The 122115-nt window shown below is 41.3% G+C and overlaps 2 protein-coding genes and 2 long non-coding RNA genes across 7 annotated transcripts; 2 read left to right on the forward strand and 2 right to left on the reverse strand.

Annotated features, from left to right (window-relative positions):
- Positions 1–11462: 11462 nt before the first annotated feature.
- On the reverse strand, positions 11463–45360 carry ANAPC4 (anaphase promoting complex subunit 4). 3 transcript variants are annotated; one of them, XM_042936767.1, is made up of 28 exons: positions 45106–45357; positions 42021–42126; positions 40210–40342; positions 38375–38449; positions 38226–38252; positions 38089–38133; positions 37378–37462; positions 36602–36706; positions 34719–34802; positions 33538–33624; positions 33065–33129; positions 32305–32347; positions 32119–32195; positions 30558–30658; positions 30429–30480; positions 27369–27424; positions 24803–24849; positions 23535–23591; positions 22677–22733; positions 20520–20613; positions 17038–17135; positions 16111–16172; positions 15994–16032; positions 15796–15897; positions 14502–14576; positions 13378–13551; positions 12316–12439; positions 11463–11818 (listed from the first exon to the last, which is right to left on the reverse strand). In XM_042936767.1, the coding sequence occupies exons 1-28, from the start codon at positions 45232–45234 to the stop codon at positions 11594–11596; spliced, it is 2424 nt and encodes an 807-aa protein (XP_042792701.1). In that variant the 5' UTR covers positions 45235–45357; the 3' UTR covers positions 11463–11593. The 3 variants fall into 3 exon arrangements, with proteins under 3 accessions (XP_042792701.1, XP_042792700.1, XP_042792702.1); XM_042936766.1 differs by having other exon boundaries at positions 24800–24849; XM_042936768.1 differs by lacking the exon at positions 12316–12439 and having other exon boundaries at positions 11732–11818; positions 24800–24849; positions 45106–45360.
- Positions 19717–30764, forward strand: LOC122218560. The gene is made up of 3 exons (XR_006201999.1): positions 19717–19871; positions 24288–24359; positions 30573–30764. It is a non-coding gene; the product is annotated as an uncharacterized LOC122218560 (long non-coding RNA).
- A 191-nt stretch (positions 45361–45551) lies between the features above and the next one.
- LOC122218562 lies at positions 45552–49507 on the forward strand. Of its 2 annotated transcripts, XR_006202001.1 has the most exons (4): positions 45552–45659; positions 46436–46509; positions 46698–46783; positions 49152–49507. It is a non-coding gene; the product is annotated as an uncharacterized LOC122218562 (long non-coding RNA). The 2 variants fall into 2 exon arrangements; XR_006202000.1 differs by lacking the exon at positions 45552–45659 and having other exon boundaries at positions 45668–46509; positions 49152–49506.
- Positions 49508–53784: 4277 nt separating this feature from the next.
- On the reverse strand, positions 53785–103830 carry ZCCHC4 (zinc finger CCHC-type containing 4). Its single transcript, XM_042936769.1, has 13 exons — positions 103683–103830; positions 102566–102684; positions 101746–101828; positions 88389–88664; positions 87471–87551; positions 75396–75468; positions 71525–71675; positions 69913–70013; positions 61775–61896; positions 61458–61533; positions 59695–59746; positions 58822–58966; positions 53785–53960 (listed from the first exon to the last, which is right to left on the reverse strand). The coding sequence occupies exons 1-13, from the start codon at positions 103807–103809 to the stop codon at positions 53825–53827; spliced, it is 1542 nt and encodes a 513-aa protein (XP_042792703.1). The 5' UTR covers positions 103810–103830; the 3' UTR covers positions 53785–53824.
- Between the last annotated feature and the right edge of the window lie 18285 nt (positions 103831–122115).

The following is a 122115-nucleotide window of genomic DNA, read 5'->3' on the forward strand; positions in this document are numbered from 1 at the left end:
CTTTTTTTCCAAAAAGAGACCAAAACCGGTCTGCTTAAAACAAACAGGGTCTGAATTAGTGAGATTTGACCCAAGGTAGACGGATCGTTTCGGCCCACACTCATGACTCCCGCTGCCCAGAAGACCCTGGCCATGCCAGGATGCAAGACACACACCAGAGAAGCTTCCAGCTGGAAAAGGAAACGGCACACTGGCCAGGCCCTGAGGGCCTCCTCCTGGGTGCCTGGGCCTGGGCCCCACCAGGTACCTGGTGACATTACAGTCTCCCATTCTGAGTAAAAGCTGAAAATTGCAGCTGAATCAGCCTCCACTCAAAACCACACAAAAGCTGGCTTGGTCATGAGTCCAAAGATGAACACAGAAATGGCTACATCTTTTGAGGGGCCCAGTGCGAAATGAAAATATGGAAACCCCCGTCCGGAATTCAAGGTAGCAACAGCAGAGTGAGAGACGAAACATACAGATGGTCAACGGCCAGACCGCATACAAAAATAGGAGTCTGCCCCACAGGCTGTGGCGGCCTGCCCAGGAAACCAACCCCTTATCTACCATGCCCAGCCCAAGAAGCCAGCCTGCTAGAGGTCATTCTTGCAGGAAGTCACATTGCTATTTCAAGTAACCATCCGGGAAGCTGGTAACAACTAGCCCCAAGTGGCCAGGACTTGATCAATAACTGACAGCTTCCCTAATTTTTGTTCCGGTTTCCAACTTAGGACTACCCAGAGGAAGCCCACCCTGCACCCCAGTTTCTAGTTAACCCGCCTCCAGCTTCCCGGGGCCAGCAGCCTCCAACCGGGGCAAACCTGGGGCTACCCTCTTCTCCCCTATAAAGTTTTCCCACTCCTCTGCCTGCTTTGAGTCTCTGCCGACCCACAATTGCCGGCAGCCGACACCCCTGCAAACTCAGAATAAACCACCTTTGCTTATGCTCATTTGGTGGGTCTCCATTTATCCCCAGAAAGCCTTGAACTAAGCCTGGCTCTTCAGAGCATGAGGCCCAGTTTCACACTCACGTCTTGGAGGCGATTTACACAGGAACTGCACAAACAAGTGAACTGCTGCCCTCTGCAGGGATTTCCAACCATCCTCCACCTGGCGAGCCCAGAAGACCTCAGGAACCCCCTCTCCTGATGGGGACCCTCCCACACAGTCACCCTCTCTGGGGTGTCCTTCCCGGGCTGCTGGGCCTAGCTGAGCACACTGGTGACCCTGCATTAGCCAGAAAGCCTATGCTGTGGCGGGGTTTCCTGGGTGGAGGCACTCCCACAGAGCCCCCTCAGAAACCCACATGGCCGTGGCCGTGGCCGTAGGGAGCAGCTCCCTCCTACCTTAGACGGCTCAGCTCTGCGGACCTAGCCCTGTGGGCTGGGAGCCTTGGGTGCTGGCCTGCTTGGGGCTAGAGTTAGACTTCTCAGGCACCAGGGGGCGCTGTGGCTTCCCAAATAGGACTCGGTGCCCAGACACCATGAATTTCAGGGACTGGGCTTCCCACAGGGCACAGCTCTTCAGTGAGTGGCATGGCTGCGCCAATCTGCAAATCTGTTCCTTCAACTCCCACTTCTCAAATGGAAGCTACATTAGCTCACGTTCTGCTCCCCCACTCCCCACCCAGACTGTCTCACCCCATCAAGCCCCCCTTACATGTCGAGTGAGTAAATGGGATAATTGGCATGTGATGTTCTTTTGTATTTTAATGTTTATTTATTTGAGAGAGAGAGAGAGAGAGAGACAGAGAGAGAACGAGACGAGGAGGGGCAGAGAGAGAGAGGGTGAGAGAATCCCAAGCATGTTCGGCACTGACAGCCGGGAGCCTGATGCGGGGCTCGATCTGTGAGATCATGACCTGAACCGAAATCGAGTCAGACCCTTAACCGGCTGAGCCACCCAGGTGCCCTGACGTGTGATGTTCTGAGCCACTTTGTGTAAAAAACACAAGTCATAACTGTTGTTTCCTCGGCGCTGCATTATCATGGTTTCTAGCCTAAGATTCGTGGTCCAAGTGTGTTTTTCTGGTTTGTGTGTCACTGAGTCTCACGGTCCTCCTCGGTGTCCACCACCGACCGTTCTGTTCTGAATGGCCCTCCCGCTGCAAACTGCACATCTGCCCCGTTTGGCCCGAGGCTTCATTCTGAAGATGAGTTCTCTGCCTCTCCCCAAGCCCACCTGCTTTCCTTTCTCTGTGGGCGCCTTTACCCGCTGCAAGCCTGTAGACCAACAAAATGCGAAACAATCTTGATGGATTGGAAAATGGGACAGAGAACACTCACAGCACAATACAGGCGGGCGGCTGCCCCTCTGTAACCCTTCTGGGGAAGAAAGCACAGCTCTATGACACCTGAATACACACACACACACACACACACACACACACACACACAGAGCAGAGCTCTATGAACCCTGCACACACACACACACACACACACACACACACACACACACACACACAACCATGGCTCTATGACACCTGAACATACACGTGCACACATGTGCTTGTGCACACACACACACACACACACCTCCTCAGGAGGCACAGGAAGAGGACATGTGCGACTGGCTGGTGGGCAGTACCGTCTGGGAGGAAACCAAACTCATCCTAAGGGTCAGGATTTGGGGTTCTTGTCCCAGCTCTATGGCCTGCCACCCCGTCTGCAGGGGAAAGCATCACTCCCCCTCACGGCCTGTTTCCTCACAGAGCTGACAGTAATCACAGATGAAGGAGCATCCAAAGACTGAAACCTTATGATCCATGCCACACAGACATTATGGTGGCCATGTCACTGCAGAAGACGGTGCTCCGGAGACGGCCGTGGGCAAGGCAGCTGGCAAGGGGGCGCAGGGCAGTGTCGTGGAACAACACAGACCCCAGAAGGGCAGCACGTAGAGTGGTTAAACCCAAGGGTCCTGCACCATACTGCCTGGCCTCACATCCGTATCCCACCCTGCTGCTCATGTAATTACCATGGACAAGCTAGAAAGCTTCCCGACGCCTCAGTTTCTTCATCTGTGAAATAGGGAGGATGCCAATAATAGCACTTGCCTTGTAGGACTGTGGTGAGGCATGAAGGAGTTATTCATGAGATGTGCTCGGAATGGTGCCCGGCTCCCAGTAAGCACTCAGGCACTGTTAGCAATTATTATTATCTGGGGTCAGATCATCTGTTCTGCATCCTGGTTCTACCACCTACGAGTGTGACTGACAGCGAAACTCTCTGAACTTCTTTTCTGGAAGACAAGGGTAGCAATTCCCTGCTCGCAGAGCTATTCCGAGAATTGTATGAGACCTCGCGGTCTCTCCCATGCTCTCCTCTACGACAGACTGCTGCCTAGGAAAAGCGTGACAAGCCAAACGTGGACAAGGAGAAGGGAGATGGGCAGCAGCAGGTGCACGAAGAGACCCTTTGATCACCACCAGCGTCAGATCTGGCCCTAGAACATCTGCAGCCCCAAGCCCTCAGGATTTTCATGCACAACTTGGCAGATCTAGAGGTTCCCAGGCCCTGAAGTGTCCCTTCACACAGTGGGAAAGGCGGATGGCTCAGTCTGAGCCCCTCCAGGGTCCTGTCTGGCCCTTGAGCAAGGGCTCACTAAAGCCCACTGTCCTAAGCAGTCACCTTGGGACGCCTCTCTGCTCTCCCACACAGTCGTTTCCGTGAGCAGCAGTGCACTAAAGACAGGATTAGGCCGGAGTTGTTCATTTTAACAGATGTTGGCGAGGAGGCAGAGAAAGGGAACCCCTTTGCGTTGCTGGTGGGAATGCAAACTGGTGCAGGCACTCTGGAAAAACAGTATGAGGTTTCTCAAAAAATTAAAAATAGGGGCACCTGGATGGCTGTAGGTTAAGCATCCCACTTTAGCTCAGGTCATGATCTCATGGTTCATGGGTTTGAGCCCTGTGTCAGGCTCTGTGCTGACAGCTTGGAGCCTGGAGCCTGCTTCAGATTTTGTCTCCCTGTCTCTCTGCCCCTCCCCTGCTTGTGCTTTGTCTCTCTCTCAAAAATAAACATTAAAAAAAACCTGAACTACCCTATGACTCAGCACCTGCACTCCTAGGTATTTATCCAAAGGATACAAAAATGCTGATTCAAAAGAGCACATGCACCCCAATGTTTATAGCAGCTCTATCAACAATAGCCAAAGTAAGTATGGAAAGAGCCCAAATGTCCATCAAGTGATGAATGAAGACGTGGTGTGTGTGTACACACACACACACACACACACACACACACACACACACACACACACAATGCACATGGTGGAATATTACTCGGTGATCAAAAAGAATGAAATCTTGCCATTTGCAACAACATGGATGGAACTAAAGTGTATTATGCTAAGTGAAATAAGTCAGAAAGAGACAAATATCATATGATTTCACTCACATGTGGCATTTAAGAAACAAAACAGATGAACACAGGGGAAGGGAAAGAAAAATAAGATAAAAACTGAGGGAGGCGAACCATAAGAGACTCTTGAATACAGACAACAAACTGAGGGTTGCTGGAGGGGAGGTGGGTGGAGGACAGGCTAAATGTGTGACTGGCATTAAGGAGGGCACTTGTTGGGATGAGCACTGGGTGGTATACGTAAGTGATGAATCACTAAATTCTATTCCTGAAATCATTATTACACTATACATTAACTAACTTGGATTAAGAAAAAAAAAAAAAAGGCATGATTAGGCCAGACAGCAGCCCTAGACACCGCCTCCCAAAGCCAACAGGGAGGGCTGCTGCGTCCAGCTTCAAAATCAAATCAAAGCAGACCCCCATATTCATTACAGCCTTTACTGGGTGGCCCAGACAAAAGAAGTACTAACTTACGGCTGATACAGGAATTACAAACACTATCCATGCCTCCGTGCTGGTTTAGTATTTTATTCTGCACCGTATCCCTAGAAGCATGGGTATCTGTTTCAAGCTCCTCGCAGTTGCCCGGGGCTTTAGGAGCATGGCGTGGCCTCAGCCTGCCCAGGTTTGAACCTCGGCCTCACTACCTACCAGGTGACGGTGAGTCAGTCGCTGACTCCCTCCAGGCCTTTTTTTAATTTTAATTTTTAATGTTTTTACTTATTTATTTTTGAGAGAGAGAGCGAGCATGCACATGAGTGGAGAAAGGAACACACAGAAAGGGAGAGAGTGAGAATCCCAGGCAGGCTCAGTGCGGTCAGCACGGAGCCCAACGTAGGGCTCAATCTCACGAACTGTGAGAACGTGACCTGAGCCAAAATCAAGTTGGACACTCAACCGAGCCACCCAAGGCACCCTTTCCTTTCAAAGCACATACACACAGCTTCCTGTTCTCCTCTGTCACCCTTGCTACTATCATTCATTGCTTGGCCACGTCTCCTCATTCGTAGGTGACCTCAGCGCCCACGCCCTCTCACCTTCTCCACCATCACTGCTGCCATCGTTTGGTGACTTTAACAGCCACGCGCGCGAGCCATCCAGAACCCTGGCTGGACACTCTGCTCTTGACCCCCTAGCTCCAGGGGTTCCCTCCTTTCCCAGTAGCGGCCACCAGCACCACAGGCAGGCATACAGGACAGGTGTCAGCTTCGCCACCTCTGGCATAGTGACTGCAAACAGCCCTCGCCAGCCATTGCCTGTCTTCTGGTTCCAAAATCCCACAGTCCTCCACCTTCCAATCCGCTGACCCTGTCACTGTGTTACTACTTCCCCACCCCCTCCCCTTCCCTGCCTGCTTGTAACGGCTTGGCAAAAACCCCAAAAAACCAATGCTCCAGCGAGAGAAAATGATCCCAGTAAATGGACTCACTTTAAACTGACACCACATGTCTCCAGGGCACCCTCGACACCCCCGCTTTCCCAGCGATTGGGGGGAAGTCACTGCTTGTCACTCTCCGGAGACCGTGACCCCTAGTTCACAGGGGAAACTGCACCAGCCGCCCGTGTCCCCACAGGCTCCTGTTAGGATGCAAGGGACACTGTGCTCCAGCCCAACGCTGGGCCTTCCTTCGGTCACTGGGTCTCACGCTCTTTTTGCCTTCTCAAGGATTTCACTTGCACTCACGCTTCTCTTTTCTCAAGAAATGGTCAGTTTCTCCCCGTTCCGTGCATCACTGCTGTGGATGTATAAATATGCCTTCCTATCATCATCTTTTTTTAAAAAGCTCCTGATGCCATCCATGCCCCCTCCTACTCTTGCAGCGAAATTCTTCACACGTTGCCCCCATCGGCGGCCCCCCACTTCCTCAACTCACACCCGCTCCACACACCCACTCCCACCGGGCTCCCGCCACCACCCTCCACCCTTGGAACCCATTTCTGTTGGCATCACGACTGAAGTCTTTTTTTAACTAAAAGTCATCTTTTAAACCCATCATTTCTGAAAGTCACAAAAACAAAGGCCTAAAAATGATATGGAGGCTGAAAACTCAGAATCCCGACTGGGAAATCTAGGTGTAAGGTCACCAGTCTCTGGATAGAGGGGGTGGCTCGAGGAAGACTGCTCATTGTCACTTTCAGCAGGCACGGGCTGGACCAACAATAATAAGTTTCTATCGTGAGGAATGTAATCTGTCGGTCAGTTTGCAAATTTGGGGGCACAACAAATTTGTGAACGAATTCAACGCACTGTAATGTTCAAACTTCAGGATAATTTCTCTTTCATACCCTCAAACCAGTGTCTACTCTGCTGTATGTCAGCATGTTCGGTAATCCGATCAAGTATTTCTTGAGCACCTACTGCATGCTAGGCACTACAGCAGGCACTGGGTGTAGGGAGGTAAACAAAATGGGCACGGTCTCTGTTACAGGGTTTGTAATCTAATTTAGGCAATAAAATAAGCACCCAATTAGGACATAAGTGCTAACTGTGGCAAGTGGCATGAAGGGGAGGGGTAGAGACTCCTAAAATAACAGTGGGCTTTAGGAAGTGAGAAAGAGAATTAAGCCTGTGAAACGTCAGGGAAAGGCATTCCTGGCAAACAGCACATCCCAAAGCCCTGGGGTACAAAGAATTCGGTTCTTCCAAGAAAAGGAAAGAAAGCCAGTCTGCCAGGGGGATGCCTTGAGAGGACTGCTGGTGAAGACTGCAGGGGCAGAGTCTTGCAGAACATGCTAACAAGGCTGAAAGTTGTCCCAACGGCAACCACCACTGACTCAATTTTTCAGACGTAAGAGCTAATCCTCATCACTCACTTCCTCCACTTCTCGGCAGCATTTGACGTGACTGACGGCTCCCCTGACTGGGTTTCCATTAAACCCGTCACCTGGGTCTCCTCCTGCCTCCGGGGCTACTCTTTCCAAGTCTCCTCTGACGGCTCCTCCTGCAGCAGGGGGGAAATGGGCTCTATACCCCGTACGACCCCACGACAACAGTCTTCGCCCCTTCCGTGTCCACTCTGCTACTCGGAGATCTTGGCGTTACAGCCTAAGAGAACAAACCACATCGTATGTACATACACTTATCCTTCACACCTCTTCCCGCAGCCGTGGGCAGGACACAGTGGTGGAAGGGAAAAAGGTAAGGAACACGTTATCAACGTTAATAGATTTTGCAGCATCATTTAACACATTTACAGTCGCGGATACCAATTTATAGTACGTAGCTGGGCTCCTAAAGACCCAGCTCTAATACCTGAAAGTGGAAAACATACAAATTAAAACAATAACGGTCACTGTGCAACAGGAATGAGGAATACAGGAGTGAATCAAAACACTTCCTGGGGCGTCTGGGTGGCTCAGTCGGTTAAGTGTCCGACCCTTGATTTCCTCTCAGGTCATGAGCTCACAATTCGTGGGTTCGAGCCCCACGTCAGGCTCTGTGCTGACAGTGCGGAGCCTGCTTGAGATGCTCTCTCTCTCTCAAAATAAATTAAAACCAAAAAAACACAAAGGCTTCCTGAAGTTTCCAATCTGGTTGGGAGGATACGAGAACACTGGAAGTTCGAAGGGCAGGATGCGTGAATTACAAACCTGTCTCCTTGCTTTCACACTTAAAACATCCGCCAAGTCAGGAAACACCGTATCATTTAGTCATGATGCAGGATGCATTTATCATCACTACGCCCAGTGTCTCAGGGTGCTGTGTGCTCAGTCGGACTGCACGCACCAGAGCAAAGGTGACATTTATGAGTCCTAATGGCCTGTTAACCAACCTGGCTGGCCCATACAGACCCACCTCAGCGTCTACCACTCAGCTGACCATGAGCTTAAGGTTAAAATGTGGCCTTACAGGATCCAGTTCTACATGCTCCAGTGCACAGACTCAGGGTACAATTAGGCCCACCATCATTTAAACACACCTACGTAACTGGGCACATGTTGCATGTAAAATTCGCATCAGGGTCATTTGTAAGGGAAAAAATACGGTTTTCAATGCACCTAATGGAGCACTTTTTTTTTTTTTTTTTAATGTTTATTTACTATTGAGAGACAGAGACAGACAGAGTGTGCATGGGAGGGGCAGAGAGAGGGGAGACACAGAATCTGAAGCAGGCTCTAGGCTCTGAGCTGTCAGCACAGAGCTCGACGCAGGGCTCGAACTCACAAACCGTGAGATCGTGACCTGAGCGGAAGTGGGACGCTTTACAGACTGACCCACCCAGGCGCCCCAGGGAACTGCTTTTAATTGAAAAATGATAAGCATTGATCACTAAAAAATAGCCTCCACACAATATAAAGGTTCTCAGCTTTAGTGGGCATAAAATTAGGTGGCATAAATTTGCATATTTAATCAACGGCCCAGGCAATTTTGATGTGGTGATATCTGCTTCATGGAAAATCCTGTTCTAGTGAGCTCAGAAAGTGAAAAACATTGATTACCCACATATTAACAATTCATTTTCATAGAACTAACCCTTGAACAATTGAGAATTTCTGAACTGACAATTCCTAAGAGTTCAAACACTATTTCCTGCTTTAACATAATCCTTACTCTCATGCTGTAAGGTTTTTGTGATCTTGACTTAGTATAATTCTAAGTACCATCTCTCTGCTCAGCGAGAACTAAAAATGATATGTTGGACAAATGTATATTCTAATAAGTGCAATCAGTCTATAATAATTGCCACAACTTCAACAGGTGCCAAAGAAACTGATCTGTCCAGAGAATTCATGCAACCCATGATTTCAATAACAGCATTCTCCAGAAGTATTTAGCACATGTTTGCTTGCTGGATTTCCATAAGAATGGGAAGTATTTAGATTAACTCAGGTATCTGTATCTAAGAGAGATTCCCTAGTTTATGGTGTCACAAACCCAAGGTTTATGGTGTCATATAACCCAAGGTTATACTAGAACATAACAGTTTTCTTCACATTTAAATTCAAATGCTTTGAATAAAGATAAAATATTTTAGCATTTTGATAAGCGTAAAATTTTTGTTTTGGAAAAAAAAAAATCAAGAATGAAAAAAAAAACAAAAACTACAAAGCCAGAGAATTAGAGGAAAACTATTGTCACAGTCCCATTAAGTCAGGCACCAAGAAAAGAAGAAGAAGAAGAAGAAGAAGAAGAAGAAGAAGAAGAAGAAGAAGAAGAAGAAGAAGAAGAAGAAAAACAAGAAAAAAAAAAAAAACAAAGGCTATTTAAATTTCTAAAAAATCAACACATTTTATCCTGGAAAAGAGAAGCGGGAATTACAATAAGTGCTAATCTTCATCAGGTGTCTCATGTACCAACCACAACGCTCTACAAACACCCATTTAACCCTCAAACCTTTAGACAGGTACTTGCTTATGCCCACTGTATGAAGGTCAGGGCCCAGAGCTCCACACACAGCCTGCATCTGGAAAAGTCCACTGCCCAAGGTCCTCCACAGCCCACTTTGCTGGTTACTCACTAAATTCAAAACTCAAATTTAGCATCTGCTGTTAAATAAACTGGAAATAAAATGATAGTCTACAATAGTCAAATTCTTCCTAAACATTAAAAGCAAAGTGTCCAATGGTGTGGAAATCATAGCTTATATCTAAACTTAAACAGATTTCTGCACTCTACTTATTAAACCTTAAAAAGGAATTCAGGTATCAGTTCAAAACTTTCTACACTTTGATATCATACAAATCTAGTTCCTAAATATTTGCCATATGCATTAAAATAATTAATGAATTAATGAAAGAATTAATGAAAAAACAATTCTCCTAAGATTAAGGATGATACATATTAATTTAACTTGACATTATGGGATAGCTTATACACCAACAGTACTGATTCTTGGTTCAGGATGAAGGCAGAGTCTGGGAGTCTTGGTTTCGATTTATCCCTAGGCTGGAACTGCAGGAAGCAAATGTGCACGTATCCAAAAATCTTTATAAATTTCACACTGAAGTCACATGGGGGCAGATTACTGTCTAATAAAGAACTGGTTGCTCATTGTGAAACTGTAACTCATTCTAACAAGCTGTAATGTCATCTGACAGATTATCTTTCTTGCTTATAAAAGTTAATTCAAGACACTCTGCATTATGCCATGAAACTGACCAACCACCAATCAGCATTTACGTAAATTATATATTAATCATGTTCAAGGCCTGCTACGTGCAAGGCTGTATGCTAGCAGTCGGTCTCCTGAAGATCACAGCTCTGAATTCCAAGCTCACGCACACAATAGTGGCTTCTCTTCAGTTTTCTCTTTAAACCAACACAGACCAGACCAACTGAGGTACCTGGAGTGTCTAAAGCATGATGTACCTACAATCCAAGTGTAACAGCTACTATTTAAAGAAACAGACAAATGACACAAAACCCTGCAGTTACCCACTCCTCTGATTATAGTATATTTTCCTACCCAAAGATATTTAAAGCTTTAAAAAGTCATTCTTTTCATTTATTGGTGAACTGATACTACAATTCATATATAAAATAGAAATTCTTTGAAAGCCACATGACAATACCACTCAACTTTAGGAATGAGCATCAGGAAATTAACAGCTCATCTGCACCAACGTGAAGTTAGGTTTAGCTGATCCACATTTCTAGCATTCCCAAGGCGTTACACAGAAAGCCACTGTGTGTCCTTGACCAATTCTAAAAAGAGGAAAAAGACACATCTAAATGCTGCCAATTCAAAGAATTCAGAGCTCAAATATGGCAACAAAATGAGAAGATAATCACGTCGGCGCCAAACAGTGTTTTTGCTATTTAGATCGTAAAGGGAGTATCCATCTTCTGGCTTGTTTAGCATTACAGTAAAGCAGTGTAATTTACTTTGAAAACATAATTTTGAAAGTATTCTGGAGACCTGGAATAAACTAGAAAGAAGAAGATGGAAAAAACAGGAATAAATGTAATCTACGTTTTGATTGTTTAAATTTAATTTCTTCTTGATATAGGAATGATTTCTAGTACCTATCTTTTAACAGAAAAGACTGAAATTCTCTTCCCGTTCAATTTACCTTTACTTTAAACATGAATTCTGCACACAGTATTAAAAAGAAATCTCAGCAAGAAGAAAGTCTATCATAGTGACTACACCACTAAGAGAAGATGAAGCAGAATAAGGAAAAATATAATCTATGGTTTATTTCTTTGTTACACAAAGAAAATTAAGAATGGTCCAAAACATCTTAGTCCATCTCCCATGTCCTTCCTGACATAATGAGAATGTACAAAATAATGGCAAGCTAGATTAGGGGTCCAGCTCAGGGTCAAGTTTTTCCACCTTGATGACGATCTCTGGAGCTAAAGCAGCACTGGCTGGCTGGTTCTCTGCCTCCGACTCTGAAAGCACTTCCTCCTTTACCTTCACAGGCTTATTACTGGCCTCCTCCTCTTCATCTGAAGACTCATCAAGCTCCCATTCATCATCTATGTCCATTTCAAATACTCTTACATGACGGAGATTTGAGCTCAACTGGAGAAGAAAAGGTTCAAGAGTTTTTAAATTAATGGCTTAACTAATACGTGATACATAAGAAATCAGAAATCTGAAGAATGGTCTTATACGAAAGTTATTTTTCATTGATTTACAACAAAACCACTAAACTCAGCCTCATTTGCTGCAAAAGGATCTCTACATATAACAGTGACAATGTCATGATAATTAAAAGCCAGGGGTTCCTGGCTAGCTCGGGTAGAAGAGCATGCGATTCTTGGTCTCGGGGACATACGTGTAAGCCCCACTTTGGGTGTAGCGATTACTTAAATAAATAAATAAATAAATAACATCTACAATTGTTATTACTCAGTAAGACTTCTCAGAACAAGAAAGGTACACAGCTAAGACCACAACACGCTCATAATCAATAAAAGCAATACATCACAAAATGTTTACACTTTCTGAAAGGACCTCATAGATCCAAAGTCACTTCTTCCTGTTACTGAGTCCGTAAACAATCTGTAAATACTTACCACACAGGATACTTTGCGAAAACCATTCCCAGCAACGTACTGTGCTTTCATACTTTCCAGTAACCTCCAATGCTTCTCAAAATGCATGGTACGTGTGGGAATAGCACTACGCTGTTCATCTAGCCTGGGAAGGGGAAAGAAACCAACCCAGGAATGAAAAGGGGATCTTCTCCCTGGTTTACAAGGGGTAGTAACAGGATCCACCATGGGTTTCATTTTTACCAATACTCCCATTTCCAATAGAATTCTATCAGCCACGATCGAAAAAGCTATGATACTATCTTCTAGGAAAATTCCGCCATTCCAAGTAGCCAGAATGTCATCGTACTACGGTTTTTGATCCCTTTTCAAGGAAAGCAAATGGACACATTTTTAAATTAGAGGAGGGATCTACTCACTTAAATCTAAGAAAACTAAAACCATCTCTGGAATTGGTTGTGTACCCTCCATGTGGCTACCGAGGTCCTAATTCTGGTAGGAAGACACTAAGAGCAAATCTAAAATAATTAATTCTACTATCACCTGAGATTAATGCTATGCTTGAAAACAGAACTAACAGGGGCGCCTGGGTGGCTCAGTCGGTTGGGCGACCGACTTCGGCTCAGGTCATGATCTCACAGTCCGTGAGTTCGAGCCCCGCATCGGGCTCTGTGCTGACAGCTCGGAGCCTGGAGCCTGTTTCAGATTCTGTGTCTCCCTCTCTCTCTGACCCTCCCCCGTTCATGCTCTGTCTCTCTATGTCTCAAAAATAAATAAACGTCAAATAAAAAAAATTTTAAAAAAAAAAGAAAACAGAACTAACAGAAATCCTATTCTCCACTCCAGGTAATTCCCCACCTTATGTTAGCAAATGCTTCTTGATTTATCAGTAAAGCAAAAGGGTAGGAGAGTTGCCGAAGTCCGTGTTTTCTTAAATAAAATATAGTACTTCTGCTCAGCTGACTTTACCACTGTTCCTAGTAACCACTGTCTACCATACCTAAGGTACTAAAATGTGCGATACACATTAAAAAACATTTAACTGTCATGACAGAGAGATACTCTTACTAAGGAGGTGGTTACCTTGTCGAGTAATCCCCAGTGAACTGATATTCTGCCGAATCCTCACCGTTATACACTGAAGACAACGGCAACTGGACCAAGAGTCTGTCTCTTCCTTCGCGCCCCACTGTGTCTTTAAGAACTACCGTTACGGTTTCATCGTCATAAAACTGTGCATCTAAACAACTGTAGGTGCTACAAGTAAAGCACATTCTTTTATGTCAGAGATGATCCGGACTATTGAGAAAATACTGTATACATAACATGCTACTGGTACAACACAAAAACATTCATGAAACAAAAACCCAGTGACATTCTATTTAATTACATTTAAAATATATCGTTAGTGCTCGCTTCGGCAGCACATATACTAAAATATATCATTAGTTTGCACTCAAGTCAGTTATCTATTGTACCGTATTCACAAATACAACCAGGCCCTAAAAACAGGTCATCATGAAAAAAGAAAAGTCTGTGAGGGTGAGGTCGCTTCACAGTTCCAAAAAACTCTTGGAATCAAGAGTTAGGACTTCAGCCTGTGGAAATTCTATGAATGGCACCTCGCCGGTATACTGAGTAAAGAAACTGGGCTAACTAGACTGAAAAGTAAAAATAAGACTCACACAGGAAAAGTCACAACAACTTCAAAGACGTCATCATTAAAAACTCCTTTTATGTAAGGAAAAGAGAACGAGAAAAAGACCGGCCTATGATTAGTGTTCATTCCACACACTCAGGGGTGACTTTGGTAACGTTACCCCTTTATATCCTAAGGACCTCCCAGAATAGTGAGAATGACACCACCTCACATTACTGTTGGTTGTAACAAGAACTCCAGCCATATACCCCTTGGAACGACCACCCTTTCTTAACAGCCAGGGGAGCACAGAAGTACTAATTACAGGAAACCACAGCTGTATAAATTCCTGTAGGGCAGGAAGGTTCCATTCAATTGTTAAGTCAAAGCAAAGCGTAACACACATAAGCAATCCTGTCCCCTACGCTGCAAGTTACAAAGGCCTCCTAAGGACGGTATCAACACTGTAACTGAGTCTAACCGTATTTCTAAAATTGCATTTATTAAGCATACACACATATCGTACATATATATATACAATCTCATCCAAACAAGATTCAAGACTTACCTTCTTCTCACTTTTTCAGTTGTGGCATAGGTGAAGCTCCCAAATTTAACAGCAATCAGTCCATTAGTTACAGATCTTGAAGAAAGAAGGAGGGGAAAAAAAAGACTATGGAAAAACCTGGAGAGCCAATAATCTAAATGCTTGAAAGAACAGGATTGTCAGCATTAGTATATTTACCTGAACAGCAAGCCCCAGACCAAAATACCATTATGTTCACTCTTCAACACTGACAACTAATTTAAACGCCTAAATAGACAAACCTACGTCAAAACGACAACTTGGTTTAAAATCTTAGTCACTAAAGTAGCTAGATACCTTAAAAAATTAAGGGCACTTGGAACAACCAAATTATTTCTCTTTGGCCTCATCTTGGCCTCAAAAAACTTCCTTCAAATTCAGATTAAAAACCATTTGAGGGGCGCATGGGTGGCTCAATTGATTAAGTGTCCGACTCTTGGTTTCGGCTCAGGTCATGATCTCATGGTTTCGTGAGTTCGAGGGCTCTGTGCTCATAGTATGGAGCCTGCTTGGGAGTCTGTCTCCCACTCTTTGTCCCTCCCCCACTCGTGCTGTCTCTCTCTCTCTCAAAATAAACTTTAAAAAAAGCTATTTGAGATACTAATGGTATTCTGTATATGATTTATTTTTTTTAGAATCTTCATTTCAGATTCTCAAAAGAAGTCTCTACAGGCAAGGCCTCTTGTTTAATGCAAGGCAAACTTAGCCTGAGGTAAAAATCCTTTCTATAAGGAACCAAAAACACAGTTTTGAACTGCTACACATTCATGAGATACAATCCTGAGTGCTCTGCTGTTGTATTTTTCTTAACCCTAAAGAAATCCTACATGTCATAGCTATACCTGTATAAAATTAATAACCCAGAATCAGAAGGGATCACATAGCTTCCTGATTTGGCATTATCATCTTAATGATGTGAAAACTAAGACTAAGGACAGTTCAGTGACAAGCCTAAAGTCAGAAGGTGGCTTAACTAAACCCCAAAATGTAGGGAAGGGACACTGTACGTTTTACTATTAAAAATAATAGGGGCACCTGGGTGGTTCAGTTAAGCGTTCGACCTAGGCTCAGGTCATCATCTCACAGTCCGTGAGTTCGAGTCCCACATTGGACTCTGTGCTGACAGCTCAGAGACTGGAGCCTGCTTCAGATTCTGTATCTCACTCTCTCCCTGCCCCTCCCCCACTCAGTTTCTCTCTCTCAAAAATGAATAAACATTAAAAAATTTTTTAAAAAATACAATCTTATCTAATTCAAACTTTAGATTAATACTTACTGGGAAATATCAGTATGTCTCCTTAAGATGCACATTTTATAAAGTGAATCTTCTAAAATTGTAAAAAGAAGATAATGTAGATTTGAGGTTTTATTATTCCACCTAAGGAAAAAAAATTAATATCAAAACATGATATTTAGCTATCATTGAGAGAACAAAACTGCATTGTTCACATGAGATGGGGAGAAACACACTTACAGAAAAGGAAATTTGAACAATCTGCGTGTACAGTCCTCACTAAAACAAAAGAAGAAAAGGTAAGAAAAAATTAAATTGGCCGCTGAATTTTACCATCCAAAAAGGAAACAGAATTACCTTCTAGCATCCCTATATAATGGAATACAGATTGCTTGATTCATCGATTTTCCAATTACATCCTAAATAAAAACAGATTTAAAAACACAATTAAAGTATGTACATACACACACACACACTCTACACAAAGTACCTGACCATCGCTGTTCAAATCTAGTAAAAAACCATCTAGATCAGAAAGCTTTCTCACAGGAAACTTCAATGACAGTCGTTAACAGTAAGGAAAAGAGAGAGCAGAAATTCTGAGCTGAAAAGGGTGTTGGAGAGAAGTGCACGGAAGGCTAAGAACCCCCACCCCAGCCCCGCGTCTCAGAACACCCATCCTCCCTCCTGCAGGAGTCAGCTGGAGACACAAAAGTCCCATAACTAAGACTGTTTATAAGAAGTTTGTTCTGGGGGCGCCTGGGCGGCTCGGTCAGTTAAACTCCAACTTCCTCTCAGGTCATGATCTCAGTGCTCGTGAGTTCAAGCCCTGCGTCGGGCTCTGTGCTGACAGCTTGGAGCCTGCAGCCTGCTTCGGATTCTGTGACTCCCTCTCTCTCTCTCTCTCTCTGCCCCTTCCCTGCTCATGCTCTGTCTCTCTCTGTCTCTCAAAAAATAAATAAACGTTAAAAAAGAAAGGAAGGAAGGAAGGAAGGAAGGAAGGAAGGAAGGAAGGAAGGAAGGAAGTTTGTTCTGGGAACAAATAATAATGATGCCAACCCTTTCAGTAACCCTGTATTTGTTACTTTTAATTTATGTAAGGAACTAACAATAAAAGGAAACGTTAGGGTAAACCATATGAAACTGCCATTTTTGTTAGCCAGAAGTTGACTATCAGCATTTTCACGTGGCTCACCTTAATAACCATGATCGTTTGCATAAGTGAGCCACATATTGTAGATATTCTCATTCCTACTCAAAGACATGCATTTCTTTCAAACTTACTGCTGGTTTTTGCAAGCATAGGTCAATAATGTTCTCCATCCGCCTTTTCACAAAATGCAATGATTTTCGAGGATAATATGGAAACAGCAAAGGACTTTCTGGTTTCAAACAAAAAGAGAAAGAAAAACAAAAACAAAAACACAAAGCTATAGCAAACCAAATGATTAGGAGAAAACAATCTCGTCAGAGCCAGCCCGCGCAGCTTATGGGGCAGTGGAAATCTCCCTGGCCCTTTCATTATCCTTCACACCCACCTCACTGGAAACGAGTATGGCCTTCTGACTTTCATCATCGCCTGCTGCCACCCCTAAGTACCCCCCTAAAAACCACCGCACTTAACTACAATCCAAGTCCTAGCAGCTTGGTATTCTTTATTCTGTTTTCCCTACCAAAATCAAATAGTATGCTTTCACTGGGTATAAGGAGGGGATCATTTGGGAACCAAAAGACATATAATAAAGTTTGTTCTTCTCTACTCTTTGCCACAATGGGGTGACAACAGTCCAGCACTGTTCTGGAAGAGTATAATACTTAAAAACAGAAACAGGAGACGAGAAACTAGTGCTGTGTAAATACGCTCTTTACTTTTCAAAAGGCTACTTTACCAGGAGACAGTCCTGTATGATTCAGCGTTTATGGATACCAACTACGCTCCGGTCCTTTGTATCTGTTCTTCCTACTGCTCACAGCAGCTGTGCAAAGTAAGCATCTCACTCTCCAACTTACAGACTAAAAAATGAGGCACAGAGAAGATCTGGGCAATTGCCCAGTGTGGAAATGACTAACAATCTAGACCTGTAAATCAAACCCTCTGCCTCCCAGGCCTGCACTCTTCTACTGAGTTCTGCGGGCTTCTCCCTCACCTGCAGCATCTCCTGTCCCAGCTATGCTGGACAAAGTGAGCTTTAATCAGATCAACATTATAAGCTCCCCACAGGTAACAGATGCTGTGGGAGCAGAGAAAGACATTTGGTCTTTGTCCCTGGTTCCTGGCACAGAGCTCCAAAACCCTGAGAATTTCCTGAGTGATAAGGGTGATAGGAACATCTTCTGTTGTAATGAGACGACTGTGGGTAGATCCCTAGGAAAGCTTCAGGATGAGGACTGGTCACCAGAAAGACCAAGCTCTGATGAGAAGTCTGGACTTTTTAGCTCCATCCCCCGACTTCCAGGGCAGGAGAGAAGCTGGAGTGGAATTCAATCACCAACAACCAATGATTTAATCAAGCATGCCTGCATAATGAAACCCCCATACAAAACCCAACCAGTGGGCTTCAGAGGGCTTCCCGGTGCTGGGAGGGTGGCATGCCCAGAGCAGGCAGGGAAGTTCCGAGCCCCTCCCCCATACCCTGCCCTACGCATCTCTTCCACTTGGCTGTTCCGAGTTGTATCTTTACAGTAAACCAGTAAATCTAAGTAAAGTGCTTGAGTCTCATGAGCCATTTTAGCAAATTATCAACCTGAAGGTGGTGGTAGAGGGGGAGCAACAGAAATGTGGTCAACCTGGGGAACTGATGACATCGGGCACCCAGTTGACCTGAGAACTGGTCTCAGGAGAGAAAAAGCTCCCATTTTGTCAGGTTTTGTTTTGTTTTTTTTTTAAGTTTATTTATTTTTGTGAGAGACAGAAAGAGAGACAGGGAAGGGCAGAGAGAGAGGGAGATAGAGAATCCCAAGCAGGTTCCCCACTGTCAGCGCAGAGCCCGACACGGGGCTCGATCCCACCAACAGGTGAGATCAGGCCCTGAGCCAAAATCAAGAACCAGATGCTTAACCAACTGAGCCATCCAGGCGCCCCGGTGTCAGAAGTGTTTTGAGTAAAAACAGCTCAGCTGCGAGCACACTGGCTGCTTATGAGCCATGTGCCGGCACAAACTGCTTTATCTACATTTAGTTAATCTTCACGACGGATTTTGAGGGAGGCACTACTATCATCCTCATTTTACTGACGGGAAAACTGGGGTACAAAGAGGTTGGACAATTCGCCCTCAGCCACATTCCTAAGAAGTCGTAGAGCAGATTCCAACACAACACTGACTCTCATGGACCCTGAGAAAGCACCTCTATCGAGCACTTAGCACGTAATTTTTGCAAAGTGCTAGAAAGAAGTTTCCTTAAAGTTTTAATAGTTCCATAATAATAGCGGGTATTTCTTCACACTAGACTAAGAAACTGGAGAATTAACGAGCTTGTCCCAAATCACATACCAGCAAAACCTCGAGCATTTAGGAGATGGAGTCAGTGATACTGAAGTGCATCTTGGTTAAACATGAGGCCTGTAGCTAAGATTAGGCCTTCCTGTTCAGTCACAGATGTCAAGACAAAAAGGGTAGGGCCCATTTTTAGCCCATCAGAGTTCCCAGAACCAGCATTAGCCCACTCTAGTGACAGGGCCCAGATGCCACCCCGGCCGGCACATTGCCATCAGCGCTCCTCAGGCTGGGGGGGCCACCTGATTAAAGACAGCAAAGAGATGAGTTGGCCGTACCTTTATTCTCCCTCCATTCGATAACTAACTGACATCAATGTATCTCAAGCAATACAAAATATGTCCTGCTCTGAAAAAGAATCTGGACTTCTAGAGTTAAAACAAAAGAACAATAAGCAGAGTTCTGGGCCTCAAAGAATTCTCTCCTTCCCCCATCCATCCTCATTCATTCATTCATTGATTCAGATAAACAGCAACCAGACACAAGTGGCAGAGATTAGTCCTGAGTCGAGTTAAAAACTTAGGTTTTGAAGTCAGAAGAACCCTGACTCCACTGCACGGTAGCTTGTGTGATCTTGGGCCTTCTCTGACCTTCAGTCTCCTCGACAGTAAATGGGGATAACAGGTACCTACCCCCTAGGTTCTGTGAGGATTAAAGGAGGAAATACACATATGTGGCTATCAGCCTAGAGATCTAAGAAACTGATAGACTGTGATCACATTACTCTTAGAGAAAGCAAAAAAAATACTGCTTCAAATACTGTCATGTAAAATAGTGCAGTTCTGACATTTAATGGTTGCTATTTTGTTTTCATCCCTAATAATGCTGGATAGTTTTACTATATCAACATCTTAAGATCCTAGAGAATGAAAGGCACACGTACACCAAGAACCTACAACCTCAGAAGAGCAGTTAAGCATCATTATGCTTTCAGAAATTAACAAATTGGAATCAGAAAAAGACTGCTCTCACTAGCAGGCTCTATAATTTTCTTCCCAATATCCTAGTTTCTACATGGTACAAAACAGATAATATAAAGAATACCTGAGAATAAATAATCTTACTACATCACAGTTAATATCAGGGTGTTTTCTAACATGGGAACGTCATACTGTTTGCTATTCTGCTGTTTCTCTAATCAACTACAATAGACACAAAAGATCTAAAGAACTGAGATACATATTCAACAACTGTTCAGCAACACTCATAGCTAATACACTGGTCTCAAATTAAGTATAAACATGGCCAAATTCTACTAGGTTCACTAAATACCTTTAAGGTGGTTGCTATTTTGAAGAAAATCATACCACTGGTTTCCTTCTGTGTTAGGAGGTGACACAAGATCATCATCTTCATCTTTCAAGTACTAGAAACACAGAATTAAAATTTTAAATGTCGTAAACCAAAGAAGCAGGCTTCAAAAACTTTATACAGTTAACATTATTTTTTTAATGTTTGTTTATTTTTGAAAGAGAGACAGAGTGTGAGCTGGGGAGGGGCAGAGAGAGAGGGAGACACAGAATCTGAAGCAGGCTCCAGGCTCCGAGCTGTCAGCACAGAGCCCGACACGGGGCTCGAACCCATGAGCCGTGAGATCATGACCTGAGCAGAAGTCAGATGCTTAACAGACTGAGCCACCCAGGCACGCCTTAACATCATTCTATTTACTAAGTGGTTCCATCACATTGGTATTATTATTATTCCAAGTGAAGTGACCAAAATCTGCTAAATGCCAAGACACTAAACAAACTACAAACTACTGGAAGATTAGAACACTACAGATTCAGGGACCATAAATTGAATTTAAATTTTGTGTTCCATTTTCATGAAGTACATTTAAATCATCTATACATGTGTGTGCATGTGTACATTACAAATTAATTTTAAAAGTATCACCTGTCAATCTACTCTAGGGCAGTACTTCACAGGGAAGGATGGTGGACAGACCCCTGGAAGTCCCAAAGATGCTTTAAGGGTCAGTGAGGCTGATACTATTTTTATAGTAGCAAAATGTTATTTGCCCTTTCAACTGTGTTGACATTTGCACGGATGGTCGAAAGCACAGGTGGGGAAAACTGCTGGTGCCAGGAGTCATGGTGGTGGCCTTGAACCACACGAGTGGTCACTGTATTCCTTTTTGCCACGTACTGACGGTTCCCATTAGTATTTAATGAAGCTATTAAAATTATTGATTTAGTTAGATCTCAACCCTTGAGTACAGATCTTTTTAATATCCTGTGTTACAGAATTGGGAAGTATACATAAAGCACTTTCACTGATACCAAAGTACAATGGTTACCACAAGGGAAAGCATTTAAGAAATTGTCTTAGCTGTGAATGAAGCCAGGCACTTTGTTGCTGTTAATGGGATTCCTTTCTTCCTTGAAAGAATGACTGGCAGATAGGCTATGATGATTCATACATGGGTATTTGGTGGATACTTTCTTGAAAATAAAGTAAGCCTGTCACTGTAAGCAGAATAACTGGCAGTATTTATTGCCAATGATAACATTTAAATATTCATGCAAAAATTAGAATTTTGGAAAATCTGTGTCTGCCACCGTGTGCTTGACAGCCGTAGCACTTGAAGATCATCTGATGAAACTGGCGCTGATATTCATAAAACCTGACTTTTAGATACTGTGTGGAGAAAGGTGTCAGCATTTGGAAGATCTGCACAACTCAGCGAACCAGTGTTTTCCAAATGACCAACACATGATATTATAAAATCACGCACTAGTGAACGATCCACTCAAAGCACAAGACAGATGAATGGATTTTAATGTATCAGAGTAGGAAAAGTTCACTGATGCAATTTTAGATTCCACGTTAAAGCTAACCTTTAAGATACTATCTCTTAGCAAGACTTGGTTGAATATCAAAAAACATCCATAATTATCTAGAAAAGCTATTACAATACTCCTCCCTTTCTAACACCTATGTGAGGCCAGATTTTCTTTACACACATTAACCAAAAAAACTCATCACAACACACTAAAGAAACAGCTATGAGAACCTGCATTCTATTACATCTACAAAACAATGCCACTCTTCTCTAAACTGTTTTGTAAAATTTATTTTTCATTAAAAGTATTTATATTAATACATAATGGTAAGTGGAATTACTGTTACTTTTAAATAATTTTGTATTCTGTTTAATTCCTAATACCTAATTATATCTACCATTGATAAACATAACCCATATTAGCAAAATCTCTTTGGGGTCTTCTATTAATATAAGATCAAAAAGTTTATAAAAACTGCTACTCTTCGGTTACTTTACCATCAGAACAGGGCTGCTATCCAAGTTGGCATTGTATTATTTTCTAGAAACTCTGGATAACAAAGACTAACACTGCTAAAGTTTTAACATTAGCTTTTAATAATTTTTTTAAAAAGTAATAACTAAGTTCAATCAAAAGCCCGTACCTGACCAACTTTTTCAACGTTAAAGTATTTTCCTTTTCGATTATAAAGGTCTGGAGCCTAGAAAGAATAAGCATAATTTAACTCTTACATCAACTCACAAAAGAAAAAGAAAAAATTCTTTTTATTTTTATTTTTTTTATTTTTTTTTTTTTCAACGTTTTTTATTTACTTTTGGGACAGAGAGAGACAGAGCATGAACGGGGGAGGGGCAGAGAGAGAGGGAGACACAGAATCGGAAACAGGCTCCAGGCTCCGAGCCATCAGCCCAGAGCCTGACGCGGGGCTCGAACTCACGGAGTGCGAGATCGTGACCTGGCTGAAGTCGGACGCTTAACCGACTGCGCCACCCAGGCGCCCCGAAAAAATTCTTTTTAAAAAAAATTATTAATGTTTATTTATTTTTAAATAAATAGAGACAGAGCGCAAACAAGGAAGGGGCAGAGAGAGAGGGAGACACAGAATCCGAAGCAGGCTCCGGGCTCTGAGCTGTCAGCACAGAGCCCTATATGGGGCTCAAAATCACGAACTACAAGACCATGACCTGAGCCAAAGTTGGACACTTAACCAACTGAGCCACTCAAGCACCCCAAAAATATTCTTAAACTTAACCAAAACCCTTATTTTTTAAGAGAGCTATTAGAGGCAGCTATTCTTTTCTTTTACGGATTGTACAACACACAAACAAAAGTTGAATTTACAGGCTCTAAGGTGAGTACTGCCATTAATTAGTGCAATAGTTTATAAACAGCACAACCGCTAAGAATGTCAATGAAATTGGATTAAATGTTAATTACTTCTATCACCCAGGTTTATTGCAATTATTAAAAAAAAAACATTATACAAATACCAATTTCCTACCTCATTGAAATGTTCAGTAAGAAATTCAGCAACAAATGTAATATCTTTTTGAGTCATCTATCAAAACCAAAAAGGAACAAAAAGAAAAACAAATTAAGATAAAGCTTCCCAATATCTTGTATCATGTAATGTAATATCTACTAAAAGCTATGGTATGAAGAGGCAAAGTTCCTTCAAAGAAATATCAATATAAATCCAAAAGATTATGCAACTGTGAGAATATGAAATCTTGAAGCTCTGACAAACAAGTCATTAAACATTTAAATCCATTTTCCAATCAGCTAACCCAACAGCTACAGAATTCTTACGGCCTAAAGTTCTTTATTATTTTAGAAATAAAATACTAATTTATCTAGTAATTTACTTAGTATTTACTGTTTAGTGATTTATTATTGTGCTGAGACTGGTGTGCGGGGTGCCTGCTTTGGGAGAGGAGACTGTGACCCAGATAAGCAACCTCAACCTGAGCTAAGAGCTGATGCCTCGGGGTCGGCCTCTACTTCTTACAGTGACCCTGCCTCCATTTCAGCCCTCAAAAATTAACACGCTGAGGTCCCCCCAACAGTCAACACACTTTATCTCCTCAAATAAAGGTAAGAGTAATATCAGAGAAACAGCTAACGTGGACCTCCCTGGTTTGCAAGGCCAGTCACCCACAGCGTAAAAGATCTACTTCTTGTCAGAGTCTAAGAATGGCGATCCTTCATTCATCTAGTCCACTGAGATTCATTTTAATGTTCTCCATTTTTTCAGGACCCAAACGACCTAAATCTACCTGCACGAGAGCTTGGACAGAGGAGAGAATGAGTGAACTGCAAAAATCAGGTGGGAATTTGGCCCTGGTCTGAAAGATTTTTCTTAAAGTAAATTCCATTGCCACCTGTCTCAATCCTTATAAAGAGAAACTACTGTTTACCAGACATCAACATAGGTAGTAATATCTAAAGTACTAGATTTCCCAGGAAAATAAAAAGGCATTCAAGACCTAAGGAAGTGAAAGAATACAAGCACCCTACATAATACAAATTATAAAATTTTATACAAATATGAGAACTATAAAATTAGACAGCCACAGTTAAAGGCATTTTGAGAGATGAAAAAACAAACTTCTTAAAAAAAAAAAAAAAAAGGCTTACTAAGATATATTTAGCATCGATAGCCTCACATCTTGTAAACTAGTAACCATGTAAGAATACCAAGGTGACCAGCAAAGCTGAGCTCAACCAGAGCAACATTAACACACTGGAAAACGTACTACCACGAACTACCTTATTCAGCTCCGGAAGCACGTGGTCTTCTGTCATTCTCAACATCGCTGAAAACAGAAGTTAAAAAACTGTCTTTAAAGGAAAACTACAGACATAACTATAGATACATTTCAAAGACAAAATGTGTTTCACTGGACTAAATCCTCAATATTCAACAAGGAAAATCACCAAGGAAAACTTACTTTTCTTCTAAAAACTAATGCATGAAGAATTTAAACTTGATTTGTATTTTCAGGTTCAAAATGGCTGGTCTCATGATCCTGAACTATTATTTTTTATTTTCTCCTTCAACTCAACCCATTGCCACTCCAGACAGGCCAATCTGACTGCTGCCTTGTGTGAAGACTGTGCAGGGAATCCTCTTCTAACATATGATATTTCTTCTCATAAAATCTGCAAGCACTTCTTGCCTCCAAAAGCCTTAGAATACCCAACAAACATGTTTCTTTCCCTTGGGTTTTCTGTTACACAAAAACATTTGCACTAAGATTTACGTGCATATACATACATTTACGTATATTTATATACTTTAATTAATCTGTGGTTGATTCATATTGTCCTTTCAGAGGGCTGTGTTTTTTTATTTTGTCCACCTAAGTCAAGGAGTATGCCGCATGTGCTTTTACAGACTGTTTGAACATCCCTCTTAATTGCTTTTGGTCAGGAATAAGCATGCTGGATGTGATTCTGCAAATACAGATTATTTTAGAAACTGTTCTTAGTTACTTCAAACTTCTAAATTATCTAAAAAACAAGACATAATCTAGTTCCATTCACTCATTCATTTACTCACCCAAAAATTACTATGGGTGCTAGGAAGATATCAGTATAAAAGACGTTCCTGCCTTCACGGAAGTTACATTTTACAAAAGAGCAAACCAAGGATGCACAGCATCCTAACCAGTGGCAGAGCCGAGATTATAATATAAGCAGGTCTCTGGGGCTCCTGGGTGGCTCAGTCGGTTGGGCATCCGACTTTGGCTTAGGTCACAATCTCACGGTTTGTGAGTTTGAGACCCACATCGGACTCTGTGCTGACAGCTCAGAGCCCAGAACCTGCTTCAGATTCTGTGTCTCCCTCTCTCTCTGCCCCTAGCCCACTTGTGCTGTCTCTCTCTCAAAAAAGAAACATTAAAAAAATTAAAAAATTAAAAAAAAAAAAAATCAGGTCTCCAGTTCTCCAGTCCAGTGTGCCTTCTACAATGCCCTGCTCTAATGGGGAGGACTAAGCAGTAATTCATTTCTCCTCTAATCAGGCTTCTTATGAGAATTAGGACATGCAGTAGGAACATAAACTGCCTAAAGTACCCCAACAATTATAAGTAAAACCCAACCTCATCTGTAAAAGAAAGTCATTTCTAAGATCCCATTCAGTTTTAACATTGTAACTCATTCTAATTAACATCTCTGATATTAAACAGGCTGGCCTGATAAACACTCTGGCTCCCCATTCTGGCTAGCGTTGGTACAGCTTTGAGGAAAAAAAATAAAGAATTTTAAATGCCAACATCTGTAGATCACATTCTTTTCTTCATAAATGCAATTATATTAGGCTGACAAATACAAGTCTGTTTATAAGATATCTGAATTGAAGAGTCAGACATTTGTTTAAAAGATGTGAGCACATTACAGATAATTGACTTTCTATTTTATTTACCCTTTAGAGTTTTAACAAACTCAGATAAACCCCATTTATAACTAAATTTTGCCCATGTTGGAAGGGAATGTATGCTGGATTATTTCAAAGATATTAAGAGGGGTCACAAAAATAGTACAAATGGACCTACATAAAATACACTGTAGAGTAAGCATTAAAACACTTAATGTCAAGTCAATAAATACCGGTTAACTACCTGCAAATGAAAAGAGATACTGTGGAGATACAAAGAAAGGCTACCAATGGTCTGCATTCTATTTAGCTAGGGCATTAGCGTCTGATAGGAAGGACAGTGGAAATTTTCTAGTCCGGTGCTGTTCAACATGATAAGCACTAACAATGTATGACTACTGAGTACTTCAAATGTGGATAGCATGACTACAGAACTTGAACATATAATTTATATAATTCCAAGTAATTTAAAGAGCCACAGGGGGCTATTGGCTATGATAATGGACAGCACAGATCTAGAAACAAGATCAGGAATAAAACAGGAAACAAGCTACTCAAAGACAGAGGCTAGTCTTTGTTTTTTTCCCCCCTTTCTTTAAAAAAAAATCTAACTCCAAACAGTGCCTAGTACATAGTAGAGATCCACATATGTTATTTTAACCTAAGCAGACATTACAAGATTAGAAAAAAAAAAAAAGGTTAATCATCAGTGAGTGCGAAACCATCAAAGCTATAAGTTACATCTGCCGGGAGCTGGGGCCGGGTGGGTGTGCAGAGGAAATAAGACTGGCCATGTGCTGAAAGCTGGTGAACCAGTGAAGGGTAGAAGACGGTTCATTTATACCATTCTCTCTTACAGTTACTGGACATTTTACTAGAGTAACTTAAATATTCTAAATTGATACTCCCACAATTTTTAAAGAAGCATTAAAGTAATGTTTCATTCAATTAACTTACCCACATAAAGCCAGCGGAAAAAAGCTTTGAAGTTTTTCATACTACTATCTATAACTCTGAAAAGATAAAAAAACAAATCAGAAATAAAATTATTATACAGGGTTCATGTACCACTGTTCAATTGTTGTGGGATACAATAACCCTTACCATTCTATTTTATCCTATCTGGAGGACATCCAAGCCTTTAGAAAAGATATTATAAATCAAACACATACCTAAAAAGAAAGCTTCAGGAGAGCAAATCCTGGTTCTTTTCAAAAATAAGGCAAATAGCTCAGATTCTGACTGGTTATAACAGCCTTGCCACAAACTGTGTAATAGTCTTTCCCAGCATTCAGTCAAGTATGAAATCCTTTTCCAACTTTGCAAATAAAAGAAGTCAGAAAAAAAACACTTTCAGCATTATTCTCAGTTAAAAAAAATACTCACTGGTCAGTATGAAGAAAAAACATCAACGCCAACAGAAAAAACCATTATTACCTATTTGTACTATGTCACTACCTCTGGTATCAATGGACATTATTTTTGGAAGTTGGAAGCATTTTTGATGCTTACAGTAACTGATCTCCAAAAACTGAATTTCCTTGAGCTTTACACAAATGCACCCCTCAAATTCCAATGTTATAGGTGGAAGCCATCTTTGTCTTGATCAAAAGGCTTCTAAATAAGGACATGGGTATCACTTCTAAAAAATCTCTGTAAGTCCACATCTACAAGATAACTACTCTAAGTAATATGCATTATTCATTCCCAAGTCTCGAAGTCCCTTCCAAGCAAGAAGTTCCATAATACTACCGAGACGTGGGTCAGCATCATTAACCTATCTCTATACAGTAAAACAGACTGCCACGTTTATGGGACCAAGCAATGTAATCAAAACGCTCCTGTGGCAAAAATGAAAAAAGAAAGAAAAGTTCCTTTCTGCCTTTCCCAATCAATACTCTGACCCCTACTGCGGGCAATCCCTGCTGTTACAGGCTAACATCAAAGTTCTCATTGCCTCAATTTCCCCACCTATCACCTAAAATAATAATGCTACTTCATCCAAGGGATCAAGAAGTAAAATGAACTACCTTTCGTTCATATTGAAAAGTGATCACAGAAAGCTTGATATTTCATATTTACTCTCCGTAAATATGGTGAGCCAAAAAATAATCAACACACAGGAAAAGCAAAGTCATTTCTCCTCTCGTTTTGTATTCTTAGCACAAGTGTCTACAACCTCTACCTTCTAAAACCCCGCTAACATGGTAATGGATCGGTGGGGAGGGGTGCGTTATAAACTCACGAAAACAAAGAGGACGGCAGAAAAGAAATCAATTTCAGAAGTGTCAGAAAGGGCACATGACTGATGAGGCTCAGCAGAGGCGGCTGCATTTTAGAGAATCCATGCAGAGGACCCCGGAAAGGAGCGATCCACCCCGCAGAGTCCCAGGGACTCTCAGACCCTGGACATGTCAGGTCCACAACAAACGAATGGGGTTCTTCCAAGAACCCGAATAAGCCGGGAAGAGTGGAGGTGGCTCTGTGCGAGCGCTGGCGGCCACAGCCAGCTTCGCGCTCCGCACTCAGGCCGGCTTTCTGTTGCCCCTGCGTACAGACCTTCCACGCGCTTTAAACTGCCTCATGAATCAAGAGGAGGAAATTGAGCATCAGGTATTTGAAGAAAGCTCGCAACCGGAGACCAAGACAAATCCAGGATGTGGAAATCCTTCAGGGGAACAGCACACTTCTAAAAATATCTAATTAAGGTCCACAGGGATGTGAAAAGATGTCATCTACAAAACAAGAGCACGGCTTTGAAAATGATTAAAGAACTAAGAAAACACTTTTGGATGGAAAAACTAGGACTGCCATGATGAAGTATTCAATGCAATGGTTCAGGTAACAGTCACGTCCTCCACCACACCTCGACTATTTATTCCCCAGTTCACAGCCTACACCGTCACCGGCAACTGGAACCCTCTAAATCTCAATGTGAAGCATGCCACTCACCAACAGCCACCTATCTTCCCAGTGACCTCTCTCCAGGACCCCAACCTCCGTCTCACGAAGACCACTGCCTACTGGTTCCACCACCTCTCATCCTGCCTCCCACCCACACCAGCTCCCCGCTTCCTCCTAAACCTGCTTATATTCAAGGTTCATTTTAATCATGCTCTGGTTTTAATTCCCTCGCTCCCCTGTCGCTTCCCCTCAGTCACTGGGCCTACCTAATCTGACCGCTCACCTGCTCCGTGCCCCAACACTGTCAGCTGACCCCAGCAGAGAAACCCTGCAGCCGTGGGGACGGCTCTCACTTCCACACTCATTCATAAGCACTAACCAAGGGCCCTCAGCACCACCAGCAGCCGCCTGTTTAGCCACCTGTTCACCCTCCCACTAGACAACCGGGTCACAGCTTTTCCTTTATTCCTAGACCACCTCCCCACCCTTACCTTCAGCTGCCGACAGAACATTCCTATTTCATTAAGACAATCAGGACAACGGGAAGCGAAGGTCCCCAAGCCCCACGTGCTCATGTACTAGCATCTGGGTCCCTTCCCACAGCCTTCTCTCCTGTAATTGTGGATAAGCTCTTGTTCCGGCCCACTCCCCAAGGCACCACATGGCCATCCCCTCCCACACTCCTGCCCCAGCGATCCTCTCCTCAATCTGCCAGCATCACTTGTTCCCCTTTGAGGAGAACATGGCATCATATATAAATATGCTCTAACTTATCCCATCATAAGAAGACAGACCCGACAGCGGTTCCCAACTACTGGCCATTCCTTTACAGCCAAACCCCTCAAGAGACATTTGCTGTTTTCTTTGCATCTGCTCTCGTTCTGTATCTGCAGAGGGGCTCGGAGGGAGGCTGATGGGAGAGTAAAATGCCACTCTAATTGGTGAGACTCTTGTTATTAGCTTGTTTAATTATCTTTAAATTGTAAAGATACAGTTTTGATAAAAACTTAAAAACTCACTTTAAGAAAATCATGACAATTTGCTGGGTTCTTACTTTTAAAAAAGAGTAAAGTGTTCTCAGGTCAATGACGCCAGGTAACACCTCATACTTACTGAAGAAGTTCATTTGCCTTAAGTATGAAAGAACCCACCGCAGTAATAGCATCTAAAAAGAAATAATTACATGTCATTTGTCAAATGAGGAAAGCGTGTTTAATGTATTCTATGGAACAATTAAGTTACCTTCGATTCCTGCAGCATCCAGTCCAAGAGGTTCGTATTTTTGCTTCCATGAAGCCATTCCCTTCAGTTCACTCAAATGGTACAATAAAGACTCGGAACCACTATCAAAATGGAGCAGAAATAAATTACTGTCACTACCATCATCAAGGTGGCAGACACCGGCTACCTTGCCTAAACATGTCTAAATTTCCAGAAATAAAAACTGAAAGCAACCTTAATTTTCTTTCTAGGAGAAGTAATTATTTCTCAAAATTTTCTCTAAGACGGTAGCAGAATCATTTGGTCATCGTGACTGAGATGAATGTATGACCACAAGGTTAAATTCTGTAAGATCAAATTCCGTTCCACAGTCAGCCCTGGCACTTTTAAGACAGTCATGTGGCCATCTTATTCACCCAAAAGCCATCAGTGTAACATTTAACAAATACTGTTTAAGCTCCGACTTCAGGTCAGGCACTGTGCTACGTGCTAGGGACATTAATAGTGAACAAAACCTCATGGCACTGACAGTCTAAGGGGGAGGACAGTCACGGCCACACGGTCAGGCAGGGTATCATTCCAACTACCATAATGCCTTGGAGGAAATGCATACGATGCAGGTGTAATGAAATAACCTAATTTGGGGAATTAGGAAAGACTTCTCGGAAAAAGTGGTATTTGAGCTGAGACCTAAAGAGTCTGAGTGAGAACTGGGTGGGAGCGTCCCAGAAGGCAAGACAGATGCAGAGAAGCCCAGGGTAGGAAGAAAAAATGTCAAGTCTGAGAAGGTCACCAGTGTGCATGAAGCAGAGAGCCAGGCATGTTAAAGGCCATGCAAAGGTTTAGGTCCTAAGAGCCACAAGAAAGCACTGGAGGTTTTTAAGTAAGAGTGACATGATCAGAACTGCTGTGGGGAATAGATTTGAGGGGCACGAATGTCCTTGTGGACCGGAATCCAGGCCAGAGGGCACTGCAGTGATCCAAGGGACAGGCGACGTAGAAAGGGCTAAGCACTCAGCATAAAGGAATTTATCAAAATTTAAGTGAAACACTGAACATTCATATGCAAACTGCTTCACCAAGGGAGCTGGGGATAGAAACAGAACAAGACTTAAAGGTCAGAGACACAGTCTAATTGTGACACTTAGTAACTTCAGGCCAGCCAAACGACCATTCTGGATTTCAGTTTCTTTTTGTGTAAAAAGGAGGACAATAATTATCAATACCTTGTCAGGGTGTTAAATGCACAAATAGTATGCTTGGTAAACTCTAAAATGATAAACATATTTAACTTCACTGCTCAAAAAAGGGTACATCCCTTTTTCAAAATATACCTCCTGGTTGTCTGGCTGAGAAAAGCCCAGACAAGAGAGCCTAGACTGGTAAAAAGATGTCTGAAAATTATTTGCAGCATTACCATTACTGATTCTTTAAAAATCTTGGGCACTCCAAGATTCCCCTCAAGTGCCAATGCAACAATTTTAGCTAGAAAAGGCTCAAAATGAGAATGCCAGATGATGAAGGAACACCGACACCACGTACATATAGATGCAACACCAAAAATTCGACACCACCTTCATACCTCTGTAAGTGACTTATAACCAATTTTTGTATACTGGAATATGATGACTCTATAGACTGGCCAAGCTTTTTTAAGCCCTAATTAAAAGAAAAAAATATATTTAGCATATAAGATATTGCATGCTTCTCTAAAAAAAATTAAGCACGTGAACATAGCCATTTACATAAAAAGATACTTTATCTGCACCTTTACTGTTAACTGGTTCATTAAGAGGGTCTGAAGTTCAGCACTACAATGAAAAGAAAAGTATTTTTAGTCTTCTCCATTCAAAATATGAATGCATCACTTAAAACTTTTAAATTTCAAAGCAAAAGCATTTTTAAACAAAATAAAAAGAAACAGTCCAACAAAAATTAAGACTTTGTTATACTCACAAAAGGACAGAAAACATGAAACAATAAAGTCCAGAAACAGACTGAACTACATTTAACAGGTACCGAATGCTAAAACAGCATTTCAACAAACCCCTAAGGACAAAGTGTGATATTCAATAAATTACGCTGGGCAATTATCTAAACCTTAAGAGAAAAAGAAGTCAGTCCTCCACAGCATATAACCAAATAAATCACATCTGAAACATGAGAATAGAATATAACATAAACCGTAAAAACACTCTAGAAGAAAATACAGATCTTTGAATACTCTCAAGATGGAAAAGGCCTTTTTAAGAATAACATGAAGGCAGATACTGAAAAGGAAAAGACTGATCTGACCATATAAAATTAAATGTTTTTATACATTTAGAAATATATATATTACAGACACAAAAATGATTACATTTACGTAAAAAAATACATAGAAAAGTCTAGAAAGATATATACTATTTTTTACTCTTGTGCACCAGAATTTTCTACTTTTGTTTACAATGAATATGAATTACTTTTGAAATAAAAAACTACTGTAAAAAAAGAAGAAAAAGCAAGGGCAACTAGTGTGAGTTTACTACCTTGCTTTCCCCCACAACAGCAAGTGCATGAATTCATCTTGCACTGAAGTGGTTGTGCTCTTCTCCTAGACAAAATGGATAAAAAAATGACGCGTATGTTGAAAATGATAAGCATACGTGTGATTCAAAATTAAAATTACAGGAGCAGGACTCCCTTCCTTTTCCTTAACCTTCCTTCAAATCCATATTTAAACTGATTACGTGAATTATCAGTTAACGGAAAATGGCCGGTCAGCTCTTCCAACACCCCTGGCCCCACTCTCCACTCCACAACCTGTCCCCACCTACACTGTACCAGTGCGAGGAAAGCCTGTCCTCTCGGGAAATAGCGTGAGGTCAGACCGAGCCATCTGCGAGAAATCCTGACCTTAGCCTTTTCCAAATCGGACCAGTTCTCCCCTGGCATCTCATAAAGCAAAGGAGGACATCGTGCACTCTTTCACTCCTTTCAGGGAAAACGTCACCAACAGTACCTGAACGAACTTGGTGAGACGAGAATCCATCTGCATCAGTATTTCTTCCCACGCTTCACACATACATGTTAGTGACAAATTTATATACTATTATCAAGAAGAAAAAAATAATAAAACAGTAAAAAAAAAATATGTACGTAAATCAACGTGCTAATATATGCTTTTTATTCTCAACTATCTTAAAGAAATCCAGAATTTACTTTCAATCATTTTTAACTCAGCCTGAGAAAGAGAAGACCACAGCTAATGCTTGATAATCACTTAACCATCAAACATTCTGAAATTAAATTTTTATCTGGTAAAACAGACATCCTCCAGCTTTTTATGTATGTTTCATGTACACTAACTGTCAAAATGCTGGTTTAGTCAGCTATTCAATTTTCAAACAGAATCCTTAAAAAGACACTGATCTCCAGAAATCTTTCACATCAAGTAAGTCAGTGACTGTGTCAGACTGAAAAAGGAAGGACCCAACTGTTTGTAGCTCCTCTACAGAGGGTCCATTTCTAGACATCTGGGCTGGCCTCGTGTCTTGCTATGACCAACAAACAGAACTGACACTGAGTCCAAGGCCTCAAATGGTTTCACACATGTCCACTGGCACTCGACATCCCTGCTGAGGCCACCATGTCACAAACAAGCCTGGGCGAGCCGTCTGGAGATGACAAATGTGGAGCCATCATGAGTAAGGGACACTGAGACCAGCCAGCTGACCACTGACACATGACCAGGCCCTGATGAGATGAGCCATACCTGGCCCAGAACAACAGAACCTTTTGCTGAGCCCAGCCCAAATTGCTGGGCTACACTGACCTACAGTAGCACAAACTAGTATGGGGCGGGTTTATTATGCATAAAAAGCAAACTGGTATGAGAGCTGTTTTCCATAATGCTTTATTTGCAATAAAAATTAAAATTCAAAAATGTTATTTCACTCACAGGAATATTTTCAAAAGATTTAAACTACTTTTTTCTTTCCTTCTGGAGAAAAAGAGATGGGTGGGAATAGATTTTCAATTAAATCCCTTTTTCTTGCTTTAAGGGATATTTATTATTAGATTATCAAATAGACATGTTTACACCACAGATAGTTAGCTTTACAGAATAAAATCTGTGTTTTATTTATAGACTGTTAAAAACTTAGAGTAAATATTCACATAAAACAAGACAGAAATAAATACCTGTAAAAGAGCTGAAATATGAGTAAACTTTCTAGCCATCCGCGTTACTTCAGGTAAGAAAGAGTACAATAGATTGGTTTCAAGCTGTAAAATCAAAATAAAGTGAGTTATAATTACACACTTCTTTTAAAGATTAAAAAAAAAAAGTCCCTCCCAGCTCAAAAAAAAAAAAAAAAATCCTACAGTTTAGAAGAGGAGTCGAGGTCTAAATTATCAGAAAGACGATGACCGAATTCTGCTCCATTGGAGCCTAACAGAACAGAACCTTAGGATTTTCTAATCTGTCATGTTTAGCCGGGCACAGCTCACCCTCTCTAGGTTAGCAATCCCCTCTCCATAGCTAAATAAAGATCACACACTATTTCCTAACACTATTATGAGGAATTTAAAAAATGATTACAAATACATATAAAAAGTTTTTTAAAAACTGTATGTTCCTGATAAACACATATTAAATATCTATTGCAATGGTACAAGAAATATCGATCAATAAAGCTGTTGTTTAAAAGAATATCCATTACAAACTTCAAAGAAATAATGAATCATTTTAGTATAGCACCAAATGCAATCCTAGAAGTCCTATTTCCACAGAACTTTAAGAGGAAGAGCAAATGTCAACAACTAGTCCAGGGAATCAGGAAGTCCAGGGTCCCCCCAAGCTCTGACAGAACGATGAATACCGGAAAGCCTCCTACACAGCGCATTCTGCATCATTTTGTTCTACTTTTGTTTGGGAATTCATGCATCCTGAGGCTAAGCGGCTGGGTTATCTGGTATAAAAATCTAGGGAAGGGACATCTGGCTGGCTGAGTTGGTGGAACGTGCGACTCTTGATCTTGGGATTGTGAGCTCGAGGCTCACGCTGGGTGTAGAGATTACTTAAAAATAAAACCTTTAGGGGCACCTGGGTGGCTCAGTCGGTTGAGCATCCGACTTCGGCCCAGGTCATGATCTCGCGGCCCGTGGGTTCGAGCCCCGCATCGGGCTCTGTGCTGACAGCTCGGAGCCCGGAGCCTGTTTCAGATTCTCTGTCTCCCTCTCTCTCTGACCCTCCCCTGTTCATGCTCTGTCTCAAAAATAAATAAACATTAAAAAAAAAATTTTTTTTTAAATAATAAAAAAAAAAATAAAACCTTTAAAAAAAAGAAAAAGAAAAAGAAAAAGAAAAAGAAAAAGAAAAAGAAAAAGAAAAAGAAAAAGAAAATCTAGGGAAGATTTTCTTAAAGGCAAGGGCACAGTCTAAATACTCCATAGAAGTCGACCCAGTTTCCACAATCTACAATACAAACAGCATACGGCACAGAAAGTTTTTGCCAGCATTAAATGATCATCGTCCACAAGAGGAAATGTGTCGGTTAAGAGCACCGACTCTGGAGCCAGGCTGCCCAGGGTCACTTCCTAAATGTAGGACAACACTCAGCAAGCGCTGCAGTTTCTCTGCGTGCCCGTTTACTTATCTATCAAGTGGGGATAATAACAGAACCTACCTATTAAGTGGCTGTGAGGATTCAAAAGGACTACAATGAATCACTCAGTACTTGGCACACATTAAACACTTAATAAACATTAGCTATGATTATTATTATTAGGACCCGAGTCCTAAGAACACACTTGGGACATAGATAAACTGGTTTAGCAACCAATTAACATGGTCATTAATAAACCATCAAAACACTGTTTCCATGAAAACTATACTGGGCCACGGTAATAACAGTGTTCACTAGAATAAGATTCTAAATATGAGATTGAGAAGCTCCAAGCTGTTGTCGTTTTTTTGCTTTGTTTTAATAACCATTAGAATCCAAAGACGAGGATAATAAAAACCTATCAAAACCTTACAAATCTGTATTTACTCTCTGCTGCGACCAAGTTTCAGTACTCACCTGGAAGTATGAAACCTCTGAGGCACCACCTGCAGAAACCTCTGTGACCACGGATAACGATTTCAAATCACTAGATAAACATAATGCAAGACAAGTACCGACGATCTGTAAAACAGTCAAATACCCTGCTCTGTTTAGTATTATTGCTAGGCTGCATCTGCTTACAACACAGGAAACAAAAATTCCCAGAGCTCTGAAAGCAGAAACACACACGCCTGGCTCCTCCCACGCCTGTGGGACACGAAGGTATGTGTCCGCCTCGTCCGCAAGGAGACACACACGCACACACCCCTCCATCAAGGTCCCAAATCAAGTGTTGGAGAGCCAACGATATTTCCTCTCCGTCTCAGGAATGGCAAGAAGAGGACAGAAAAGCTAACAGAGAAGACCGAGACTTAACAACCACGGCAGACCCGGTACGAAGGCAAGATGGCTCCTGTGACGTTCCTCACACTCCGATCACAAACTGTAGCTCCCACCCGGACTACAGGCTACAAAAACATTCAATCATCATCAAGTGCGTCCTACCCATCTTTTCGTTATGAAAAATTTGACTAATTCCACTAACAGTCCCTGTTCTTCATCGATACCATAGGACTACTATTTTATCTTAGTAAGAAAATTATTCTCCTAACATTTAACAACGAAGAATCCAATAACTGAAACGGAGAAAAAAAAGGCTAGTGTCTCATTCTTTTTCCATAAATCAGTTGGCCGGTGTATTCTAGGTGGTATATTCTGAGAAATGGTATCGAAAATTTTAAAGGAAAACTTACCCCCGTGACTCGAGCAATTTTGAACATTCCATACGCATAAAGCTCAATAAATCCAGAGCTTCCTCCAAGGACAAGAATATTCAGCCTAATTAAAAGTAATGCAACAAGCTGAGGACAACAGAGAAGATCGAGTTCTTAAACTGAGACAGAAATTGTCCTTGCTCTCAAATAATCTGCAAGCTGAGGCTCCCCTACAGGAAAGCTGAAACACCAAATTCTCCAATAGTTCATATTCCATCATAGTAGGCTTACTCCTTTCTTCAAAGGAAGATAAATTTGCTCCAGCCTGAAGAGCATCAGTTTACAGTAAAATAAGGATATTTTCACAACCACTGCATTTATATACTCTCAATCACAACACAATCCTTTCTAACACAAAGTGCCATCGGCTGAATCATGGCTCTGATGCTACATGTATATTAAAGGGGCTTTAAAAATTTGGAATATTTAAACTTAAATTTTAGAAACTCCAGTAACTTCTACCTCCTTTACTTATTAAAATAAATCAAGGTACAGTATAGCATTATTAAACTTGACACGATCCAAGACCACACAAAAACAAGTAAATGATACTAATGCTTGTATACTGTTCTGAGGTTTGTCAGCAATGAAATACCATGACAAGTAAAGGAACTGCCCTTGAAACCCTAAATTCTGGCTCAAGTAGCAACTTAAAGACATGAGACTTGTTAAGATCTTTGCAAGATTTACCTGACGTCTCCCAAAAGCTTAATAATTTCATCAGAATTTTCTTCACTAAAATATAAAAATAAATTAGGTTACCTTTCAACTACATCTTTCAACTAATAAAAGATTATCTTAATTGAAAACAAAAAGGCATAGCTTACCTAAATATTTTTGAGGTGTTGCTATAACTAGAGAAAAACAGAGACTGGTGTAAAAATAACAGAAACGTATTTTTTAAACCACACGAGAAAAGTATCACAGTATTAAAAGTAAAGAGAAATCCACAATGAAATTAAACTCTGGTACTTACTTTTTTGGCAGTGTAGGTAATTTAGGTAAGAGAAGATTTGATTCATCTTCAGCATTATAAAAGGATGTCAGAACACTGAAAAGAAAAGCAGAGGCATTACAAAAATACCAAAGATTATACCTGTCTTTCCATTAAAAAACAGTATTTTTAAAAGACTCAGTTTTATATATTATACATTATGAGGTAAACAGATGCCACACATATTTTAGTATTATAAAATAGTCATTATGGCAATCGCAAACAGGAAACAGAAAAATAGGAAATTCTTCACTTACAAGGGGCTTTATTTCTGCCCAAAAAAAACAAAAAACAAAAAAACCCAGCCACTTGATACTTAGAGGAACAAATATTAATTAACAATTTTCCCTAGGTATTCAGTATTAGATACTAAGAATTTATAATATTTATGAACATATGAGTACCAAGAATAATTTTAGAGAACACCGCAGTTATTGTATCATTTAACTGTGGGTTCAACAGCTTATACACATTTGGGGAACTGACAACCTGGCAGGTATATGAGATACTACTACGTATTTTGAAATACAGTACAACCTTGGATTGAGTGTAACTTGTTCTGCAAGGGTTCAGCCAGAGGAGCAAATAGTTCTAATAAGTTTTAACTTGATAAACGAGAGAAGTCTTGCAATACGAGCTGCACCTGACACCAAATGTCACATGATCATAACTGAGCCAAAGGTTCTTGAAATTTGCTTTGATATACGAGTGCTTTGGATTACAAGCACGTTTCTGGACCTTGCAAACCAAGGGTTTAGTATAAATCTTATTTATCCCCTCTTCTGAATTCTACCTCCATATTAAGGTTAGTAATAAATGAGTGAAAAGGTGAAAAAGTGGTGACTTGGCAAACCTTTTTTCCACTTTCATACAAACTAGGTGCCCTTTGAGACCCTGGAATCTCCATATTATATTTCTAAATTATTAGTAGAAAGTATGTTAGGGATACACTTAGCAGGTACCTGGAATGTCACAGAAATGACACGGCATACTCTGCTCCTCTAAGCATCTATATATTCATGTGACCATTTGCTTACCCTGATGATGATGGGTAGCACATATCTAAATTTGCTATATTCACTGTTTTATCCATAGTGAATTTCAAACACGTTATATCCTTGTTATCCAATTCTTCACAGACCCGCCCTTAGTTAATCTGATATTAACTCAAAACTTAATTAGAAAGGAAAAGCTACTGAAAACAAAATTACCATATTTCCTAAACAAAACAAAAAAAAAAACCTTTATTTTCAGTATTAGCTAAACCTACTTATCCTTTACACCATCTTTACTGCAAGCCTGGAATATTACTTGATTGTAGACTAAGGCAAAAAGTTATTTTCATGAAGCAAGGAAACTATAAGGACCAAGGATACAGAGAGAACTCATTTAGCATCAGAACAGAGTGCTCAATTTAGCGCTTTTTGTACTCAGCATATCTACTAAGATGCAAAAAAACAAAGCTCTGCCAAAAATAGATGGTGAAAAGGAAAACAGAACCTCAATTTGCTAATTAGCAATTTTAACATCTATTACTTGAAAGTATAAATCACTGATATAAACTCCTACAAATAAAAAAGCAAAGAAAAATCTTAGCCACTCAGGCACTATTGGTCCAGTAAAGAAAACACACATTTTTAGAAGAAAAAAAATCTAACAAAGCATTAAAAAATGTCATCTTGATAAACTTAAAACCCAAAGTTAAATGCAACGTGTCCATGGTCAACACTCAGATAGTCTTAAGTCTCCATGTTAAAAAGCGGAAGCTGCACGACCGCCCTGCTGTAACTATCGGGGTTCTCTGTTGAGGACTCCACCTGCTTTCTGCAGTCACTTCCATCCAATGCATACAAGAAACTGGAGCCTCCACGGAAAAAGAGTGCAAGCTTTCAGGTTTTTCTACATCACACAGAACAATTTTCTTGGTGTCAGCAAGAGCAAAGGCCAAGACTGAAACAAGAAGAAACAATCAGGATAAATTATAGCAACATTCCAGAAAACTAAAAGGCTATTTCGCTTCTTGTCCGGTTTTACTATTTCAAATGCATCATAATCATAGAAATTATTTAACCTAAAAATCCTTCCTCTAAATAATATTTTAAAAACTGAAAGATATCTTTGCACATAGTTTTGCTGTTATCTAAGCTTATTTGCAAATGCTCAAACGTGCTGCACTTAACATCTTACACCTCAAAGCCTCTGGACCGGAACCCTGTTACACCAAGCAGAAGATACAGAACAGGTCTCAGCAGCTAAACAACAGCATATCACCAAGATTTGCTTGTCTTGGAAGTAATTCCATCTGCTTGGTTCTCAGAAGGTTTTATATTTCTTTTGTTTCTAACCCTTAATGAGAAACAAGGCCATCAAATACTGAGGAGAGTTCTTCCTTTCACTGTGGCTGAATTATATTGTACAGTTTCTCCACATAAGTCATTGATATCTTCATAACAAACCAAATTTAGGAATTTCTAAGTAGACGGCTTTGAGTTTCACTGTATACCAACACATGCAATTTAGCTGGATGTGAGGCAATCCAGGTCTCCTCTTCAAAACAAATCAAAGCAATCTTGAAATAATCACTACCTAACAAAACTTTATTTCACTGTCCAAAAACACAAGGCATATTTTTTAATGATTAAGAAATCATCTATCTATATGTGTGTGTGTGTATACATACACAGTGTAATCAACATACACTGACTTTCATGATTTATATTTGAGATTCTAGTGTTTTTGCATGAATAGTACAAGATCTCATGATGTTATTTATAAAAACCCTCTAATTCTACACATACATTTTTTTTTTTAAATAAAAGATAAAACAAGAGCTGAATAAATTGAGTACAGCCAGAAACAGCTGAGGCTTTCAGGGTGTTTTTGCATACTCATTTATATGTACAAGAAAAGAAATGAGCGATGTGGAATACATATCATTTTACAAAAACAATTCAGCTTTTCTTCTTAAAGCACCAATGGTAACAGATGAACTTTAAGCTGTACAATTTACAGCATCTTACTGTATGGACTGTATGTGCACAACAGCTCAAGTAACTACTGTCATTGTAAAACAACAGGGAAGGAGAGAGTTCAGTTGTCAAAGCCATAACAAGCTACAAAATAAAGGGCACCAGGAGAAAGATCATACAGAAATGGAAGGAATGGGGTCAGAGCTGAGAGTCCTTCGGGTGAGGCAAGGATTCGTGAAGACAGAATATTTATGAGCCACACATTTAATGTTAACATACAATTTTGGGAGAAAAGGCCACAGTGGCACTGAATGGACGAGTGAATGGAAGATGAAGCTTGGGCCATCAGTGCAGCACAAGACAGCATCAAGAATAAAACCTAAGTATTTTGCATATTCCATCAGATTTCACTTTAGGAGTTATCTTTGCCAAGAAGTCAGATTTCTCTTTAGAGAGATCTCTGCCAAGAAACAACATAGTAAAATTAATCTCAGTTCTATGAAAACACTTTAAAGCGTTCTAAAAAACAAAGTTTCCAAACTGATATTAAGTATACAATAAAAATATAATAAGCACAATAAATTCTTTCTGGAAATAAGCTTCCTTTACAAAATTCTTCTTGTGAATAGTAATGTATTTTTAAATAATCCTGTTATTACGTTTGCCATCTGGTCTCCAAGCCAGGCAGGTCACTTCCTTTCCTGTATTTTCATTTGGTGGAAAACTCCAAACTCGATGAAAACTTGCAAGTCGATGAAGTAATACCTAAGACAAAGCAGATACAATGGCAAAAAATAAAAACTCCATTTCCAAAGATGAAATAAACCTAGATCCCTGCTATCACATCTTTAAAAATAATCTCAAGTAGGGGTGCCTGGGTGGCTCAGTCGGTTAAGCATCCGACTTAGGCTCAGGTCATGATCTCGTGGTTCCTGGAGCTTTCTGCCATCAGCGCAGATCCCACTTTGGATCCTCTGTCTCCCTCTCTCTCTGCCTCTCCCCCACTAACATGGGCATGCACATACACACACATACTCTCTCTCAAAAATAAACAATTTAAAAAAACAATCTCAAGCATAATATTTAGCTATCAGAAGAAATTAGAATTTAGAAAGGTCTAAATGAACTTAAGGTATACTCAAAAAGATGGGTGAAACAAGATCTAATTTGATCCTGTACTCTACACATTTTCCTATCTTCTAGGTCAACAGGAGACTTATCTTTTAGTAAGGAATGAGGTTGTCCAAAAAGATGATGACAAAAAAATAACATAAACAGCACTAGAAAGGTAGCTGTAATATGGTCAAATGACACTAAACTTGGAATCAGACACCTCGGTACCCAACTTCAGCTGTGTCACTTAATGGTCATAGAGCTTGGACAGGTCACTTATTCTAAATTTCCACTTCCACTTGGGTAAATTCCCACCATGGAGGGTCAAGATGGTGCCTACTGAGTCAAAACTAAGGCTGCCCCTGCTCTATTCTCTATCCAACCATTGAAAAGAAGGAAGAAAAGGCCTCAAAACTGCACATGCTCCCGAAGACCCTTCCACACCGTCTCGGTTCCCCACACCACAGCTTCCCCTCTCCCTGCCCTGTCTCATACGCCCTTCACTCTCAGTACAGGGGCCCCCACAGGGAAGCCAAGCCTCCCAAGGAATCCTTCATCCACTAAGCTCAGTGCTTTTTGGAGCCCATCTCTGCCATTCCCCACTTCTGAAACGCTTCCTCTGTGCCCTCTGGAATTCACGGTCAGGTACCCTTAAGGTCTCATCTTCATTCTCTTCTCTGAAACATGCTTCTCACCCAAGGACACCTTTTCCCTGCAGGATTCTCAGATGACAGCCATTTTGTACCCCATGTTCCCCGTACTACCCGGCCAGGAGATGAAGTAGGTTTCCTCCTTGATGCCCAATGCCATTTCTGGATGACTTTTCTTCTCTAAAATCCTCTAACTGTGAATCAGACCCAGTCACATCATGCTACCTACTATCCCTCTTAACTACAGTCATCTACAGACCCCGAGGCCATTCGCCTCATTCCTGGAAGATCTGGACTCCTCCCTGCCTCATTCATGCTCCCCAACGCTATTCATCATCTTTCCTGCAGATTTCAAGAGCTACGGCGCCCTGGCTTTTCCGTTCTCAATTGCCTTTCTTCTAATGATGGCGTCATCAACTCACCTCCATCACTCCCAGGGTCATGCCCTTAACCTTGTCATCATTTCAGCTACAATTGCCGCCATAATGTTCCAAACCTCCCACTTTTCATCGCTGCCTCTATCCTTCCAGCTCATCCCTACTAATAACCAACTGCAATTCTTCCACCAGGTAGGAACCAAGTCATACAACCCACTGATTCCACTTACTCACTGTCGCTCACTCACACATGCTACTTCCATACTTAATCATGTTAGAATCCAAGGTTCATCATTACAATCGCTCCTCTTCCGTGTAACTTTAACTCTCTTGCATCTCTCTTGCTAGGTCACACTTGCAAAACAACCCTGGTTAAAACCAACCATGCCTGCGCCCACACAGTCCAACAGAACAGCAGAGACACAACCATGCTCACTAGGTTCCCTCTCAAACTACAAGACCACCAACCCCCCGTGGCTCTTAATACTGACCAGCAATCTTACTACACTTCCCTAGTCCACTTGCCTTGTCAGCCTTTCACACCCCTTTCTCCCCAAACTTCCAATGTTTTCTTCTCCATCCTACACAGCGCTCTTTCTTCTTCACTGAGAACATGGAAACAAGTGCCCACTATTACACCCACACACCTAGTCGCACTCAGGCCCCATTCTCGCCCGTCCCTCCTACACTAGGAGCTGTGTGGCTGTACTGTCTGCAATCCTCTCTAGACCATGAGGATTTCTGAGGGACAGTGGCAAAGGAGACAGACCAGAAGATTTCATGGAGGGACCTGAGAGAGGAGACATGCGTACCCGGTGAGAAGTCATTAGGAGTCGTTATAGTGGTGCAGCTTTGCAGGCTGCTAAGTGTTCCTTACCACCTAGTTTCCAAGCTTGTCTGCACACAACACAACTCCCACCTGGCCAGGCAACCATCAGGAAACGTGCCAAAAGGCCAAAGGAGGAAAGATGCACAGCTGAAGGTTTCCTTACACAATGGCTGCCAGGTAATTAAAAACTCTCGGGAGAAAGGCAGACACAGCGGATTTAGACTTGATGAAGCTACAAACAAGAAATGCCCACTGAGGACAGTCAGGGACTTTTCACTCTCTTGCTAAATTTAAAGGTATTTTTACCAGGAGGTAGCTATCCGACCCACAGTATAGAGCTTGGACAACAGATTCTAGATTTTGAAACACGTCCTCTGTGGCGGCTACATGCACGCACATTTGCAGCTACAGCATGACAGTAACTCTTCTTTCTTCTGTTACTAAACCCTACGCAAATTTAGGGTAAGGTCTGTGGCTCTACTACTATGTCTGGTTCATGAGTGATGCATCATAGGCTTTTAAAAAGCCCATTTAACAAATAAATGACTCAAGGACACTTGGGAAGGCAGCATTGTGCAAAAACTGTTTTTGCCATGGAATACGGAAAATGGGCCCATCAATGATCCTTCCCTTATAGGGGCCCTTACACTTTCACTTAAGGTTCACAGCTTTTTGGAAAGGGCGTGGTACACAGGCGGCCCGGCAAGTCCACAGAACGGGAAACTGAGGCTGGGGCAGTCTGCAACGCGCTCGCTGTCTGGTCGGGCTCACTCACCTCGCCCGCCGTGTTGGCCAAAGCGATGAGATCCCGCTTGGGGGACCAGACCAGGAAAATGATCTCCTGCGGCAGCTGCTTCTCTCCCACCACCCGGAAGGATGGGAAACAGGTCGGAAAACGCAACATGAGGGCGGCCCCGCAAGGACACCCCAGTCGGAGGCCGGCAGGGGCCTCCCGCAGCCGCCCCGCCCTCGGGCCTCGCCGGAGAGCTCTGACCCCGGCGGTACCTGCGAGACCCGCCCCCTCAGCGGCCCACGCGGCCCGGGAGCCCTCTCCCTCCCTCCACCCACCGCGCGCCCGAACCTGCGCACCGCGCCGCCGCCGCGCGCTCCGGGCACTTCCGGCGCCCGGACTTCCTCGCGAGAGGACCAGGCGGCGCGGGCGGAGGGCGCGCGGGCGCGCCCCCGAGGCCGCACGCCTGCTCGTAGGTGAGGCGTGGTCACAAGCGTGTGCGCGCGCGCCCGCCGGCCCCAGCCCGTTTCCCCGAAATTCGCCCCTCGGCGTCGATGCGCAGGCGTAGGTTTGGGAGTGAGGCTTCAGGGACTGCGGGGGTAAGAAAAGGAGCGCAAATTTTTGGTCCTCATCGGCCGGTGCCTGCATTGACAGCCTGTAAACGGGTTGTTTTCGGTCCCGGTTAGAATCACCTGGAGAGATTTTTTTTTTAACCCCGCCCCGGTAGCACCCCAGACCAATTAAAAGAGAATTGATACGGAATGCGACCCAATATTTATTAAAATCGTAGGTGATCCCAGTTTGCAGCCAAGGTGGGAGGGCCCTGCTCCAAAACCTCTGAGTAGGCATATATCCCGATTATCCCATTAAGCGTCAACAGTTTATTGGTGGGAGTAGCCCCACCGTAAAAAATGGGGGCTGTGGCCTCGGAGCTACCCGAGGATGTACTAGGACAAAGTATCTGGGATCCGCAAACGCACGGGGCATGGGCTCTGCCCTAAAAGGCTTACCGGTCAGCTTGGCCAACTTGTAAGATGTCTCTCTGTGCAGGACAAATTTAAAGGTCAGCATGTTCAAAAAGTTCACGGAAGTTAGGACTCTGGTTCAGAGAATGTGACCGGATCGCCCTGTGATTCTGGAACTTAAAAATCTCTGGTAGAAAACCCATCTACCTTTCACTTCTTTCCCTTGCTGGAAGGAGAGAGAAGCGATAGAACCTTCCAACTTTAACAAGCCCTATCTTCTTGCCCTCTCTCTGGATATCCCCTGGGAAGTACCAGAGGTAGACTAATTCCTTCAGCAACAAAGATTTGAAGCACTGGTTCTGTGGCTCTGTTCTTGACTTCTATCTGATGCTTATCCTGCCCCCTCTCAGAGGTAGGCTTTTTCCCTTGCCTTTGCTGCAGTTTAGCATGACCCCCAAATTCTTCTGGAGGCAACATTTTGAAGGTGAGAATGGACTTACCTTTGGTATCCATGAAGTGCGTTTTCAGGTGTTAACGATCTGGGGTGGCAGTGATAGATAATCTGGCTACTGGGGGCGGGGGGGGGGGGCATTATCTATCCACTTAACATTTTTAAAATTGAATGCCCATTTCTTAAAATTGAAGTTATCCTGATTCTGAACCCTCCTACAGCACATGAAAAGGACTGTCAGCGGAGGAGTCACTCGGTGCTAGCAGACAGAGGAGAGTAGAAGCATTCCCAGAGAATTTCCCAGAAGGTATTACAGCACAGGAAACGGTGTAGGTGTGGGGTTCCAGATGTGGCCAGGAAACAGCAAATGATGTTATGTGGCCATAGCACGTCGCGTGTCCTGGTGGGAGTGGGGGGCGCTGGAAATCAAAGTTGCCACTAACGGTGTTTCCAGCCTTTTTCTCACTGTCCCATAAAGGAGATTTGGGTCTCACCCGCTCCTTTTCTTGGCCTTCCCCGTTGTCTAAGGGAAACACTGCTTTGGCAAATTGGTTTACTTGTGCTTCTGTGGCACAGCATCAACAGGAAAAGGGAAGAATGCCCAGGTGCTTTTTAAGGAGGTAGAAATGCATGGAGTGGGGTGGGGGGGAGTGTGTGCGTGTGAAGAAAATGGAAGAGAAAATAGTCTAAGAAGAATTTCCATGCTCTGTACATCCTCTTCCTAGTGCCCGAGGGGGAAAAAAAATGCAAGAACTAGGTGTTCTTGAATGAACATTTTGGTAGCTAGTCTGTTTGACCACTGCACCCCTTGGGCTAGCTCATGCTGGACATCTTTGCACGTGTTGTAATGGTACAGGGTTGAATTTTGAAGGGCCAGACAGCTGCCAACGGATCGGGAGGGGGGCATATTGTTAACAGCATCACACTGGTTCATTGGTTACTCAAGACCTTAATTCTTGTGCCAGGGGTGATGATGAGTTAGAAGGTAAAGACGGCAGGAAGACTAGGTAGGGGTCGGGGGAGGCACAATTCCAGAGACGTTTCTGAAGTAGGATAATAAGAACTGATTAGTGATTAGACTGAAGGAATGAAAGTGAGGGATTAGTCAAGACTAAGGTTGGGATATTGAGGCATGCAGACTCAGGGATGGAGAAATGGTCATTGCCGGCTTAGGGAGGAGGTAATGAGAGAAGTATGAAGGGGAAGCCGGGGCAGGCAGACCAGGACAAAGGATTGAGTGAGTGAGGACTGTGCTCGGGTGTTGGTCCGGTGTGAAAATCTGTGGTAGCCAACAGGAAGCTGGAACTGCAGGTTTGAGGGGGGGAAAGTCGGGGCCTGAGCAGATATGTGGGAGTCACTGGATACAGGAACGGAAGACGGAGCCATGTGGAATGTGACTAAACTAGGCCATCTGAGTGACTGTTATTTTGAGAGATCTATTTTGAAGTCATAAAATAGGTGAAACATATAAAATAAGAAATTGACCGAATTTGCTGGAAAGATAAATGTGGAAGATAGGTGTTAGACTCTGTCCTCCGTGGCTGCAAAAAACACTGACTCAAAGTGGCACAAGTAATAACTAGAAAGTAGTGCTTCCTGTAAATGACAAGTCCAGAAATAGGGCCAACTTCAAGGCAGGCTAGATCCAGCCACTTGGTGTCCCCAGGGACCAAGCTCAGGGTGGACCTCATCATAAGGCTGGCTCCCCCTGTGGTCACTGGAAAGCCACCCACAGCAACCGGATCTACATGCTTCTGCCTTCAGAGAGAAAACAAAGGGCTCTTTTCAAGACTGAAGTCCCGAGCTGCCGCTGTGATTAGACCAACCCCTATCACAAGCGTATCTGACACCAGTCACAGGTGACGGGTATGGAATATGCCCAATAAAAAGTCTTCCCCAAGAGCTGGAGAGGATGTCAGTCATCTCTCTTCCAAACCCCATGGCAGGCACACAACGGGGAGCGCGGGAAAGACGCCGCCAAAGCCATCAATCAACACTCTTCAATATGACAACCAATCGCAAATACGCAAAGGGTAGTTCTAAGTATGAAAGGCATTTGGGAGATGGTCCATCCTGGCAGAGTGAATCTACACTGTACCAATTATTCGTGGTGTTTCATTTGTCTCTACGGAAGAAATTCGGAGACCAACCCGTGATTCCCATCTGTAGAAAAAAGTATATATGTAGGTATGCATAGGAATTTATCCTAAGACAATAGATTTGGTCATTAAGTATGTTTATCATAGGGTTATTTACAAGAGTGGAAACATATAAACAACTTACATGTCCAACCATGAGAGATTGATGTTAAAAAATACACTATATCCATACTGAAGAATAAGACTATTGTAAGTATAAACTGATGTCCAGATGCTGATAAAAAAGAGGATTACAAAATAGTATGTATTCCCAACTCCCATTTTCCTGGGGGAAACTTTAGAGTGTGTCTGTGTAGCTATTTATACAAAAACCTATCTTTGGAAGGGTGGTTATCTCTGAGAGGTAGGAATGGAGACGTTTCTTTTCAATTTCTTTGATTTACCTGGCTTGTGTATTAATTAATTAATTGCAAAGCTAACAGGCAAGCCCTTTGTCTCTTTTTGTCCTCGTGAAGCATATAAAATGTTCCGTCTGATTTCCCTGGTTTCTCCTACTCCTCACCCCTGCGCTCACAGGTGAAGAAACTGGGCTGGTCTACTGAGGCTCAGTTTTCTTGGAGCCCACCAGATGTGACGCTTCTAGTCTGCCGTGGTACGAAGCCACTACATAGTGTGAGAATCTCGTGACTGTCTGGCTGATGGGATAAAACTCCTCTCTCAGAGCTCCAAGATCTGCTTGCTCACTTTGGGTGCTTTTTCCCCTCAGTCTTGCTGAGTTAACATTTATACTGAATCGCCTGAAATCAAATTGTAGAGATCTTATCTTCATTGTATTGCAATGACCTTCTTAGCTGACCCTCAAGTAATTTAACCCATGTCCTAATGTTCAATTAAAATTGCATCAAATAGGTGAAATTGGATTTTCTTTGCATTTTGTTCAAGCTTTCCTTACCTAGGCAGCTCTAAGCGTATTAGCTTCTGACTCATGTAGCGCAGTTAGGGTTCTGAGGCACCAAGGAGTAAGTATATTACATGGCACTTCCATTCACTCAATCCGCATTTATGAGCAGCTACCGCCTGGTGGGTGAGGAAACGTGTAGCCCGGCCACCCGCCTCCCGGGGTTGTAGGGAAGGTTCGTGAAGTCACATGTACAGCAGTTGGCTGTCTCTGACATCACTGGGTGCAAGGCACGGCTCCAGAAAGGAGCCAGCGAACACACACCACGGTGTCCGCAGGCCATTGCTACCAACAAAGCTTCTAATCTGAACAGAGGAAGTTAAGTCCAAAGACGTTGATCTAATGCAGGGCATAATTTAAGTACATTAAAAGGAGAAATGAAAAGATGCACAAACATGCACATTTTTATTTCACTGGCAAGAAATATTCCACTGGAGACACCAGCAAGGATGTTGTGAAAAGGAGGTAGCACCAGACCAGGATCTTTTGTGGGCTATGATTTTATATTTAAAAATTAGTCAAGGGGCACCTGGGTGGCGCAGTCGGTTAAGCATCCGACTTCAGCCAGGTCACGATCTCGCGGTCCGTGAGTTCGAGCCCCGCGTCAGGCTCTGGGCTGATGGCTCGGAGCCTGGAGCCTGTTTCTGATTCTGTGTCTCCCTCTCTCTCTGCCCCTCCCCCGTTCATGCTCTGTCTCTCTCTGTCCCAAAAATAAAATAAAAAATTAAAAAAAAAAAAAAAAAAATTAGTCAAACTTCTCATAGATGCCTACTATTTTATAGATCACTTTGAAGGAGCCAGACGTCAACTTAAGTGTTTTCCTTAAAATCACCTTCAAAGCTGAATAATTCTTCTTCTGTCTTTTTTTTTTTAATTATTTTTTTGAAAGCTGAATTATTCTACGTGTAAAGCCGTCTAGATAAGGCTGCCAATCTTGCTCACAGAGCACATCCCAACCCGAAACATACATCTAAACCCTCAGTGTCAGGACAGTCTTCGCACTGACTCTAAATACTTCCCAATATTGTTTAGGTGTGTTTTCCTTGTTTGAGTCCTTATAGGACAGAAGACCAAGCCCTCTCCAGATCTTAGGCAGGCCCACCGTTAGGGACTGAATCATACCTTCTAAATCCGTATGTTGAAGCCCTAGCCCCCAGTACTTAGGAATGGCACTATATTTGGAGATAGGGCCCTTAAGAAGGAGAGGCCATTAGTGTGGGCCCGAATCCAACCTGACTCATATCCTTAGAAGAAGAGGAAATTTGGACACAAAGAGATACCAGGGACTCACAAGCCTAGAAGAAAGGCTGTGAGAGGACACGGCAAGAAGGTAAGTTCAGGAGAGAGGCATCAGAAATCCAAACTTGCCAACACCTGGACCTTGGACCTCCAGCCTCCAGAACTGTGAGAAAATAAATGATTGTCATTTAAGCCGCCCAGTCTGTGATATTTTGTTATGGCAGCCTTAGCAAAGTAACACACCTACCATTTGAAAACTTCTAGAAAATTCCATGCCTTCATCAAATTTTTTGAGCACCTACAGAAGATGGTATAAAATGGGTAGTGACATGAAGAAACTGCAATCTTTTGGGGAAATAGAATCTGTACATATAATGGCAGAACAATACATGAAAGGTGCCTCAGGTGTGGCTGCAGAACTCCCAAGTGTTCAGAGAGGAAGGTAGCGGTTGGTAGGGGGACTCCTAGAACACTTCCCTGGAGACAGTGGGACTGGGCCATATGGAGGGATATAGTCCCAACAGAGCAAAGGGAATGAGATGAAAACAGTGGGGCAGATTGGAGAAATAAATGAGTCTAAATATCAAACTAAATGTAAGAAAAAAACCTGAAATCCGATCATTCAGGGCCTACAAAGTGACTCTGGCTGTCATTAAATTTTGTAATAGAAGCAAGAAGTGGAATTAAATTTAGCTGTAATAATTTAAGAAAAACATCCTTTTAAAAAGCTCTGTGTCAGATTTAGGGATTTTCCTCTATTGGTGATTTGGGTAGGTATCTTAATGTTCAGATATGCAGATTTCTAATTAGAACAAATGACCTCATCTCCCATCACACTTTACCTCCCAGAGACATCTTTACATCCTATTAGTTTATTCCCTGAGAAAAGAAAGAAGCGGTTAGTCCTTAAAATTAGTATTAATTGAACAGAAGAACAGAATCACCGGATTTCTTATTTTTAACTTCCTAAGAAGTTCAAGTTTTAAAGTACATAATTCCTGATTGTAAGTAATACCTGATTTCCTCAATTCTAAGATGTGCTTTTTTTCACATTTCAATATTTCTGAAACAGGATATACCTAAAATCTAACATGCACAATTAATAAGCTATGGGGTTTCTCCCCCTGAAAAGTTACAATCCCATCAATAGTGCATTTTACAATTGATGGTACCTTAAAACTAAAGAAATGGGGTGATGATAATAACCCCTGGCCAGCAGGACCTGATTCTTGAGGAATCATGGTCCCTCAGGTGTCTGCGTTTCCAAGGAGATTTCCAGAGATTTTAGCATGGTATCAGGGGCCACCGTGAAAGTCAAGCAATGTTCACACCCATGGCTGAATCAGAGAAGGGAACACTCATAATGATTCGGCAAAAGGTTCACATCTCACCCCGTCACCTCTAAATCCACCCCTCTGACCACCATAGCAACCTCCATGGAAAAAGGGGACAAGGGAAGAGTTTTCTGATGCATGTTAAGTCCAGGGGCTTAGCTCATCTTTTGATGAGCCGGATATACACCCCCATCAGCTGATCAGGGCCCACGCTGTGCCTTCCACATCATGCATCCAACAGCCCTAACTTAAAGACCAGAAGGAATTTCCATGCCAGATGGGGTGCAGCTCTTGTACCTTTACTCACAGGGCTCTAGCTAAGCCCAAGCAAGCATGCCTCCAAACCTGCTCTAAAGCAACTATCTGGGAATAGGAGAAAAGTCATTATGCAAATGCAAGCCATTCAAAACTATGGGATCTTAAGGAGATCATGTCAGATACCTAGAGAGAAATAGGGAGAGGAACTGTTTGTTCTCAGAATTCAAACCCAGTCCCTTCACTGCTGATACTGGACCACCAGATGATTACCATTAGGGCTGCAACCCCACCCATCTGCACTTAACATTTCTCACCAACAGAACGAGAGCCAGACACATGTGCCTCATTTAACATAATCACAGAAAACAGCCTGTGGTATAACTATTATTACATAATATAGTAATTATATGATAATAATAATGAAGAAACGGGCTGCGAGTGAATGACCTGGCCAAGGACATATAGTCAAGAAGTGTTCATCAGAACAAGAATGAGAGGTTTTAATCCCCAAACTATGCTGCCTTCTGCTACTACTTTTACAAAGAAATAAAGTTACTGGGGCACCTGGGTGGCTCAGTCAGTTAAGCATCCGACTTCAGCTCAGGTCATGATCTCACGATTCGTGAGTTCAAGCCCCACACCGGGCTCTGTGCTGACACCTCCAATCCTGGAGCCTGCTTTAGATTCTGTGTCTCCCTCTCTCTCTGTCCCTCCCCCACTCATGCTCTCTCTGTGTCTCTCAAAAATGAATAAACATTAAAAAAATTTTTTTTAAAGAAATAAAATTACTGCCTGGTTTAAAAGACATTGAGATGACAGAGCAAGTCATAATTCTAAATGTCTCATTCATTCTGCAACAGTTAAGTGGTTCTATACCATCAAAGGACACTGTAAAAAGTACTTGAAAAACCCATATTTAATCATAAAGCCATGATGATACTCTTGATATCTTTAGACTATCCTCGTCAAAATTCTTCCCATCATCTTCAGTTTTTGTCCCCAAATAATTGCTCATTGTGCCTTTCTTTGCAAGTGGGGTTTAATCCATCATACAGTATTTTGATGTTTGACTTACAACATTCCTGTGTCTAATTTAACACACTCGTGTTCAATATAAACAAGACCTCAAGTCTCCCCTTTCATTCCTCTTCTGACACTTTCTGCAAAAGAATGCTATATGCCCATTGTTCAAAAGAGGCCAAAATGATACGACTGGGACAGATTTGAAGAGTGAAAGAAGGCACACGGAGAGGTCTGGCAGACCAGCTAAGGACAACTCCCCAGGTCTCCAGAGAGGCTGCTGAGGGGCCCAGACACCAACAAATGCCACCTGCCTATTTTCTGGCTTCAAAAGGCGCATACCTTTGAAAGCGACAGAATTTAAGTCCAGTGTGGCACTTTCAGAAAATGGCATCAAAGGTTGGACTATAAATCTTTCTTATTCTCAAGTCACTGGACATTTAAGAGCAAAGATATTGATGGGCTCTTTCTCTCCTTTTCTTCTTCCTTGTAACAGATGTGTGATTCATGGATTGCTCTTTAACGGTCTCCATTTTCGTCTTCTTACTTTTTCTTTGCTTCTGCTTTCTGACAGCTCTGAAAAAGAAGGTGCTGAATTATTTTGTAGAATAAGCATGATGTATGTAATTATGCTGGGATTTAATTAACCAGCTGACCAAATAAGAAAATAGGAGGAAAAGAATTTACTGTATCCTAAGCATAAATCCTCAGAACCCTAATCATAATAACAAGGACGTAGTCTGAGGCCTCACTAAGCAATATGCTGGAGTAAAGAAATTTCCTTGACAGACGGTTACTACAGATTGAGAACAATCTATTCGAGACAAACACACCACAGAGGTAAATAGTCAAGCCAGGAAAAACCGCTGCTGTGCTAAAGCGTCCGGTGGCCTCTAGCCAGCATGTGGCATCCAAGCACTTGGAATGTGGTGAGGGCGAGTTCAATGTGCTCCCTATGTCAAGTGCACACGGGATGTTGAAGAAAGAATGCAAAATATTTTGTCAATGTTTACGTTGATTATGTATTGAAATAATACTTGGGATATAGATCCTTTAAATTTTAAAAACAGTAAAGCCAATGAGTTAGGAGGGTTTTTTTGTTTGGTTGGTTTGTTTTTTTGTTTTTGTTTGTTTGTTTGTTTTTGCTGTTGTTTTGGTTTTGGTACGTCTGTACTGCTCAACTCAGCACTTCAATCTCCAAATCCTTGCATTACATTTTTCAGGAAAAGGACCGATACATTCGACAGTTAGCAGAGGTGGAGAAATGAAATCGCACGATGGAAAAACTGACAACACTTAACAGAGGCCCATCTTATAAGCCCTACGGCTAATTTTCCCTTCCTCAGTGGGTGTAAAAGTCTGGACAAGTGCCACACAGGATGTCCGTATTTTGTGGTCCCTGTCTTCTCGAAAGACTAGCTTCAAAACAAACGAGATGGAACTCACCCCCTAAAAACACTAAAGCACACCAGAACAAAACAGATCCTTAGCTTCTGGTACTCTCTGAACTAAGTGACGGACAATCTATAGCTAAGAAAGATTACTTGTCCGTTCATTCTCTCTCTCCAAACTTACAGAATCATGCCATTTATCACATTACCAACCAAGGAAAACGCTGGGGCTGCCAGCACCAGCTAACCTGGAAAATCCCCAAGGCTACCCGGCAGTATCGGTCACGAGATGCACTTCTCCTAAACCACAAGTCCGAGGGAAAAGCTTCCTTCTGATCTGCCCAGGACCAAAACCTAGGAAAGAAGCTCCATAAACAATATATAATCCCTCAGTGGAGCAAACTCAAGCCTCGCTTTCTGTCCACACAACATCTCTATTAAGTGATGGAAATGAGTGGGCATAATCTTTGACTCCAAGGATCTGGGAGACCGAGACAAGGCTGAGGTCACCTTTCCTTTTCCTTCCCCCAGCTTTTTTTTAGGGGAAGAAACTGAGGCTATGAAATCGTCCAATGGAGAAGTGGCAGACCAGCCTGATCCTAGAACCTGTGTTCTTAATTACCTTGATACTATGTACTCTGCTATAAATTATTCAGATATGTAAAATGCTACGCATACAGTAAGCACTAAACAAATATGAGCTGTTGTTAGTAGTGCCACATGACTATTATTCAGACTTTTGCTTGACAACTTTCCCCTTTTCCATATTTAGATTTTGCATTATGGATTCGGATAGCCTACCCGTTCAAAAATAAAACAAATGCTACAGTCATACACTGTTTTGTGCATGTTATATAAACCTCCTTTCCCTCCAGTCATTATTTGAAGTAGGCTAATGTTCTGACAAGGGATGATTTAGCAAACTTAATGAAGTCTAATGTCTGGATGGCAAAGTCAGTGAAGCTGTGTGTGCCTGTATACAGAATTTGAACAAATTTTCTTTGGCTTATCCACTTACAAAAAGAACTAAACACGAACCAGACCTCACTAGAATATATAGTTAACAAAAGCAGAAGAATATGTTCACTTGTTAATATGAATAAACAAAAATTTCCGGAGATAAATTTTTCACCTGAGTATAAACTGAACTGATTGAGTATAAATCAATTGTTTTGTTTTGCCTTAAAATTCAATTGACCTAGTAGCTGTTCTCTAAATTATAGGTATTTATGTAATGATAAAAACGATTAACCACAAGAGGGAGCTTGCATCATTCCAGTTCAGGAGCAAAGGCAAATTAAACTCAGAAAAAAACAAATTAATATAAGACAGCTATGAAATATCTTTTATGCCATACATGCTAAAATATAAAATTTTTTTTTAATGTTTATTTATTTTTGAGAGAGAGAGAGAGAGAAAGCATGAGCAGGGAAAGGGTAGAGAGGACACGACACACAGAATGTGAAGCAGGCTCTAGGCTCCGAGCTGTCAGCACAGAGCCCAACACAGAGCTCCAACACACAAACCACGAGATCGTGACCTGAGCCGAAGTTTGACACTTAATCAACTGAGTCACCCAGGTGCCTCTATTAAAATTATTTTTTACAATTGTAAAGAAAAAATTTTACCTTGTCAATTTCATTATGAAAAATTTTTGAAAGAAATACCTGAAGATAACTGTCAACAGTTTAGGAGTCTATTCTGAGAAAAAAGTAATACTATTTAAGACTTATCAGGTAGGGGTGCCTGGGTGGCTCAGTTGGTTAAGTGTCTGACTCTTGGTTTAGGCTCAGGTCATGATCTCACGGTTCGTGAGTTCAAGCCCCAAATGGGGCTCTGTACTGACCACTTAGAGCCTGCTGCTTGGGGTTTCTCTCTCCCTCTCTCTCTGCCCCTCCCTGGCTCTTTCTCTCACAAAATAAACATTAAAAAAAAAGACTTGGGGCACTTGGGTGGCTTAGTTGGTTAAGCGTCCAACTTCAGCTCGTGATCTCATGGCTCATGAGTTCAAGACCTGCTCAGGCTCTGTGCTGACAGCTCAGAACCTGGAGCCTACTTCAGATTCTGCCTCCATCTCTCTCTCTGCCTCTCCCCTGCTCACAAACCATCTCTCTCTCTCTCTCTCTCTCTCTCTCTCTCTTTCTCTCTCTCAAATATAAATAAACATTAAAAAAATATATTTAAAAGAAAGACTTATCAGGTATACCACATCCTAATGGATTTGCTCCTTGAATTAAACTTGATAAAATCTAGTACTAAAAAATACTAAATGGTTTCCCTCAACGAAAACAATATAATACTACCAAGCAGACTAGCCAGGGCTGTTGAAGAGCCAACAAAGAGCCTACAATATATAACTAAAATGCAAATTCAGTTTCCATGTATCATAAGATCACAGACCAAAGTCTGAGCATGTTACTAACTCCGTTTGCAACCAGAATTACCCAGTAAATGGTGCAACAATCCCAGACCAATAGTTTATTATGTTGTACTTTATTCTTTTTAACGTTTATTTATTTGAGAAAGAGTGCGCGTGCGTGTGTGTGCATGTGTGTGTGCAAGCGGAGAGAGACAAAGAGAGGGAGAAAGAGAATCCCAAGCAGGCTCTGTGCTGTCAGCACAGAGCCCAAAATGGGGCTCACCAACCATGAGATCCTGGCCTGAGCCAAAATCAAGAGTCAGACACTTAACTGACTGAGCCACCCAGGCACCCCGAGTTGTACTTCAATTCTCAAAGGTTTCTAAGAAAAACTCTTTTATAAGATTCTTCAATACATTTCTTAATTTAGAAACTTCCATTTCTACCCTGGATTACTTAATGGAAATAATTGTTCAAAGTAAATTTGATAAAAAGTAATGGAAAAGTAAAACAGTAGGCAGAATTCAAATAGCTGGACCTCAGTGGAAAAAAATAATTGCCACTGTCCAAAAAAATAAACAAATGGACAAGAATTCTAATACAATTATAAACAGTTACAATAGCATCAGATATTTCTAATACTAAGAAATATTTTTTTATCACAAGTTATAAGATAGCTCAAAAATTTTATGCTGATCCCAATTCTCATGTAATGTTAAATTTGGCTATCTGGTTTTCATAACAATAAAAGAAGAAGACTCAATAACTATCATTCCTTTTAGGTTTTTTGGTTTTCTTAAGTATTATCATTCAAATCAGCCCAGTTGAAACAGCAGTGGTTTTTCTAAATACACTGTGGTCACTGGGATAACTTTGTTCTCAGTTATAACCAACACCAAATATTGGCAGAAGTGAAAATAATCATAGAAAACAAATGGTAAAAATTAAAATTTTACATATTTAAATATTAATACGTCTAAATTTTTTTTCCAAGTCTGCAGAATTTAAAGAGATAGCTTCCATTTTCCAAGGTGTTCACTGTGGGATTACAAATCACATTCCATCTGAAATGCCTTCTCCAGCCTCGCCTATCACGTGTCTGAATCCCAGCTGCCCTGACTAAAATATCATGTTGGTCGATAAAGCCTGAACTCTCAGGGGTGCCTGGGTGGCTCAGTCGGTTAAGCATCTGACTTCGGCTCAGGTCATAATCTTGCAGTTTGTGAGTTCGAGCCCCGCGTCAGGCTCTGTGCTGACAGCTCAGAGCCTGTTGCCTGATTCAGATTCTGCGTCTCCCTCTCTCTGCTCCTAGCCTGTGCGTGCATGAGCGCACTCTTTCTCTCTACCTCTCTCTCTTCCCAATCTCTCTCAAAAATAAACATTAAAAAAATATATATAAAAAACAAAGCTTGAAATCTCTCCCCACAAATTATAATTTCACATGAACCACAAAAGATATCAAGTTGATCAGTTTCTATCTTGTATTTTGGTTATTTTCATGTCTTAAATGTTAGGCTTTTTCACTCATCTTCATGTCCTCACACTACTGTCTACACAAAGGTACGTAACAGTAAAAATACCCAACAATCTCGCACTTCTGAATCCCCCAGTGCTCACCTTTGTGGACTGCTTTATACGGATCACACAAGGAAAAGTTGTTTCTAGTCAATAAAAGAATTCAACTTACTTGATCACTTTCTTAGATGCAGTGATCTGAGGACAAGTACTACGTTTATGATCTAATTCACCACAAATAAAGCAGCCATCTTTAGGGGCCCCGCAGGAATGATCTGGAAGAGCACAGTGACCGCAAATGCTACAGTGGATCCAGGCTATAAAATAAAAATTCAGTTTTGGAAGAAGTTCATTTAATGTAATTTTTCATTTGACCAACCTTTATGATAGAGAGGATGAACAGTGTTTACTTGAAATTACCGTGACTGGTTTGCATAGTTGTTCATACTTTGGCTAAAGAGGCCAAGGTAAAGAGTCGGAATCCCACATAAACCAGCTAACTTCTTTCTGATACATGGCAACAAATGCAGCCCTTCAAGGAGTCATGAGCTGGAGCCACTGACACCATGGGGGTTGGCCGAGGGACACAGAGCCCTATTAAAATAAGCCAAACCAGGGCACCTGGGTGGCTCAGGCGGTTGAGCATGTGACTCTTGACTTCAGCTCAGGCCCTACGCTGCCAGTATGGAGCCTACTTGGGATTCTCTCTCTCTCTCCCTCTCTCTGCCGATTCCCCACTGCACCACCACCCCCCCCCCCACCCCGTTCCTCTCAAAGTAAATACAGATGTTAAAAAAATAAAATAAATTAAATTAATAAAATAAAATAAGCCAAACCAAATGCCACACTGAAATAGGTTACAGTCATATCTCCCTATAAAGGAGAGAGTGTGCATTTTGGTAACTGCAAAAACTACAAAGCAGGTAAGATCAATGCAATTAAGTTTTTTTCTCTTATAGATACAATTAAATAAAAACCCTATCTGGGTGAAGAAAACCGCTGAAATGTTTTCATAGGATGTCAAACTCTAAGTCTAAATACTTACAAGGTTTTACACACTTTTTGCAGAGAAAGCAATGGTTCCACTTCCTGCCATCCTACAAAAATAATTTTTAAATTATGTTTAATGTATCATAAAAATCAAGTTCCACAATTAAAAATTAAAATGTCTTATTAAAATCTGTGTAAATTATTCACTCCATATTTCTCACTTTCCTGGGCTTCCCAATTAAATACTTTGATTTTAATTGATGCATTTCTCCACTCAACTCAAAGGCCGCCTTGATGGGCCCCAATTTCCTTAACTGGAAAACTAGGGGATTTATCTACATGATCTTGAGTTCAAGCAATCCATACTGCACAAAGAAGGACTCAATGAAAATTTCAAGAGAATTAATGATTCATAACTTTGACATGTCTATGTGGTGTAATCCTTAATAAAATTCGTATTTAAGAATTTTAGATAATTTAGAAAGATAGAGATTACAGGGTACTGTCTGGGTAATGTTAAATCCGGGAAACAAAACTACCTAGAAAAATGTATAAGACACTTTCGTGTATAAGGCACATGTCCCATTTAATGAGAATTATAAAGAACAGACTGATGAATCCCAACAGGCTGAGAAATGGAATCCTGTCAGCCCCGAGACACCTCCCCTTTCTAATCCAGCAAACCCTCCCTCCCCATTGAGTAACACCTACTCTGCTTCCTGGGATGGTCATTTCCTTGCTTTTGTCTATTTTTTACCACTTATGTGTGCCTCTCTAAATGATAAAGTTTGGTCTTCCTCATTTTGAGCTTTATATGATCTGGGTGTAATTTTTTTCTCTTAAATAAAGAACACAGAGAATTTCTAAACTGATTGAAAATACATGTAATCAGGTGTGCTGCCACAGTTAAAAACAAGTATAACCTGTCATAAAATTATGGAGTTTTGAAAACTGTACTTTATAATAGTTACAAAAATATAGCCTTTCCTTTGGAGAATGATTTGTGTATATTACCCAAACTGAACTTCCTATGTTCTTTCTGACTGGATTTAGCTAAAACAAATAGGCCAACTTAAGTGTCATCCCACCTCTTTAAAACAATAAACAGGAGGTGTGTCCCTACAGTCCTTCCTTATCTGCAAAAACTGGCAGAGTACCTGGGGCCCCTGGGTGGCTCAGTCGGTTGAGTGTCTGACTTTGGCTCAGGTCACGATCTCATGGTTCACGAGTTCGAGCCCTGCACCAGGCTCCATGCTAACAGCTCAGAGCCTTGAGCCTTCTATGGATTCTGTGTCTCCCTCTCTCTCTGACCCTCCCCTGCTCACACTCAGTCTCTCTCTCCCTCAAAGTAAATAAACATTAAAAAAAAAATTTTTTTTTAATTAAAGAAAAAAACGAATTCATCCATGCACAGCCCTTAGGAAAGGGCCTGGCACATAAAAAGTGCACAGTATGTTATTAATACTTCATTACAATACTGATGGCATCAATAGTTCCGTATTTTACCTAAAACACCTTAAATTTATCCCCAACACAATTCAGCACTCATCTCACGCCTTATTTAAAATACTTCTAATTTTAGCAGTCATACAGTCCCATAGCAAAGTGAATTCAAATAACCACTAACGATGATGAACGCAAAGGCTGTTGTACTTTATAATTAGACATAAAATACTCTATTAATGTACATTTAGCAAATGATAATATGGTAATACAAATTATAATATTATCAAAATAACCTTAAGCAAATGTAATGGCTAGTAAGCTAAAATAAAACTAATATATTTGAATAAAAATGCATTCTATAGGAACCTATACCTTGGATGTGCAAGAATTACAGTGCTCACAGTGTTGATTCTCTAGGGAAACATATCGTTGACATAAAGGGCAAAATCTAAGGAGGAAAGAAACAGACTTAACTCAGCTGCATATTCTCATGAAGATTCACAGAGTAGATAAATGGCACTTGTTACAGAGGTTGGGTGTAATCCAAATGCAATTCAATATAAAATATAGACCAAATTTAAAAGTAACAGAAGAACTATATGAGTCAATATGAGAATCATTTTAATGTTAGATATATGGAACTTTATTTTCAGTGACTCATGTATTTCAAGGTCCCACTATGATCTTACCTGTACCCTTCTTCACTAGGAAGGATTATTTTGCTGGGTGGGATATTGGTGAAAATACGCACAGGAGATTGTTTTCGACCTGTCTTTCCATGTTTATAAAGTGCGTGATTATCATAATCTACCTAGAAAGTTAAAAAAAAATTGAAAAAGAACATTTACTCAAATGAGTGAACATCTATGAAGATTCTTTACCAAAAAAGAACAACTGATGCCAAGATAGGAGTTAAACCAAAGTATTTAACAAGAAACTATTCTTTTTAATTGTTTTTAACGTTTGTTTACTTTTGAGAGAGACAAAACGAGTGGGGGAAGGGCAGAGAGCAAGGGAGACACAGAATCTGAAGCAGACTCCAGGCTCTGAGCTGGCAGCACAGAGCCCAATGCGGGGCTCGAACTCACGAACCGGTGAGATCATGACCTGAGCCAAAGCTGGGTGCTCAACCGCCTAAGCCACCCAGGGGGCTCTTACGAAAAAATTCTTAAAAGCAAAAGTTTACTTATTAATCAACAGCCTCAGAGAGGCCTCTGTGGCAGTGAAATTTCATTACAGAAAAGGCAAACTTTGTTATGATAAGTTCATATTGCCCAGTATTGAGAGAACAACTGTAATCTTTTACCCAATACAACAGACTTCACGAGAAGGACTACTAGGTAATTAAGAATTTGGCTTTTGGCACTAAAAAAATTCCACCCCTGAAGACGCGTGCCTGTCAGGTGTCAGGTCAGCGAGTCTCAATCCAGCCTTACTTTGGCCCTCCACCATTCACTATGCGACCTCTCACGTCCTGGTAGAGCACAGGTTCAGGGACCAGACAGTGGCTCTGCCACTCACTTGTTGTGACCAGAGGCACCTTCACATAATCCTCACCTGGAAAAGGAGGTTACCGATTTCTGCCCCAGGGGTGCTGTGAAGGTTACACGAGATAATGTGTGTAAAATACTGAGTTCAAAGCCTGGCATGTGGTGGAGACAGAGAAAGATGGAGATGAAGAGAGAGTCACAACTATAATTGTGACTATTTCAAACATTTACGTCTCCTCAACACCCTGACTCGGCTTTCAGCCTTGGCAGCTCATCCTGAAAGTAAGCTGAAGCCAACAGGCACGGCTTCTATAGGCTTCTTGCTCCCGCCTCCTTCTCCAACCTCTCTGTCATCCATATGCATTCTCTCTTTGGCTTTAAACCTGCTCTGAATCCACCTGGTCACTAAGTCCATCTTTCTCTAGATCAGTAATTCTCAGGTGCGATGCCTGGATTGGCAACACCAGCACTGCCCCTGAGATCTTGCTAGAAAAGCACATTCTCCCCAGCCTAAGACCTAAGAAAACAGAAGTTCTGGGGGTCAGGGCCTGCAATCTGCATTCTCTTTTTTTTTTTTTTAACAGGAACTATTTATGTATGTATGTATTTATTTTTGAGAGACAGAGACAGCATGCACATGAGCAAGGAAAGGGCAGAGAGAGAGAGAGAGAGAGAGAGAGAGAGGAGGACAGAGCATCCCAAGCAGGCTCCATGCTGGCAGCAGAGAGCCCGATGTGGGGCTTGAACTCACGAACTACGAATAATGACCTGAGCTTAACCGATGGAGCCACCCAGGCACCCCCACCCCCTGCTCCACAATCTGTAGTCTTAACAAGCCTTCCTGGCACACTAAAATTTGAGAAGCGTTGTTCTAGATTATCCGCAAGAATACCATGAGATTTTTATAAAGTCAATACAGGCAGAGCCCAACTTTCAAATAAGTTAGACTGAATTGTTTGGATTCTAAACAAGAATACACTTAAGAATTTCATAGAAGAACTGGCTTGCAAGCTAGCTATTTAATAAACAAATCACAAAAATATAAAGACTTAATGACAATGGAAAGAGAGGGCCTTTAATGAGAAATTCCTGAGCTCTCTGTATGGCCCTGCTGTGGCTGGCTATCAGACTAACAGATGAACAAGTTCAGGAAGACTCATCAATAAGCTTTAGCAGTGGGGGGAAAATAAGTGGCACATGAGGAGACCCAGCTAAACAAGGGACAGTTGGGGAGGGGGCGGGGACAAACCCTGGGGGTTCTGGTTAACTGTCAGCATGGTAAGTCCACGGTCTGGCGTGACGGTGTGAGAGCTGACACGGGCTCACAGCTGCCCTATGCAGAAGTGTAATATCATAACAAGGAAAGGATGAAGTTAGATTACATTTGAAGCCCTGCATTCAGTCACTGCATATGAAGAGAGACGCTGATAAAACAAGTTCATTTCTACCAAAAGTAGTGAATGAATGAATGAATGAATGAATAGGATTTGTAGTTTAACGTAATGGGGGTGGTGTTTACTCAGAAAAGCGAACACTGGGAAGATCTGATAGCTGTTTTATAACTGAAGGGGTGTCAGTGGAATCGAAATTAGACTTAGCCTTTATTGCTCTGGAGAATAGAAGTAGGACCAATGGTTAGAAGTTAATAGGGAGCATATTTTATCTCAATATGAGAAAATTTTCTAACGATTAGAGCTATTAAATAAATTGAGTTGCCTTGTAAGGCTGCAGGACTTTGCTCACTGAAAGCATTCAAGTGAGGCCGGTGACTCACTTAGTAGAGACGATTATTATGGTGAAAAGTTAGCCTATGTTACACCCCTCATGTTTCTTTCCAACTTTAAAATTCTATGAATATATGTCACCTATTAGAGGCTAAGATACAAAAGTAGGTTTTACTTCAAAATTACCTTAAAATATTACTGTAGTAGTTTTCTTTTAAACCTATTTAAATTCATAATTTCTCCCTAATACACTCCTCTATATACTCAATAAAAACATGATACCTTATTAAATTCAACAAAGATATTTTGAACATTTATGAGTATCATAAGAAAGAAAAAACCTTCCCAAGAGAACCTCAGGAAGATCTTCAAATGTTGGAAAAGAGGACCTTAGAAAAATTTCTAAGAAATGGAATATTCGAGGCAATACAACGGATGGCAGATAGAAGAGAGGGAAAAAAAAGAACAATCTCTTTATGGCTACCCCAGGAGTTGGAGAATGTATGTGTCAGGAAGGTGGTTGATTGCTTGATTTTGCATAACCTAATTGAGATTATTATTATTTTTAAATGCGGGTTTGTTGTGCTAATTAACTATAAACATATGGTATGTAAAATGCATGCTGCTAGGGTAAATTAATGTACCTCTAACATACATCCATATTTCATAGCTTCATCCACACAAATAAACGTCCTATGGAAGGAAGCGCTGTAAAGCAAACACAATTTTGCAAATTGCATATCACTAGTGGTAGAGCTGATACACCATTTTCCCATCATTATCTCTGACATTTCACTCACAATGATGATGAGAGGCATTTTCAAATAGAAAATTTCTCCCATGGAACTGATTAATGTGATGAAGTACTGTATAGAAATGAGGGAAAGCACAAAATCTCTGCAGTTCTTAACTTTTAATTTTATCTATACGCAAATTTCTTCTGTAACACGAGACTGGAACTGGTTATACAGACACCAAGACGTTCAAGTCACCAGACATTTATTTTGCACCTACTATGTCCTAGGCATCCCTCCGGGAAACAAAGATTAAAAAGACACAGTACTTGTATTTATTTTCCCAATTCCCTAAGGACTATAATCTATTTATTTAATTTCAGTGTTTCAAAAGGTCTGAAGTGAACTCTTCAGCTCCATCAACCAATTTCCACCAGAGCAATAAGGTCTTTTAGTCATATTCCCCATATTCCATGTACCTCTTATTTAAAATTATAGGGGTGCCTGGGTGGCTCACTCAGTTAAGCATCCTACTAGGGCTCAGGTCACGATCTCATGGTTCATGAGTTCGAGTCCCGCGTGGGCTCTGTGCTGACAGCTCAGAGCCTGGAGACTGCTTTGGATTCTGTGTCTCCCTCTCTCTCTGACCCTCCCCCACTCACACTCTGTCTCTGTCTCTCTCTCTCTCTCTCTCACTCTCAAAAATAAAAAAAAAACAAAAAAATATTTTTAATAAAATAAAACATTATATACATACAATATATATTATATGTTATATATATATATATATATATATATATATATATATATATATAATCCCCCTTGTCACTCCAAACCCTTTACATGTTTGTTTATTACATATCAAGTTTTAAGAATTTCAGTTGCCATCCTGTAAAATTTGCAATCATTTGTCAGGAATTCCTGTCAAAATATCTTCATTTCTGAACATGAAAATAAAAATTTCAAAACACAGTTTAACACAGGATGATTTTTTTAAAGATAGCTTAAAAAAAAAAGCGAAGTTTGTACTTATAACAATCCAAACAAATGTCCCAGATGAAGGAGAAACAAGAGATCGTTGCATGTTCGCAGTGGAAGGGAAGTGAGGTGATCTAGTTCAGATGCGGTAAATACAGGACCCGAATGCCACTACTCCCTGACCCTGTCCCTGTGGCAGACATCACTAATCAATCACACACTACTCGCTGCCACTCGGCATGGTATTCTCAACAAATTCTCCAGAAAGTCACTACCAATTTATCAGGCTTACCACTAAAGCACTAAAAGTGTAACTTATCTGCCATCTCTTTTCTGATTCAATCATTTTATTTTATAGGTAAGGAAACAGAGACCAGGAAAGATAAACTGACTTCTTCCAAGATTAAAGAGCCTCTAAAAGGCAGTATGCTAGGACTCACACTTCTGACTGTGAATCAAAATTTCTTTTCATTATCACATCCTTCCTTTCTAATCTGCCCTTAATAGAACTTTTAGTTTTCTAGGTCTTTGATGATTATTTTATTCTGTAGTCATCAAGTGCTTTATCATTGAAGAGTCTGACTTATATTTTATGAAGATTTGCAGCATTTCTGCATTCTTCTTACCCAGAAAGTATTAAAGTATTTCAAAAAAAAGAGATTTAGTGATTTTTTTTTTTTTTTTTTTACTGTATTATGGTTTGGGAGCTTATAATCATCTTGGGCAATGTGAAAAAGAAGGTCTAATCAAAGTCTATGGCAAAAGACCTGTGAAGGAGGACAAGAGACTTTCAAAATTTCATTTGATGCAGGCAGCTAATATACAAGAAAATAAATTACCACAAAGTAAGGTTAAAATAACAAGAGAAAGAAAAGAAAGAAAATAAAAGTGTCAGAAAGGATAATAACAGTAAATCCAGAAAAAAATCAAAAGAAAGAAATAAAGAAAAAAAGAAAAAGAAAGAAAGAAAAGAAAAGAAAAGAGAAAAGAAAAGAAAAGAAAGGCCATCAAGGTAAGATACAACAAATAAGGTTTATAAACACAATGGGAGATACGGTGAAAACAATTTCTCCATCTGAGCATATAAAGGGCAGTAGTGTTCTGATCTTTAGTAGAAATCAGGAAAAACAAAGATTTTTCTTTGTTTCACAGATTGTATTCTAATTTTCCTTTTCAAAGTTTGGCTTTCTCTTTACCAAAAAGACTACTTTTTACCCTGATACATATGGCCTAATTAGAAACTTTTTCACCAATACAATGAATTGTATAATTATCGTTTTTTTAATGTTCATTTATTTTTGAGGGAGAGAGAGACAGACCGAGAGAGAGAGCGCACGTGTGCAGGGGAGGCGTAGAGAGATGGCGAATCCCAAGCAGACTCGTCACTGTCAGTGCAGAGCCGGACGCAGGGCTCGATGTCATGAAATGTGAGATCATGACCTGAGCCGAAATCAAGAGTCAGACGTTTAACCAACTGAGCCACCCTGGCTCCCCTGGATAATTATTTTTTATAAGCTTGGACCTTGGAACGATTTCTCAACAGCGAGACTCCAGTATTCCCACAGGTTCCTTCCTAGTAACACAGGCTGTCAAAACAAACAATGACTGGTTTCTCCACAGTAACCTCTCTCATCCACTCTACTCTTGATCTGCCTTCTTTGGGCTCCTTGCCATTTCAAACTCCTGCCCTTAGTGAAAACTCATCTCTAAAAGTGTATGGAAGGGCGCCTGGGTGGCTCGGTTAGGCGTCCGACTTCGGCTCGGGTCATGATCTCGCGGTTCGTGGGTTCAAGTGCTGAATCAACCCGCTTCAGATCCTCTGTTTCTTCCTCTCTGTGTCCCTCCCCTGCTCACGCCCTCTCTCAAAAATAAACAAACATTAAAAAATAAATAAATATGAATGGACCAGTTTTCTGAGGGACCTTACGTTTTGCAAATTTAATGTTTCAGATACTGTACAAAAAAACAAAAAAAAAAGCCCGAAAGAAGAGTTTTACCCCCACCTTGGGACTGTCTGAATGGTGACAATAAAGTGATGGTCACAACAATGCTGAGACCAATAGCCTTTAATCTACATTTGCTGTGCGTCAGGGACGAGGCTAAGCCTTTTTGTGTGTTATATAATTCTCAAAACCTTATTGAGGCAGATAGATTATTACTCTGCTCATTTAACAGGTCACATGGGCTGCAGAGAGTTAGATAAAATGTACAGGCCTAGCTAGTAAGGGGCAGAACCAGGATTAAAACCCAGTTCCTTTTCAACTCTGGAGTTCACACTGGTTTTCAGACAGTTATTTATTCAACGTGTATAAGGCACCTACTATTGTGCCAAACATCGTGCCACATGATTCTTCACTGTCAAAGGCAGCAGGCGCTCCTGCCAACTGAGAAGTTTCCTTGGTTAACATCTTTAGGATATGGCCGCTATCTCTGCTCTGCAAATGTCCACACTAGAGGCACCTCTCAGACAAGAAACAGAAAACTGTGTGTCCTAAAAAGGAAAGTAAACCGGAATCGGGAAGAATTATGACATGGACTTTGCCTAAAGCAGAGCTTGAGAATTCAAGGTTAAAATGGTTTGTGCTATGTACGCTTTTGGAAAGGAACCTGGTAATATGGTTCAGAAGCCATAGAAATGTCCACTAAATTCGATAACATAATGTTTGGAATTCTATTTCGGTTTTGGAAATTTATTTTAAGGACGTTATGTAAAATATGGAAAAAATTATTTGAATAAAAGGTGTTTATGGCAGTGGTATTTATAGTGCCTTAAAGGTGGAAGCAATCTGAGTCCAAAAAAAAAAAAAAAAAAAGAATGCTAACAATTGATAACATAACTTGCTAATGAGATAATTTAAAGTGATTAAAAGCATAAAAACTATGGCGCTACATTTACAAATGTACACGTACATAAGACACAGGGGGGAAAACAGAATTCAGATTTGTCTGCTATGATGACAAACACGGAAAATTATGATATTTGCTATTTGGGATAGAATCACAGGTAGGGTCTATCCTCTCATTTTTGGTAACACTGTTTCTGAAAGAAACATAACAACTTTTTTCATATGGTAATCTTCATCATTCTCATGATAAATGTCTTCAAGATTAGAAAGCTCAGATCCAAGCACTAGCTTGTAACAAGTAGGGAAGACATTTTCAGTTCTATGGCTGAAAAGCCTTCATAAAGGTAGTCCGTTGCTCAGCAGCTCAAATAGAAAAATATCACTACAAAAGAGGAAGCAGTGGCCACTTGGTGACCACACATGGTGATGGTGACAATCGGGTTAACTTCAGAACCCAAGGGAATGAATACAGGAAAGTGGACATTAAAGCAGAAGGAGTTGAGGGCAGAGATGGGAGGGCGGGCTGGTCAATTCCACCCTGAAATCAGCACACTCACCCCCACACACAGACCTCAGCATCTCTGCCTCTCTGACATGCTGCTACCTGGGATACGCCTCCCTTCAGAGTACATGACATGCCACCAACCAGAAAAGCGACTTACTTCTCTACAACCTCTGAACAGACAAAAATCCCCGTTCCTAACAATGACTCTGAGGTTCTGTGGCATCTTCTGGTGATGATAAAGGTTAGGTCAGTCGGTCTAAAACCTAGTTACACTGCAGAATCACCCGGAAAGCCTGGGAAAATATGGTTTCTTCGGGCTTTACTCTCTAATTTTGATTTAGTTGGTTTATTTTGGTACCTAAGAATCTATATTTTTAATCAGCGCCCTAAAATTACAATTAGGAACCTCTGGACTAAGCTACGTATGGTACAATTTTAGTGTTTAATACAGCTTATAATATTTTCATATGCTAAACCTGATGGATAGTCTGATCACAATATTTACTTAAGCATTCCTCGGTCATGCCCGAAAACAGAATATTTACTATACCTGGTAATCCAGCATGCAGAAGCTTGGAAAAAACTGACGAATTCGGGATTCAAAAAAATAGGGGAAAATCCAGAATACAGGTAGTTCTTTGTGACTGCTATCTAATGGATCAAAAAAAAAAAGGGGGGGGGGCGGAGAAAATAAGAAATTTAAGTTAAAAAAAATAAAACAGCTATAATTGAAAAACTTCTGATACTGGGAGAAATTGCAAACATTCAATGCATTTAAATCATACAAAAGAAGAGAATGTTCACCAGACTGCCATTTACAACCTGATCTTTCCCAAGAGCCAGTGGAAATGTTCTTTTAGATCTAAACACAGCTATAAAGGAAATGTAAAAGGAATCCTTACACACATATCACTCTATTCCAGTAAAGGCAAAGATATCACCAGTAAAGTGGGAGATGAAAGGGAGCATCACGTGAGGAGCAAGGTGGCTGTGCTGTGGGGCAGGAAGCACGGGCCAGAAGGCAGAGGCCAGAAGGCAGAACACAACTCTGCCACAACTCGTTATGTGCTTTTCCGGGGTGAATCAATTCTTTCCCAAATCATGGAAGATTCTTAAAAACAATTTTATCCACATTAACTTTGATGACAGACTGGGGATATGGCTGTTAATTGCAGAGCACCCAGTAGAGGCTGAGCACAATACTAGGTACTTTCTATACATTATCTCCTTACAATAACCCTTACAGTTAGATGTTAACAACCCCATTTATAGCCAGGGCAACTGAAGCCATAAGATTTAGGTATTTTGTTCAAGTTCATGCGGCCAATAAGTGGCAGAACTGAAATTCAAGACCACTGAGCTCTTTATTGCTTCCCCGATAACCCTGACTTTATCTATTCTGATAAGTGGACTTAAGATCTGAAAATAAGTGGAATACTTAACACTGTAAGTCATGTTTTAGATTTCGTTTGCATTCTCTCTCCAAAGCACAAGCACAATTAACGAAGAAGCCTGGCGCTCTTACAGTTTATCAACTTGCAAGCTGGAAGCTAAAAAATGATTGTGCCAACTAATTAGATAATGACATAAAATACTTCAAAGGCCTAAGCCACTTTAAAATGAATAATAACCCCCCGCCATTAACGCACCTCTATCTACGTGGGTATCTATCACTGATAACCACTGTAAGGCTAGCGCACGTCCGATCTTTCTACCCCAATCTTGGCACAGTTTAGAGCTCTGGGCCACAGGCTGGGTGACCTCCAGGAGCTTTGGGCAGGACTTTAGGAACATGGAATGTAAGATCCGCGAGGACGGGGAAATGTGCCCATCTCGCATGGTACTCCATTCCCAGCACCCAAACAGTACCCAGTACTCAGTAAATATCTATTAAATAAATGCCAACGGTTTCCTGCGATTCTTCATAATGTCCCCTTATGCTCACCTGCAAGTCATTTTGAGAACACATGATTAGGAAAATACAAAGTGTATCATGATAATGAAGTGTGCCACATTCTCATATGAGCCCGTTTTAGAAAAACACAAGAACCCAAGACATGTATATTTTATCAGAGCTCTGATTCACTGAGCTCTGCTAATATTTGACAGGAAGTAGATACACAGATACATGTTTGTTTTGCAGTAAGTAATAAATTACACACCTTGGCTTTGACCTTCTTTCCACATAGCAATTAACTTCTTGAATGTAACAGCCAGAGGTTCAACCAAGCCACCAAAAGGAGGATCTGTCACCATAATGACTCCCTCACCTTTATCTTCCTGTAAAAATGTTCTGCATACTTCAAGGGCAGCCTGGAACAAATAAAAATTCATTTCTAAATGAGGACGAGAGGGAGGCACTTCATCCTATCTGGAGGATGTATTAGGCTCGGTCCTCCTGTTTGTACTGAAACTTCACCCATCCTGCCACCTCAGAGTCCCTCGGTGACATCCAGAAGCCTCTCTCATTCAGCCCCCAGAAGATTTTATCTTTGGGCTCCTTGATAAGCGGGTTTTTTAAATTGCAAATTCAAACACCATCACTATCAGAGGACTACACATTTCAAATGGTTAAATTAAAAAACTAAATTTAGTAACCTAAAAGAGAAAAACTCATTACCCATGAAGACTATCTAAAACGCTAAATTCAATTCCACAAACAGAAGCAGGGACTGAGCTAAACACTGGAGACACAAAGACGAATAAGACGGACTCTTTTCCTATCTGGTTTGTCCACCACCATGAGTTCAGTTTAACAGGAGCTACACGTCACCAGTTTCCATGCACGTGTTCTTGAGCACCGGGTATATGACAGATGTATTCGGACATGCACAGTACGTAAATAAATGAAAGACAACAAATAACAAAGCTTATCAAGGCTGTGAAACCATGGTATTAACGCATTTTCCCAACAGACTAATTGTTTTCAGTCATTGTAAAGTTAACATTAACCACTGTCTAGGATATTTATTATTTTTTGCTTTGGGAGAAGTTAATAAGAAATATACCTATGATACTAACTCCAGTCTACTGACTTTGTAGTAGTTTTCAACTACTCATCTATAAAAGCAAATCAACACACTATAAAAATGGCCTAAGACTTTAAACTTTAATGGCGTTTTAAACTTTAATCAGCCCATATGTACTTTATAATAAAATATATATTGTTCTACTACTAAATCAATTTAGAAGACCCAATTGATGAGAGGAAAAACCACAACATCCTAATCCCCTTTCCCTAGGAGAGTCTTTATTAACTTCCTACTCGAAGTCCTACGGCGATGGATGGTATGTCAGGAAGGTTAATCATTTTTCAAGTAGTGCCTGGCACTTCCTTAACCTGCCTACGTGAACAAGGACTTCAAGTACAGATGATGTTATTGAAAAACCTTCAAATTCCTTAGGCTTAAACGTAGGAAAGGAAAAGGAACAAGTAAGTGAAATCTAAGCTCTTAACCAAATTAAAAAACCAGTAAAGAGTGCATTTGTCTCCAATGGCGGGATGGCCCATTGGAGTATGTTTGTTTCCAACGGTCGGACATCCCGTCGTGACTTGCTGAGGGTCCTGCTGTTGACCTATGGGAAACGCATGCCTGACATCACCAACGTTGACATAACTTAACTCTTCCCTACACCTTAATCATCACTAAAAAAAGGGCCTGGTACTTTAAATAACTTCCCTCTAGACATGCTTCAACCTCCTTGACCACTGAAGCATATGACACTTCCCATTACCTGAAAGACTATATGATTTTCTCTGGGAAACAAGGAACACCTGCTTTTTAATCCTGTGGACTGTGAAGTGCTTACCTGCAGAGACAGAGACCTCTATCCCCGAAAGTTCCCTGCACACCTTTACAGGCGCCTGGTAGATGCTTAAATACTCAGTGATGGATTAGTAGATGGTAAATCTCTACTGAAAACCTTTGACTCAGGAAGCAGGCAGAAAAAGGGCAGACGGTAAAATCATCAAGACAATAGTTTTCTGTAGATCAATCTCTACAGATGCAGTGCTATTTAGAGGCTGCTCCTAAAATATAGAGAGAGGAAAGCCTGAGCTAGACGATTGTTTTCTTCTGGGAAAGATAAAGTGGAGCTCGGTCTTGGCAGCTTATTCCAACCATTATTCTAGAGACTTTTAAGGTATTTCCATAAGCTTTCAATAAAAGTTCAAAAGAATTTCCTACAGAAATGAATCACATGCTACTTTCTTAACATATAAGATACTGTTAGCCAACGGTTAGCGATTTCAATGTAACTTCACTCTTATCTTACCATTATTGTTCAAAATAGAATGCAAATCATGGTATAGTATTAAGAACAAATAAGCAAATGAACAAACCCGACCCACTACTGCGGTATCAAGCAGTAACACAGACTCAGTTATTACTTCGCCAACTCTGAACCCAGCCCTGACCACACTCCTGAGCTTGCGCCCCCCCCAGTTTCAAGAAGCCATACTCAATACCTCTGCATCCACATTTCACCAGCTCCAGAAACTTGACATTTCCAAATCTCCCTTCCAAACTTCCCTACCCTCTGTTTTGAAGAATGAAATACAAATCCAGGCCGGACCACCATATCCTCTTGGACTTCTCCCCCAGTATACTTACCACCAAGTCTTCTGGTTTCCATCTGTGGAAGCCCACGGAATCCACCTCTCTCTTTTTCCCCCTGCCACTGTCCTAGTTGAGAAGCCCATCATCGTCCACTGTCAAGTGAGTTTTCAATACCTCTCTCTCCTTCACACTCATCTAATCAGTTCTCAAATCCTGGAGATGATCGACCACATAACTGCTTTGGGAAACTCTGCAATATGTCTAGTTCTAACTGCTATTTATTTCAATACTTGTTTTTTATGGCTATCATAGCTAAAAAATATAGAACCCAATGCTGACTGAGTCTCGTGGAAGGAGTGCATCACTGGCTAGACTGAATCAGGAGACTCATTTTTCAATCCCAAACAACAACTTAGAATGTGCTTTCATTTCCTGGATGCTTAGTGTTTTAGTTTGGCTTGGTTTTTGTTCTATCATCAGTTAATATCTAAAAACATAATATATACGTATACATGGTTCAGAATTTCTGGAAAAGTGATATACATACATATATGGATATGTGCTTCAAGTAGTCTTGATAATTTCAAACAGTGTGGCCAACTTCCTGTCAGGTGTCATTACTTGGTTGGGTATAGTTTTTATATTGTAATAAGACTAACAAAGAGCTCAAACTAGGAGTGCCAGTATCAGCTCTGCTATGTTGTTTATTCATAGTGACGTTACTAACATCATAGTACTGACAGATGCCATCCCCTGCTACACATGGACAGCCTCCCCCACTACCACCATCCCCCACCAGAGCGGTACATTTGCACAACTAATGAACCCACACTGACACACCATTCGTAGATTGGGGTTCACTCCTGACACAGTCTGATTTTTAAGAATTAGTTTAATAAAACCATAAACCCCCTTAATATTTATCGGGGAGGCAGACATCAAACAACCAACCACAGGATTATTTAATTATAGTATCAAAGTACAAAGGAGAACTTGACCTTGTCTGGGGGCCAGGGGAGGCTAGAGAAAGTGGCTTGGAAAAGAGCTCTGAAGGATAAGGTGAACTTAACAAGGCAAAATGAGCCCAGAAGGCAGAGGAAACACAGTGGGCAAAAGCCCCCGGGGCAGAGAAGCCACTCCGAGATGAAAGTCAGACATCCTGAACACGAACACACACAGCAGAGCAGGGAACAAAGAGAGCCACTGGAGGGTGGCAGGGGTCAGCTCAGGCTGAGCCACGTGGGCCTTGGTAAGAAAGTGGGTCTTTATCTGAAAAGCAGCAAAAAGTCACAAAAGAACAAGAGTACAATCGCTTCTAGGGGCTCAACACACACTCAGTGGATGAAGAAAACTAAACACCAATAAACGGTGGGACAGCCACAGTCTGATCTTGAGGAACTCAAAGAAAATAAGAAAGGAGGTGCTCTCGAATTTGTTCTTCCACAGTAAGAAGGATGACGGTAATAATTCTTACCTTTCCATCAAAGAAGTGATGGTTGAACATGTTATAACGGCAAAAGCTATCTTCCATATAAAACTGTGAATACCTGTAAAATGATTTATTACTGTAGTTATCTGTCCAGTTATGTATACAGTAAATACATACAAACTAAATTTTAAAACTATCAAAGCGCACCTTTAATAAAAGCAATTCCATCATTCCTTACTTTTCGAAGTAAAGAGTGCTTTCCCAAAGTCTCAGGGAGTCCATAGCAAAGAATAAATATCAAATTTAAGAATACGTATATATAAGATTTGCATGTTCCTTCAGACCACAGAATTATACAGAAACAATGAGATTACTGACCGATTATTATGCAATTTAAGCTTGAGATGGGTTGGCAATTAAAATACATCTCTCATAGTTAATAATTTGAAGAAAAACACTGAATAAGCATTTCTGCTCAGCAGCTGTTAATTATTTTTTTCTGTAGTTAACAAAGAAAATATCTAATACAAAGCATTTCTTGTGTATTGCAGATTAGCTCAATAAAATATACTTCTCGATATATAAGAAAAATAAGTATGTGCATTTCATATTTACTGAATTAGTGCCAGGAAAGAGAGATATTTATTTACTGATTGAACCATTTTATTCTGCTAACATACTACTTTAAAATGCAATCAGTAATGAATGAGAGTACCAGCTTTGGGTATTAACATTTTATAAATTTTTGCTAATTTACTAAAAATTCATAGCATATGATGGTTAAATTTGCATTGATTTGATTTCTTACAAGACTGAGTTTTCTTTATTCCTTAATTGTATTTGTACTGTCTGTCTCTGCATCTTCCCCAGGTCTTGTTAGTTCTTGCTGAATTTTGAGTTTTTTGTATAATATAGAAACTTCTTTGTTATCGCAATAGGATTCTGAACTTCCAAAATTTTGCCATAAGCAATTCACATATGAACCACATTGTTTTTCTACAGGATTCATGACCTAGTGAAAAAAAATCAGGGACACATGCTCACTTCTTTCAAGTTGACACATGGTCAACTTTTGACCAAATCGTGATAGTGGCACTTTGCTTCTATTTTTTTTTTTTTAATGTTTATTTATTTTTGAGACAGACAGAGGGGGTGAGGGAAGGGGCAAAGAGAGAGGGTGACAGAGGATCTGAAATGGGCTCTGCGCAGACAGCAGAGAACCGGATGTAGGGCTCAAACTCACGGACTGCGAGATCATGACCTGAGCTGAAGTCAGACGCTTAACCGACTGAGCCACCCAGGCGCTCCACTTTGTTTCTATTTCTACTTCGGTTCTCCATTACTGTCCGTAACTGATTCACCACCCATGGCGAGTGCTCAACCCAACGGACAGCCTTGCTTTATCCTCTCTGTATTACACGTGGTTAAAAGTACAGGCTCTAGAGTCAGATGGTCTGGTTTCGAACTCTGGGTCTCTCACTTACTACCCGTGTAACCTTAGTAAGTTATTTAACCTATCCGAGCCTCAGTTTCCTCATCTACAAAACGGAAGAGATAACAGTGTTTACTTCATAGGACTTGGTAAGTATAAACAACGTACGTAAAGGGCTTAATCCAATGCATCTACATAGCACATAATGAAATGTAAGGCATTGCTGTTTTAATAAATATCTGCTATAAAGATTTATACCTTAATTCCCCTAATATTAGGGAGTTACGTTTATGTCCAACCAAAATTTCTCCTCCTATAATTTAAACCCACTTCTTCTTGTTCTCTGGAGAGAGGACAGCTGTTCATTTTGAGTACAATGTCCCTTAATATCATTTGAGATACTGTTAGTGCAGCTGCTGATTTCATAAAACATAAATTTGCACTGAAGAAATAAAAGGTCTGAATAACTGAAAAGTATTTAAGCTATACACTGTAACCTGATGAACGTTCCAAAAACTGTGGGACAATGTCAGTTACCGTTAATAAACAAATGTCTCCCTATTTAAGTAAATTCCAAATAACCAGTAATATAGGTATCAGTTATTTTATATACAGGTATGTCTCCATACTAGTACAACTGCAGATCAACTATCGTTTGCGGATTTTCTTCTCTCTTGCATAGCTTGGTAAGGGTGAGCAAAGGAAAATACAACCCCTTTTAAAATATATCTCTACCCCCCTCCACCTTTTTTTTATTGCTTCAAAAAGACACAACAGCCATTTTTAAAAAATTAAAAAAGAAAATTTTATTTACATAAAATTCAGCACAGCACACTTGTCCAAAACATTCTGGGAAGCAGTGGGCAGAGTCAGAGACAGAAAAAAGCCAAAATTTCAGCTCTTGAGTTTCCATCAGATACAAACAAGGGAGCGTAATTTTTCATATTCTAAATTATGAAAAATCACTGAACTTACCCTCTTAAAATGAAATTGGCCTCAGAGAATTATTCTCTCTATTGAATAAGGCAAACAAAACCAATCAGAAATGCATGCACTTGCAAACTGCAGAAGGACATTCATTTAATTTGGCCATTCATTCTCTTTAAATGAGAGTCAGTTACCAAGTGTAAAACATGCTCTATACACAGGAAATGTAATCAAGAGCTGAATAAAATTAGTCCATGAAATGAACCTAAGAAATTCATTTTTTTTTATATAACTTTATTTGGATGATAGTTTGCCAAATAGAGTTTCACATCTTTCATGCTAAAATTGGAGCATGTAAAAATCCATCTTAGCAAATGTTAACTTCATATCTTAGACCTCCTGAAGAGAATATTTATAGCATATATAACACTGGGGTTGAGGCAGTTCTCTGAAGCCTTAGACAGACCTTTTGTAGGGCTGCAAGGAACCAAAGTCAAAGGGCCAAAAGTAATGATTCACTGCCACTCTGAATCACAAGGATTCTGTTCCTGCTTTAATTGTGGTCCCTGTGAGAAATCCAAACAGACTCCACATCCCATAATACCGGAAGTACAGGCAACAGATTCAGTTCATTCTGGCCACTAATGTGTCTCAGTAAAAGAGTTCTCCCTCAATACCCAATGTCAACCTTTTACAGGACTGACTCAGCATCAAAGAAGCTAAGCTAAGTAATACAGCACTTTCAGCTTTTGTTTCCATCACACACGCCCAGAAATGTATAGATATGAAAAGAAAAAAAATCAATATATTTGATAAGTTACCAAATAACTATCCACATCACCTACTCCGTCCAGGAGATTTCATACAGGCTCGAGAGAGGTAAAACTGTAAGACACAGCTTAAATGAAGAGTTAAGAGTCCATGTAAATCTTTCAAATTAAAAGTCATTCAGCCAAGGTGAGAAGAGTTCTAGTGAACTGTTGTACAACAATGTGAAGGTATTTAACTTAATACCACTGAACTGTACACTTAAATAATTAACTCGGTAAATGTTAACCTATGTGCATTTTAGCACAGTTTTGTTGTTTTTGGTTTTTTGTTTTTGTTTTTGTTTTTGTTTTAAAACTACATCAGGGTACCTGGCTGGCTCAGTCCATGGAACATGAGACTCCTGATCTTGGGGTTGAGAGTTCAAGCCCCACACTGGGTGTAGAGATTGCTTATAAATAAATAAATAAATAAATAAATAAATAAATAAAATCTAAAAAAACAAAAAGTAAATTAGGGCACTAGCAATGAATAATACAAAATGAAATTTAAAAAATGATTTAATTTACAATAGCAACAAAAAGAATAAAATATTTTAAATAAATTTAACAAAAAACATGCAAGACTTATACAGTGAAAAACTACAGAATATTTAAAGAAATTAAAAACAACCTAAATAAATGGAAAGAACTCTATGTTCATGGACTGGAAGACTTCATATTAAGATGGAACCCACACCAGCCAAAACAATCTTGAGAAAGAATACAGTTGGAAAACTCCCACTTTCCATTACCACAATTTACTACAAAGCAACTGTAATCAAGGCAGTGTGGAAGTAGCATAAACATAGACCAAATAAACAGAGTTGAGAGCCCAAAAATAAATGCATACATTTATGGTCCTCTGGTTTTCAATAAGGTACCAAGATAATTCAATGAGAAAAGAATAATCATTTCATAAATGTTGCTGAGGCAACTGGATATTCACATGCAAAAGAATAAAGTTGGACTCCTACCTCACACCATACATTACAAAAAACTCAAAGTAGATCAAAGACCTAAATGTAAGAGTTAAAATCATAAAACTCTTAGAAGAAAACATTGTGTAAAGATTCGTGACCTTGAATTAGGCAATCGCTTCTTAGATATGACACCTAAAACACAAGCAACCAAAGGAGAAAAATTGCACATAATCACTAATAAAAAGACAGCCCACAGAAAGGGAAAAAATACTTACAAATCATATATCTGATGAGGGTCTAGTATCCAGAATCTATTAATTACTCTTTCAATTCAACAATAAAAAGACGGCCAATTAAAAATGGGTAAAAGATTGAATAGATATTTCTCCAAAAAGATAAACAAAAAGCCTGTAAGCGCATGAAAAGATGCTCAAAATCATCAGCCATCAATAAAATACAAAACAAAGCCACAGTGAGATACCACATTAGAAAGACAGACAATAACAAGAGTTGACAAGAACATGGAGAAACTGGAACACTCACACATGGCTGCTGGGAATGTAAAATGGTAGTCACCTTGGAAAACAGCTTAGCACTTCCTCAAGAAGTTAAATGTAGGGTCTCCACATGACCCAGCAATTCCACTCCTAAGATAAATGCCTGTTATGGGCTGAACTGTAACCCCTCAACATTCATCTGTTGAACCCCTCACCCTCAGCACCTTGGAATGTGACTCTATTTGGAGACAGAGCTTTTAAAAAGGTGATTAAGCTGCTAGGAATTTACCCAAGAGATACAGGAGTACTGATGTATGGGGGCACTTGTACCCCAATGTTTATAGCAGCATTCTCAACAATAGCCAAATTATGGAAAGAGCCTAAATGTCCATCAACTGATGAATGGATAAAGAAATTGTGGTTTATATTCACAATGGAGTACTACGTGCCAATGAGAAAGAATGAAATATGGCCCTTTGTAGCAACGTGGATGGAACTGGAGAGTGTTATGCTAAGTGAAATAAGCCATACAGAGAAAGACAGATACCGTATGTTTTCACTCTTATGTGGCTCCTGAGAAACTTAACAGAAACACATGGGAGAGGGGAAGGAAAAAAAAAAAAAAAAAAAAAAAGAAGTTAGAGTGGGGAAGAGCCAAAGCATAACAGACTCTTAAAAACTGAGAACAAACTGAGGGTTGATGGGGGGTGGGAGGGAGGGGAGGGTGGGTAATGGGTATTGAAGAGGGCATCTTGGATGATCACTGGGTGTTGTATGGAAACCAATTTGACAATAAATTTCATATATTAAAAAAAAATAAATTAAAAAAATAAAAAGGTGATTAAGCTAAAATGAGATCATTAAGGCAGTCCATGATGCAAGATGACTGGTGTCCTTATAAAAGAGGAATGTGGACATACAAAGAGAAACTGGGGCTATGCTAAGTGAAATATAAGTCAGTCAGAGAAAGACAAATACTATATGATTTCATTCATATGTGGAATTTACAAAACAAAGTAGATGAACATATGAGAAGGACAAAAAAAGGAGAGAGAGGGAAGCAAACCATAAGAGACTTTTAACTAAAGATTAGAACAAACTGAGGGTTGCTAGAGAGGAGGTGGGCAGGGGCGGTGGTTAAATGGGTGATGGGCATTGAGGAGAGCACTTGTTGTGATGAGCACTGAGTATTGTATGTAAGTAATGAATCACTAAATGTTATTCCTGAAGCCAATATCATACTACATGTTAACTTACTAGAATTTATATGAAAATTTGAAAAAAAGAGAGAGAGAGAGAGAGAGAGACACTAGGGCCGTACACACACAAAGGAAAGACTATGTGAGAACACCGTGAGAAGATGGCCGACTACAACCAAAGGAGAGAGGCCTCAGAAGAAACCAAATCTAATAAAGACAGTCTCTTCAGCAAGTGGTGCTGGGAAAACTGGACAGCAACATGCAAAAGAATGGACCTGGACCACTTTCTTACACCAGACACAAAAATAAACTCAAAATGGATGAAAGACCTCAATGTAAGACAGAAAGCCATCAAAATCTTTGAGGAGAAAGCAAGCAAAAACCTCTTAGATCTTGGTTGCAGCAACTTCTTACTCAACACATCTCCGGAGGCAAGGGAAACAAAAGCAAAAATGAACTATTGGGACCTCATCAAAATAAAAAGCTTCTGCACAGCAAAGGAAACAATCAGCAAAACTAAAAGGCAACCGACAGAATGGGAGAAGATATTTGCAAATGACATATCAGAAAAAGGGTTAGTATCCACAATCTATAAAGAACTTCTCAAACTCAACACCCAAAAAACAAATAATCCAGTGAAGAAACGGGCCAAAGACATGAATAGACACTTCTCCAAAGAAGACATCCAGGTGGCCAACCGACACATGAAAAAATGCTCAACATCACTCATCAACAGGGAAATGCAAATCAAAACCACAATGAGATACCACCTCACACCTGTCAGAATGGCTATTAACAACACAGGCGACAACAGATGCTGGCAAGGATGCAGAGAAAGAGGATCTCTCTTGCACTGCTGGTGGGAATGTAAGCTGGTGCAGCCACACTGGAAAACAGTATGGAGGTTCCTCAAAAAATTCAAATAGAACTACCCTATGACCCAGTAATTGCACTACTAGGTATTTATGCAAGGTATTTGTGCTGTTTCGAAGGGGCACATGCATCCCAATGCTTATAGCAGCACTATCGACAATAGCCAAAGTACGGAAAGAGCCCAAATGTCCATTGATGGATGAATGGATAAAGAAGATGTGGTGTATATATATTCAATGGAGTTTTACTCAGCAATCAAAAAGAATGAAATCTTGCCATTTGCAACTACGTGGATGGAACTGGAGGGTATTATGCTAAGCGAAATTAGTCAGAGAAAGACAAATATCATATGACTTCACTCATATGAGTACTTTAAGACAGAGAACAGATGAACACAAGGGAAGGGAAGCAAAAATAATATAAAAACAGGGAGGGGGACAAGACATAAAAGACTCTTAAATATAGAGAACAAACTGAGGGTTACTGGATGGGTTATGGAAGGGGGGATGGGCTAAATGGGTGAGGGGCATTAAGGAATCCACTCCTGAAATCACTGTTGCACTAGATGCTAACTAACTTGGATGTAAATTTAAAAAAATAATAATAAAATAAAATAAAAACAAAAGAGAAGAAACCAAATCTACTGACACCTTGGTCTTGAACTTCTAGCCTCCGGAACTGAGACAATAAATTACTATTGTTTAAGCCATCCAATCTATGGTTACTCTGGTATTGCAGCCCTAGCAAATTAACACAATACCCAAGAGACAATAAAACCTATGTTCACACAAAAACTGTACACAAATGTTCACAGCTGCAATATTCCAAATAGCCAAAGAATGGAAGCAGCACGTGTCCATCAACTGATGAGTGGATCAAAATTTGGTATCCTGATACATGCTGTAACACGGAGAAGCCTTGAAAATACGAAGCTAAATGAAAGACGCTAGATACTAAAGACCATATGCCGTATGATCCCATTTTTATGAAATATCCAGAACAGGCAAATCTTCAGAGACAGAAAACAGATTAGTGGTGGCTAAGGGCTGAGGGAAGGAGAGAAAAGAGATCACTTATTGGGACCACGATAATGGAGAGACAGCTCCATCAGAAGTGATGGAAATGGGGCGCCTGGGTGGCTCAGTCAGTTGGGCGTCCAACTCTTGATTTTGGCTCAGGGCATGATCTCACGGTTGTGGGTTCGAGCCCCACATCGGGCTCCATGCTGACAGAGTGGAGCCTGATTCCCTCTCTCTCTACCCCTCCCCTCCTCACATGTGCGTGCTCTCTCTCAAAATAAATAAATAAACTTAAAAAAAAAGTGATGGAAATGTTATTAACGATGAGCATTTAGCACAATTTGAGGCGGAAGTTTAGTGCAACACTGTATCCTAGATCAGTCAGTCTTAACAGTTTGCCTGCTGTATTTGTAGTCACCATTTTCCTCTGGACTGTTTAAGCAAAAAAAGGTAACTAACTCCTTCATCTCCTTTCGCACTTATTTGGAAGTTTTAGTTACAGTGTTTAACTGGCATGGATGGATAAAGTTGGAGTTTTATTTCTAAGAAAACTTCACAAGCTAACTTCCACTTAATCCATTACCTCTACCTTACTGAAATGTATAGTCAAATTAGCTGAAGGAAAGATTCGTAGGACTATGTTGCCAAAGCACTTCATGGAAACTAAATTACTGTTTCGCGTTGATCTGCATATTTCTGTGTTTCGTCATGACAGTGCTCGCATGCTATCTGGTGTACCGAGCACAAAAAAAAAATTTCCATTTTAAACAAACAACAACAAAAAAAAGGTGACGGAAGTGTTTTGGAATTAGGTGGTGGTGACAGTTGCACAACCTTGTGAATAATACTAAAACCCCGCTTTTCCTACATGAAACATGCCTCAGTTTAAAAAAAGAAAATATGACTGATATATAGTGGGGAAAAAAGATTATGATTCTCTCTTTTCAAAATGTTTACATGCATAAAAAAGACCTAAAAAGCCAAAATCCAGAATGTTTTGGGTGATGGGATTAAAGATCTTGTCTCTTTAAAGAGCTAAAATAGGAGGGGCGCCTGGGTGGCTCAGTCGGTTAAGCATCCAACTTTGGCTCAGGTCATGATCTCGCGGTCCGTGAGTTCGAGCCCCGCGTCGGGCTCTGTGCTGACAGCTCAGAGCCTGGAGCCTGTTTCATATTCTGTGTCTCCCTTTCTCTGACCCTCCCCCGTTCATGCTCTGTCTCTCTCTGTCTCAAAAATAAATAAAACGTTAAAAAAAATTAAAAAAAAAAAAAAAAAGAGCTAAAATAGGAGCCCCTGGATGGCTCAGTTGGTTAAGGTCTGACTCTTGATTTCGGCTCAGCTCACGATCTCAGTCATGAGATGGAGCCCTGTGTTGAGCTCCTGGCTGGGAGTGGAACCTGCTTAAGATTCTCTCTCTCTCCCTCTCCTCTTTCCCTGCTCACACACTCTCTCTCTCTCTGTCAAAAAAATAAAAATAAAAAGATTTGTTAAAAGTAAACCAGAGATGCTTGGAATTTGAGCAAATCACAATGAATCACTGATTTTTTTCTAGTTTGTGCACAAGACAGTCCCCCACAACTGGCTTGGAAAAAGCTTGACTTGAATGAATCAGAACACATAGAACCATGACTGCACCAAAGAAAGACAACACTGTACCATTTTCATGGAGGTAAAAGTCCCAAAGGCAGGGACATGAGCACTATTGCCTACTGATATACATGATGTTAGGTAATTCAGCTGTGGACATGTGATTTTTGTCACCTCTCATGTACCTATGGTAAGAGAGGGTTTCCTTTGGTGAACCCACTCCATGTGGTTGGTCAGGGTTGCCGGGCCACCCTACCTGGCAGGCCACAGAGATGGTTCTGGAACGGGCAGATGGCCCCAGCCCAGCCAGCCCTTCCCCCATTGGGGATCTCAGGAAAGAGTGCCTCCGGCCACTGGACAGCGAAGCTAAGACTCCAGGGGCTCAAAGCTGCTGCTGTCAAAGTGTGTGATGTATACTGTCTGGAGAATAAGGCCAACCCGGAGAAAGACAGAATGAGAGGTGCAGAGAGAAAGACGGAGCCCGGACGACACAGGGCAGCGCCCAGGACCTCGCCTGGACTGAGGCCTGCTGTATCACAGGCTCCGGTAACATGAGCCAACACGTTCTCTTTGACATAAACAGACTTCCAGGGCTCCAATATAAGGTGCCCGACTAACGAGTGCCTTCTTGTAAACACGTGAGGGGCCTGCAAACCCGCTGCCGACGAACCTTCGTGGACCAGGCACGGGGACAGATGGAGAAAGGGAGATGGAAGGATGACAAGAGAGAAACGGGCTACAGAACAAAGGCTCATATACAAGTTCAAAAGCAAAGTTATTTTCAGAGGGTAACTTAACTTTTGGAGCCAGACTAACTGGGTTTGAGTCCTGACTTGCCCGCTTACAACCACAAGGTCAAGCCCGTTCACCTCTTTGTGCCTCAGCTTTCTCACCTGGCAAATGAGGATGAGGACAGCACCGACCTCACCGGGGAGGTGAATGTGACGACGGAATGAGTTAGAGCAGGGTTTGACACAGGACAGGCACTCAACGCAAGCACCAGGTATTGTGAATACCGTTATCGAAAGAACCCAAAGTTACACTTCCACCTTCAAAATAACATGTTTACAATAACTTAACAGTCATTCCTCAGGAAAGGAATGTGGTGTTTTAAAAGAGAATCTGCTCTATCGATACAATGGAATGTTAACGGAGCCTTACAAGGAATAAAGTACCGTGAGGTGCCATGACCTGGATAAGCCTTGACAACATTACACCAAGTGAAAGAAGCCACATACTCAGGCCACACATTGTATGATTCCATTTATGGAAAACATACAGAAGAGACAAATCCACGGAGACAGAAAGCAGATCGCTGACCACCAGGGGAAGTGAGTAGGTTTCTTTTCGGCGTGACAGAAATGTTTTGGAATTAGATGGTGGTGATGACTGCAAAACATAATGAATACACCCCAAACCACAGGCATATACACCTTAACTTGGTGAGTTTTAAGTGAATTATATCTCAATTTAAGAAAAAGAAACTGAATTTCTCTTTCAAAAGTCTGTATCATCACCTATGGAATTATATCTTGCCAAGCCACGCTCATGTTAAGCAGAAATCGCTAACTGTGCTAGTCCTATTATTACGGAATGAGAGGTTACAGAAACTGTGGCTTATTTCTGAGAAATGTAGCTGCCTCTATTAGACCACCTAAAGTTGACCTGGAAATCTTAAAAATAGTAATAATAAATGATAAAAGCTGTACTTCTTGTTGTAACTTTTCCACTTTAAAAATCTGTTGGCCTTGTTTTTAGCGAGAGAAAGCACATGAAATTTCACAGATTCTCTCTGACAAATACTGGAATATTAGCCAAACAGACTCTATCAGATTACATAAAAAGAAACACAGTGCCTGCTCCCTTTGACATAGTCAAGAACAAGTAAAAGATACTAAGAACACAGTGTTTTATAGCATCACCCTGATCTTGGGGAATCTAAGTAATTACAGCAAGTAAGGAAGGGTAGTCCAAGTTTACAGAATCACAGAGACTGTGGATGGACACATGTGTTTCTAAATCACCACCTGAGGGGAGATACAACCCGTGGTCCTCTGTCAGTCTCTTCTCCGCTTGTCCCAACACATCAGACGCCATTTAATTCTGGCCTTCTCCCACAGACTTTGTCTGTTTGTTAATCCTCTGCTTTATCACCTGTCTCTTCCCTAGCTCTCCCTTGACTTCAGGCTATTTCCAGTGAAAGACAACAGGCACATCATCTGGGAAGATCTTTTAAAATAAGTATCTTATCACATTTCCAACATGATGAAACAAAATCCTGAAGGAAGTTCACAATTATCTTTGAAAAATATGTGTATGATAAAAAATTTCACTCAGTAAGAATTTATCTCTAAATTATAAGCCCAAGACAATGAGATACATTGGTTGAAAGAATTTAGGAAGCACATCAGCAAGAAGGAATCCACTGCCTTTGTGTTTGAAATACGGAAGATTACAAGTGGAGTTTATATGACTAAAAAGGCGGCTTCTAACCAATTACTACTTCTGAATGTTAAAGGAATGCAACCGGTAACAAACAATAAGAGGAAAACGTTAACAAGGAATAGGAGACAACTGGGTGCCCGTGTGGCCCAGTCAGTTAAGCGTCTGATTTTCAGGTCATGATCTCGCAGTTCGTGAGTTCAAGCCCCGGGTCGAGCTCCGTGCTGACAGCTCAGAGCCTGGAGCCTGCTTCAGATTCTGTGTCTCCCTCTCTCTCTGCCCCTCCCCTACTCGGGCTCACTCTCTCTCTCTCTCTCTCTCTCTGAAAAATAAATAAACATTAAAGAAGGAAGGAAGGAAGAAAGAAAGAAAGGCGACAATAAATGAGAATAAATACCATACTTTGTAAACCTACCGAAAATCAATATCCAATAAAAGGCTTTTAATGTTAGACTTCTCGTCACCTGATGCTTTCAACCTGATCAGCTCATGCAACCTAAAACAATTAATGAAAGCAAATTTAATAAGGAATTACAAATGCCATAGATAATAAAAAAATAAACCAAAAAAAAAACCCAAAAAACAAAAAAACAACACAAAACAAACAAAAACCCACTAATGTTCTCCTGGTATTTCTAATATTTCAATGAAACAACTGAAGTGAATTTGGCAAATATAACTGTTTCAGTTTTCAAGTGTTTTTTAAAAGGTAGAACCTATTTGAAAAAGAGAAGTCTAAAATTATAAACAAGTCAAGAATCAAACCAGAAGGAACCTTCCATCATATAACAGAAATCTATACAGGTTTCTCTCGAGGAGCACCTGGGTGGCTCAGTCGGTTAAGCGTCCGACTTCGGCTCAGGTCACGATCTCAACAGTTCACGGGTTCAAGCCCCGCGTCAGGCTCTGGGCTGACAGCTCAGAGCCTGGAGCTTGTTTCAGATTCTGCGTCTCCCTCTCTCTGCCCCTCCTCTGCTCATACTCTTTCTCTCTCCCTCCCTCTCTCAAAAATAAACAAACATAAAAAAAAAAAGATTTCTCTCAAATGACATATACAAACTCCTTAGGAGAAGGACCATGCTTTCTACTTCCTTTGTATATTTAAAGCTGCGTGCGATGTCTCGGAACATAGTGCACAGCTGCTTGATAATTCCGTCTCACAGTTTCAACAGTGGGGATAGAAGTTTTAAAAAAAAAAAAAATCATTGGGAGAGGGGAGGGGCTACATGGGTCAGGGGCATTAAGGAATCTACTCCTGAAATCACTGTTGCGCTAGATGCTAGCTAACTTGGATGTAAATCAAAAAATAAGTAAATAAAATCGCGTGACCTACCTTGGTGTGCCAACGCACAGTACTCTCGTGAGCCCAAGGGCAGGAAGCAGGTCTACCAGGAAGTGGCAGGTACGCTCGGCAAACAAGTACTGGGCGTTTGTCTTCTTGTTCTCCAGTGGAAGGAGAAGCTGGCTGGGCCTTCCGAGCTGGCCGACAGAGATGTTGCCCACCACCCAGTGCTCGCGGTGCTTCTCCCAGTCGTCCGGCAACAGCAACTGCTGGCATCTTTGACAAAACTTCCTCTCAGGCAAGGGCAACTCAATGAACTTCAAGTACCTTCAGGACATAACAAAACACAAAGCGATACGTTGGAAGTCTGCTGTTTTAAAGACAGTCTCTCTTTGCTATTTTTAGTATGCAAAAAGTATTATTTTTTTTTTAATTTTTTAAATGTGTATTTATTTCTGAGAGAGAGAGAGAGAGAGCAGGGGAAGGGCAGAGAGAGAGAGAGAGGGAGGGCAGAGGGAGAGAGAGAATCCCAAGCAGGCTCTGCACTGTCAGCACAAAGCCTGACGTGGGGCTCAAACTCACAAACCGTGAGATCGTGACCTGAGCTAAAGGCAGACGCTCAACCATCTGAGCCACCCAGGGCCCCCGCCAAAAGTATTATTACTTCCTGAAGAGTACTGTGTAAAGAAGCAAAGGAAAGAAAAATGTGTGGAATGCTGGCTAGAATTTATGTCTGGCTGCATACCCACAAAGTAGAAAAGAATCAGCAGTTTTGTAAGAATTGAGATGCTCCGATTCAGTCACTGAATGAAGATCAATATCCACTTAAAATGTGAATATAATATATTACTCAAAGAACGTAGTAGTAATGGAGACTACTATCACGCTTAAATTTATTGACAAATCCATGGGTTGCAACGCTGAAGTGTTAAGCAGTCTGGCTCGCTATGACAGTCATTTTAAAATGAGAAATTAAGATCGTTCTTCAATTTTTTATGGCATAGTTAGCGGGAAAAATTACCTCCTAAAAGAAAAAAATGTTCCCACAAAGTTCCTCTATTCTTAGCAGTACTGATGGAAGCAGCTCTGCAAAAGCTCATCCCCAAAATAGCAAGACAATACCCAGAGCCTTGAAAAACTGTACCAATAGCCCATTTGGTCTCCTTCAAATCATCCTCCTATCTGATTTCAAAGTTACTGCTTTGGTTTTTTTCTTCCATTTTATTAGAGATAATTAAAGAGAGAAAACAATCACTGTACGTTTTAAACACTGATGGTGGATAGCCACTAGCAGCTATGAAATCAGAGTAGGGACACAAAAGAAAACCAAATAACACTATTGAGGCCTATGGCGGGTCAGAAATGTCTGAATCTAAGCATGTCGCATAGTCCACTAAAGGGTTCTTATCGTTGGAGCGGAGCCATACAGTTTCAACTGAACTGAACTCCGGGACTGCACTGGAAAAACTGTGAACTTCACACAGAATCAAAGTGGGTTTTAAAACTTTTTATATCTAAGCACAGTTTCACTTCAAAGCACCCACGGCAGTGACAAATCGATGCTCTGAATGGCTACAGCAAGAAATAGGCTTATCGTGCCAGTAATTTAAATGTTTCTATTTCCATGATAACTGTGCTTTTGACAGCTTTATCTATGACTGGAAAGAAAAGGGAAAGCGATATTAGAGGAAACTTTTATAGTAATTCAAAGTAAGACTGTCGGTAGAGGAAAGGGACATGAAATGCCGTAGAAAGAATCAGTACATTCTCCAGCAAGAGCAACACTGAATTCACTACTATTTCCCTTTCATTATTAAATGCAGAGTTTTGAAGACTTTCGCGTGCAGCCATGATAGAGTAACGGAAACCAGACTGACCACCTTGGCCCTCAAAAAATCTTTTAAACGGGGCGCCTGGGGGGCTCAGTCGGTTGAGCGTCCGACTTCGGCTCAGGTCATGATCTCGCGGTCCGTGAGTTCGAGCCCCGCGTCGGGCTCTGTGCTGACAGCTCAGAGCCCGGAGCCTGTTTCAGATTCTGTGTCTCCCTCTCTCTGACCCTCCCCCATTCATGCTCTGTCTCTCTCTGTCTCAAAAATAAATAAAAACAGTAAAAAAAAAAAAAAAAATTTAAAAAAATCTTTTAAACAGACAAAATAACATGAAACTGCGGCTTTAACATAATGGACAACTGGCAGCCGAAATGGGGAATGGTGAGAGAAGGGAAGGGTTGAGGGGGAGGACAGCTGCCAGTTTGCCGCCTGCGCAGAGTTGGCAACAGAGGACAGAAAGCCCAAACAGAGCTCAGGGAATGGATGAGCAGAGCTGGGAACTCGTGGAGGCCAGGGCGGCTAGAATTCACAGGGCAGAGCACTAGTGAATGCACATGTGGGGCATCCCAGCCAGAAAGCAGGACGCGGAGAGAGAGGGAGCTCCACGGTTTGCTACGACTCCCCTCGAGTCCGTAGCTGAGTACTGATCGGCACACGCAGGCAAAGGAAGCATCCAGAGCGCTGGAGAACCACTGGAAAGGAGCAGGCGGAATAATCGCCAGACACCCAACAGGACACGGGGTCGGTGTCTACCAAGCAGTCCGAGGGAGAAACCTCCTAAAACCCAAGCATCAGGTGCGGTCCTGAGAAGGGTACTGCTTCAGGAGCGGGGAGAAATCAGCCCTACCCCACAGATGCTCTAGTCTTGCCCAAAAGCTTGAAGATAAGCCTTCGAAAGCAAGGAACGACAAACCTTTTCTGTACAGGATCAGGTAATAAATATGGAGCTTGGCAGGCCATCTGGTTTCTCTGTCACATCTATGCTGTGATCGTAGCACAAAAGGAACTACAAACCCAATGTGTAAATGAACAGGCATGACTAGAGGCGGTCTGCACGCTGGGGTATGCCAAATCCTGCTGGAGAATACCAAACTATAGCCAAGTAACAACTGTGTTCCAGAACAAAGCTCAAAAATATGTAAAGGAATAAGAAATATCCAGTATACAAGGTAAAATTGATACTTCCAGCACTGAATCAAATACCAACAGGTATGTAAAGAAACAGGAAAACATGACCCATGACAAGGGGGAAAAACAACAAGAGCAACAACAATCAAATCAAACTGACTCAGAAATGACAAAGATGATCAGAGAGAAATTAAAGCCATTTACTGTAACTATATACCGTATGTTCAAGTGGTTTAAAAAAAAAAAAAAGAAAAAAAGAATGAGCTTGTTAGGTAAAAACATAGAAAATATTAAAAAGACCCAAATTGAACCTTTAAAGTTTTTTTTTTTTTTTAATTGTCTGAGTGGAAAAATAGCCTAGATGGGAGTAACAGAAATTTAGACGTGACAGAGGAACGATCCATATACATGAAGGCACAGTCTTAGAAATTACCCAAAATGAAACCCCAAGGGACCAAAAATACATGAAAATGGGCCCCCAAGTGGGGTTGGGGAGATGGAAAAATTTTTGAAAAAATTATGGCTGCAATTTTCCAAAAATTACATCAAAAGACTCAAGAAGCTCAGAGAACTTCAAGCACAAGAAACACGAAGAGAACTACAAGGTGCATCATACATAGTAAAATTACTCAAAATCAGTGAAAAAGAGAACATCTTAAAACCAGAAGAAAAAAAGACACTGTACAGAGGAACAAAGATTAAGAATGATATCAGATTTCTCACTGGGAACAATGTAAGAAAGAAGACAGAGCAGCAATACCAATTCTACATAAATTCCTCCAGTACCCTGAAGAGGAAGGTACAGTTCCCACTTCATTCATTAGGCCAGGATGACCCCAACACCAAACCAGAAAAAAATAATCGTAAGAAAACTAAAGACCAATAAACCTCATAAACACAAACTCAAAAGTTATTAACGGAATTTTAGCAAATCAAAACCACAGTGTATAAACAAGGTAACAGATCATGACCAAGTGTTAGTTAGCCCAGGAATGCAAGCCTGCTTTAATGTTTAATGTTGCAATCAGTGCAACTCACCAAATTAACAATCTTTTACAAAATGATCATCTCATTAAATGCAGGAAAAAAGCACTTGACAAAATCAAACACTCATTCATGAGAAAGATTCACAGAAAACTAGGAACAGAAGGAAACTTCCACAACCTGCTAAGGGGCATCTGAGAAAAACCTATTGCTAACACCATACTGGTAAAAGAATGAATACATTCCTCCCAAGATTGGGACACAAGCAAAGATGTCTACGCTTACCATTTCTAGTCAACACTCACTAGGGATTCTAGCCACTTTGATAAGACAAGAAAAAGAAATAAAAGGCACGGATCGGAAAGGAAACATAAAAATTTTTTTCACAGACAACATGATTGTATATGTAGAAAGCTCTGAGGAAATATTTTTAAAAGTTGCTAAACCTAGTAAGCTCATCAAGATTACACGATAAAAGATTAATACACAAAATCAATTGTACTGTTTACAGACTGGTTACTTTGCATATGATCAATCTTAAAGTCACACCAAGTGAATAACCAGGCATTATCTATCTTTTGATGTAATTCAAAAGGGAATATGCCCCACTACTTACAAAAGAGTTTTGTCCCCTGAAACTGGACTTGAGTCTGATGATACCTCTACAAGAAATACAGGGATAGAATAAATGTTAAACAACATTACAGGATGCAAGCAAGCAAATCCAGAATGTGAGGAATTCTATGGGACAAATCACTCTGTTTTTTTCAACAAACAAGTGATTAAAGATATCCACCAACTACAGTGCATAAACCCTGTTTGGATCCTGTTTGAAGAACCAATTATAAAACAGTATTTATGGCTAATAGTATTTACGGGCTAATCAGAGAAATGTGAATACTAACTGCATGTTACGTTAAGGAACTGTTCATAGTTTAGGCATTTTAATAGTATTGTGATTACGGTTTTTTTAAAGGCTTTATTTCTTGAGGTGCATATATTTATGGATAAAATGTAATATCTACACTGGAGGTCACAGTAGAAGGTACATGTGAAATAAAATTAACTACATATTAATGACAAATGAAGCTGGGTGTGGGTGTAGGAGACTCTTTATACTGTTCTCTCTTTTATATATGGCTGAAATGTCCCACAATAAAAGGTTTTAAAAATGCTTTAAAGAAAAGGCAAGAATTAAACTCAAAGAAAATAAAGATGACCCCAAAAAATACTAAACCAAAAATGGATTGTAATCAGCCCTACATCATGTGAGATTTGGTTTTTCATTCGTTGACAATGGGAATATATGCTGGGAAATTTCTCAGAACTGAAGAACAGGAGTTTCCAGTTTGAAAGGATTTCCCTAATACCCAGCAAAATAAAATGTAACAGACTCACATCAAGATAGATAGTCACGAAATGTCATACCCCTAGGAACAAAAAGATTCAAAAAAAAGAAAAAACGACAGAGGGATCAAACAGTCGCAGATCATTTATGAGATCAGGAATGAACTTCTTGAACTTGAACTTCTCAGCAGCTAAAATGAAGACAAAGTAAATGGAACACTGCCTTCCAAAATCTGAGGGAAAAATATTTCCAACGTAGAATTCCATCATCCGCAAAGGTATCAATCAAGTATCGGCACAGATAAAGGTATTTCCAGAAACACAAGGTTCCAAAATTGTTGGACAGTAAAAATCAGGTTGGCCTCAGATTTCTACAGCACCACATTTAACTCTAGATCACTGTTCCTCACAAAGTGGCCACGAACTGGTGCTGGCAGGTCAACTGTTACCAGTTCCTGATGACACAAAGACAGACACCAAGAGTATGTATTTAGAAATTTTTATACCAGTTAGAGCACTTTCAGGTCTGTTCAAATTAACAATAAAAAATGTGGGCTTGTATTTTGTATGTCTTCTCTTTTCTTCATTTGCCTTTCATTTTACTTTAATTTATCTTTATCAGGTTTACAAAAGTATCTGACCCCAATGGGTAGGAAATAAAAACAAGAACCTAAAAAGGCAAACAGACAAAAGACCGATCCTTTAACACAGATCATTTAAGAAGTCCTGCTCTGAAGGACATGATGCAATACTGCAATTGTTCCAAGGAAAACATGTAATCTGAATAATTTTATAGTTGGGTCAGTGCCGCTCAAGAATAAAGCAGGTGGGCACCTGGGTGGCTCAGTCGGTTAAGTGTCCATCTTCGGCTCAGGTCACGATCTCAACAGTTCATGGGTTCAAACCCCGCGTCAGGCTCTGTGCTGACAGCTCAGAGCCTGGAGCCTCCTTCAGATTCTGCGTCTCCCTCTCACTCTGCTCCTCTCCTGCGCACACTCTCTCTCTCTCTCAAAAATAAATAAACATTAAAAAAAAAAAAAGAAACAAACATAAAAAAGTACCCGAGAAAAACTATCTTAAAAAAAAAAAAGAATAAAGGACTTCGTAGAACTCAGGTTATGTAGTCATATAATCTAAGTCCTTGCTAAAGAAACTGCAGGACTGCTAGGTGCCAGGCAGAAAGGGAAACCATTCCAGACTGGAGCATTTCTGAAAGCCCTAGGACAGATTTCTCTAAGATCTAAAAGACTGTGCTACATCTGAATGTTCTGAAAGGATTCAGACAACTGGCAGAGGGTTCGCGGTTGGAGCAGTGATAAGCACATAAATAAGCAAACAGCAGCTACAACAGTAAAACAATCCAAGAGTATTCTTAACTCCAAAGAAAACAAAAAGCTGTGTAGGAAAGAGCTTACTATGATTTCTTATATGGTTCAGCTATGAGCAGCATTTACACAGTTATAATAATGCAAACACTAAAATATGAATCTAACCCAAAAATTATGATGTAACCATATACAAATGGGGTAGTGAAAAGGTACAGATTCTGAGGTGGGGGGTGGTAGAGGTGAAGGGGAGAGGGCAGGAGAGGAGAGGAAGAAAGGTAAACCCTCCTCTTCCACAGGAAATAGATAATTCCAAAACTTGATAAATCAGGAAGTGGCAATGCAAGCATGTTTTGTATTTCACAGACAGGAAGGCAAATTCTAAAATAATTAGCCAGAACGGCTGACTGTAGTTGCTGCTGGGGAGGAGAAATGTAAGCGTGGAAACAGAAGCGTTGTTCTTTGTGATACCTCACAGAACTGTTTGATTCCATTGCCACGTAAAGATTTTGGTTTGACTGAAATTTAACTCATACCGTACAACCACTCTTCTAAAGTGTACAATTCAGCAGTTTTTAGAGTGTTCGTGAAGTTGGGCGACTATCACCACAATCTAATTCCAGACCATTGTCATCACCTCAAAAAGAAACCTTGAACCTGTCCACAGTCATTCCTCGTTCCCCAACCCCCAGCCCCTAGCAAGCATGCCTCTACTTTCTGTCTCAACAGATTTGCCTGTTTGGGGTATTTCATATCAACAGAATCATGCAACAGCCACATAGGAATTTTTATTGAAAATTTCCGATTAATGTGAGACTTTTACTTAAAAAGTAAAAACCACGAGAATATGAATGTTAGCCATAGGGGAGATAAATAAAGCAAGTACAGCAAAGGGGCTTCCAGGAAGCACCGAATCCATTTAACCACAGAATAAAAACGGAACCATATGGGCATTATGGTTACAGTATAAAATGTAAATAACGTAAATCCCAATACAAGAGGTCGGAGAAGTCCCAGAGAAAGTGGGAGACAGTGTAAGGACACTGGTGCTCTCATGTGTTAGAGGCAGAGACCAAAAGATATCATTTCAAAGTGAAAAATCGAGGGAAAGAGCAATAAGCAATATTCAAGGGCATAAAGGGTATTCCTAAAAAGAAATATAATCAACCAAAATTGGATAGTTCATTATCTCTCATTTTTAGATGGATGAAGACCATCTAAAGAAAGGATTAAATAGGATATAAAAAGCTAGAAAAGCAACCGTAAGAACAACAAAAAAAACAGAAGCAGCACACATTAAATAAAACAAAGCAAAGCCAACATACGCCACATAGTGAAAGAGAACAAAGAGAAGAAAACCAGGAAGCATCAAGTAATACAGCAAAACCAAGATCAAGTGTTATCTATTATACCCGCTATGAAAATGAGATAAATCTAGCCACTAAACGAAAGCCAGTCAGACAGGATCACAAAGCAAAATCCAGCCATCCCAGTTCATCACTTCTAAGATGCGCATTTTTTCACTACGACAGAGACAGGATTTTTAACGCCATCAGCCAGACGGAGGGCAGGATGTGGTTGGGATGGTCCCTCCCCACCCCCTCCACGTGCAAAATTGTCCCAGCCCTTCATGGTACCATCTCTTCAACTCGGCTCAATGCACTGCTGGAACTACACGTGTCACTGCCGTCATCTACGATTCGGTCCCCAAACGCAAGGGTATGACACGTGCAGTCAGGAACTAAAACGGAACAACAGGGCACACGTTGGATATTAGGGAAGTAAATACCCATCCTTGAAAGAATGATGACTACAATCGAGGGCTTTATGGGAACAAAGAGAAGGAAGATCCCCACAGCTAGAGCTGTGTCAGGGTCTGTTACTTAAACCCAGTCCAAAGGACCACCTGTCACTCACCAAGCGATGCCCACTGAAGGAGGAAGACGCAAATTCACCAGGAAGAGATGAAAGTTTAAAAACACCATGAATGACCGGTGTACAATTTGCTCATGACACAGGACTCTCTGAAGGCACTGAGGACACTGAGTTTAATTACTTGTAAACAAAGGAAAAGAAGAATACTGTTAAGTGAACCTCCACCTCGAGATCTTTGTGCCCTGTCAAAATTGCTCTTCGGAAAGTTTTACTGCTGGTTTGTTAACCTTTCCTTGACAAAAGATAAACTGAGATCTTGTGCGTTTTTCTTTCTATTCAAAATCACATCATAATCATTCAAGCATACTGCTTTAAATTTAATATTCAGACACAAGGCTTTTTAGAGGTTTGGTAGGAAGAACATGAGAACATGAGAACTGAAGATTACTCAGCTCTCCCTCCTTATTGGTACTTTCTACACATACTGGGGGTGGGGGGGGGGCAGAGGAAATTCATTCTGCTGCATGGCTCAGCACGATTCACAAATTGCAGGCTAGCATTTCAAATGTCATTTTTATTGATCTCCATTTGATGTTCCATTTGCCTTTCCTGGAGTAGACAAATTACGTTTATGGCATTTCCCTAATAGCAGACCTTGAAAATCTGAGTTTAAATGAGCTCTGAAAAAAACGTAACCAAATGAAGTTATCAACTAAACAAAACCATATGGATGCACATAAATTATTGCTTATTTTAGCATTAAAATATATCTTCTCTAAGACTTCATAGGTCACAATAAAGGTGCCAGCACACTACATAATAGAATAACATTTCAGGGCATGACAGGCAGCTAGAAACTATAAGGAAAGTCAAATCTCAGACACAAAATGTAAATCTGTCAACTGAACACATGAAATCAAAAGCATGGCTCAAAGAGTGAGGTTAAAAAAACAAATATCCAATCCTCTTCTGTAGCACCTAGCCATCTGTGCAGGACAGCCAGTTCCGTAATAAAAATCAAGTATAACAAGCTAATTTATATGGCTAGCTACATATTTCTTTTCTAGCAATTTGGAAAAGAAATTGCCAATGAAAAGCTATTGTTACTCCACAGTAACAGATAAAAGTTTGCTTTATAGAATAGGAATCACATTTAAATGCATTTTAATACTTTCAAATGGTGTAGTTATTTCCTAAGACCATTTGTAAATGAGTTGTAGAAAGTTCACTTAGAAAACAATTACAACGTCAAGTAACAGTACATCATCCTTTGGGTCATTTACACACAGGAACGAACTGCGAGTTTCCAGCTGAAGACACTCTAAGAGAACAGGTACTTAATAACACAGAATAATTAACTTAGTAAGCCCTTGATTTTAAAAAGCCAAAATTTTACATGTTTAGAGGAATGACTGATTTCAAATGTTTTACTCCAAAGAAAGCATATAAGAAAGCATGCAGCATCAATCACAGACAGAGCGAGGCAGTGAAATCAATGCCAGTGCATTTCAAAAAGCTTCAACTTCTACCCATCCTCCAAAACCTGTTCCAGTCCCATGTCCTTCAATGGTACTGATCAGCTAAGGCACAAGGTAGCTGTATCACTGCTGACCTCCGAGAACACCCAGCTTTTTTTCCTATAAATACTGTCTACATTTAACACATTCTTCTTAGCACGATGTTATCTTTGTGTATCTCAACTCCATTACTTGCATTTTAAGTTCTTTTTGAGACCTCAACAAAGAATGAATATATGGATGCATGGATGGATGGATGGAAGGAAGGAAGGAAGGAAGGGGAAGGAAGAGGAAGGAAAGAAGGAAAAAAGCAAACAAGCAAGCAAGCTTGGGCAACAAAATCCAAGGTTATGGGTTACAGATGATCTCAGATGTTGAAAATTATTTTATTAAGACATGTTCTCAGGGCGCCTGGGTTGCTCTGTCAGTTAAGCGTCTGACTTCGGCTCAGGTCACGATCTCATGGTTCATGGGTTTAAGCCCCGTGTCAGGCTCTCTGACAGCTTGGAGCCTGGAGCCTGCTTTGGATTCTGTGTCTCCTCTCTCTCTGCTCCGCCCCTACTCGGGCTCTGTCTCTCTCTCAAAAATAAATAAACATTAAAAAAAATAATAAAATTTAAAAAGACATGTTCTAAAGAATCAGCACTAGATTACAAACGACAGCATGACCTCTGAGAAATAACCTTTTGAAAATTCTTTAATTCTTCATATTTTAGCCAATGCTTTTATATTCCAATTAACATGAAATATGAATTTCAAAAATTATTATCAAAAAGCCATATTCTGGCAGCACAAAGACAGAACAGTGGTTTAGCTCCAGACTGAAATGTTCTTATACAAGGAAACAAGGTCACCAAGATGTTCTTATAGTTTAACTGAATCACCAATATCCTTATGTAATAATATAAAAAAGATGCTTATCAGGTAAAATTGAAATGGCAAAGTATAAGAGACTATGTATACATTATGATGACAACCTTGTAAAACAAACTTTAGCACAGGTCAAAAAGGCTGAGAGAAAATACTACAAAATGAACAAAATGAGGGGCTCAAGGGGAGAAATCACAGGTGATATTTTTCTACTTTGTACTTTCTGCATCTTTGGTATTCTATGTCATTACGATAGATCTCTATAGAACTCATGTTTTATCTACTTAGATCTCCTTAAATCAAATCAGCACATACCATATGTTAATCTGCGTCTGCTTTCATGTTTAAAAATGTTTTAGAATCAGGGGCATAAGTCTGCGTCACTGCTAAGCCATTCCAGTAGTAATGGCTTTAATGAAGTTCCTCATCTGCGCCAGGCCTCAATTTTCTCATCTAAGTAAATAAACTGCCTCAGCAAGATTAAATAATTCTCATGTGAAACACTTAGCCCACTAGCCCGCTCACAGTAGTGCTCAATTTACATTAACTTCCTTTTAAATATTTTGTACTGTTGACTGGATTCTCATATAGTAAATGGTCATCACTGATTAAGTACTTTGGTTAGGGGTGATCAAGTTATCCTGTGAAAAGCCTCCTCCATCAAAGGACTTCAAAATCCAAGAAGCTCAAGAAAGATGTTTTTAATAGAGCCTAGTTCTCCTTTCCACTTAGCCTACATAAGACCTCAGAATCCTTCTGAACACAGCAGCCCAGGGAGCCAGCGCACTTGCTGTGAGAGTAAAAACCTATTTGTCACCAGCAGCCCAGACCAGGGGCTTCGCAAGGAGCTTCTCCCAGCACACAGGAACAAGGCCTGTGACACAGAAGGAAGCGGCCTTTCACAGATCTCCAAAGAATTAAATCCAGGATTCAACTTCCAGTCACTCAATAAAACATTTCAACAATGTAGATTTTTAAAAATAAATGTCCACAGTTTTCGAAAAGTGTTTTGTTTCTTTTAGTGCTGCAAAATAGAAACATTATGATAAATCTTCATAACAGTGGATAGGGTCATGGATTCCTAGCTATATCATCAAAAAGCAAAGAAAACAAAAGCAAACATTTGATAAATTGGACTTGATCAAATTTAAAAACTCTTGTGCATCAAAGAACATCATCAAGAAAGTGAAAAGGCTATTTACAGAATAGGAAAAAGTGTGTAAAAATCCTGTATCTGATAAGGGTCTGATGTCCCTTAACATATAAAGAATTCCTGCAATTCAACAACAAGAATTACAACCCTATTAAAGATGAACGAGGGGCGCCTGGGTGGCGCAGTCGGTTAAGCGTCCGACTTCAGCCAGGTCACGATCTCGCGGTCCATGAGTTCGAGCCCCGCGTCAGGCTCTGGGCTGATGGCTCAGAGCCTGGAGCCTGTTTCCGATTCTGTGTCTCCCTCTCTCTCTGCCCCTCCCCCGTTCATGCTCTGTCTCTCTCTGTCCCAAAAATAAATAAAAAACGTTGAAAAAAAAAAATTAAAAAAAAAAAAAGATGAACGAGGGACTTGAATAGACATTTCTCCAAAGAAGATATACAAATGGCCAACAAGCACATGAAAAGATAATCAACATCATTACTCATTAGGGACCTAAAATTCAACACCACAATGACACATCACCTCACAAGTACTAAGATAATTAAAACATACACACACACACACACACACACACACACACACACAAAACAGTAAGTATCGACAAGGATGTGGAGAAACTGGAATCCTTGTACGTTGCTGGTAGGGATGTAAAATGGTGTAGCCACTGTGGGTAAGAGTTTGGTGGTTCACCAAAACACTAGACACAGAAATATCGTATGATCCAATAATCCCACTCCTAGGTATATATAGAAAAGACTTGAAAACAGAGACTCAAGCAGACATTCGTATGCCAATGTTCTCTGCAGCATTCGTCACAACAGCCAAAAGGTGGAAATGGTGTTCACTGATGAATGAATAGATCAACAAAATGTGGGGTGTGTGTGTGTGTGTGTGTGTGTGTGTGTGTGATGCAGTATTGCTCAGCCATAAAAAGGATGAGGTTCTGACACAAGCCACAACACAAATGAACCCTGAAAACATGCTAAGTGAAATAAACCAGGCACAAAAAAAGCCAAATCAGAAATACATAATTCCACTTACATAGGGTAACTAGAACAGTCAAATTCATAGAGACATAAATTACATGAGAGCTTACCAGGGTTTGGGAAGAACTGGAATGGGAAGCTACTGCTTAATGATCAGAGAGTTTCTGTTTGGGGTGACGAAAAGGTTTTGGAAATATATAATGGTGACAATCACATAACACTGTGACTACAATTGCCACTGAACTGTACATTTAAAATTATTAAAATGGCAAATGTTATGTTATATATATTCTACCATAATAAAAAGTTTTTAAAAAATGAAAGTAAATTTAAGGACCCAGGAAAAAAAACAAAACAAAAATAATAAATAGAAATGCCACCACATCAGCACCTTTCTGCACACTGCGTTCGGGATAGAGGAGGCTGACATCTTCGGTTATGAGCTTCTCGGGCAGCAAGTCTAGCTTCTGACAACTGGAAAAGAATTAAAAAAACATTTAATAAACTACCAAACTTCCTACCATCCTAGAAAACCCGGTATCACATTCTGACATTAAGAGGCCAATTAGAGCAGCTCAATGTTGTAAACAAGCATCTGTTTCAGGGGAAAACAAAACAAGGCACATTAAACTGGTAAAGTTCTAGAGTAGTACGAAGCAATACCTAACATATTAAAGCCCTGCAGGATTATCTCACAGTGATTTTAACAGACGTGCGGGAGAGTCGTATACAAGACTGTGTTCCAAGAAACCCAACAAAGCTGGAATTTTTCTAGACAAAATTTTCAGAAACTTCAACTGGAGCTGAGTCCAAGAAGATACCAAGCTGATAACTACATCCCTAGGTGCCTTCATCAGTCATATAGTAACTGTATAAAGGATGCTCACTCAAATGTTTAAAAAAAAAAAGTTTTTCTAAAACACTGCCTGAAATGATCACAACCTAGACTCGTTAGGGAGAAATCTATACTAACACCTCTGAATCTTAAAGGGAACTGTCTTTGAGACAGTTATTTACAATATCAGTAATCAGAGTTAAGTTGAGAGTAGGTCTAAACTCCAGTCCCTTGACCCAAAAACCATGTCTTCATCTATCCAAAGAGATTTATCTCATTTAATGCTCAAACTGCGTTTTTATTGGTTCACACATTCTCAAACAAATTGTCACATACATCAAAAATAAAAACATATATGTCCACAAAGTTGATATACCTTTTCATCTTCCCATTGAAAAAAATTACAGTCTTTTCTATCTCTACAGGCTGAGCAGGCATAAAACCTCCGTGATTCTTCTTTCCCTTGGTTCACCTTTACAAACAGAAGAGTGGGTCCTAGTTCCAGAAAGGGACAAAACATATCAACAACCGTCATCTACATCAAGTTCTTAGTTTTCACTGCCCTTAAATAAAGCTTGATTTGGTTTTACGCACAATTTGTCATAATTCAACCTACACTCTGTTTAATTACTTTTTTTTCCTCGTCACAATGTTTAGACACTGATGACTGAAGAAATGGCTTTTACAAACTAGTCTCTCCAGAAAGAAAATGCCGTAGTCAGTTGCTGTCTACATGATGAATGACCTGGCTCCTGAGACTAAAACATGGCCAGGGTCCAGAGAACTGAGCATTTTGCCACCTCCACCCAGTTATCCTTTCAGTGAAAATTTGGGCTTTTGGAGTTGGGCACATCCTCTCTCCATAAGTTAGAGGAAAACTAGGTCTGGTTTCTAAGCAATAGTTCACGCTATTCTTCTCCCTTTCTTTTTAAATTTTTATCTTTTATTTTAGAGAGGGAGAGCGCGCGAGGCGGGGGAAAGGACGGAGGGAGAGAGAGACACGGACACAGACACTCCTCAACAGGTTCCATGCTCAGCGCACGGAGGGAGGGGCGGGGAGGCTCGATCCCACCACGCTGGAATCGAGACCTGAGCGGAAATCAAGAGTCTGTGGCTCAGTCGACTAGCTACGCCCCTCTTTCTAACTTTTTAAAATAAAGATATCAAAACAACCAATGAAATCCACAAGTACTTGGCAACGGATTTACTCAATAACATGCATCCCCTTTGCTTAGACTGTCTCTTCCCTTGGCGGGGAGGGGGGGAGGGGAATGTAACAGCCACGGAGCCAAAACCGCAACAGTGAGGACTTCCTATGACAGTGTCTTAAATAAGCTGAAAACACTACGTCCCGAAGAAAGGGCGTTTTCTAGGGATCACACATGGTGGTAGAGAGCATGAAAATCTGGGAGCCGTAAGAAGCCCATGGCATCCTCAGGCTAACCCCCGCCCCTTGCGCCCGAAAGCTCGGCAGAGCCCAAACGCGCACCCACCGTGAGGGCACAGCGGGGCAGGCGTGGCGGGATCAGAAGGAAAAACCACCTCCACTCCCGAGCTCCCCTGAAGACCCGAGTTCCCCTCTTCCTCCACCGCTCCCAGCCAGTCCCTGGGGGCCGCCATCTTCCCGCCACCGTCCCGAAAGCCTCCGTGCAAACAAAGGAGTCTGAGAAAGAGTGCCGCCACGCGGCACGGGGAACTCACAGCGCCCCCGCGCGTCTAGGAGGAGCTGAGACCGCCGGGGCTGAGGCTACGCCCCGAAAGGCAGTCTCTTCTGCCCCTGGCTGCCCCCAAAGGGGTCCCTGGCGGGCACACCAGGGTAAGGGTTTGGGGAAATGGGGGGGGGGGGGGGAATATTTGCACGCAATTTATTGGACCTGTGCAATAAGCTCACCTATTATCTGCTCTACCCTTAGCACCCCAAGCACCATCCTCTCATAAGAATACAGCCAAAAGATGAGAGGACTCTTTGGAGCAAAGATTTGGTGGGGTTTTAAGACCAAAAGGCAGCATCACCACCACCAGTAGCTGACAATAGAAAGAGCTGCAGCAACCGCGTTTGAGGGAAACATCCTCTTCTTTCTTCCCCAAAGTGAGAGTCACGCTGTCATCTTCTACCTCTTGGGCAACTGTTAACAGTTGAACGTTATCGTTGCATATGCATCGACATCTATACATCAGAGAGAGAGAAATAAACCTGTCCCTCTTTGCATACGACATGATTGTCTACATAGAAAATGCCAAGGAATCTGCAAAAATAATTCCAGCTGAAATTGAGGTCAACAAGGTTGCAAGATATGAGATAAGGAAACATACAAAACCCATCCTACTTCCATATTCTAGGAATGATCACGTGAACGCCCAAATTAGAAATGAAATACCACTTACAACTGCTGAGATAAATGAAATACTTAGGTGTAAATCTAACAAACATGTCCAGAACTTGTATGTGGAACACTACAAAATGCTAATGACAAAATCAGAGGTCTAAATAAATGTAGAGACTGTGTCACTATGTTAAGAGTCAACATAGCAGGGATGTCAGTTCTCCCCAGGTTTAGTGCATGTACACGTTTAACACCATTTCTATCAAAATCCCAGCCAGACTTTTGCAGGTAAAGACATTATTCTGAAGTTTATAGGAAAAGCAAGGGAACTAGAGTAGCTAAAGGAACTTTGAAAAATAATAAAGAAGGAAGAATCAGTCTATCCAATTTCAAGACATTATAGCATACACACGCACATACGCACGGTTATGGGTGGGAAAGTAAAATTCTCCTTATAGTCCTAAAGAATTGATTTACATACACATATCTAACATCACACATTTAGTCCTACGGCAGATTAATTTAGAAATATTGCTCTTTTTCATGCACATTTCATACAGCGGTTTCACTCGATTCTCTCACCTGCACCTTCAGCATCTGGACTTAGACATAACGATGTCCCTGTTCAAGCTGTCCAGCACTGGTTGCCAGTGCACGTTATCTGCACTTATATGTCATTTGGATAGAAAATTCTAGACCCAGGGGTGCCTGTGGCTCAGTCAGTTAGGGTCTGACTCTTGGTTTCAGCTCAGGTCATGATCTCATGGTTTCGTGGATTCAAGCCCCATATCAGGATTCTCTTTCTTTCCCTCTCTCTGTCTCTCTCTGCCCCTCCACAACTTGCGCTGTCTCTGTCTCTCTCAACATAAATAAATAAACTTTAAAAAAATTTTAAAAAACCCTCTAGATCCAAACATGACGATACTTTGAGAAATTTCATCTCAAGACCTAACTACCCATTCTCATTAACACTAACACTTTTATTGGAAAAACTTTTTTTCCAGGTACAGATTTGTGATCTGTAAAAACACTTCTTTACAAAATTTGCAGTTGGATTCATGAACTCCTATCACCAAAAATAGTCACTGAATCCGTATTTTTCTAATTCTCCCTTTAACTCCCGACTCTGTGGGGTGACCTCTCTAAGCAGCCGAAGACAGTATGGATTTGCAGCCTTAACGGGTAAGCTTCCCCAAACAGTACAAGTATGACAAAGGTCGACCCAAATAAGGTACAGTACCCTTTAGTGTGAGAGAATCGGAAGGTTTCAAAATTAAGGCAGTTCCCCCTTTTCCGGGGGAAAATTTTGGGAAGGAAAAAAAAAAAAAAAACCCTCACCTTATATTCAGACATAGCTGGTAAAAGTCGTGCGTGTTGAATATTTGCTGAGAGGGGCGAGACTCTGACTTCACAACAATAAGCTGGGGATGTTTCTTCTTATCGTCTAATCTGTACAGGAAAATCCTTGGGTGGAAGAAAGCCGAGGGACAGAGAAGGATGCTCAAAAGGAAACCAGTGGCAGAGCTGGAGGTGGGTCTCCTGAGCCCTGAGCACAGAGCCGGACCCTGGGCTCGCAGAGCATAGTCTCTGACACCAGGCCACTAAGACAGGTCCAGTTCAGCGACTCCCCCACACCAGAGGACACGGGCAAACCGCCCAGCTTCCTATGGGACCCGGAAGTCTTACTCCTCACTTTGCCAGTAGAATGGAAGCTCTCCAATCTCCAAATCTACCGCAGAGAAAAGGGTTGAAGGCAGAGGAGCGTTTTGTGGTGATGCCTGACCGACTTCCCTGTCTTCTGTGCCAGAACCCCAGTTTCCCTCGGCAACCCTCCCCAACTTTAGCTCACGTGATTGGAGAGGTAGGAAGAACCACGGGGACTGGCTTGGGTTTGGGCAAATGCCCGGGCGCTTCTGCTAGAATGGTTGGGAAAGAAACTACAGTAGTTCAATGTTGCCGTCTTAGTGGCATCCGTGATGTTGATTTCTCGTGTGCCGCACAGGTTCAGCTTTCCCATCTCGCCTGGGGTAGGTGACTGGCTTGTCTAGGGTCGCGTTGGCCGAGCTAATTCGGCTCTGTTCCATGTGGCTCTCGTGCTCCTCCTGGATCCAGCGGGCCAGTCTGGACCTGTCTTTCTCATGGAAACAGCCGGAGCTCAAGAGTTAGGACAAAGGGACAAGCTTCGGGAAGCCTGGGCTTGGGGCTGCCACTGTTACTTCCACCGTAGGCTTTTGGTTCAGGCAAGTCGCACGGCCAAGCATTGCGAAGTTACATGGCAAAGGGCAGTGGGTCAGAAGGGGGTGAAGAAGGGGAGCCAGTGACACAATCTGTCACTGAAGCGCTCTTCACTGGAGCAACCAGGTAGCTGTTGGTATTTGTGGTAGTTATGGGTTTTGCAGTTTCCCACCCCTTAAGGAGCACCTGCCTTGGCCCAAAAGTCAATAAGAGGAGAGCAGCAGAATTAGGAAATGGGAACGTATGAGGATACCACATGAGCACCTAGATCCAGCCATGCCTGAAGCTTTCACTTATGTGGGTCATATAAGTTTCTCCTTAAGCCAGTTTGAGATGAGGTGCGTTCTATCAGTCACACCCAAGAATGTCAACTGGGGCTCCTGGGTGGTTCAGTCCGTTAGGCATTCCGCTCTTGATTTCGGCTCAGGTCACGATCTCTCAATTTGTGAGTTTGAGCCTTGCATCAGGCTCTGTGCTGACAACATGGAGCCTGCTTGGGAATCTCTCTCTCTCTCTCTCTCTCTCTCTCTCTCTCTCTCTCTCGTTCTCTCTCTCTCTCTCTGCCCCTCCCCCACACTCTCTCGCTCTCTCTCAAAATAAATAAACTTCAACAAGAATGCCAACTGAGGCTCTATGGCTGCAGCCATAATATGGCACGGATGTACCTTCTACTAATTTGCCTTGAAGCTCCTTTCTGGTCAAGACCAGCTAACCCCTCTCTCCATTCTCCCTGCCGCCCCCCCCCCCCCCCCCCCCCGTCAACATGCCGCCCGCGTTTGCCCCTCCAGTGTGAGAGTTGGGAACAAGGTGCAGAAGAGAACGTGCATTTATGTGCGTGAAGGTGACTGTTCCTTCACATAGAAATGAAACCCAGAGATCAATAAATCCACTAAAAGCAAAGTTCCCTGGGTTCCGTAGTGTCCCCCAAAGATTGATATCCCCCCGCAACCTCAGAATGTCGATCTCGAAATAGGGTCTTTGCAGGTAGAATCGGTTAAGGATAGAGGAGATATCATGCTGGATTCGGGTGAACCCTACATCCGACGAGAGTGTCCTTTTGGGGAGAGGAGAGGACACAGACACACACACACAGAAAGCCACATGGAGACGCCACGAGCCAGGCAACGCCTGGGGTCCCTAGGATCTAGGAAGAGACGAGGAAAGATGCTGCCCTCGAGCCTTGGACGGGAGCCTCACGCTGCTGACCCCGCCAGAGCTGAGAGAGGATACATTTCTGTTGTTTGAAGCCTCCTGGTCTGTCGCACTTTGTCACAGCAGCCCTCGCAAACATACGCCTCATCTGGGTTTGACATCCTCCTCCCGGAGAGCCCAGCTCTTTATTTTATCTTCCAAGTGACCTTGGAGAAGTCACTGTCTGAACTTCGGTGTCCTCACCTGTAAAGATAACCACGTCTACCCTCAAGGACTGGGAGGGTCAGCGTACGTGAGCAAAAACTCACAGAGCACTTTGTCACCAGCCCAGTGACGTGTACACGTTAGTTGTCACGTTATTCCTTTACGGCTGCCTTCAAGTAGGTCAGGGGGCCACTCTAAGGAAGAGAATCCATTTATTCTGGATTATTCAACATGGCCGGCCCCAGATGAGATTATAAAAAGACAGATTTGGGCTAAGAAAGAACATGGGGTTCCTACACATGGAGCCTGGGGTGCAGATCCTTTTGCAAGTGGTGTTTGGAAGGAGAAACTTGTAAAGGGGTCAGAGGAGCAGGAAAGGGCAGGGGTAGAGCCGAGGCAGACATGCTTCAGCCAGAGTGGGTCCTCAGCCTGATGCACAGGGAGCTCTGGCATGTGACCCGTCCCGAGGCATTGCCTGGTCTCGGGGTGCCCTTCCGTACCCTACCATCGGTCAGTCCTAATCCCAGACTAAATTGAAATCCTCCGTGGGACTTCACAGAAGGCCCTTCAAGGGACTGACTCCGCTGGACAATGTATCTCCTTATTCTTCATCTTTCGTCCTCCCTTCTGGTGGAAAGCAGATGTAATGGCTGAAGCTCCAGCAGCCATCTTGGGCCTTGAGGTAACTGTGAGACAGAAGGCAAAAAGATAGGAGGAACTGGTCGAAATATACTTCTTTTTAAAAAACTTTATTTATTTAAGTTCAACTAAGTTAACATACAGTGTAGTATTGCTTTCAGGAGTAGAACCCAGTGATTCATCTCTGATATTTGACACCCAGTGCTCATCCCAAGTACCCTCCTTAATGCCCCTCACCCATTGAGCACCCCCCCGCTCCAGCAACCCCCAGTTTGTTCTCTGTATTTAAGAGTCTCTTATGGTTTGCCTCCTTCTCTTTTTTCATCTCATTTTTCCTTCGCCTCCCCGATGTTCATGTTTTGTTTCTTAAATTCCACATATGAGTGAAGTCATATGATATTTGTCTTTCTCTGACTAGTTTTGCTTAGCATTATACCCTCCAGTTCCATCCACGTAGTTGCAAATGGCAAGATTTCATTCTTTTCGATTGCCGAGTAATACTCCATTGAATATATATACCACATCTTCTTTATCCATTCGTCCATCGATGGACATTTGGGCTCTTTCCATGCTTTGGCTATTGTCAATAGTGCTGCTATAAACATCGGGGGGGCACGTGCCCCTTCGAATCAGCATTTTTGTACCCTTTGGATAAATACTTACCAGTGCAGTCACTGAATCGCTGGTAGCTCTATTTTCTATTTATTTTTTTTTTTGAGGAACCTCCACACCGATTTCCAGAGTGGCTGTGCCGGTTTGCTTTCCCACCAACCTAACTACACGTCTTTGATGTGAGAATAAACCCTTGTTTATTTAAGCTACTTGGGTTTCATGTTTTCTCGTTTGTGTAACCCAACTTGACCTTCACATAGGCTTTTTGAATATGGCACTTCAGGTTTCAGAAATGTGATTTGTGGGATGCCCGGGGGGCTCAGTGGGTTAAACGTCCGACTTCGGCTCAGGTCATGATCTCCGGTTCGTGCGTTCGATCGAGCCCTGTGTGGGGCTCTGTGCTGACAGCTCAGATTCTGTGTCTCCCTCTCTCTCTGCCCCTCCCCCACTTGTGCTCTGTCTCTCTCTCTCTCAAAAATAAATAAATACTAAAAAAAAATTTTTTTTTAATGTGATTTGTAACTAAAATTATATACACTGTATACTCTCTGGATTACGATGCTTCTCACTTAAAAAAGGGAAAGATTGAACTTGGATGATAACTTTCAAAACATCCCACAAATGGGCCTGGTGCCTTCAATATGTAAATATTTCATCCATCTGCCAGTTCGCAGGAATTATTGTTGTATTCCTTTTGCACAGGAGGCAGTAGGGTCAGGGGTCAGATCATGCAGGTGGGAGTGAGGAATGTTAGCCCTGGAGTCACATTGTCTGAGTTCTAATCTGGCTCCACTGCCTTTTAATTCGGGCAACCTTAACCTTGCTGTGCCTCAGTTTCTCGTTCTGTAACAGAGGGATGGCTAATAAGACGCTCAGGAGGATTAAAGGAAAGAATCCTTGTAGGGCACTCACTGGAGTGCCTGGGATGTAATGAACAATTAGTAAAGCTGTTATTCTAACGTCTCCGGATGAGAGCTGAGGTGGGGTTTGAACTAAGGTCTGTGGGAGCCCAGTGCTCAAGCTCCTTCCACAGTCTCGGTTTCGGGGGGGGGGGGGCTGCCGCCTGCTCTTCTCCTCTGTTCCCTCTTACCCCTGTTCCCTCTTACCCGTTTGCTCATGGGAGCCTGTTCCTCCGTCAGCAATGCTTAGCCATCACCTCCTCCAAGGAGCCCCCAAGATTAGGTCAGATGCTCTTCTTACGTGTTCCTGTAGCAGCTCGAATGCACGTCAGGGGTTTGTTGTTGTTGTTGCTGTTGTTTTAATTTTTTTTCAGTGTTTATTTATTTTTGCAAGACAGAACATGAGCGGGGGAGGAGCAGAGAGAGAGGGAGACACAGACTCTGAAGCAGGCTCCAGGCTCCGAGCTGTCAGCACAGAGCCCGAATTAGGGCTCAAACCCATGAACTGTGAGATCATGACCTGAGCTGAAGTCAGACACTTAATCGACTGAGCCACCCAGGTGCCCCATGTAATTCTTATACCCATAGTGTTGATGCGTAACAGACATTTAATACGTATTTACTGATTAAATGACAACCAAAATCAGACTCAGAAAATCTGAGACTATTTGGACTGGAAGGACCACTGAGTCACCTCATCTGGTGATTCCAGTAAGGGCCAAACCACCTTCCAGGGAGCATTTTGGAAATGGGCAGAGGTGTCTTCCGTTGTCACAGGGTTTTGAGGGGCCCTATTGGAATGTGGAGGGTAGGAGTTAGATGCCGAATAGCCTGTAACAGAACAGTCCTGTGCAATGAAGAATTAATTGCAAAAGGAATTAATTGTACTAAAGGTCGCACAGCTTTTTTCGAGTCCAGAAAGACATTTATGTGGGCGAATAATCTATACTTATTTGAACCCAGACTTTTTGATTTACACAAACACAAAGTGTTTGCATAGAATTTTAAAATATCTGAATATGCCAGGAATGCACTGCTGTGTATATCAAGGGGAAACTATGCTTTGTCCAGAAGGAAAAGCAGGATTGGAGCACCATTGTGGGAAACCCACATGACCTATAGCAACGTGGCCCATGTTATCTGAGTCCCCCAAACAACCCATCTGTATCTGCCTTTATAGCCGTCACAGTCGTCCTGGTTGTATCTGTCAGCAATTTCTGGTGAGCAAGCCAGTCCAGAAAAACGTGGCTTAAAACAGCATTCTCCCCCACGCATCTTGGGTGAGCGGGGACGGGGGCGGGGGGGGGGGGGGGTGGTTGTTGACTGATCTAGGCTGGGCTCAGCTGGGCGGTTCTGCTCCAAACTTGGTCAGGTGGGCTGGGCTCCTTGCTTGGGTTGGGCTCAGGTCGTCTGCATGCGTCTCACCAGGGAGCCAGGCTGCAGGGACGTCAGGTGGCTGGGAGAATCTCACCTCACGATAATGGCAGGGGTGCAAGGGGCCAAGCCCCCCCTGCACAGCACACTTCAAGCCTTATTTCAGTCTAGCCTGCTGTTATTCCACTCGGCCAAATCGGGCTACATTGGCGAGCCCAACATCGAGGAGTGAAAAGTAAGAGTACTCGCCTCTCCCACGGAGGCGCAGGGATAGAGTGAATATTTTTGAGCCACCTTGGTAGTGATTCTACATGAATCTCCTAGTTTAGCTCCGATTTCAAAATGTCCTGTATACATAAAAAATTCAGGGGCCCTGGGTGGCTCAGTCGGTTAAGCACCTGATTTCAACTCAGGTCATGATCTCACGGTCTGTGAGTTCGAGCCCCACGTCGGGCTCTGTGCTGACAGCTCAGAGCCTGGAGCCTGTTTCGTATTCTGTGTCTGCCTCTCTCTCTGCTCCTCCCCCATTCATGCTTTGTCTGTCTCTCTCTGTCTCTCAAAAGTAAATTAAAAAGTTAAAAAAAATTTTTTAAACCTGTTTGGGATTCTCTCTCCCTCTCTCTCTCTCTCTCTGCCCTTCCCCCACTCACACGCACGTGGACACTCTCTCCCTTTCTCAAAATAAATGAACTTAAAAAAAAATTAGGCATTTAGGTAGATTATATTACCTATGAATTTCATTTTAAGAGAGTCAAGGGGGTCCACAAAGCATTTTTTACAGAAAGAGGACAAAGGGTAAAGTTTAGGACCACAGAGGTCTTGCATTATAGCGCACCCTGGGGAGGGGCAGGTAGTACAACTGAGCCACAAAGACCTTCCTTTGAATCCTGCTCCACGATTTACAAATTAATTATGTAAGTTCAGGCCAGCTGTTTAATATCTCTGAGCCTTTCTCGGGTGTGCTATGGGGATAATAATACACGTGTCTTCTGGCTTGTGGGAAGAATGGCATGAGATCACATGTGTGATATTCAGGATCCTGGCGGGAAACAGATGACTCGCTCACGTGGGGAATTTGAGGGGCGTTTCGTAAGGGGACAGCTCACCAGCTTGTGGGCAGGGTTAAGTTCAGCTACCCGGGGAATGTGCCTTCTCTTAGAGCCATTAACAGCAGGGGAGACGTGGAATTGACTTTGGAGTGATGGCGATCTGGAGCTGACGGTGAACAAGGAATTCCTGAGATGCCTTTGGCGCAAAAAGATGATTTTAGTAAAGCACGGGGACAGGATCTTGGGCAGAAAGAGTTGCAATGGAGTTGTAAGGAGTGACTGGTTATATTCTATGGAGTTGGGGCAGGTAAAGGCAAAAGGAAGGCCTCCAAAAGGACTTTCATACCCAAAGGAGGACTCCTAAGATACTGGGGGCCTAGCTATTGTCAGCTAAGGTTGTTTTTCCTCTAGGCATTAGCATTAGGACAGTAGGGGTCCTGGAGGAATATTCTACGCTGTATTGGCCTCAAGTATCTGTCAATGGGCTGCAGGTTATAAGGAAATTTAATTTTACCTGCCATTTCCTGCTTGCCTTTGTTCCCCACCTCACTATGGAAGGGAGGGTGGTGTTAGGGCTCCAGGAAACTGAGTCTATGGGTTTCTGGAGGTTGGGCTACTGATAAGATTGCCTTTTTTTTTTGTAATTTACTAAGACATTTCTAAACTGATGGAGACTCTGTCTGCATGACTATGATCTCCATCAGTTAGTCATTGGTTTTCTCCTTCTCTTAGCTTTAGGGCAGCCAGGAACGCCTGAGGAATGTCACACAGATTCCACCTGTGGTGCTTTGAAGGGAGGGGTGGGGGAGTTGCTAGCTTGTGCTTTGCATCCAGCTGGCCTTTGGCTGCCTCCTCAGAAGGAGCAGCCCTACCAGACTCGTGGCCTTCAGCAGAGGGCCTCAGTCAACCACGACAAGCCCACAGGGAAGAAGCTGAAGGGATGAAAACCCCTACCTCACGCTCCTCCTTTGGACCTCAGATCTTTCATCTGTCAGTGTCTCCTATTGGCAAAAAACAACCAGAGACGAGATGTGGACTGCGTGTTGATGGCATCCATGTAGGTCAGTCTCCCGGAGCATAGAGCAGGGTGGGGCGGGGAGGAGTGGAAAGTAGGTCTGGACGGGCAACGAGAAGATGGCCAACACAGCATGAATAACACTCAACACCGCACATGGCAAAAGTAAGAACGCTGTAAGTGGTAGTACTGATGGGGGGAGTGCTGAGGGCATAAGGTGGGCTGAGGACAAAGTACAAGCTACACTACCCCCCCCCCCACCAGGTGGGATATGTGTGGTAGTCCTTGGACACTCCCACCTACTCAAAACCAGGAAAGGACAGAAAACAAATGGTTAACTGCTAGAGATCACAGTCATACAGGACATGGGTCTCCCGTGTGAAATTACAAGAAAAAGGCGATCTTATCAATAGCCTAACCTCCAGAAACTCATAGACTGAGTTTCCTGGAGCCTCAGCATCACCCTCCCCTCCACAGTGATGTGGGGGAACAAAGACAAGAAGGAAATGGCAGATTAAATTAAATTTCCTTATAACCTGCAGCCCATTGACAGATACTTGAGGCTGGCAGAGTAAAACATTTCTCCAGGAACTCCCTACTGTCTTAATGTTAATGCTTTGCTACAGGGAAAAACAACCTTAGTGCCACAGTATCTTGGCCTCCAATCATCTGTGAGTCTTTAGCATATGAAAATCGCTTTGGCAACTCCCCTTTTGACTTTCCCTCCCCCAGCCCCATAGTGTATAACGAGCCACTCTTCACAGCCCCAGGGCAGCTCTTTCTGCCCTCGGGTCTTGTCCCCACGCTTTAATAAAATCTCTTTTGTGCACGAAAGACATCTTCAAGAATTGTTTCTTGGCCATCAGCTCCAAACCCCACCATCACCCCAAAACCTCATCAGTGCTGTTAAATAAGTTAACACACACACATATGCACACGGGAAACTCAAATAACTTCCCCAAATGATGAATAGAACCTCCCCTAGAATCTAGTTGACCTTGAAGGGAAGGAAAAAAGTCTTTTCCCCTAACCATCTTGGGTTTTCTGGCTGAGGCCCCATAAATTAGACTAACAAAAGACAAATTAACAGGAGAAAAAAACCAGCAGAAGTTCATTAACACCCGCATCCAGTTCATGAGACACACACACACACACACACACACACACACACCCTGGAGCTTAGAGATCAGTATCTCAAAGGAGTGATTAAAACTTGGGCTTGTACAGCATCTTGACAAAAATGTTTTTAGAGACATGACAAGACAAAGGAAAGGACTTTGAGTTTCCAGGGGCACCAAACCGTGGGAAGGCAAGGATATGGGGAAACTGGTGGTAAAGAAGGACCTAGAATTTTCTGCAGTGATTAACCTCTGTCCTTGTAGGGGTGTGTGTGGTGGGGGGGGGGGGGACATCTTTACATATTATGTCCTGCTTTTAGGCAAATATAGGGGGAAGGCAAAGGGCTTTTCTTATATCTGCTTTTTCTCAATTACCTTCAGCTCAAGATCATCCTTATGCCCAAGTGCTGTATTTGGGAGTGGCATATTCTGCTACCTTTCAACCTCTTCAGTCAGAGTCGAAGGCTTTTTCGATTGCATTCTTCCACAAAATATGCCAACTTTCTGCATCAACACTGACAAATTGCCCTGAGCCAAAGACTCTCGAAACTTAAAGACCGTAATATTTGCCCTCAAAAGATATTAAGGGGGATGCTGTCCAGGCAAATAAACCGCATTTAAGCTAGAGATTCAGGGAATCAGGCATTTCCAACTCCTCACACACAGCATTGGATAGCAAGTGAGGCTGGGTGTTCGCTTGCTTAGAAACTAGGCTGGGGCAGTGGTGACCTTGGTTTAAACCAGCACCTTGGTTTAAATGCAGTTCCCCATTACCTTTAAGTAGCTCACGTTAAAACAAACACTTGAAGGGTAGAATAGCTTCCTGGATTGGTCCCCAAGCCACACTGAGATAAAAGGCAGTCTTATTTGTCCTGACAGGCATTCAGGCAGAAACGTCTCTGAAGCTGGTTAAAGCAGTTCCTCTGCAGCCCTGGGATCAGCCCTAAATGTTTATACAACTCTCTGACTCTTGGGAAAGGCAAGGCCACCTGATTGTTCTGCTATTTCTGTGAGCCTCAATAGTTTCAGAAGACTGAACTGTCAGGTGGGAATTTTGTAAGCAGAACAGCCAGGGTTCTTGGAGTCAAAAGAAAAATTAACACATCTCTTTGTATACAGAGTAGATTAGCAGCTTCTTTTTGACTTCACATGCTTTCAATTTCAAGGACTAAAAAAAAAAGAAAAGAAAAAAAACCCCCAAAACCCACAGGCACAGGCACCAGCCATCTCTACTCTGCCAGGTTCACATTTCCCTGGCTGGAGCTGGGTGTCAGGATTCTGAACAAACACCTTTTGAAATGTCACTTAGTTTCCCAGAGGATCAGATTTGGATAAATCTCTTTCTTTTACCCAGTGACCTCAGGTGCCTTTTCCTCTCAATCCCCTGTCAACCCCATATGCCACACAACAGAGAACTTTAAGATAGTCTTTTGATTCCAAATCTGTCACCATGCTCCAGGCAAGATGTTGTCAAATCCAGAAATTTGCATGTGCACATACTCTCTTTATGTAATAATCCAAACCCATAAACGTGCATGTAGCCTTATCTCCTCATCTAAAACCAAAAGTCCAAAAATGTCATTAATACACACAGGAGCTCCTGGATGGCTCAGGTCGTTGAACATTCGACTCTTGATTTCAACTCAGGTCATAATCTGAGGCTCATGGGATCCAGCCCTATGTCAGACTCCACACGTAGTGTGGAGCCTGCTTGAGATTCCTCTCTCTCTCTCTCTCTCTCTCTCTCACTCTCACTCTTGCTCTCCCTCTGGCCCTTTCCCCTGCTCATGTTCTCTCTCTAAAATAAAAAAAAACCCATATATTTAATAAAAAAAATACAGACAGTTGCTCAGATAGAAACCCAATCTATAACCACCAGAATTTGTACCACACTTTTCACATAATATATCTTATTTGTTCTTGTTAGAAACCTCTGAAGTTATCATTAGCTTGTATATTTTACATATGGAGAGAAAGCTGGTTTGCAAGATCTGTCCAACGACACAGAGCTGATAAGGGGCAGAACCAGGACTAAAGTATCAGTCTATTCCAATTCCAAATTCTTAGTCAAAAGAGAATTGTGGCATGCTTTCCATTTATTAAAGATAAGCAACATTAGAACATAAGTAAGTTTACAGTATTTTGAAATGACAAAAGTCAAATCTATTGCATTATTTGGTGTTTGAATAAAAATCTTTAAGCTTCAGGATTTATTTTTTCAAAGAACTCTTTACATGGAGTCTGAAACAGGTTAAAACTTACTGAATAAAATGATGCTGATTAATAATACAGTTTGCTTAAAAAATAATTCATTTTTGTTATACATCTTTCACTGTTTGATCCACGAGCCCACTTAATATTTAGGGATCTTCATATGAAAAGCACTGAATAATAGCAAAATAGCTCACAGCAAAGAATGAAAGCTCGTAGAATTGAAATACAGCTTTGTCGTAAGTTATGAATTTTATTCTCGAGATTTTAGGCTTAACTAGTTAGTATCCTTCATGACAATATTCTTTTAATATTGTGACCAACTAGTACATTTGCTTGTGATGAAACCCAGCTCATCACCCCTCATCATCATCACCATCATCATTATCCAAAAATAGAGCTAAGAAAAACTCACTGATGAAGAAGATGGGACAAGAATTAAGTTTTCAAAGAAATGGTGAGGGACATCTAACTACCCTCTACATAGACAAGTATATTTTTCAATTTGTGAACAGAGTTCCTACTGCCACAGCTCTCTGGCTCCTTTGGGACTTCCTCCCCTACCATGATGAATTCTTCAATGAAAATGAAATATCTTTTAGTAACTCTTTTATTTTATTTTTAATTTTTTTTTAAATTTACATCCAAATTAGTTAGCATATAGTGCAACAATGATTTCAGGAATAGATTCCTTAATGCCCCTTACCCACTTAGCCCATCCCCCCTCCCACAACCCCTTCAGTAACCCTCAGTTTGTCCTCCATATTTATGAGTCTCTTCTGTCCTCCTTGTTTTTATATTATTTTTGTTTCCCTTCCCTTATGTTCATCTGTTTTGTCTCTTCAAGTCCTCATATGAGTGAAGTCATATGATTTTTGTCTTTCTCTGGCTAATTTCACTTAGCACAATACCCTCCAGTTCCATCCACGTAGTTGCAAATGGCAAGATTTCATTCTTTTTGATTGCCAAGTAATACTCCATTGAATATATATACCACATCTTCTTTCTCCATTCATCCATCGGTGGACATTTGGGCTTTTTCCATACTTCGGCTATTGTTGATAGTACTGCTATAAACATGGGGGTGCATGTGTCCCTTTGAAACAGCACACCTGTATCCCACGGATAAATGCCAATAGTATAATTGCTGGGTCCTAAGGTAATTCTATTTTTAGTTTTTTGAGGAACCTCCATACTGTTTTCCAGAGTGGCTGCACCAGCTTGCATTCCCATATGTAACTCTTGATGTAAATGCAGTATGAAGTGTGCAGGATCATCTCTGAAATATTCTTGTCAAAAATGTTTAGCCCGAACTTAGTCAAGCTTTCAGATCTCACTTCCAGTTCATAGAAAATATGAGGGATAGAAGATCAAGCTGAACACTAAGAAGAAATAATTAGACAAATTCAGAATATGGAGGAAATTCCAAAAGTAACCATCATGGGGAAAATGAAGGAACTGTTCTAGATTGGAAGATGGAACAGATGGATGTAATGAATAAAACTTGATTGGATCCCAACTCAAGGAAATCTAGCTATAAAATATGTATTTGGCAAATAATCGAAGATATTTGACTACTGTCAATATAATAGATAAGAGACATTTCTGTTGATTTTCTTCAGAGAGATGATGTTGTGGTAAATAGAATGACCTTACTCTCTCCTTCAATATGGTCTCTCCACATAACTAGCGTGGTCTTCCTCATAGCGTGGTGGACTCTGGGGAGTTGGACGATTTACGTGAGTAACTTCCGGGGGGAGAGGGAAGGCTCCTAGGTTCTTAAAGACAAAGCCCCAAATTGGCGGTAGCTTCACTTTCACTACATTCTGATGTTCCAAGCAAATTGCCAGACCAGCTCAGATTGAAAAGGAGAGGCAGTCTGCACTTCCTGATGGGTGGAATAACACACGCTTACAAAGTGGGGAGGAACTAACGACCGCCATCTTTGAAGACTATCTACTCTCCACCTCCAAAAAAAACAGATTAAATATCTCAAGTGGTGGAATGAAAGCCACACCCTCCACAATCCAAGAGAAATCTAGACATTGAAAACATGCCTCTTTTATACATAAAAAATTCATTGAGAAGCTCAAACCAAAGGCAGTCAAGCATTTAGTCTACAAAGCATTTCTTTTCTCTCCCTTGTATGCAAGTCTAAGGAGCAGAAAAGGACAGAGGTAAGACACACGAAGATTAGGATATTATTCCCTCGAAAATATTTTATTTTAGCCCTATTCTTGTTTTCAGGTTTTCTTTCCCGCTCTGAGCAGTACTTGAAGAGTGAATCCAATTGAAACAGTTGAAAATGTATTTTACTGATTTTTGTCTTCCTACTATCTTTGAGAGAATTTGACATACTGAGTACCCAACAAATGTCTGTTGAATTCACTGAATGATTTATATTTATCATACAAACCGTTATGCATCTAGGAGTTAGGGTTTTAGGAAATTAAAAAGAGCTAAAGAAATTCGTGTATTTGCCACAATTGAGAAATGAGCTGTTCTGGTTCACAACTATGTAGAACAGAACCATGAGCCCAACAGTAAGCAAGAACTTTATCTCCGCAGTCAAAAATAATTACTAGTGGGGGAGCAGAGTGGCTCAGTCAGTTGAGTGTCCGACTTTGGCTCCAGTCATGATCCCCCAGCTCATGGGTTCGAGCCCCGCATTGGGCTTTGTGCTGACACCTTGGAACCTGGAGCCTGCTTCGGATTCTGTGTCTCCTTCTCTGCCCCTTCCCTGCTCATGCTCTCTCTTTTTCAAAAATAAGTAAATATTTAAAAAAAAATAAAAAAATAATTATAAATCCCGTTGAAAAATTCTACACTTATTAAGAAGGGCTTTCAGACGTCGCTTCAGAAAATATTCACGATGACCTTAGTCTTCCATTAGGCATATGACGACGGAGGTGGCTGGGACTGCAGAAATGGCTGCGATGGATGCTGATCCTGACCACATTACGAGGAACCAATGCAGATGTAGATGCTTGCAAGTTTTTTACTTTGGGTGGTGGTAGGTACTGAACTGTGCCCCTCCCAAATTCATATTCAGAAGTTCTAACCCCCCAGTGTGACTATATTTGGAAACAGAGACTTTAAAGAGGTAAGTAAGGCTTAATGAGGTCATATGGGTGAACCTCAATAAATAGGGCTGCCTGTCCTTAGAAGAAGAAGAAACACCAGGGTGAGTGCACAGAGAAAAGGCCATGTGAGGACATGGTGAGAAGGTGGCTTTCTGTAAACGAGAGACATACCTCACCAGAAACCAATCCTGCCAGCAGCTTTATCTTGGTCTCCCAGCTCCCAGAACTGTGAGAAAATAAATTTCTGCTGGTTAAGTCACTCAGTCTGTGGTATTTTGTCATGGTAGCCGTTGTACACTAATAAAGGCTGGCAAACAGAGCATTCATATAAATATGCTCCCATAAAAGCTTATTTTAAAAAATGAGATAATTGAAACATACAGAAAATAGCAGAGAATTAAATATATATACACACATAAATATATATACATATGTATACACACATATACATATATGTATATATATGTATGTATACATATATACACACATACATACATATATGTGTATACACATACACACATATACATACATATATACATATATGTATATATATGTGTATACATATATACACACACACACTCATATATATATATATATATATATATACACACACACACACAATATATACATCCAACCACTGATGTACCACTCAGATTTTAACAAATGTGGACAGCCTGTATTTGCTTCAGATCATTAAGAAATAAATTTTATATTTCAAGTGTGCTTCGTGCCCTTTAGATCTGCTTCCATATCCTCCTACCCCTCACAACTATTCTGAAGCTGGAGGCCGTTCCTGTCCACACTTTTTTGTACTTATATATATGCATGTGTCAAAAAGCAGCATATGGCACTGCTTTGTATTTTACATAAATGATGCCCGTACATACTTTTCTTGCAACTTTACTTCTTTCCCTCAACATCGTCTTGAGGTTTTTGTGCGCATTTTGATCCATGTAGTTACAGGTGAATTATTTCCACTGCTCTGTCGTTTGCCACTGTATGGGTGTGCCGCTGTTGACTTCTCCATTTTCCTGCTGACAGATACTTAGGTTGTTAGCAGGGTTTCAGAATTCTAAACACTACAGCCTAGACCAACCTTGCATGCGCGTCCTACCACAGAGTACTTGCGTCTGCAATTTTACTAGCTATTGCTCTCCCAAATGATTGTGCCAATGGTTGGGCTTTTAATTTTTCCCAGATATGATAGATCTGAAACCTTTATTCATTGTTTATTGTTTTATGAAGAATAAGTTACACACAACGAGCGGTGCCATCCGATGATCTTTGACGAGCGTATTAACCTGTGAAATCAGAACGATCATCCTGTTTCCCCGTGCTCCCATGCAATCCATCTCTCCCTCTGCCTCGACTCCCAAGGAAGCACTGGACTGTTTTAACAGTAGACTAATTTTCATTTTAGAAAATTTTATATAAATGGAATCATACAGTATGCTTTCTTTGTTTCTCGCTTCTTTCAGTTTAGTGCTGTGATTTTGAAATTCATCCACAGTGCTGTGTGTAGCAGTAGGACGTTCCTTTTGTTGTATGGAGATTTTCTGCTTATCCATTCACCCTTTGGTGAATTTAAGTTACTTGCAGTTTGGGGCATTACAAAAAAAGCCTGCTATGAACATTTCTATGTGGCGGTTTGCTTTCGTTTCTGTTGTAAGGACAAAGGCTGCGTGGCATGATAGGTAGATGTTTAACTTTACTCAAGGTTTTTATTTGCATTTCCCTAATGGTAATGCTGGCCACCTTTTCATGTGCTCATTGGCCATTCATAGATCTTCTTTGGTGAAGTGTCTGCTTAAATCTTTCGTTCACTTCCTAATTGGGTGACTTCTTATTCTTGAGTTGTGTAATCTCTTTATGTATTCTGGAATTCTGGATACAGTTCCTTTATCAGATACTTTTGCCAAATGTTTTCTCCCAATTTGTGGCCAGAAATTTCATTTTCTTAAGCATGTTTTAAAGAGTACAAGTTTTTTGAAGAGCAATTTCTCAATTGTGT

This window comes from Panthera leo, chromosome B1, assembly GCF_018350215.1.
Source record: "Panthera leo isolate Ple1 chromosome B1, P.leo_Ple1_pat1.1, whole genome shotgun sequence".
Taxonomy (NCBI): Eukaryota; Metazoa; Chordata; class Mammalia; order Carnivora; family Felidae; genus Panthera; species Panthera leo.

What these genes read in the sequence shown, in the direction of transcription:
- ANAPC4 (XM_042936766.1), bottom strand. Translation starts at nt 45,234, where the DNA reads ATGTTGCGTTTTCCGACCTGTTTCCCATCCTTCCGGGTGGTGGGAGAG. An exon ending in TTATATAGGGATGCTAGAAG is followed by an intron (nt 16,033 to 16,110) that starts GTAATTCTGTTT and finishes CTTTTGTTTTAG; the next exon opens with TGAGGACTGTACACGCAGAT. An exon ending in AGACATACTGATATTTCCCA is followed by an intron (nt 14,577 to 15,795) that starts GTAAGTATTAAT and finishes TCTTTCTTCAAG; the next exon opens with ATCTGTAACTAATGGACTGA.
- ZCCHC4 (XM_042936769.1), bottom strand. Translation starts at nt 103,809, where the DNA reads ATGGCGGCCCCCAGGGACTGGCTGGGAGCGGTGGAGGAAGAGGGGAAC. An exon ending in CCTAGTGAAGAAGGGTACAG is followed by an intron (nt 61,534 to 61,774) that starts GTAAGATCATAG and finishes TTTCCTCCTTAG; the next exon opens with ATTTTGCCCTTTATGTCAAC. An exon ending in CAAAAAGTGTGTAAAACCTT is followed by an intron (nt 58,967 to 59,694) that starts GTAAGTATTTAG and finishes TTTATTTTATAG; the next exon opens with CCTGGATCCACTGTAGCATT.